The sequence below is a fragment of the Salarias fasciatus genome, chromosome 14 (assembly GCF_902148845.1).
Source record: "Salarias fasciatus chromosome 14, fSalaFa1.1, whole genome shotgun sequence".
Classification (NCBI taxonomy): domain Eukaryota; kingdom Metazoa; phylum Chordata; class Actinopteri; order Blenniiformes; family Blenniidae; genus Salarias; species Salarias fasciatus.
The window spans coordinates 37,279,270-37,418,927 of record NC_043758.1 but is presented as its reverse complement, the minus strand read 5'-3'; the positions used below and the strand labels follow the sequence as shown (position 1 = coordinate 37,418,927).

Sequence of the window (139,658 nt, the reverse complement as noted above, 5' to 3'; positions counted from 1 at the left end):
GTAGGAGCCATTTATCATTTCTTTCATTAACCACCAGGGGGAGCAGTGTAGGGAAAACACGTTAGGAGCACACAGGTGATTAGAGACAGGTGTGCATGGAGGGACAGGTAACAGTCTTTCACCGTGACCGAGCGGCGTGTGCGATCTGGTTTATCTGATGGAAATTGTATGGTTGAGCTTTCTGGCTCCAGCTTAATGCGAATGGTGGATCGTGTGTGCACCAAAGGAAATAAATGGGTACACACAGCACCCAAACGCAGAAAGAGCGTGAACGTGATTGATTGACTTGCCGTGGGGGCACGCGTTGGAGACGATTCTCCCTCTACACCTCAGGAGCTCAAAGTGTAGCAGCCCTATAGGAAAAGGGCTATACAAGCATTAACATGAGCTGTCCAATGAGGCCAAAACTTATGAGACTATAAATTGATCTGAACCGATTGTCTCTTTAACATTTTTACACACACAACTATTTCACACACACCGAAATTAACCTCAAATGCCCCGGAGCCACAAAGGAATAAATAAGAAAAAAGTGAATACAGATGGCGGCCGCCATTTCCTCACTGCGGACCGTCAAATTAAACTGTTTCTACACATAACATATTTCATACTGACTGAACACATATCACCGGGGATTTACAGGACTTTACAAACATCTATGATCACGAACACGGTAGCTAACTGACCTGGAATTATTGAATTAGAATCAGTGAGACACGACAAGTGTTGCTCCTTCTCGATTCATCCGATTGTGAGCATCCGTTGCTCTGCACCACTTAAAGCAGGGGTGGGGAACCCTGGTCCTGGAGGGCCGCAAACCTGCATGTTTTCCATGTCTCCCTGCTTCAACACAGCTGATTGCAATGAGGCTCGTTATCTAGCTTTCTGCTGGACTTGGCCATGAATCTTGATTCGATTCAGGTGTGTCACCGAATGAATGTTACTCGAGGGTGCTGCCACCCTGTGTCCCTTCGGAGAACAGCATGTCGTGCACTTCCATTTGTCTCTTAAAGCGATTCTTCAACATTTTGGCAAATTGGCCCATTTAGCGCAATTCATTAGTCATTTCGAACAGTATACTTACTGTTTTTGTGAGGGCGAGCTGTTGTTTATCCAGAGGTGAGTCGGGGAAGGTTTTCGGGACGGACACAATGGAAGTGGATGGTATTTTTGTTCCCCCTCGTCAAACTCATCAAATACACAATCCAACAGCCCCACACTTTGGTGGGCAAATTATAATCCTCACATTCACTACGCTGTGGAACACCAACAAATGTTATTGTAGCGTTACGACACTGAAGCAAATACTGGGAACTACTTTTTCTTTTGAAATCACTACGCCCAGACAAGTAGTTCCGTCTTAGCAATCTTCGCATAAACAACTCAGTCTCGTAATTTTGCATTAATATTTCACAGCGTAGTGAATGTGCGGATTATAATTTGCCCACCAAAGTGTTTTGGGGTTGTTGGATTGTGTATTTGATGAGTTTGACGAGGGGGAACAAAAATACCATCCACTTCCATTGTGTCCGTCCTGAAAACCTTCCTCGACTCACCTCTGAATAAACAACAGCTCGCCCTCACAAAAAAAGTAAGTATACTGTTTGAAATGACTAATGAATTGCGCTAAATGGGCCAATTTGCTAAAATGTTGAAGTATCGCTTTAATAATCACCCGGAATACAGAAAAATAACATTGTAACAGGGAAATAAACAGAAAGCAATAATCTCCACAAAACATTTCTTTTGTGAGTATCACACAAGGTAGCGGTATGAGCAGACAAAAACACACAGAATTAGGACGATATAGTATATCAGTCGCTGTGTGTGAGCACCGAGATTTCTGTTTAGATCAGGATGATGTAGAGGGGGGGAAATCCTAATCTTGGATCCTGGACGCTGAGCGTGGATGAGGCGCTGTCGCCATCTTGTCAAAAGATGAAAGATGAAAAACCAGTTTATTTCTGTTGTATATTTCTATTTCATTTACATTACTATTCCATTTATATTTCTATTCCATTTATATGACTAAACTGTGATTTTACTACTTTGCTTTTGTATCTTCTGACTGCATATTTGAAAGGTCACTTCAGTTTAGCCTCTTGAGTAAGCTATGAACAATGTCAAACCACAGCCTTGGAGAAGAATCTGGTCAGAGGACCAACAGACAGTACACTTATTGTTCAAACTGCCGTATGATGTGAAGGTGTGCAAATATTTCAGCTTGTGGAGTGGCCTGTCTTATAAGCTTAGCTAAGCCATTATAATTGCCACAGTGAAATAGGAAGAAGGTCTGGTATCTGTCTGCTCCGGTCGTAAAATCCAAAGAAGGTGCATAGAAAAGCCATCCTCCCTAACTATACAAGGACAGGGGATAAAATACCTTGTCTGTAATGAGTCAGCTACCATTCGGGTTCTGACTTAGATCTGATCTCGCAGGGCTGGTCAAGAATGTTCTGTATGTTGATTTTATTGCTAGGATTAGGACCTTCTCCTCTGTCTGATTATCTTCTTAATTGAATTAAAGAGCTTGTGCTGCAACTCAGAGGTTTCAAGCATCCTTTTTTCATTTCAATTTAGTCTCAACATGTCCCAGTAAAGGACTGATGTCCCTGATCAGAGAGGACAGAAAGAAGAAGATTAGACGAATAAAAAACGAGGAAAGCAGGAGGGTAAGGGTATGCTTGCAGGACTAACAACAGTCTCGAGCTTTCTGGCTCAGCAGAGACTAGTGTTTGTGTCAGCCCCTAAAAAATGCACATCAGAACTAACCTGCCGTGTTTTCCTCCACCATTAGAAGGGAATGAGTCCAGTTAATACACATTCATCAGGTGAATCCTATCTGCGAGACGTGTTTACAATGTGATAATATTGCAATATCTACAATGTGGCAATGTTACAGTGTTGCACTTCTGCTTCCACTTAGCAGACTACCAAAGATAAAGAGATTGAACAGGACTACTGATTAATAGAGTCAAGTGTAACGTCTGCTGTTGTATTTTGGGACTTTTCCAGAACGACTTCGGTGAGCCTCCACTGCCCCAGTGCCTTGGATCTAAATGGCGTGAAAACTATAACTATAGTTAATAGAGCTGATAAGGAGTGCAACATTTTTATGTATCTTGTGGTTCATTCCCCAGAACATTTGTTTTTAATTTCTCTCAGATAAGATTCCCGAGGTTTCCTCTGATTAAAAAAAAAACTCCCAGTGTTCCTGAACGCAGCGCAGAGGCGTTGTGGTGGGCGGTGCGTTCAGGGACTCGTCCCCGCTGACTGCTCCCTCTGCAGCCGCCTCTCTGCTCGGCAGTGTCTCTCTCGGAGGCTTTCTGTTCGGTACCGGGTTTGTGATGGAGCGCTGGAGGGGCAGAGTGGCTCTGGTGACCGGAGCCTCGGTCGGGATCGGGGCGGCTGTCTCCAGAGAGCTGGTCCGCCTGGGGATGAAGGTGATGGGCTGCGCCAGGGACGTGGAGAAAATCGAGGTCTGAACCCTTGTTCGAACTTTATTTCTGCACTTTTCAGAGGAAGGACAAAGGAAACTGGGAGTTTACATATCAACTCTCATGATTTAAATGACTTTAACTTTTAACAGGCATTATTTTGAGAACTTTTCAATACTGGACATGAAAACAGAATTTTTACATCAATATTAAAATGCAAAATGATAAAAATTTCACTTTTATGCAGAAAAGAATGTGATCGTAGATGGATATTTTACTGTGAACGGCGTCTCTCTGCGAAAAAGAAAACAATAGTTAATACTTAACCAGAAGTTATTTCATTGATTTTTAATCTGACCTTTAATCCAGAGGAACAGACAATAGGATCCCAGTCTCAGGGAATCTATAAAGATTAAAATTTATCAACTCACTCTACCCATTTATTTTATTATTATGGCACAGGTCCATGCGCACTAAAAGCGTATGTCCAAAATGTAGACGAATAATCTCCCCAAGTTTACCTCAAAGCAGAGCAAAGGTGAATCAGTGATCTGTTTGATCTTTCTGCTACTTTCACTGCTGCCCTTTGTCTCCCAGCTTCAGGAGTCATTAAAAATTCAAACATTAACTGTTGTTGCAGGTTTTACTTTCAAAGATGTTCTCCCTGAATCTAGATATAAAGAATATTGTTTCCGTGTGCAAGGCCATTTTCTGGACCATAAAAAGACGGAAGGTCAATAGTTAACCTGCTGTTGATGATTTTCCTGATCTGATTCCAGAAACTGGCAGCAGAGTATCGGAGTGCCGGCTTAAGCGGCGTTTTGGTGCCTTTTAAGTGCGACTTGACCAAAGAAGAAGAGATTCTGTCCATGTTCGCTGCCATCAAAGCTCAGCACCAAGGTGTGGACGTGTGCATCAACAACGCTGGCCTGGCCCATGCGGACCACCTGCTGTCTGGTAAAACCAGCAACTGGAAGAACATGCTGGATGTAAGAGCTCCGTGCCGTAGCTTCAGAGGAGTCTGGACAGATCTGGAGTATTTTATTAGCATGAGTTATTAAAGGTTATTAACATGATTTGAGATCATGTGCTGTTGGAGGCTCCTGCTGCAGCCACTTGTTGTTTCTTCACAGCTCATATCTTATTCTCTCCCAATACTTGGTCTCATGAATTCACAAATATAGAAACTGTTTGCATGAAGTGACTGCAGTTTGCATGGTGACTGTCTTTTTGTGTTCCAGGTCAACGTTCTTGGACTGAGTATCTGCACACGTGAAGCGTATCAGTCGATGAAGGAGAGAAACATTGATGATGGACACATAATTCAAATCAACAGGTTCAGATTCATTCACTGACATGCTGTCTCTTCACATGGCACCAAAAAACCTTATGTCAGATTAATCTCAACATGCTTAAGCTTCACAATGAAGCCTATAAAACCCAATGTGATGCTAAAGTAGCCAATCATTCTGTTAACACTTTATGATTTCTTCTTTTCCTTCTGTTATTTAGCTTAAAATCACATGAACAACCTGGTTAACAGCTCAGACGTCTTCTGTTGCAGCATCTGTGGACATATTGTCATCCCTTCCGGTGACATACATTTCTACACCGCCACCAAGTTCGCCGTGACCGCTCTGACCGAAGGTCTGAGGCAGGAGCTGCATCAAACCAACTCGCAGATCCGAGCCACCGTAAGACTGTGACACAGTCCGTCTGCACTGCGATCTGTTCTCTACACACTCATTCAGTTTCTGCTGTTCAGGCTGTTAAGGGGTAGAAGGAGAGAAAAGATAGGACAGAGAGCACCTGGAAAAATTTGCATTTCTCAAAGAAAATCTGTGTGTGTGTTGACCTCAAAAAAGATACACTGTAATGCAGAAGATGTTAAAGAAGCTGAAAGGGTTTTTAAAAACTGGAAAAAACTTAGAGTAGAACAAAGATTAAAGGTTGAAAGAGTTAGAAAAAAAGCTTAAGAAGATAAAAAAAAAATGAGCTTGAAAAGTTAAAAGAGTTAAACAAAGCCTAAAAAGTAGAAAATGTTGAATAAAAGCTGAAAAAAGCTTAAGAATGTTTAAAAAGTTGAAAAAAAAATGAAAAAGCTGAAAAAGTTCATTATTAACGTAGAAAGCAGTAGAGTCAGTGTCTGAGCAACAGGATCATTAGAGCTCCAGCAGTAATGGAAAAATCCAGAATAATCAAGGAGCAGTCAGCAAAACAGGTTTGTTGGTTGCCATGGAGACGAGCTGCACCCAGCAGCCATGACAGCGAGTCAGCACTTTTTCATCCAGTTTGTATGGTTGAAGAAACCGGTTTCCAAAGAACCGAGAGGTGACATTTGGAAAAAAAAAAAATGTGAGCATTAGACACCTTTCATGGATTCATCCTGAGGTTTTCATGTCTGTAGGATCATCCGTTCAGCCACAGCGAGTTTGTAAAAATGTGTGAAGTTTTGGATTTCAGCAAGAAAACCTCTCTCCAAAATGCGTTGGAGAAAATCCTGCACTCTCCTCAAACAAATGCATCTGGAGAGAGAAACATTTCAGATACAGACAAAATGACCAGATTGTGAGCGTCACAAGAAAAATGCCTACGTTTTGAGGTATAATTTGTGAAGATTGAGCCAGAAATGTGGCCGTACGACAAGAGAAGTTTTTTTTTTTTGGATTAAATCGAGAGCCTCCTGCACTCTAAATTCCTTTCTCCCACTCTAGCCTCTCCAATACACACCCATTATAAACTCCAAAAAGTGATGAAACTCTAACTAATCTTTAAAGGTCACAGTTTTAATTTGATAGAAGATAGTGAAATGAGGTTTTCACATGTGAATCGAGGACAAAAATGGCAACGTTTAAAAACTATAATGACTTGAAAGTCTGACAAAGTGATAGAGGTTCAAAGTTGAAGGATTTTTCCATCCATTTCCATATTCAAAATAATTTAAAAAAGTTAATATTTTAAAAGCTGAATGATTAAAATTGGTTAAGATTTGAAAGCGTTGAAGGGTGATCAAGTTGAACAGTTTATTCATCCATTAACATGAAGCAAATAGTTGCATAGAAGTTGAAATACTTCAAAAAGTTTAAAAAATATATTGAAAAGCTAGAACATAGCACCCATGTCCTTAAAATCTGCAGTTTTGGACAAAATTTGTTGGAGGATAAGTGTGCCAAAAAACAGGGGAGTAAAGAGAAAAAGGAAAAAAGGTTTAAACAGTTCAAATTACAGATACTCTGTTTCTATAAAATAATAATATTAGTTTAAAGGAGGAATATTTAAAACTATATGTAGAAGTATGAAAAATATAAACTATCAGTGCAATACATCAGTTATTCACAGAACACTGATGCACTGATTACACAGTTCTTTGGGTGAATTTGGAGCTATGAACAGCTTTTTATTGATGTTTAAAAGTTGCTTTAGGAGCTGATCATGGTGTCCAGGGTTGGTATTTTTTCAGTTTGGTGTTTGTTCCTGTTGTTTTTCAGTCATATTTTCATTAAATCTTCTGATGGTCTTTGAAACAGTCCAGCTGTATTTGATTGTGAAATCATCTTTAACAGTTCACTCCTCTCAGTAACTCTGCTCACTGTTGTTTCACCTCTCTGTTCTCAGTGCATTTCTCCAGGTCGAGTGGACACAGAATTCGCTTCCCGGTTCTATGCAGACACCCCTGAAAAAGCTGCTGCCATGTCCACTGAGTTCAAGGTGTGTTTTATTCTGCCGCACCTCTAACGGCTGCGGAGCTTCCTGTTTACGTCCTGGTTTCCTGTCTGACAGGGTCTGGAAGCTGTCGATATTGTTAACGCGGTGGTGTACGTCCTGGGAGCTCCTCCCCATGTGCAGGTGTGTGTGATCCTCTAACCTCTCACATTTTGTAAAGCTGCTCCTTCAGCAGTCAGAATACCTGCAGTTTACTCAATAACATCAACATTTTCTTTCAGATCGGAGATATTGTGATGCGACCTGTGAGGCAGCCATTCTGAACCTGCACCATGTGACGCCTCTTTTAACCTGTTGAGAGACAAACCTTTGATATGTCTTCTCATATTAAAAAAATAACTATATCTCATCAAGAAATGCAAGTTTTACTTTTATAAAACAATAAAACCAGTACAAGAATGTTGGTAATTTCTTTTTTATAAAGTGGTCCCAAAATGTGCATCTAGTATGAATGAAAATCCCACCACCCGCCGAGGGAACCGTAGGGGCCGGGTGCAGTGTGGATTGGGTGGCAGCTGACGGCAGGGTGCCCAGCGACCCTATCCTTGGACACAGGACTAGCTCTAGGGACATGGAATGTCACCTCGTTGGGGAGGAAGGAGCCTGAGATTGTGAGGGAGGTTGAGAGGTACCGCCTAGATATAGTCAGGCTCACCTCCACACACAGCCTGGGCTCTGGAACCCAATGTCTTCAGAAGGGCCTTTACTCTCCACTTCTCTGGCGTTGCCCGCGGTGAGAGGCGGCGGGCTGGTGTGGGTTTGCTTATAGCCCCACAGCTCAGCCGCCATGTGTTGGAGTTCAGCCCAGTGAACGACAGATCACATCCCTGTGCCTTCGGATCGGGGACAGGTACCTCAATGTTGTTTCGGCTTATGGGCCGAACAGCAGTGCAGAGTACCTGGCCTTCTTGGAGTCCCTGGGAGGGGTGCTAGACAGTGCTTCATCTGGGGACTGCTTTGTTCTACTCAGGGACTTCAACACCCACGTGGACAGCCACAGTGAGACCTGGAGGGGGGTGACTGGGACGCACGGCCTCCCTGATCTGAACCAGAGTGGTGCTTTGTTATTGGACTTCTGTGCGAATCGCAGTTTCTCAATAACAAACACCATGTTTGAGCACAGGGGTGTCCATAAGTGCACATGGCACCAGGACACCCTAGGCCGGAGGTCAATGATTGAATTAATTGTGTCATCTGATCTCCGGTCGCATGTTTTGGACACTCGGGTGAAGAGAGGAGCAGAACTGTCGACCGATCACCACCTGGTGGTGAGTTGGATTCGCTGGCGGAGGAGGAAACCGGACAGACTTGACAGACCCAAACGTGTTGTGAGGGTCTGCTGGGAACGTCTGGTGGAACCGTCCGTCAGCAAGGTTTTCAACTCCCACCTCCGGGAGAGCTTCTCCCAGATCCTGAGGGTGGCTGGAGACATTGAGTCCAAATGGACCGTGTTCTCCACCTCCATTGTCGAAGCAGTTGCTTGGAGCTGTAGTCGTAAGGTCTCCGGTGCCTGTCATCAATCAATCAATCAATCAATTTATTTTTGTATAGCCCAGTATCACAACAACAGCTGCCTCAGGGGGCTTCAAGATGTTACATTTGTCGGTAAAAGTAAAAACAGTGAATAAGCATAATGGTAATATGTCAATATTTACAGTAACGAGACAGAACGAAGCAACCACCGCCTTCGACCCTCACATCCGGCAAGAAAAAACTCCAAAAACCCAGTGGGAAAAGAAGAAATCTTGGGGAGAACCGCAGTATGGAGGGATCCCTCTCCCAGGGACGGACAGCTTTGGCAACAGCTAGCATGAGACAATAAGAAGTAAAGCCTAGGACAATGTTGAGGACAGTCCGTTGGACGGTCCAGCACAAGAACCACGGATCCCAGCAGTAGAACCGAAGCCAGTCCACGGGCAGGACCGACAGGGGTGTCCTCCCGGTCCGGACGGAGCTTGTTCATAGGCCTTCGTAATAGTGGAGTCAGCAACTGAAACTGGAGAAGACTCCCCCTCGAAGGGGGGGACAACAGGTGAAAAGCAATGAACGGACTAAAGGGAATAACATTCAGACATTAGAGGAGGACAGGGCTCAGTGCACCGTACTTCCCACAGCATTCTAGCTCCTGGGGCAGCTTTGTGGATACTTAACTGTTTAAACTAGTATTTAGTTAGTATAGTTTAGTTTAGTTTAATTTAGTTTGGTTTAGTTTAATTTTGTTTAGTGTAATTTGGTTTGGTTTAGTTTAGTTTAATTTAATTTAATTTAATTTAATTTAATTTAATTTAGTTTAGTTTAGTTTAGTTTAGTTTAGTTTAGTTTAGTTTAGTTTAGTTTAGTTTGGTTTACTGTAGTTTGGTTTGGTTTACTTTAGTTTGGTTTGGTTTGTTTAGTTTAGTTTAGTTTAGTTTAGTTTAGTTTAGTTTAGTTTGGTTTACTGTAGTTTGGTTTGGTTTGTTTTAGTTTAGTTTAGTTTAGTTTAGTTTAGTTTGGTTTACTTTAGTTTGGTTTGGTTTGTTTTAGTTTAGTTTAGTTTAGTTTAGTTTAGTTTAGTTTAGTTTAGTTTAGTTTAGAATCCCTAGCTGACCTGATCATAGGCTGCATCGAAGAGAAACGTCTTGAGCCTAACCTTAAATGTGGAGACGGTGTCTGCCTCTTTGACACCACTTGGAAGCTGGTTCCATAAAAATGGTGCCTGATAGCTAAAGGCTCTTCCACCTAGTGTCCATTTAGAGACTCTAGGAGTCACCAGTAACCCTGCATTTTGAGAGCGAAGTGCTCTGATTGGTTGATAAGGCGTTAAAGCATCTTGGAGATAGGTCGGAGCCATCCCATTTAGGATTTTGTAAGTGAGGAGAAGGATTTTAAATCTAACTCTAAACTCGACTGGAAGCCAGTGAAGAGATTTTAGAACGGGAGTAATGTGTTCACGTCTTCTAGTTCCAGTTAATAATCTGGCGGCTGCATTTTGAACCAACTGAAAGTTTTTTAATACACTTTTTGGGCAGGCTGCGAGAAGGGAGTTGCAGTAGTCCAATCTCGCAGAAACAAATGCATGGATGAGTTTTTCTGCATCGCTTCTAGGTAGAATGTTTCTTATTTTAGCTATGTTGCGCAAGTGGAAATATGCTGTTTTACAAGCCAGGTTGATGTGTGCTTTAAATGAGATATCCTGATCAAATAAGACCCCGAGGTTCCTCACAGTAGAGGAGGAGGATACACTGACGTTATCTAAGGTAATAATCTGTTTGGATAGACACTCTCTCAGTTTATGGGGGCCTAGTATAATGACCTCTGTTTTGCCAGGATTCAGACGGAGATAGTTCGTAGTCATCCAGGTTTTAATTTCTCTGATACAGTCACTGAGTCTGTCTATTTGATTAGTTTGATCAGGTTTCATAGATAAATACAGTTGTGTGTCATCTGCATAGCAATGAAAATTGATATCGTGACTTCTAATTATGTTCCCTAAAGGAAGCATATATAACAGAAATAAAATTGGCCCGAGCACGGACCCTTGAGGAACCCCATAACTGACCTGGGAGCACGGTGAGGACTGTTGGTTAACGTGAACAAATTGGTACCTATAAGATAAATAGGATTTGAACCAGCAGAGGGCTTTTCCTGTCATGGCGGCAACCCCCGAACCCAGTAGTGAACGGTAGTAAGGGATACTGTCAAGCTGAAGAAGGAGTCATATCGAGTCTTGTTGGCTTGTGGGACTCCAGAAGAAGCTGAGAGGTACCGGCAGGCCAAACACACTGCAGCTCTCGATTTACAGGTCAATCTACGTTCCCACCCTCACCTATGGTCATGAGCAAAAGGACAAGATCCTGGATACAAGCGGCTGAATTGAGCTTCCTCCATAGGGTGGCTGGGCATTCCCTTAAAGATAGGGTGAGGAGCTCAGTCACCAGGGAGGAGCTCGGAGTAGAGCCGCTACTCCTCCACATCCAGAGGAGCCAGCTGAGGTGGCTCGGGCGACTTTTTAGGATGCCTCCTGGGCGCCCCCCTGGGGAGGAGTTCCGGGCATCTCCCACCGAGAGGAGACTCCAGGGAAGACCTAGGACATGCTGGAGAGGCTATGTGTCTCGTGGCTGGCCTGGAAATGCCTCGGAAGAGCTGGAGGAAGTGTCTGAGGACAGGGAAGTCTGGGCATCTCTGCTTAGACTGCTGCCCCCGCAACCCGGTCCCGGATAAGTGGTGGAGGATGGATGGATGGATGAATGAAAATGTATTTATTTATTAGGGCATTTAAAATCCCTTCATTTATTCTTATTTTTTTGTTTTAGGAACATATAATGGAGCCTGATTAGTACTGACCTGTAGAACAGATGGACGGACACTAGGTGGTGATGAGACCTGGACTTGGTCTGTTCAAGTCAAGAGATACGAGGGTGAACCCAAATGAAACCGGAGGTTGGTCATAAAATACTAATAATAATGAGTTTCGACTTTTGGCCATCAGATGTGCTACATGTAAGCCTCATGCATATCTGTGAAAAATCTGAGATCCCAGAGTGACACTGACATCTGTCACGCACTGTTTATAGTAACAGAGTGCTGCCCCCCTCTGCGATTTTTCCAAAATGGCGACATTGACTGGAAAGCTAGAGCAGCGCGCGAACATTAAATTTTGCTTTTTGCTTGGAAAAACAGCAGCAGAAACACTCACCTTGTTGCAGCAAGCCTACAAGGATGATGCTCTGGGGAAGACTCAGGTCCATGAGTGGTTCGGGCGGTTTAAGAAGGGCCAGATGTCCATTGAGGATCAACCCAAATCAGGACAACCCTCCACCTCCCGCACAGCCGAAATTGTCGGGGAAATTGAAGTAGCTGTGATGGCAGATCGACGCCGGGGCATTGGAGAGGTGGCTGATCTGATGGGAGTCTCCTGGAGTTCCTGCCAGAGGATCATAAGGCAGGATTTGGGGCTGCACCGGGTCTCTGCCAAAATGGTGCTGCGCCTGCTCACACTGGAGCAGAAGGAGACTGGCGTGGACGTGTGCCGGCAGATCAAACAGCAGCTGGAGGACGACACTAGGCTGTTCTTGGAGGTCATCACCGGGGATGAGACGTGGTGCTACGGGTATGATCCAGAGACCAAACAGCAGTCCAGCCAGTGGAAACACCGTGGATCCCCTCGGCCGAAGAAAGCGCGTCAGGTCCGCTCAGCCATGAAAGCAATGCTGAGCTGCTTTTTCGATGTCCAGGGTATCGTTCACAGCGAGTTTTCTTCCTCCAGGTCAAACTGTAAATCAGGACTGCTACATCGAAGTCCTCAGACGGCTCCGTGAGGATGTGAGAAGGAAGCGGCTAACGTTGTGGCGGAGTGGAGCCCGGTTGATAAACCACGACAGTGCGCCGGCGCACACGGCTCTGCGCATCACGCAGTTCTTGATGAAGAATGGGATGACTCTCCTCACCCATGCGCCTTATTTGCCGGATCTAGTCCCGTTTGACTTTTTCTTGTTCCCCAAGTTGAAGAAGGAGCTGAAGGGACGGCCGTTTGCAGACGTGGAGGAGGTGCAAGAAAAAGCGCAGCCGGCCCTTAAAGGCATAATTACGCACGAGTTTGCCGACGCATTTGTGAAGTGGGAAACACGGCTGGAGCGTTGCATTAATGTGAATGGAAATTATTTTGAAGGCGACGGTGGTGTTTTATTTTGAAATGTAAAAAATAAAAAGTTACAACCAACTTCCAGTTTCATTTGGCTCCACCCTCGTATTCAGCTTAACATGAAATTTAATACTACCAGTCAAAAAAAAATCTGGATAACTAGGAAAAAGCTTTGAATTTAGGACTTAGAGTTGAAATTATTGTATATATTTTTTAATTTAGTTTGATGAACTCAGTTTACAAGAAATCCTATAGAGGGTTTTCACCGACGTCACAACTTGGGCAGTATTTTAGCTGCGCCGCCATATTGGAGATACTCAGTATAAACAATCATACTGACAGTAGTCGCGATTGTGTGTTATGGAACAATTTGAGTGCGTTCAGCCATGTCGAAAGCACAAGAAAGCTCATTAAAACGGACCGAAGAAGCAAAGGAATATCGGGAAGGCCTCGGGAATATGGAGAAAGCCCAATATTTCGAGAAGCATATTTTTAAACTCAAAATACAGCACTTTCTCTTGATCAGTGACTGTGGGGACAAGCACTTTTGTTGAGGTTGGGGTCCTAATTAATTGATTAAATGCAAATATTACCAAGCTCATGGCTACAAATAGTGTGACAGCTGAAATATGTTTTTTTTTTACATAAAATACTTTAACAATCTAGCACAAACTGTTTTCGTCAGGAGTATTACATCGCTTAAGGCTAGAGACAGAAAAATTCAAGTTTCTGTAGAAGCTAAACGTTTATGAATGATAAAAGTAACATATGAAGTCATTAACGAGCTTAAACTGTTGCGCTCTGTTTCACTTACCTGACAAGAAATGTGCCGAACAAATTCGGATGTTGCCCAGATTTTTCCCTAGATCTTGGTTAAGCTTTGCTAACCACAAGCGCCTCCGTTCCTCTGATAGTTTTTGGCATTCCTCACCCTGGTTTTTTATAACTTTTGGAAGTCTATAGAATTCCAAATGTTTTTCTCGGTCTGACCTATTTGTATAACCAATGACACGGCAATAATTTACCATTTTTCTTGACAATGCTCTGGATCTTCCTCAGGACTCGTGCTTTGTTGTGATGTGGAGTACCTCCGGCTGGCGACTTTCGGGCCAATGGCGCGCCTGATGACGCGTTGGGAAAACCCTCTATATGGGTACACGTCTCATCAACCTTTGAACTGAAATACATACTTAAACTTTTTCTGGTCATGGACCTTGATGATGGAAAATTAGGTATGTGGCCCCAGCTGGGAGCTAGCCATGTTCTCGGAGGTGTCTGGCAGCTGGCTGGGCTGCGTGGTTCAGCCACCATGGCTACAACAGGGGCTTCTACCCACCAAGGCTTGTCTCCACAAATCCTCAAGCCTATGAATCTCCAAACAGAGCTCCAGCTGGGCCACTGGCCGTGGTCCCAGAGCCGTGCGGCCTCCGGCTGGACTCAGTGAGGAGAAGACCTCGCCGCTAATTTCACAGTCAGACGTGAGAGAGCCAGCGCGAGCCGTGCATCTCTACAGTGCGGTGTATGTCGATGCCGCCTGCTGCTGCCGTTTATCACCCGCCCTGTGTTGAGTTTCTCTCCCTTTGTGATGGCTTTTGCATTTCCCTGTCTCCCGCTTGTCGAGCCCATAAGCCTGCAGCTCCTGGGAGCTCTTCCTGGTCTGCAGGTGTCACTGAGGACCTCTAGTGGTGGGAAGCAGTGAAACATGAAGAGGCTGAGAAAATGAAAAACAAAACTTGGAGAAAGTCCAGACAAAGAATTTAAAGGGGCTGTATCATGCTTTTTTAGCTAGTCCAAACCCTAGAAATGGCAACAACATGGTATTTGTTTATTTTTGGCACTAAGGAAAAGTCATTTTGTGTGAAATAAAAGATTTTCTGGGGCTAATTCTGAAACCCGGAAGAGAAAACGCTCTGTTTCACTGAAAGTCCCGCCTCTCCCCCTGTGGACTTTGACTGACAGCTACTACAACCAATCAGCGCTTCAAAACAAATACGCTCGCTAGCTTTAGCTCTTTAGCTCTAGCTTCTCTGCACGCAAAGACACGCGAAAACGTCTTTTCCTGTGAGAAACTCACCAAGCGCAGACCCTTCAGACCCTTCAGACTCTTGCTCTTGTTTGATTGTTGCTTTCAGACGATGGTTAAAGTTTATCTCCGTAATCAGAGTTAGAAAAAAGCGGCAACGCTGATTGCCGAGGGCCATCTTCTCCGTGTGACGTGAACATGGGAAACAGAGCGTTTTCACGGGTGTGGGAGGGGCTGCCTCTCTGAGCAGCACAAACAAGAGGAAAGCTCAAACATGCAGGCACGAAGGAAAAAAAAACGCTTTGGGGGTGTTTTTGTTGAGTACATAGCCATATAACAAGGTTAAGGGGCGACAGTAGCTCAGTTGGTAGAGCAGGTCGTCTTATAACCGGAAGGTTGGCGGTTCGATCCCTGTTCCCGCAGGCGTAAAACTGTCGTTGTGTCCTTGGGCAAGACACTTCACCCACGTTGCCCAGTATGAAAGTTGTGAGAGTGAATGGTTGGTGGTGGTCGGAGGGGCCGATGGCGCAGATTGGCAGCCTCGCTTCGGTCAGTCTGCCCCAGGGCAGCTGTGGCTACAGTAGTAGCTTACCACCACCCAGTACGGTGTGAATGAATAATGCAATGTAAAGCGTCTTTGAGTGTCCTGAAAAGCGCTATATCAAACCAATGCATTATTATTAAAACATACAAAAAGTGAATTTTGCACGATACAGCCCCTTTAAAATAGTGACCTCAAACTCTATTGAAGACCCAAATGGGTGCTTTATTGCCATTGTTTAATATTCCTGTCATTTTGGGATGTATCTACACCCCTGTTTGGGATGGTGAAAAATTTATCACACATCTTTACTCTTCTCTTCCTGACATATACAGTCATTACTTGATCTGAGAGGAGATTTTAATCTTATTCAAGATCCAGATCTCGATAGGTACTCCCCTCCATCAGACCTTTCACCTTATCCAAGTCAGCCAGAGTATTTAAAACTTTTTTGGACTGGCTTGTTGTATGTGACCCCTGGAGTCACTCATCTGCAAAAACATTTTTTTTCTCCCAAGTTCATAAACCTATTCAAGAATTGCCTTTTTTCTAATTGACAGTAGACTTTCAAACTGGGTCTGCTCCTCTTCATATGGGTCAACTGGGTCTTGACACCTAAATTCAACCAATTCTTTTTTTTTTTTTTCTCATTTTTGAATGTTTTGACAGTTTTACAAGTGAACTTATTCAATTTTCAAACATCAAAGGTTCACCATTCTCTGGTCTAATTTGACAGGTGCGTCTACAGATGTCCACGGATGCTGCAACAGAAGACGTCTGGGCTGTTAACCAGGTTTTTCATGTGATATTAAGCTAAAACAGAAAAGGAATCTTAAAGTGTTCAGTGAATGCAAATAAAATAATCCAGATCTGTCCACACTCCTCAAAAGATGCAAACTCATCCAACATCAGGAGCCAAAGGAAGCTGTGATTGTGAAGCTACAGCACGGAGCTCTTACATCCAGCATGTTCTTCCAGCCGCTGGTTTTACCAGACAGCAGGAGGTCCGGAAGGGCCAGGCCAGCGTTGCTGATGCACACAAACTGTTCAGTTATGATCCTCTGTGGGACGGTTTGACATGTACATCCTGTAGGGTTACCCTCCAGCAGGCCACAGTTGGTTTACGGCTTTGTTTGTACGCCCAGGCCACAGGGGTTTTCTCCTCTGATCAGATGTTTTCCGAAGGTGGGCAGTGGGGTGTTTGCAGCCTTTATAACAAGCGAGTCTGTTCTTTGGAAACTCAGAACTCAGACTGGCCCCAGTTACATGGGTGTTTTCTTTCAATCCGCTCGACATCAATCGTGAGTCTCCGCTAACTCTGCAGCCGCCTCTCTGCTCGGCAGTGTCTCTCTCGGAGGCTTTCTGTTCGGTACCGGGTTTGTGATGGAGCGCTGGAGGGGCAGAGTGGCTCTGGTGACCGGAGCCTCGGTCGGGATCGGGGCGGCGATCTCCAGAGAGCTGGTCCGCCTGGGGATGAAGGTGATGGGCTGCGCCAGGGACGTGGAGAAAATCCAGGTCTGAACCCTGTTCGAACTTTATCTCTGCACTTTTCAGAACCGAATCAGAAAGAAAGAGTCCAGCTGCTCTGCAAGGAAACTGGGAGTTTACATATCAGCTCTCATGATTTAAATGACTTTATCCTTGACAGGCATCATTTTGAGAACTTTTCAATACTGGACATGAAAATATATGCACCAGAAAACAGAATGTTTACATCAATACTAAAATGCAATATGATAAAATTTCACTTTTATGCAAAAAAAAAAAAAAAAAAAAAAAAGTGATCATGGATGATATTTTGCTGTGAGCCGCTTCTCTTCTCAAAAAAGAGAAAATACTCAATGGAAGTCATTTAATTTTGACTGGAATATAATATATTCTGACCTTTGGTGACTGTAACGTCAACACCATCAACGTTGTTTTCACTGTGATTAGTTAATATCAGTAAAAACAGGAAATCCAGCTCACTTGAAAGAAGTTGGGCCGTTAAACCAGACAGAAACTCTCTTCCTTTTTTTTTTATTGGAGAGATTGGCAACAATTATATACATTAATTCATCTGTGTCCTTGTCCTTTCCACTCTTGCTCGACCCCCCCCCCCCTTTTTTTTTTCCTTCTAAAACAAACACAAAAAACAAACAATGGGGGCCTACAGGTATGGCCCTTCTCATAAAATGAAGGGAAAATTATATATAGCCTACACATGAAATTATAGATAAAAAACTAGAATATTAGTGTTAAGCAAGTACATTCTCAACAACACGGTTGTAAGTGGAGTTAAGTAAAGTCCTGCCGAAGGGGGGTATACAAAATGAATCAATTTATTCCAGATTAAGTTGAAATTGTCCCTTTGCATTCGCAGAGAATATGTCAATTTTTCCATTTTGAATATTTCCAGAGTTATTTCCAACCGTGAGAGGTTGGTGAGGTTTGGTTAAGCTATTTTCTTGTAATTGCTTTCTTACTGGCTGCTAGGAGTGCTTGGAATAATTTTATATCCTCTCCTCTGTTCAGAGATGGTACCACACCCATATATAGATTGATCAATTCCACAGGAAATTCAACTTTAAAGACCTCTTTCAGAGCTTTACAAATTTCTAGCCAGAACCAATCTAATTTTGGACATTCCCAAAATAAATGAGAATAAGAAGGAAACTCTCTTCCAACTTATGTTTACTTTATGTCTACAAGCACTGAATACAAGGAAGTTCTCCCTACTCAAAGATGCCAGAGTCCAGCAGATCTTGGAAGCGAGGTGGGGTGGGGCCTGGTCAGTACCCGGATGGGAGACCATGAGGGAACACCAGGAGGCCTGAGTGGATGGCTGGTGGTCGGAGGGCCTGAAGGACAGCTGTGGCTTCATATGTAGCTTACCACCATAGTGCAGTGAATAATAAAGTTGTAAGCGACTTTGAGATCACTGAAAAAAATGTGATAAATAATGCCAATGCATTATTTGTATAAAAACCAGGTCAAAAATGAGAGGGAATGTGACACTGAACAGAGGTCCGTAATAACCACATTCGGACTAAAATCAGCTTTTATATAAAGGACCTGTGGATGTCAAAGATGTTCGGAAATAGTCTTCGTCTGGCATTGCAGTCTGCACCTGCATGGGACCAAAATTGGATGTGTCTTTGTGCAGTGAGTTTTTTCTGGCTCCTGTGAGGACTTCTTCTGAATGTCAAATTACCTCAATGGAACATCTTGTCTGAGAAACCAATACAACGTCCAAGATAGACGTATAAAAAAAAAAAAACTTTCATTCTGGCTCCCCTGAGAACGTCTTACAGACGTGTTTTGGACCACTTTTTGCTCAGTGGGTGAGTACAGAGGGACAGACGACACGATCCCAGTCTCAGAGAGGCTTCAAACATTGTGTCATAATGTTCAGCCAATGACTTGAGGGAAATGTTTGGTTATGATCCTCTATGTGACCGTTTGACATGTCCACCTTGTAGGGTTAGCCTCCAGCAGGCCACAGCTGGTTTACGGCTTTGTGTGTTCACCCACGCCACAGGGGTTTTCTTCTCTGGTCAGTTGTTTTCCAAAGGGGGGCTGGGCGGTGTTTGCAGCCGTTATAACATGTGAATCTGTTGTTTGTGTAGCGGGGCTGTTGGTATTTGGGTTAGTGCTGCAGACAACGCCACCTGAGGAACTTTCCCCCCAGGACATAGTTAGGGGGAAAAGGTTATCAAGAAAACGAATCCGGGTCACACTGATCCGTTGTGACACGAACAATTAGAGCCAGAGACATAATTTTCAAAAATATGTCAATTTTATTATAACAAAAAAAAAAAAGTGTTTATCGTAAATAAGGCAGATCAAAGTAAAATCTACATTCACCAAGATCGTGGGTGAACTCCACCTACACAGAGGAACCAGGCTGGGGGCTTACCAAGCAGCCGGCAAACACAAATACACACAGGGGGATCCAGGAGCGTATTTACCTCGCACTGGGCCCTCATGCAGAATTCTTATATGTGCTCCCAATGCCAGAAATTATACATTTTTCAGACAAAAAAAAAAAAAAAAAAACACTCTCAGATGAAGGTTAAAAAAATCTGTCAGTCATTAGAAATGCTCGTGTGAAAAAAAGAAGAAAACAGAAAAGAGGATGAGCATCACAGCTCAGCTTCCTAACACAGTGTGGTGACGGCGCACCAGGACAACACATTAAAAGCTCTGGATCATTTAAATACACAACAGCTCTGCCTGTCTCTGCCTACCTTACAGCTGCACCTTCCTGGCTTTTCGCTCTGCAAATTGGTCTATCAGGTCCTTGGTGTGCAGCTGGCGTGCTCTTCCTCATCTTCTTGCACCCCGCGGCGCCCTCGGCCGCGTTGAAACTGTTAGCGCCTTTCTTTATAAAGAAACCAGTTATTTTGGGGAGCTTTGCTCTTTTTTCTTGTTTGGCTTCACTTATTTTTCGCTTCTGAAAGCCGCTTTTCTGTCTCTGCTTCTCCATCGTTTTGTTTATCGTCTTTCTTCCTGTATCCTTGCCCACTCAGGACACACCGGGAGGCTCCTGCTCCCACCGCCCCTCCCATAAAATTAGCACAGGATAATTGATCACAGAAAATTTTAAATATTATGTTGTGACATAAAATCAACCTTGGTTAATCATACATTAAGGGCCCGTTCGCACTTTTTTTCCCTCCCTCTTTTTCTTTTTTCTCTTTTTTTCGCCACCTGGGAGTGCCCCTCGACGTCATGTGCCCCCATGCAACTGCATGACGCGTCTGGGGGGATCTACGCCCCACATGACACCATAAACCAAGGACACCCAGAGCGCACGTCACTGCAAACAACGGATCGCCACCACCAAGGGATCTGGCTCGACTGGAGACCCACAGTTCCTGTTCCAAAATGAAAAAAAGAAGGGAAAACAAATCAAATACACAAAGCCTGCAAAGAATAGATTAAAAAAAAAAAATGGGGGGGGGGGGTTGTGAAAGAAAAAGACAACAGAGGTTTCAAACGATAACAGTGTAGGCTTCAACAATACACACAAAACAAAACATAAAACTGAGCCTGGCAGCCTGTCGAGGACTCGGGGTCACTCGCTCCAGTCCGGCTGGATGGCTGAGAAAAGCTGAAGCACACCAGCAGGGGCGCAGAACGCGAACGCAGTGAACGGTCGACCCGACCTGCAGCAGGCCACACATGCAACCGTGCTGCAGACACAAGAGTGGTCAGGCAGAAGTTTGGTGGTCTGATGAAGTGAGGGGGAAGCTAACTTAACCTTTTCAGTGGTGGAAAACCCTCGAGGCAGACCAAACGCTGCCATGCAGAAACAACACAGCAGCCTGATGCTGCTCCAGCAGCACCGCTGCTGCAGTATGAAATGAGGAAGCCCAGCAGGTGTGCGGCAGCAGGTGAAATGCAACCTGCCCCCTCGAGGCGCCGCCCCCAGAACCACACCATCAGCTGTGTAGGAGAGCCAGCAGAGAACAGGGGCAGAGGTCATTCTGCTAAATTTGGAAACTCAGAACTCACACAGGCCCCAGTTAATGGGTGTTTTTTTTTTCCAATCCTCTTGATAACACTTGTATTACACACAATTATATGAATGGACGGCACACGAAGCGAACCATGTTCAGTCCTCGTAAACAAGAGCACCGGCAGAGGTGGATAATACGGCGTCCTCCCAAATGGACGTGAGCATGTCTCTCACGGAATCTTCAGGTTCTGATCTTTAGCTTTGCAGCCAGCAGTCCTCAGCACCTAGCAATTTGTTTTTATCTTCTGGATATCTGCTCAAACAATGTTCAAAAATCTATGGCGTCATTTTAGTGCCAAAATTCCGCGCGCAAAAAAATCATAATCGCGCACAGTTAAACCACTCTCTGTGCGCTCGCAATGCCTCTCCGCGCGCGCGTGGACTCTTTCTGCGCGCGCGCGGTCACTTTCTACGTGCGCGACATCACTTTCTGTGCGCGTGCGATCTCTTTCTGTGCGCGCGGTGACATGTCTGAGCTGTCTGCTCGCGCGGTGGTGTTGAGTTTTGGCACTCAGGGGGCGGGCTTTGAGTTGACGCCACTCAACCCCCTCTCCTTTGTGATTGGTTGCTCTAAACGTCTACGGTCTTCCGGTCAGAGCCAATCAGAGGTTAAGTAGGGCGGGTAGTCATCGTTTGGCGGCAGAATTGGAAAATTGAGGAGTAAAATTGACATAACATAACCTCCATACAGTCATTTGATTACTGTGGAGGAGACCTGGCTGTTTCCTGGGAGGAGAAAGAAGGAATAAAAACGTTTTCATGGAGCCATCAAGGCTATCTGTCTCAAATGTATATGTAAATTATATTTAATTTATATCTGTTAGTGTATATCTGTTATTTATTTAAGTATATATGTCTTAGATTTATATGTAAATTATCTAATTCATATCTGTTAGTCTATATTTGTTATTTGATTATATCTGTCTTAAAATTATATTTAAACTCTAATTATGTTATTTAGTTTATATCTGTTATTCAATTATACCTATCCTACATTTATAGTTAATTTTTTCTCCTTTTTTTCTGTCTTTTTCCCTCTCTCTCAGATTTCATTTGATTTTATGCCAGGATCAGTGAAGTACTTTTGCTTTTTTTTTTCCTTTGTTTTGAGCAGGTGATATGTTGATAAGTTTCATAAGTCACAAAAGTAACAGACCCATTTGAAGACAGTAGACGTTTAGAGCAACCAATCACAAAGGAGAGGGGGGTTGAGTGGCGTCAACTCAAAGCCCGCCCCCTGAGTGCCAAAACTCAACACCACCGCGCGAGCAGACAGCTCAGACATGTCACCGCGCGCGCAGAAAGAGCTCGCACGCAAACAAAAAGTGATGTCGCGCGCGTAAAAAGTGACCGCGCGTGCGCAGAAAGAGACCACGCGCGCGCGGAGAGGCATCGCGAGCGCACAGAGAGTGGTTTAACTGTGCGCGATTATGATTTTTTTGCGCGCGGAATTTTGGCACTAAAATGACGCCATAAAAATCCCCATGATGTGCACCCCCCCACCACCACCACCACCACCAGGACCAAAAAGTCAATAGTTGACCTGCTGTTGATGATTTTCCTGATCTGATTCCAGAAACTGGCAGCAGAGTGTCAGAGTGCCGGCTTCAGCGGCGTTTTGGTGCCGTTTAAGTGCGACTTGACCAAAGAAGAAGAGATTCTGTCCATGTTTGCTTCCATCAAAGCTCAGCACCAAGGTGTGGACGTGTGCATCAACAACGCTGGCCTGGCCCATGCGGACGATCTGCTGTCTGGTAAAACCAGCGGCTGGAAGAACATGCTGGATGTAAGAGCTCCGTGCCGTAGCTTCAGAATCACAGCTTCCTTTGGCTCCTGATGCTGGATGAGTTTTGACAAGTCTGGACAGATCTGGAGTATTTTATTAGCATGAGTTATTAAAGGTTAACATGATTTGAGATCATGTGCTGTTGGAGGCTCCTGCTGCAGACACTTGTTGTTTCTTCACAGCTCATATTTTATTCTCTGCCAATACTTGGTCTCATGAATTCACAAATGTAGAAACTGTTTGCATGAAGTGACTGCAGTTTGCATGGCGACTGTCTTTCTGTGTTCCAGTTGAACGTTCTTGGACTGAGTATCTGCACACGTGAAGCGTATCAGTCGATGAAGGAGAGAAACATTGATGATGGACACATAATTCACATCAACAGGTTCAGATTCATTCATTCACATGCTGTCTCTTCACACCACACCAGAAACCTCATTTCAGATTTAATCTCAACAAATTTGAGTTTCACAATGAAGCAATGTGATGCTAAAGTAGCCAATCATTCAGTTAACACTTTATGATTGCTTCACTTATTTAGCTTAAAATCACATGAACAACCTGGTTAACAGCTCAGACGTCTTCTGTTGCAGCATCTGTGGACATGTTGTAATTCCTTTTGCTGATTTACATTTCTACACCGCCACCAAGTTCGCCGTGACCGCTCTGACCGAAGGTCTGAGGCAGGAGCTGCATCAAGCCAACTCGCTGATCCGAGCCACCGTAAGACTGTGACACAGTCCGTCTGCGCTGCGATCTGTTCTCTACACTCAGTCTGATCTGTGCTTCAAAAAGTAATGCGTTCCACTGAGCTGAGGGTAAAACAGAACCAGCACCAGCTTTCTACCTCCTCTCAACAAATCAGGACTTCATGGTAGAATTACATTTTCCCAGAATGTAGATCTTTTAATGAAACCTTTACATCTTTCTGATTTTCTACAAACAAAAATATTTGAGTTAGCTCATACATCCTGAAATATAAAAATATATTATGATGCTGGAATATTTCATTTTTCTAGTTTTCATAACAGAGAGTGTTATTACTTAAAATATGACATTTCGTGTTTGTATATTCTAAATAGCAGATTCATTTTGATTTAGTGTCTGTGGCTCTAAATACAACGCAGTCGTTTCAAAAGACTTTTACAGAGAAAACCCAACAATTCAGCTTGAGCAGGTGAACTTTCTGCAGAACCTGACTCAGAGGACTCTTCTTGCTGTTCAGGTTGGCGTTAAGGGGCAGACGGAGATAAAAGGAGATTACAGAGAGTGATCAGCAAGCAGACGTGATTTCACTGGCTGCAGACGCGATGGGGCAGGAGGCTCTGAACCGCTCCTTCCAAACAGACTCTTTTCTTTGACAGTCCGCGAGTTTACATGGGACTTTTTATTCCTCTATGATTCCGAATAAAGATGAATTCCGCTCTAAAATGACAGAGTTAACACCTGAAAACTTTATTCAGAATGAAGTTTAAGTCCAAACAGACCGGTGGGTTGATTCTCCTTTGGAAGGGGAATTAAATGCTAATTAGGCGAGACTTCATTCCGGTCGTTCTGCGCATGCTCCGTCGTGATGACGCAATATTCCAAGATGGCGGCCCGCAGTCCGTGTTTCAACTTGTATGTAGACAATTAATTTAGCAGTAGTTGTTGAAGAATTGGATATAATGAAACGAGCAGATCGACGGGCTCTTAACAATGCGGACATTTAAAAAGCTGTAGTGTCAAAATTAATCAAGAAAAAAACGATCATAAAAACGCCGTTTACTTCCGGGAGACGTCAGCACGTCATGTCCGCCCCGTCCAATCAGAACGCTGCACAGACCCTGGCGTGAGAGAGGTGTTGTGTTTGTAACAACTTTAAAATAATAAAAAGACGGAGATGGAGCTTCCACAGGCTTTACTGTAGGACGGCAGATCACAACAACAACAGCAATCAGTATCACTGCTCCAACATAACTGTGAAGTGCGCTGTGCGCCACCAGGGGGCGAGAGTGTGACTGCGCTTGGGTAAATAGTCCATACACTACAATTGGATTTAATTCTTCGTCTTTCCCATGTAAACATGACGCTCATGAATATAATCTGAATTACTTAATTCAGAATAAACCAATTCCAGATTAAAAACACCATGCCGCCACAATCATTTATATTTCGGTAGATGCACCTGTCAAATTAGAACAGACACTGTTAAAATTGTTAAAACATTCAACAATGATACAAAAAATGATTATTGAATTTAGGTGTCAAGACCTTGTTTAGTAAAGCCATGTGCCAAACTCTGCTTGACACTTGATGTTCACTTGAGGAAAGACCATGTAAAACTGACATGCAACTGAAGGTATTTTTTAAACAGTCAATTTAAACTACAGACACTCTGTTTCTATACAATAAAGAATAATGGTTTAAAAGAGGAATATTCAAAAGTACACGTAGAAGTATGAGAAATATAAACTATCGGAACTCAAAAGTACACGTAGAAGTATGAGAAATATAAACTATCGGAACAGTACATCAGTAATTCACAAAGGAAACCAATAAACACTAATGCACGGATTACACAGTTCTTTGGGTGAATTTGGAGCTAAAAACAGCTTTTTGTTGATGTTTAAAAGTTGCTTTCGGAGCTGATCATGGTGTCCAGGGTTGGTATTTTTTCAGTTTGGTGTTTCTTCCTGTTGTTTTTCAGTCATATTTTCATTAAATCTTCTGATGACGTAGAAAACAGTCCAGTTGTATATGACTGTGAAATCTTCTGTAACAGTTCACTCCTCTCAGTAACTCTGCTCTCTCGATTTTCTCCCCTCTGTTCTCAGTGCATTTCTCCAGGTCGAGTGGAATCAGATTTTTTTAACAGGTTGTACGTAGACTGCCCTGACAGAGCTTCTGGGTTCGCTGCGTTTAAGGTGTGTTTTATTCTGCCGTACCTCTAACGGCTGTGGAGCTTCCTGTTTACGTCCTGGTTTCCTGTCTGACAGGCTCTGGAAGCTGTCGATATTGCTAACGCGGTGGTGTACGTCCTGGGAGCTCCTCCCCATGTGCAGGTGTGTGTGTGATCCTCACCTCTCTCGCATTTTGTAAAGCTGCTCCTTCAGCAGTCAGAATAACTGCAGTTTACTCAATAACGTCAACATTTTCTTTCAGATCGGAGATGTTGTGATTCGACCCAGGCAGCCATTCTGAACCTGCACCATGTGACGCCTCTTTTGACCTGTTGAGGGACAAACCTTTGATATGTCTTCTCATCTTAAAAAAAACAAACTATATCTCATCAAGAAGTGCAAGTTTTACCTTTGTGAAATAATAAAACCAGTACAAGAATATCATTAGTTTCTTATTTATAGAGGAACAATGAGTGGCTGGAAAATATGCATCTAGTGTGAATGAATATGTATTTATTCGGGCATTATCATTTTCCACCCTGCAAAAGACAGTGCCAGATTTTATTTTATTTTTTAGGAACATATAATGGAGCCTGATTCCTCCTGACCTGTAGAACAGATGGACGGACACTAGGTGGTGATGAAACACCTGGACTTTAGGTCTGTTCCAAGTCAAGAGACATTCAGCTTAGCATGAATTTTAATGCTTCCAATTAAAAAAAATCTGAATAACTAGAACAAGGCTTTGAATTTAGGACTTAAAGTCCGAATTCTAAACACATGGGCTACTCATGGTCAATAGAAAAAGATTCATTGTTGCCTCCAGTCTGATTTTAACAACTTGCTCCTGACACGAGGAATCGAGGCCTCGCTGGAGACAAGCTGCTTTCACCAGTGGAAAAGTCCTGAACGTACAAACTGTTTCCAAAGTTGAGCTGTTCATCTGTTTTCTCTGAAGTGGTATTAAGTCCTGCTAATACCTACCTATAAGTCCTGTCCTTTCACCTACATGCAACCATCAAAATCAAAATGAGCAAATACTTCTCATGAAATGATCAAATGTAATATATCGTACAGAAAATTCCTATTCTTCCTTTAAACATTAGATAAATAAGACAGGTTAAGTGTATGGTGAGTACTATGCATGGAGTGAAATTAAGCAGAGAGTCGCTGCTCTCCAGAGCCAGTCTGTGAGCACCAGTACCCATAGCTGGAACTAAAGCAGAATCACTTTTCTAAAAATATTTTAAATGCTTCACTGGCCAGCTTCTCTAAAAACATAAGTCAATTTTCAGGACAAAGATTAGCAGATCTCTGATTTGATGGCTTTTATTTGCACCACATTCAACCCCGAGTGTTCCTGTTGCCTCATTAATCATTACATGATCGGGCCTGTTCCAACATGGCCAGCCTCCACATATGGATGAACCTGTACCCTCTGTGACTGCAGCTACAGTTTAGACAACAGTGTTTCTTCTCTTGGTAAGGCTGCCTGCAGCACATCGCCGAGATCTGGGCTCTGATGATGAGTTCAAACGCCTTGAACCAGTAATGCAAATAGTGGCTTAATCTCATGAAATCAAATGAAGCTTTATAGTTAATTAGAAGTATATTCAACAGTGGTGCAGGCAAAATGAGAAACAAAAATACCTTTAGACAAGATCCAATTAAAGCAACTTCAAGAAACACACACACACCCTCCAGCACACGAGCACACAAACACATTTCTCAACATCATTTTTAAAAAATCCATCCATCCATCCCATTTCAACTGCTTATCCGGGACCGGGTCGTGGGGGCAGCAGTCTCAGCAGAGATGCCCAGACTTCCCTGTCCCCAGACTCTTCCTCCAGCTCTTCCTGAAGGATCCCGGGGCGTTCCCACTCCAGATGACAGACAAAGTCTCTCCAGTGTGTCCTGGGTCTTCCCCAGGGTCTCCTCCAGTTCGGACATGCCCGGAACACCTCCCCAGGGAGGCGTCCAGGAGGCTCCATCCTAATCCATCCTAATCCTTCCCGAGACACCTCAGCTGGCTCCTCTGAATGTGGAGGAGTAGCGGCTCTACTCTGAGCTCCACCCTGGTGACTGAGCTCCTCACCCTATCTCTAAGGGAGCGCCCAGCCACCCTACGGAGGAAGCTCATTTCAGCTGCTTGTATCTGGGATCTTGTCCTTTCGGTCATGACCCAAAGCTCATGACCATAGGTGAGGGTCAGAGCAGGATTACAATTGCAACAAGACACCATCAGTCGGGTAAAACTAACCTGTCTCACAACGGTCTAAATCCAGCTCACGCTCCTCAGCTCCTTCTTCACCACGACAGACCGACACAATGACCGTATCACTGCAGCCGCTGCACCGATCCGTCTGTCAATCTCACGCTCCATCCGTCCCCCACTGTGAACAAGACCCCAAGATACTTAAACTCCTCCAGTTGGGTCAGGGTCTCTCCGCCGACCTGGAGAGAGTGGACCACCTTCTTCTGCTGGAGGACCATGGCCTTGGATTTGGAGGTGCTGATCCTCATCCCTGTCGCTTCACACTCGCCTGCGAACCGCCCCAGTGCATGCTGCAGGTCCGGGTTCGATGAAGCCAACAGGACAACATCATCTGCAAAAAGCAAAGATGAAATCCTGTGGTTCCCGAACCGGACCCCCTCCGGCCCCTGGCTGCACCTAGAAATTCTGTCCATGAAGATTATGAACAGAACCGGTGACAAAGGGCAGCCCTGCCGGAGTCCAACATGCACTGGGAACAGGTCCGACTTACTGCTGGCAATGCGGACCAGACTCCTCCTCCGTTCATACAGAGACCGAACGGCTCTTAACAAGGGGCCCCGGACTCTGTATTCCCGAAGCGGCCCCCACAAGACACGTCAAGAGATGCGGTCGGTGTAGGCAACAATACAATCTCATGTGGTTTGTTGACAAAATGCAACAAATAAGATGCTTTCAAACATCAGTGATTTTTTTTTTGGCATATTAGCAATTTTTTAGAAATCTTAAAGACCAAAACTTATTTGCCGCTGCTGGAGCATCAATGTTTAATCTTATTAATTACCGAAAAATACGTTGCTTTGGAGTCCAGAACCAGGATCGTAATACAGTTAAAACTTTTTTCTTCATTATTTGTTTAAAGAAAATATCAGAAAAAGTGGGTTGGTATTATGATTGTGGTTTCTCTGTCTGCCACTAAGCTGCTGTTGTAAAGAGGCCAGAGTCTGTAATGCCACCCGGGTTTACATCACGTGCTGCATTCTTCTGCCTTCCCCCTCTGCTGCCCAAGCTGTGGCTCCATCGTGTTACTGTTCTTACCATCCAGCCAGCAGGGTCCACACAGCTCAAGACCCACGAACCCGTGGACACATGTCGTCCTGCCAAAGCACCAGCAGAGGCTCCTCCTGTCGGGCCAGGATCCAGCATCCTCTTGTCACACAGCTGCAGAGCAGAGTCCGGCCGGCGAGTCGACCGCTCAGCATGGACAGCAGTATGAGTGTCCATGTGATACTCCTTCATGGCCAGAGGTCAAATAAACAAATCATAACTCACCAACAACTCTGTAAAAACTAAATGTCCTGCCAGCAGAGAGCAGACATGCCTTCCCTGTCCTCCAGGTCGTGTTACACTTTAACAATATTCTGAAGGCTGTCTACTGTGAATGCCAGCAGACAAATCGTATGAATATCAAAAATTCACCTCTGAACAAGAATGAAACAAAAGAGGAAAAAGAGTGAAAACACAGTATGGAAGAAGAGTTCACTCATTATATAAGCTTATATATTGTTGTGGAAATTCTGTTAAATAAATGCACCTTGATTCTTTTATTGCAGCTGCAGCAAGAAGAGAAGTCTCCACTGCCACCAGATCATTGACTACGTTTACATGCAGCTAAAATTCGGGTTCAGGTCAATATCTGGGTTTCTGAAACATTAGGAAAACCCCATTTACATGCTGTAATAGACAGAGAGTTACCCCGTTTACAAGTCAGCGCATTCAATCGGGATATCCCTTTCCAAACCACGGCGCACGTCATGCTGTTCTCAAAACAAAACAGCTCTGACCGGAGCGGCTTTGTGTTGCCAGATTGGGTGGAGTTTCCTCCAAAGCAAGCTTCTTTATTAAACACGTTGGATGGGTTGATGAAATGATTGTGTTTATGACGTGATTTTTTATCACACAAATACGGTTTTAACGTGCATTTTCAACCAAGAAAAATGGGGTGCTTTCTGTGAGTTTCAGATGTTTTTACGGTCTAGATAGACAGATCTGACAACCTCCTCCACTGGCCTGCAGAGGCAGACTGCTGCGGTGACTCCGTTCGGTAGACGGAACGCAGACAGAACGGTTGTTCTGTTGTTCATGATTTTTCTGCAGGCCATACAAATCGCCAACTTTCAGAAGGAAGCATGTGCGACGTGCGCGCTCAGAATAACAGTTCTTATCGTGCGTCACGGAAGCCTCACACGGACAAAAGTGTGGTGAGTTTCGCGCCTACTCGTTGCTGGACTCAAAAGACCATGATTCATTGCGGATGGGAGCATGCGCAGAGCCAAAAACAATGTCCCTTAACTCGATATCTGTTTACACAGCGGCACTTTCGAGTTCGAAAAGGAGTAACCCAGCGGTCTTTATCGGGTTTTACAAATCTCGAAAATGAGCTTTTCCGGGTTTTGGCGGGTGTTTACATGGCCACACGCTACTGGGTTTCGAGTTTGAAAAGGGTTTGAAAAGGGTTATTGGCTGCATGTAAATGTACTGAATGTGAGTTTGAAGTTCTGCAAAGCAGACCAGCATTTTATAACCACTTCTGCACACAACCCCACCCTGTGGCTGGGGGTGCATCTTACAAGAACATCAAGGAAGCCATTAACATTTCCCAGAGGTCCCACCTGGTCAGGAGGAGGAACATCTGTTTAACATACAAGAAGAACCTTATTCTGAGGCAAGAAGGAGAGGTTTGATCACACGTATTGACTATATTAAAGTCAAAAGTCAAAGTTCTGCTGTAAGCACAAGACATGCAGTGCAAATGAGGTTTTGTGTCACTTGCTTTCCTACGGTGCAGACAAATATCACAGAATAAAAACTACAGAATACAGGCAAAAATATAGAAGAGAAAGAGAATATAGGCAAGAAAAACACAACAAGATTTTAAAGTAAAGAAAAAACAAAAAGTGCAATATCTATTAAAATATACTTCTGGAATCTGCATTATATAATCAATATACACAGAATTGTAATATTTAAATCCCTGAATGGTCCAAAGAAGTCAAAATGTGTCCAAGCAGGGTTTGGATTTGTCTCCCACTGTGTGAACATGGAATTGTGTATTTCACTGCAAAGCAAAACACAACACTAAAACTAAAACAGAACATAGAAACAGAAATGATCATCAACTGAGATTAAAACACCCAAAAAGCAGCTGTGCTTAATGAAGAGCACTGGCAGCCTGGAATCTTCTGTGGTTTCCTCCAGATGTCAGGTTTCTCCTCCAGGGTAAGGACAGGGGTTTCGGAATGCAGAGGGAACAAATCTGGTGCCATGTGTTGACCAGGTTTGAGATCATGAGTCCACATCTCCCTCCCCCCTGGAGGGAGGGAGGGGAGGGAGGGGGGGTCTGTTAACCCGCCGTCCCTCCCACTTTCCCCCCGCTGACTGCTCCCTCTGCAGCCGCCTCTCTGCTCGGCAGTGTCTCTCTCGGAGGCTTTCTGTTCGGTACCGGGTTTGTGATGGAGCGCTGGAGGGGCAGAGTGGCTCTGGTGACCGGAGCCTCGGTCGGGATCGGGGCGGCGATCGCCAGAGAGCTGGTCCGCCAGGGGATGAAGGTGATGGGCTGCGCCAGGGACGTGGAGAAAATCCAGGTCTGAACCCTGTTCGAACTTTATTCATCTGCTTTAATGTTTATCGCTGATGGGAAATAAGAAAAACTGAACTGGTTAACTAAAGTAAGCAGGCAGATTGTAGAACATCTGATATGAAATGTCTGGAGAGGTTTTGTTTCTGGACAGGAGTGCTGGCAGCGTTGTTCTTTCATAACACAGGGGTGGGGGATACAGAGGAGTTCCTTATAAACGCCTTCTGAAGTGTTCAGATCAGCAAAATGCTGTGTTACATAATGCCATGGGATGTACCAGCAGTTCATCGCCCTCCACAGAAACGTCTTCCCTGGACGAGAAGCTGTGATTACAGCTCCTAAAAGCCTTTCATGTGATTTCCATCTTTGTCTCGTGACTCCAGAAACTGGCAGCAGAGTGTCAGAGCGCCGGCTTCAGCGGCGTTTTGGTGCCTTTTAAGTGCGACTTGACCAAAGAAGAAGAGATTCTGTCCATGTTCGCTGCCATCAAAGCTCAGCACCAAGGTGTGGACGTGTGCATCAACAACGCCGGCCTGGGCCATGCGGACCACCTGCTGTCTGGTAGAACCAGCGGCTGGAGGAACATGCTGGATGTAAGAGCTGCGGGAATCAAACCCCTTCATTTGTATTGTTTGCCAGCAGAATCTGGAGCCACTGTGTTCATGTGAGGATTCTGAGGTTGCACTTTGTAAAGTTGTACAGAAAATTCAACTGAAGGACCCAAGTGGAACTTTATTGCCTCAGGTATCGTCACATGCCCTCTCTCCTGGCCGTGCTTTCAGGTGAACGTCCTGGCGTTGACCATCTGCACACGAGAAACGTATCAGTCCATGAAGGAGAGAAACGTTGACGATGGGCACATCATACATTTGAACAGGTGCAGTTTTATCTACTGTTGACATTAAAGCTGGAGCCATCGGCCCCGTCAGCTTCAACCCTCACCGACTTGTTGCTTTATTTACTGTCAGAGGAACAAACAAAGCTCAAACGGGAATCTTTCAGTGGAGGTTGGAGTGACTTTGTGAGCGTCAGTGCTTTTCTGTGTTGCTGATTATGTGTTCAGGATCACTTCCAGACGTGTCTTGGTTCTTAAACTCACAATATGTTCTTGATGCGGAGAGATCAGGGTTGTCAAAGTGTTGAGCAGCGACCCAGACCTGGCCCCGAGCCCAGGTGTTACCTGCATGTCACGTTTATTTTTCTTTTTCCTTTTTCAGTCTATTTGGGCATCGTGTCGTCGGCTTTCCCGATCTGAATTTCTACACGGCCACCAAGCACGCGGTGACGGCGCTGACCGAGGGTCTGAGGCAGGAGCTGCGTCTCGCCAAGTCTCACATTCGAGCCACAGTAAGACTCCCAGACGCAAACCAGTTATCCACGGTGCAGAGGGGTTCGCCTCACAGCTGATGTGAGGAAGACGGTTTTTCTGATCACATGAACGCCACATTTCAGACAGAGCTTCATTGATAGACCCTCTCTGGTTGCAGTCCATTTCTCCGGGTCTTGTGGTGACAGACTTTCCCTCCAGACTCTACGTCAACGAGCCACAAAAGGCTGAGGATTTGTACAATCGTTACACGGTAGGACTGCATCTTCTGTAGAACGCTGTACATTTCCAAACATACTGAACGCTTCTGAAGCCCTGCTCTCTTCCCTGACAGCCACTGGCAGCGCAGGATGTTGCCGACGCCGTCACGTACGTCCTGAGCGCGCCGCCCCATGTGCAGGTCAGCTGTCCGCCTCGGTTCTGGACCTGATCAATGATTCTCACCTTCGCACTGATGACTGAAATAACCGTCAGATGACTGTACTCCTCGTTCTGTTTCAGATTGGAGAGGTTCTGATTCAGCCCGTGGAGGAGCTCTGGTAGCGCTACGTCAGCAGCAGCTGAACCGAGTCGTGCTTTTACTTTAGTAACATATCAGCTCTCATTTTCACATGTTGGAGTTACAGACATTTCAAATGACGTGGCACACCTGCACAATAAAATGCTTGTGTATGAAATTTATTCGACTGCATTGTTTAATGTTTCACAGGAGAGAAGTGTGTTTTCGAAGCGCTTGAAATGTGGATTGAATTCTCACAAATAAGAATTGAAAACGTCCTTAAAACCAACTACGAGGATGATGCTGATAACTCCAACCAACAGAGAAAGACAGAATCCAGTCTAACCTTGTTATATTAAAGTAGTGATTATGATAACAGCTGGAATATATTTCTTTCTGAAAACATTTTTAAATAGAGTTTTAACATCTGAATCAAGTTCTAGGAAACTGTGTCGTGGCCACTCAGGTTACATTTTGGCCTCTGAAATTGCTCATCGGTGTGGATGTGAATGACTGTGTGAAGAAATACAGACGGATGAAGCGGAATCAAAAAACTGAACAACACAAGAAACATTTCAAAAGACTGTAACAGTTCTGAAATACTGTTTATCAGGATATTTATGCTTATGTATGTAATGATTCCCGACTAGAAAGGTGTGAAGCTTTTCCCATGAGAGCTGACATTTTAATCAATGAGTCACAAAATTACCACCAAAAACACAATGTAAGAGTGGTAATACAGAGTTTTTACTACTAGAAAAGAAAGAAATGAAGCTGAAAAGACCACCAATGGGAACACAAAGGCAGTCATTGTGAAACAATCCATGTCAGAATCGGTCTCCTCCTGTCAATCCACGGCTTGTCCTCAGGGCTGCTGGGCATGATGGATTATTGGAAGCTTCATCTGATAACGTCCCGGAGAACGCATCGTCCTCTCCGCCTGCCTGACCGGAGCAGTCTGCTCATTCAAGGTTCCAGTCACATTTTCCATCGATTCATGTCTTTCCAAAGAGCTTTACTGTGGGTTTTTACCCTTTCTTTAGCTTTTAATTGAATCTCACCTCAGATTAAGCCTGAACTATCCCAGAGGAGAAGACTTGCAGTGAGCGTGTTTGAGGATTAAATCTGGATTTGTCCCTGCCTTAGTTGTTTGTGACGACCGTCTGGTTTGTCTTTACTGAATAAAACTGAAAGCGGCCGCCATCTTCCTCGATTGTTACCGTCAAAGGTTCCGCTGAAGTGGCACGGAGTGAGAAAGTGTGTTCTCATTTCAGGTCTTATTTAGACAAACCCTCCCAGATGAACGGTGCTTATGGCAGCATGTGAGCGTCAGCTGACCTGCGGATTTCAGCCCGGTCGGTATGAGAGGTGAAGGTAATGAGCTCCGAATCGTGGCCCCGAGGCCAAAGTCCTCCGTCCCCCCAGCACAGGAGCGAAGAGCAAATCCTCAACAGCTCCCTGCTCGCAGCGCGACAGGAGAAAAGCCATACTCAGACTGAAAAGGTTTGCCTGAAGCTGCTGACGGTAGATTTCCAGCTGTGTCCTGTCAGATTAATGCTATGTACTCAGTGTCACTGCTGACTGTTATATGACAGGATTCCTCACTGGATGATGATTATTCTTCCTGATGGCACTGCAATAAAAAGGTGTGCCATAGGTTTTGGTGTGTTTATTGTGTCTTGCAGGCTTTTGTAACAAGACAAACTGCTTTAATGTATTAGTAGATTAGGTTGATTTTAATTGTGAATGTGCTATTTAAATGGAGACACTGGAAAGGATGAAAACAAAGCTGTAGGAGGAAGTACACTGGAATGAAACCACAGGTCACATGACTTTTAATCAGTGGAATGAAGAAGGCCTTCAAAATCTAAGATGACACCGTGTGGGTAAATGAATAGCAGCACTGTCACCTTGGCTGACCTATTCCTGAACCTGGACCGGGGCCTGGGCCTGGCTCTGCGCCGGTGTCAAGTTTCCCTCTGGCCGCCCAGGCCTTATATGGCTTCACACTGGCTGCAGCTCTGGAGCTACACGCAGCTCTTTGGCTCCCTGAAGCTGTCAGAGAATCACATCTTAATAAAATCAGCCAGCTTGAACATATCATTGAAAATGGCAACTTTCTATCATTCAATACTCTCATCTCACAATATGGAATCAGCAGCACAGCATTTTTAGAATATCATCAACTTAAATCTATCATAGGCAAAAAGTATACCTTTAATCAATTGCAGGGACAGCTACCTCTCGGGGTCGAAGAATTCTTAAACCTCAGTTCCCCAAAGTTGCTATCAAAGATATATAAAATATTATCAAAGGTAGAAGACGAAATCTTCCTTCCGACCTTAAAATGGGAGGCTGACTTATCTAACAACTTTGACCAAAATGCGTGGTCACAAATATGTTTAAATACTTTCAAAATGACAAAGAATTCAAATATACAACTAATACAATTCAAAATTCTGCATAGAATTCATTACACAGGACGAAGGATGTTCCAGATGGGTCTATCACAATCTGATATCTGTTCACATTGCAATGATAACATGACTGACAACTACCTCCATGCCTTGTGGTCCTGCACACCAGTGCAGAGGTTCTGGCTTCAGGTGTGTGAAGACCTGTCAACATGGTTCACATGCAATATCCCTGCAACTCCCACACTGTGCCTTTTAGGTGATCTGGGTGAAATTAACATGTCGATAAACTCTGTCTACATGGTTCTCACCATCTTGTGCATCGCAAAGAAAACTATCCTTGTAAATTGGAAATCCAGAAATAATCTGAGTAACGGGCAGTTTAAGAATCTTCTATTAGATCATATCAGCTTGGAGACGATGTCTGTTCAGAGGATCAATCAGCTGAATCTGGTTCCCTCTGGTCCCCTGTGATCAGCTCCATCACTTAATGTAAGGGGAAGATGAGGGCCTCTCCACTTTGAGGGTCGGTTGTTGGTGGGGGGGCCTGATGGCTGCAGGTGGTTGGCACTGTCTTGGGGTCGGGATCTGGGCAGCTTCGCTGGGGGCTGTCTTCGTGTTTGGTTTGGATTGGGGGTGGGGGGGCCGCCGGTTGTTGGGGCTGTCTGGCGGCGGTGGGGCGGGGGCCCCGGGGGGCCGGGGTCGGCGGGTGCCGGTTCATGTCCGGGCGGCCGGGGTGTCCTGGGGCGGGTGTGGCTGGGGGCCCTGGGCCCTGGTGCCTGGGGGCTCTCTCCTTCCGTGAGGGTGAGGGGGTCGACCTGGCTGGGGGGGTCGGTCGGCTCGGGCGTGCTGCCGCGGCCTGGGTCGGTGCACGCCCTGGTGTCTGGTTGCTGCCCCGGAATTCAGGGCATCGGGGTGGGTGGTTGTGGTGGTGGGGGACAGGGGGGTTGGGGTGGATGGGTGGGGGGTGGCGGGGGAGGTGGGTGGGTGGTGGGGGACAGGGTGGGGTGGATGGGGGTGTAGATAGGGGGGTGGTGGGCTGTGGGGGTTAGGGGGTTGGGGAAGGTGCGTGTACGTGTATGTGTATATGTGTGTGGGTGTGTATGTGTGAGTATGTATATATGTTTTTGTATGTGTGGGTATTTATGTAGGTGTATGTGAGTGTGTGGGTGTGTATCTGGATATGTTTGTGTATGACTATGTATGTATGTGTGTGTGGGTATGTATCTGTGAGCGGGGTATGTATGTGTGTGAGGGTGTGTATCTGTGAGTATGTATGTATGTCTGTACGTGTGTGTATATGTGTGGGCGACTGGAGCTATGTATGAGAGAGTGCGGTGTCCTGTGGGGGGTGGCCCCGGTGGGCCTGGGGTCGGTGGGCCCTGGGTCTGGGTCCTTCTGCTGCCCCCTGTCTGTCCTCACCTTCACTCCTCCTGATGCATGATGGGTGTGTGCTTCTTGGGTCGGTGGTTCTCTGGCCATGGTCGCTGTCCGCCCTGGTCCTGGGGGGGGGGGTGGTGGCGCTCCTGGCCCTGTCCTTCATCGGGGGGCTCCTGGGTGACGGGGGTGCTGCGGCATCCCCGGACCCCCCCTCTCCCCCCCCGCTCTCATGCACACACACGTAGGGCTTTGGGAGGCGGGCTTATCAAGTTGTGTGTGGTGGAGGGGGCCATCTAAGTGGCCCCAATCACTGCACCCTTCAGTGGCTCGCCTCTCAGTCTTAATTGCACTTAGTCATCTAACACGACCAAACACATACAAACACACACATCGGGGGGTCTTGGCGCGCTGTGTCGGGGGTGGGGCTGTTCAGGTGGATGAGACTGCTCGTTTGGCCTCACTCGCGGCACGGTGTGGTTACTGACCCTCAAATTTTAATCGCAAACAACATATACTCCCATCAACACTCAAGAGACGGAGGGGGGGGAGGGAGGGCAATGGGGTCTTCTGCGCCCCCGTTTCCAGGTTCCTTCTGGTGGGGGGTGGGGCGGGGGGGGCTGTTGTTTTCCCCACAGGCCGGGGGTTTGGAGCGGCTGTGGTTTGGGGGGCTGCTGGCTCAGGGGGGTGCATACCTGTCTGCGGCGGGGGGGTGGGGGGGTGGGGGCGGCAGTTGTGGGTGGCGGGGGGTTCTGGATGTGGGGTTCGGTGTTCCCTTGCCTTCCGGGGGTGTCTCCCACAGGATGTGACAGCTGGATGACGCGGGAATGTGAGTGTATTTGGGGTAGGATGGACTGTGTGTGTGTGTGTGTGTGTGTGTGTGTGTGTGTGCGTGCGTGCGTGCGTGCGTGCGTGCGTGCGTGCGTGCGTGCGTGCGTGCGTGTGTGTGTCTGTGTGTGTGTATGTGCGTGTGCGTGCTTGTTAGCGTGTGCATGAGAGGGTGTGAGTGTGTTGGAATGTGAGTGTGTGTGTGTGTGCGTTTGGTTTAGGGATGAGTGGTTGTGTGTGTGCGTGTGTGCATGTGTGTGTGTCAGTATGAGTGAGTGGGTGTTGGGTTGGGGCGGGGGGGAGTGAGGCGGGAGAGGACAGGGGGTGGGAGGGGTGGGCCGGGCGGGGGGGTGGGTTCCGGGTGGGGGTCGTGGGGTGGGGGGTGGGGTGGGGTGGGGCGGGTTTGGGCGGGGGGGGGGTGGAGTGGGGTGGGGGGGGGGGGGGTGGGGGGGGGGGGTGATGCCCTGGATCTCGGGGTGCGTGGCCGGAGCGCTGGGGGGTGTACTGGCCCGGGGTGGGTAGCCGCCCGTGTGGGCTGGTTCTCCCGGGTGGGTCATAGCCCTTCGCCTGGGTGGGGGGTTGGCTCCTGGGCTCTTGGGCCTTGGGCTCTCGGCCCTGCCCGCCCCGGGCGTCCGGCGCCCGGGGTGGACCGGCTCCTGCCGGTCGTGGCTCCGCGGGGCCCGGGCCCCGGGACTGCCGGGGTCCCCGGCCGGGGCTTTCCTCTGCCCCGTTTCTGGACTGGAGCGTGGGCGTCTGCCTGGGGGGGCGGCTTGGATCCGGGCTCTGTGATGTCCGCCGGCTGTCTGGGCTCTGAGGGCCTCTCTGGCCTGCTTCTGGCCTTCTCAGAGGTCAGAGGTCATATATGCATGATCACTATCACCATCACTGTCACCATCATATTCACATGATCACGTTGATCTTTAATCACTCTTTACATACTGGGTTACCTTGTCTTCTTGTGGTGGTTAGACTAATGGTGATCTGTAGCAGACCTCTCTTGATGCACGCCCCGAGTTTACTACTAGTTACGACTAGCTATATTAAAAAAAAAAAAATACGGTTTGTGGTGTCCTTGCATTTCCCTCCTCCCCTACACCTCCTTTTATTTTTGTGGCCTGGTCTGTTCACTAATATGGTTTGGAAAAAAAGGGGGAAAAAAAAAAAAAAAAAGAAAAAAAAAAAAAAAAATGTATGTATGGTTCTGTAATTTTCTGTGTTGGTTGTCGGCTCTGTTTTTGTGTTGTCTAGATTGGGGGTTTGGGATTGTTCTAGGTTGCGTGTGGTGCGTCGACAACACTGTTTTGTATTGTGACTTTGTACATAGGTTGTGCCGCCCCCCCCCCCCTTCCGTTCTCCCTCTCTTTATCTTTCTCTCTTTCTGTCCCTGCTCTCTGAGCGTTTCCGTCCCGGTCCTGTCCGGTAGCCATGCCGGATGCCAGCTTTAAATAAAGGCAGCAGCAGGAGGAGACTCAGTCTCATCCGGCTGCTAATATTAAAATCTGTTTGGATAGTAAAAGGCTACAATCATACAATATTGCACGCCCCAGCTACCGAACAGGACAAGGGAAAAAAAAAAAAAAATAAAAAAAAAATAAATAAAAATTTGATCCTACCTTGTAGGGGCAAAGCCTATGCTTGAAGCCCCTACGGCTTCTACCCGGAGTTTCGGCAGACACGCTGGCACTTGAATGGAGTGAATAAGGTGGCTGAGGCAATCGTTTGCTTCATAGAAATGCGTCCATTTATTTCCACTACTCACATTTTACCACAGAACACGAATCATATAGCGATGGCGAGGCAGCAGCGACAGCGGTCAAAACCGTGTTTCCTCTCACGGGCAGCAACACCTGTCAGGCCGTGATTACTTCCTATTTATGGCTTCCGGTGCTAATTGGCTCCAACACACCAGCCCCTAATTGTTACTGGTGCATAAACATAACAATTCCAACATAGATTATTGAAGGAGCCATAACATAAAACAACTTAAATCATAATATAAACCATAGCTGGTTATACTTCATGCAATAAACACAGCTTAGTCACAGGTCTTTCCATCACACTAGTTTTCGTCTGTAACTTGACAGAGAAATTGACCCCATTTGCCATGACAACTGTAGTACTTTGCACCACGAAAACCCGAGACATCCATGATGACGTGAATAACACCACCAGCTACAAGATTCCTTTTCCTCTGCTGAACCGATAAAGAGCATTTATGCACACATCAGTATTCTTTGAGTCTTACATCCTTTGGCATCCAGACTGCTTATGTTCCATCTCCAAAGAACAGGTTTTTCCCAATTTTTCCTCCATTGAATTCTTTACATCAATGTGACGTTTGGTGATTGCCTTTTGCTTTCTCTGAAGTTCAGACCTTGTGCGGTCCTCTTCTTTCGCTTTCCTTCTGCTTTGCAACTCGGCTCTCAGTTTGTCTAGCACAGCTGCCAGGTCCTTGAAACATCTTCGCACCTGCTTCAGCTGGAATCGCAAGTCGACCGTGAACTTCGTGTCTCTGACAGCATCATCCTCATGTCTGCAACTGATCTTGTACACCTGACTGGAGAAGCAGCTCCTCTCTGTGTCGATCTTCTTATAAACGTCTGCAAGCTTCAGGTGAACATCAGTTGATTGTGATGTTGCTTCATTCAGAAGGAATTTCAGATGACTTTTGTCCTGCAAGCTGAGTTTTTGCAGGAGGGCATAACAATGGCGCTCATCTTTAAGCTCTTTATTAGTGACATCCAGGCGTTTCTTGAACAACACACTTGGATGCGCTTCAATCTGCTGCTTCTGTTTCAGATTGCTGTGGGCCACTTTCTTCTCTGGAAACATGACTGGTGACTTCTGCTTCTCAGAAGACACCTGTACAGCTTCTGTTCTTTCCTCATTGTCTGCATCAATACAGAGTTTCACAGCTCGCTTCAGAGAAGCATATCCCTTTTCAGTCACCTCATTGACGTACGCTGAATGTTTCTTGTACAGCTCTGGAATTTTCAGAAACTTCTTCAGTCCATGAAGTCTATGCTTTTCCATAGCAAACTGACTTGGAAGTTGAACATCAGGTTCTTTGAATGGAAACTTCGAGGAGTACCTCACATCCTGCACCACTGCAGAGGGTTCCATGCCCACTGATGTCTTCTCATTGAAGTCATGTTTGCCTTGACTGTTTGACATGTGTTCGAGTGTCGTCACAGAAATCCTGCTGACAACAACAGAAGAATGCTTGACTTTATTGCTCTCACCATTATCACCTAAAGGACCATTAATGACCCAACCTAACACTGTTCTTATAGCATATGGGCCATCTCCACAGCAGTTGACAATCTCCCATGGTTCCAGTAACTTGGGAGCGTTGCTACCTATCAACAAGTCAACGTCAGCGTTTATGTTGTGGATATGTATCCTAGACAAGTAAGACCATCTTTTTAAGTCAGCAGTGGTGGCGATGTTATCTGAAGAGGCTGGAATTTGCTTTTGTGTGAGGACCTTTGGCAAAGAATAGAACTTATTAGCTTCCAGCCCCGACACTTTCAGACCGACCAAAGAATAGGACGGAACAAGCCTTTCCTGTCCCATGGTTTTTAGCAGAAAATGAGTTCTTGTTCCCGTCATCTTCAACCTTCGCATGAGATTTTCAGAACAAAAGGTTGCCGTACTGCCAGGATCTAAAAAGGCATAAGTCTTTATGATCTCATTTCCCTTTGCTGATTTAACCTGTACTGGAATGATGGAAAGTAAGCATCTCTCTTGACCAGCCCCTGTACGACCACACAGCTGAGGAGGAACCTGTAATTTTGTCTCTGATAAACCAGTTATTTGTTCACACTGTTCGCTTGGCTTTTCGATGTGAAGCAGAGTCGGATGCTGTTGTTCACACACCTCACACCACAAGCGTTTGGTACACTCACGGCTTAAGTGACCAGAGCACAGACACCCAAAACACACTCCTTTTTCCTTTAAGAAGTGGATCTTTTCTCTGTGCTTCTTTTTCTTAAATTGATTACACTTCTCCAACAGATGAGCACGTGAACAGTAAAGACAACTCAAGACCTCCTTTTTCTTGACATTTGTAACCAGTTTCTCATCCACGGCTTCCACAGTCGCAGCAAAGGTACTTCCTTTCATTCTTATCTTTGACTGAGGTTTCATGTTGAGATTCTTCACACCAACTGTGGGTTTTGAGGCATATTCCAGATCTCCAAAGATCGGATCAGACAGAATTCTTACATGTCTTTCCAAAAAGGAAACCACATCCACAAAATGAGCCCTGTCATTTGTGGCTTCAAAAATATCATGTGCTTTGCATCTCCACTGATCCCTGAGTTTGAATGGTAGCTTTGACACAAGCAGTTTCATGCTGGTCGGCATGTCCAGCTCTATCATGTAATCCAGCTCCTCCATAACATTACAGCAACCACGCAAGAACATGGCATAAGCTTGCATGGCTTTGCGATCTTCAGCTCTTATAGCTGGCCAGGCTAGAGCCTTCTCAATGTACGCTCTTGCAATCTTATATTCATTGCCAAAATGTTCTTGTAGCAGAGCTTTCGCGACGATGTATCCACGCTCAGGAGCCATGTGCTGACAGCTTCTAACCAGTTCCTCAGGTTGTCCTGCTGTAAACTGTTCCAGATAGTACAAGCAGTCAGCTCTACTGGCTTTGTCCTCAACACCTTGTTCAAATGCTTTAATGAAAGCTTTGTACTGGAGTGGATCACCTTCATACACCGGAATGTCCCGTATAGGCAGGGACAGTAAACGCTGCTGATTTACAAGAGCGCTTGTGATCTCATTTTGTCTATGCATTATGGTTACAACGTCTCCAGCAGGTATTTGATTGTTTTGCAGTTGATCCAAACATTGAGCGTCTGCTTTATTTAACCAAGCTGCTGTTGCACCAGGTTGTGAAGCTGTTGTTGGGTTTAAAGATCTTTGTTGTTGTGTGTCAGCACACATATTCAGCACATGTCTTTCTTGAGTGTCTGTTCTCTTAGGTTTTGTGACCATTGCTGATTGTTTCTTCTCTGTGTGCGTTTGTTTTGAAGCTGCAGGTTCATATTCCTTTGCCATAGGGTCAAGAGTGTTGCTTGTTGTCATTTTCCTTTTCTCCTTCTCCAAGTAAGAGTTCATGCCATCTGCTGATCCATGAGAAGAACTTCTTTGATCCGAGAACTGCAGAACTTCCAGCTTAGCAGTGGAGGCAGCCAGCTCGGTTTCCAGTTCAAGCTGCTCTTTTTTTCGTCTTATTTGTTGTTCTTGTTCCTCCAGTGCATGTTGTTCTTGCTCCTTTTTCCTCCTTAGTTGTTGTTCTTGTTCCTCCAGTGCATGTCGCTCCTTTAACGATGACATGCGAGCGAGAAGTGCAGCTCTCTCGGCAGCAGCTTTAACTCGTGCAGAGGAAGTTGTACTTGACCTGCAGCTGGATACACTCTTGTTCCTGATTTTACCTGCATTCGAAACACTGTCGTTGGGATTGATGTCATCCTGATGAGACACTCTCCCCTCATGACTGACTGCATCACTTTCACGCACACCATCACCTGACAACCAGCCCTGAGTGTTGACAATAAACTCATCATTGAACATCATTTTCGCTTTAAACCATATTTCATGTCGCTCTTTCTCAACATGTGGCAATAAACTCAAAACAGAACCATGAATTAACCTTATTTCAGTACATAACTTAAGTAAATGATCAAGACCACTTTGCACATCTCCCACTTTGCATTCTTGCATCCAACCTTGTATCTTGTCTCTTAACTGAGAAGCTTTGCTCAGTTTACCCTTTCTGTCATGCTGCAAACACTGCAATTTATGTGCAAGAGCTTTGGCAGAAAGCTTTGGCAATCTTTTAGTCAGTTGTGTGTCACTATAGCTGGTCACTGCGTCCAGTGCACCAACTGTGGACACGTTCACACCAGAATGTGTGTCTTGTACGATGCGCTTTTCCATTTAAACAAAATAGTCAGAGTCAATCAACAAAAAGAAATGCTGCAGCGTCGTTGTGTTTTGTTCATTTGCTCCCACAACCAAGGTTTGGGTTTATGCAAGTAATGTGTGCGCACTAAGTTTTATGGCCAATTATCATATGGTAGCGCTCTCCATACCTTGTCCAGAAGAGTCAGCTCCATGATCCATTCAAAAGAAATCCCACGGCGTCCTCAGCGCTGCACAATTAAAGAAAGGCACACCTGGCTCCTTGCCAGGCTCCGTCTCCGACGCTCACTGCCGCACCGCAGCGGCCGCTCGGCCACCCCGCTGCTCGGCTCCGCTCCTCCACGGCCTCCGTGCCCAACGATGCCGCGAAGCGGGGCTCCTCCACTCCGGTGTCCTCTCCGGCAGGTGAGCAGATCAGGCGTCGTTGATGTGGCATCCGCCCCTCCGGTGTCCTCTCCGGCAGGTGAGCTCCGCAGCGCCGCGGTGACGCACCCCCACTCCGGCGCGCTCTCCGGCAGGTGAGCAAACCTGGCTCCGCTGATGTGGCGTCCGCCCCTCCGGTGTCCTCTCCGGGAGGTGAGCGAACCAGGTGCCCCTGTGGCACCTCCACCCCGACGGGTGAGCTCCTGCGTGCACTCCCCAATCGTGCACTCAGCCGCGTCTCTCCTGTCTGGTGCGCTCTCCGACACCAGTGCGGCGCGCTGACAGGTGTGCTGCTCACAGCGTGATCCACATGCGGCTTTCCACCAGGACCATGAGTTCTTAGTCCAGCGTAACCTCCTTATGAGGAAACGGTTTTGACTTGAATGTAGGGGCAAAGCCTATGCTTGAAGCCCCTACGGCTTCTACCCGGAGTTTCGGCAGACACGCTGGCACTTGAATGGAGTGAATAAGGTGGCTGAGGCAATCGTTTGCTTCATAGAAATGCGTCCATTTATTTCCACTACTCACATTTTACCACAGAACACGAATCATATAGCGATGGCGAGGCAGCAGCGACAGCGGTCAAAACCGTGTTTCCTCTCACGGGCAGCAACACCTGTCAGGCCGTGATTACTTCCTATTTATGGCTTCCGGTGCTAATTGGCTCCAACATACCTAATTTTTCAAATTAACTTTTACTCTTATTTTGTGTGGAGTAGGGATGTGCGATACCACTTTTTTTCAGACCGATACCAAGTACGAGTACTTCATCTTCAGTACTCACAGATACCGATACTTGCATACCGATACTTTATATACATAAAATGTAAAATAATGCAATGAGATTATTTTTGAAAATGAATTTTATTTCCAATAAAAAGGCAGCCCAGCCACTACGTTTAAGTCCAAAATAATAGTCTGAAAAATAAAACAAGCAACTCTGAGTTTGCACTTATTTAAATGAAATTAAGTGCAAGATAAAACAATTTCTCTGAGTTTTACACTTTACATAAACTAAGGTTTTTAAATGTACTAATTTTAATGATTTTTTATGAACTAAAGTCAAAGATAGAAAAACCCGAGTTTAAAGAGTTGCTCGTGTTCTCTGTGCTGCTCTCGGATCTCTGCTCTTCAGTTTCTCGGTCTTCTGCAGAGTTTGCCGTCGCCGGAGTTTTCTTTTTTCCAGCACAACAGCGTCAGACTCTCGTCCACAAGCTTCGCCCTGAGGTGTTTAAACAAATTACTAATGGTAAATGAACAACATCGCGCACCTCCTTTAGCAATTTTAGCATTGCAGAGTTAGCATTCTGCAAAGCTCGGCTCGTTTTCACTTGTATAAAAGAATTTCCACACCGGCGGAGTTTTGGTGAGACGAGCAGCCGTTCTGGATTCATCCTGTTGTCTCTGCTCTGGATGAGACTCATGGAGAAGTCAGCCCGCTGCAGTGTAGCCCTGTGCCTGTCAGCGCTCCAGAGAGGAGCTTCTTCCTCCTTCATGTTTGTCGGCAGCTTGCATCCCATTTGGTTGCACTACCGCCAACTGCTGGTGAGGAGGGCTTACTACGCGTGGGGTTTTCTTGCCGTGAGTATCGGCGGCTGGCATCGGTAGCCTTCACGAGTACCCGATACCTTGAAATAAGGCCAGTATCGGCCCGATACCGATACCTGGTATCGGTACTCGCACATCCCTAGTGTGGAGTAATGCTTAAAGGAATTTCCCTCTGGGATTAATGAAGCACTTCTATTCTATTCTGTCAAAATTGCTGAAAAAGAAGGATGAAACCACTGAAATCAGGCACAAAAACAACTGAGAACGCAGAAGAAAGAAAAACACCCCCGACCATTCAGGACTTTATTACTGACACACACAAATCACTTTCACCAATCAAACTCGTGTGATTCTGTCTATTCCCATGATTCCAGTGCAGAGTGAGGAGTTTATATTGAGAGGATTGAAATGTACTGCAGTGTTGATCTGTAAGCCGCGAGCCGCTCAGGCCATTCTCCTCTTCAGCAGGGCAGCTTTCCTCCTCTTCTTCCTGGCGAACTGTGCTCTGGCTCTCTGGATGGTCCAGCCGACGGGGCTCAGGGTGGGCTCTGCTGCGGCCGTCAGCGTTTCGGGTCGGGTTTGTCCTGCTCCGACACCGACTTTCCTCCTCCGTGAGGTTTGCTTTCCGACTCCCTGCCGGCGGCGTTTGGTGGCCTCGGTTGAGGCGGCTGTCGGAAAGAGGCCGGGTTCATGTTGGGTTGCTCTTCTTTGCGCTGCAGTGGTGCTTTCAGGCAATTCAGGGAAAGGGCTCAAGGGAAATGACAGGATTTAACCCGGAGGAGGAGGAGGAGGCAGGGTTTTCCTCCTCCTCTTCCTCAGAGTCTTCTCCCTGGACTGCAGCCTCTGTACGCTGCTCAGTGAGCTGTTGAGCCACGCCTTGCCTGTGTGAAGCTGCCTGTGTGTGACGGGTGGTACGGTGGACAGCGCCACCTCCAGGTCGACCGCGGAGGAACCCTGTGCTGCAGGAAGCACCAGTGGAGAGGCAGAGCTGCCCGTCCTCCGGTCCTCTCCTCCCTTTGACCTGCTGGGTTGGAGGGTGGGGGGGCCGGCAGCGCCGACCGCCGGCCGTGTGTCCGTCAGGCTTTGCCGTGCCGTCGTGGCGGAGCCGATGTTGGTCCGGACGGGAGCGGCAGTGACCTTTTCTGATGGGGTCACTGCAAAGCTGTCCCCAGCCTGGAGGACGAGTCTCCCTGCCTTTCTCTGTCCTCTGCCTCCTGTCTTTCTGTGTTTTCTGTGGGGTGACGGTCCGGCTGGCCCCGGAAAGCGACCGTCCCTCCGCCGCCACGCCCGGTTCCAGCCGTGCAGGAGCTTCCTGCTCGTCCGCGGCTGGTTCGTCTTTCATGACTTGGTTGGACGGCTCATCTCTTCCTTCCAGCTCAAACTCGCCGTCGCCCACTCGGTTAGAGTTTGTGCTGGACTGGTCGCGTCTGTGTGACTCGCTGATGAAGTTACTCAGCGTCTTCATGTGGTCGGTTTTGCCGCCGGAGGGGGAAACGGCGGCTCCCTCCTCCAGCCTGACTCCGGCCTGCTGCTTCCTCTTCCTCCCTTCCGCTTTACTTTTGGGCTTCTTGTCAGTTTTCTGGTTCTTGCCTGAATTCTTCCTCTTCTTCTTCTTCTTCTTCTTCTTCTCTGAGCGCTGCGCCTCGCCTTTGTCGGACTCGGCGTTGGAGCTCTGAGACGTGGAGACGGTGGCGAGCACCTTGATGAAGTCTTCGGCCGCGGTGACGACGTTTCTCAGAGAAGGCTCGTCGGGGCCCGGCGCGGCGGACGGAGTGGGACTCCCGGCTTTCTCCTCGCCGCTGCTGCTCGTGGACTCTCTGGCGTGCGGAGGAGTCATCGTCAGCTCATCGATGACGTCGATTCCTCCGAAGTCGTAGGGCACGGCGTCCCTCAGCACGGCCACGGGGAGCTGCTCGTATCGACTGCACCTGGCCGGGGGGGAAAACAGAGGCGGATTGAGCGCGGCTCAGCTCGGCACGCCGCAAATCGTCTTAACGGTTCAGGCTGATACCTCCATTCCATACCAGTGCCGCTCCGCACACTGCTCCTCGTACACCAAGTCGAAGCAGGGAACGCCGATGACATTGAAGAAGGCCTGGCCCACCACCCTGGAGGACGTGTCGTTCACCCTCCTCAGACAAGCCTTCAGGCTGCGGAGGCCACAGAGCAATCAGTCACAAGGAGAACCTGCATCGACCGACCTGACGCCTTCATTAGGTATCGACCGAGCTGCCGCCACGTTCACCAATCGATCAGGTTTATTGATTTCAGAGTTAATCTATTCAGCCATACATGAAGCAGCTGCTGCTCTGGAGGCTCTCTGCCTGCTTTCTGCTTGACGTAGAAAACAGTCCAGTTGCATATGACTGTGAAATCTTCTTTAACAGTTCACTCCTCTCAGTAACTCTGCTCTCTCGATTTTCTCCCCTCTGTTCTCAGTGCATTTCTCCAGGTCGAGTGGAATCAGATTTTTTTAACAGGTTGTACGTAGACTGCCCTGACAGAGCTTCTGGGTTCGCTGCGTTTAAGGTGTGTTTTATTCTGCTGTACCTCTAACGGCTGTGGAGCTTCCTGTTTACGTCCTGGTTTCCTGTCTGACAGGCTCTGGAAGCTGTCGATATTGTTAACGCGGTGGTGTACGTCCTGGGAACTCCTCCCCATGTGCAGGTGTGTGTGATCCTCACTGTATTTCCTCCAGGTACCGACAGACACAGTGGCTTTCTCTACTGATGAATTTATTGAATCCATCTTGTCACAGATACATAAATCACACCGTGAAAACTATAAAAACAAAAAGACATCAATTAGCTTCGAGAAAATAAAGACCATTGGCAAAATAAATCTATTACAAAATAAACTGAAAACATACCTCGTTGGCTGAGTACCGAAAGAGGAAATAACCTTGGTTCTTCTTTCTTCTTAGTATTTCTTAAACCTTCTTAAACTTTCAGCTCTTTCTCTTAACTTTTCTCATGCTTCTTTTCTCTCTCTGAGATCGCTTCTTCTAGTACAATAAAACTCTTATCAAGCATACAAAGGCTTACTCTAGCACCACAGCGCCCCTTATTGGCACAAAACCACAATGACATCAAAATACAAAGAAAAATACAGAGAAATTATAAAGTGGCAGTTACACTCACCTCTCTCGCATTTTGTAAAGCTGCTCCTTCAGCAGTCAGAATAACTGCAGTTTACTTAATAACATCAACATTTTCTTTCAGATCGGAGATGTTGTGATTCGACCCAGGCAGCCATTCTGAACCTGCACCATGTGACGCCTCTTTTGACCTGTTGAGGGACAAACCTTTGATATGTCTTCTCATCTTAAAAAAACAAACTATATCTCATCAAGAAGTGCAAGTTTTACCTTTGTGAAACAATAAAACCAGTACAAGAATATTGTTAGTTTCTTATTTATAGAGGAACAATGAGTGGCTGGAAAATATTGTTGTGCTGTGGGCTTTTGGAGTGTTGTGGCCTCTTCCGGCCGTGCGTGGGTTTGACGCAGTGAGCACAACAAGGATCGTCTTTTCCAAACACTTTATCTACTTCGGTAGAAAAACAAGGCAAAAACAGGCTTTTACAACGGCATCCATGGACTGGGTTGGGTTGTGGTGTCTGGCTCAGGCACAGAACGGCAGATCAGCCCGTCCATGCAGGGAACCATCAGCACCGTACAACAACCAACAACAGACTGAACAGTTACGTCACAACACGGACAACATCTACGTGCGCGCTCACGCGACATGCACTAACAGTAACAAAGATAAACAATAATAAAAGATAACACATTCACAAAAACACAGAAGGGCAAACTTATTAATTATTAATCTGCCTCACACTACCCCCCTCCGGGAGTACTGAGTCCCTTCAGTACAGGTGAATCAAATAAACAGATCATGCAAAACTGAAAAACTTAGTCGGATCAAATCTTACAATCATTAACACAATAAGTTCAAACAGTGAACTTTTTTTTTTTCTCTTTTCTCAGAATTTGCAACTCAGAATCATGACTTCAATCAATTGAAGAACCATTCAGTCTTTAATTCCGGTATCTCTCTGGTTTGTGAACAACTCGTCCACTGGAGGTCTTCACCGTGTTCTCGCGAGTTCTTCTGACCTCTTGTTCCTGGTTCTGCTTCCAGTTCAGAGCTTCATGCTGAGGAATCTCCTCTCGATCACATGACTTCTGAGATGTCTCATTGTCTCCTGGCTCACCAGCAATGTTCTCTTGTAGAAGCAGCTCTGCGAAGGATGAAGCATCCAACTCTGGTGACTGTTTCACAGGCTCTTTGGATTTCTGCAACACTTGACTCCTCATGAACCCAGACAGGGACCATGTCACTGTCGTATGGTTTAAGTCGATCATGATGCATTATCTTGCTGCGTTTCCTCTCTTGGATCTTGTAGAGCACAGGACTGCAGCATTCAGATATGATGAGGGGGCCTTTCCAAGGTGCTTGAAGCTTAGGACTTTGTCCCTTTATCTTGGTGTCGTCCTTTACATAGACTAAATCCCCCACACTGTAGGAATGCTCTAGTGCCCGAACATCATACGTCCTCTTCTGGCGCTCCTGTGCTGTGCGAAGATGCTCTCGCAGTATTTTGGGCCGCCTTTAGACCTTCTTCCAGGTTGTAGAGGAAATCTGCCACCTCCATTCTGTCAGATTTTAGCTCTGCCGCACCGGACTGGATATCTTGAGGTTGATGGACTTCTCTTCCGAGCATCAGCCGGTTAGGTGTGAACCCAGTGACTGCATGCTGTGAGCTGCGATAGGCGGAGGTGAATAGTGGCAGCTGCTCGTCCCAGTTCTTCTGATTCTGGTCCACGTAGCATCGGATCATTTGCAGCAAGGTTCGGTTGAACCGCTCTACCTGCCCATTGGAGGCAGGGTGATAAGGAGTGGTCCTGGTTTTGGTGATCTGCAAGAGCTTGCATACACTTTGGAACAGACAGCTCTCAAAGTTGCGACCTTGATCAGTGTGCAACTCGAGGGGTACCCCAAACCGGGAAATGAAGTCGTACACAAGTCTCTTTGCTGTTGTCTCTGCCCTTTGGTCTGGAACTGGGAAGGCTTCAACCCATCTGGTGAACTGATCGATGATGACGAGGATGTATTTGTTTCCACAGCTCGATATTGGAAATGGGCCAAGGATGTCTAGATGGAGACGGTCCAGAGGTGCTCCAGCTTGGTAACTCTGCAGCTTGGCTCGTTTCACTGGCCCTTTGGACTTGCATGCATTGCAGTGATGACACCTCTTTATGAACAGTCGAACATCTTCACCCATCCCATACCAGTGGTAGCTCTGCCGCAAACGCTCAAGGGTTTTTGCTTCTCCCAGATGACCAGAATGAGGCGGGTTGTGGCAAGCTCGCAGGACTTCTTGTTGCATGGATGCCGGGACTAGCAACAGCAGAACTGGCTGTGGGGCTCCCAGTCTCTCCCAGGAATAGTAGAGAACTCCTTGTCGCTGCACAACCTGGGGCCAGCAGAGCCAGAACTTCCTCACGGCAGGGCTCTCCAGTGTCACCTGATCTTTAGTTGGAAGAATCCCCTTTTCTTTCCAAACATACAGAATGGAGAGGACAGGATCAGCCTTCTGAAGTTCAGCCAGCTCTTGTGGGTGGACAGATTGAAGCCAGTTAACTTCTGGAATCCTTGACATAGATTGAGGTGACTGGCCTGTTTCTATTGGCTGCACGTTATCGACACTCGTCTCACTGCCGGTTTGGACACACCTCACTGCCAGTGGCACCACATCATCTTTGAACCTTGACCACTGATCATGAAGTCTCTGGCAGTGCTTGTATCCTTGACATGGCAGGTCGGACAGTTTCTTCCCAGCTTGGTAGCAGTCACATTCATTTGAGTGTTCTTTGGTTCGTCTCGACATGGCATCAGCATTTGAATGCTGGCGGCCTGCTCGATGCTCGATATCGAAGTCGTACTGACTCAATTCCTCCAGCCAGCGGGCCAACTGACCTTCAGGGGACTTGAACCGAAAGACCCAGGTAAGACTGCCATGATCTGTTCTCAGTAGGAACTTCCTGCCCAATAGGGAGTGGCGGAACTGCCGAGTGAAGCGGACAACAGCAAGCAGCTCACATTTGGTGACGCAATACCTCTGCTGAGCAGGTGTAAGAAGACTGCTGGCATATGTCAGAACTAGGGCTGTCACGATATCAAATTTTCTCTTCACGATTATCATGGGCAAAAAATATCACGATAACGATATTATCACGATATCAGCAAAAATTTTACTAATAATGGTACAAGCATTCAGATTCATCTTTAATTTTATTTTTGTTTGTTTTCCCTCTTTTCCCAGATGAATTACATTCACAATCCCTGTCAAATGAGGTGTTGAAACAATATGAGAACAGTAACTGTACAACTGCATACCAAAAATGTAGTTACACTCAACTAATTAAAATCTGATGAACTGATTAACAGAGGATCCACAGCAGAGGCGTAATTTACGTAGGGTTGGTGGGTTATGAAAACCGACGGGCCCTGTTGGGGTGAAATCCTGTACCACCACCACACTGCCCAGAATTTTTGTTTGTTTGTTTAAATCTGAGGCAGAATGAGCAGCAGCTGCTTCTCTCCAGCCAGAGGCGCCGCTACTGGCTAGGGCCCTGAGCTGAAGGGGGCCCCGAGGAACGGCTGACATCAGTCAATTTCAATGACAAATTTAAGGCACTACACTAGACGCTGCAACGACAACGTGTCGAAAATCCCCCGCATGGGGCCCTTTCCAATTACTCACCAGTTAGTTGCTAGAAGGGGGCCGGCGGAGAAGACGGCGGATATCAGCGACACAACGTGAAACCCCCCGGACACATTACAATGACACGTCTGGAACCTACCTAATGGGGCCCCACTACTACCCGGCTAGCATCAACGCGCAGTCAGTATTGTTGCTAAACACACTTTTTTCGGGTAGGATAGAGCGTCTCGCTGTCGTTGTCGGCTGTTTATTTCACTCGGGACGCTCGCTAACTGGGAGCCACGCTAGCTAGGAGCCGTGCCGTTACCCTGCTCTGCTGTGTTTACATGTGAGGGGAGGCGGAGAGGAGGGGTGCTGCAGGAGGGAGACGAAGCAGGGCGGAAGAACAGGAGCGGATTTTGAAAATACACTTCAAGACGTTTCAAGTGGCACTAGATCCTCTTTACGATATTATCATGTGCGCATTTTGAACACGATATTGAAATTTCATTTTTTAATACCACGATTATCGTCAATACCGGTTTACCGCGACAGCCCTAGTCAGAACTCGCTCCTCTCCCCACTGCACTTGTGCCAATACAGCTCCAATACTGTGACTTGAGGCATCAGTGTCGAGAATATACTTTCCTCCCACAGTTGGGTATCCCAGCACTGGTGCAGTTGTTAGTTTTTCTTTCAGTTGCGTGAAAGCATCCTGATGCTCATCTGTCCACAGGAATGTGGCACCCTTCTTTAGGAGACGATGGAGGGGGCTTGCCAGTTCTGCAAATGCAGGGACAAATTTTCGGTAGTAATTACACAGACCGAGAAAAGCTTGCAGCTCCTGCACACTGCTTGGAGGTTCCCAGAGTTGTACATCCTTGATCAGTGCTGGGTTTGGCTGGATTCCATCACCACTCACAATGTGGCCCAGGAAGAGGACTTCCTCCTGAAGCAAGTGGCACTTGGATGGTTTCAGCTTCAACCCGTAGGTGTGGAGACGACTGAAAACCTGTGCGAGCCGATCAATGCTTTCATCCACTCCTCTGCCAAGGACAATGACATCATCCAAATAGATGAGCAACGTCTCCCACTGGAATCCCCTAAGGACAAGCTCCATCGCTCTCTGAAATGTGCTTGGGGCATTGCAGAGTCCAAAAGGCATGCGGGTGTACTCAAAGAGGCCCCATTTGGTGACAAACGCAGTCTTCTCACGGTCTTTGTCATCCACTGCTATCTGCCAATAGCCAGACTGAAGGTCAAGTGTTGAAAACATTGTGGCTCCTCCGAGAACATCAAGACACTCTTCAATTTTGGGCAAGGGATATGCGTCCTTGACTGTCAGGCTGTTCAGGCAGCGGTAATCCACACACCACCGCACTCCTCCAACTTTTTTGCGTACTAAAACGACTGGGGAGGCCCACTCTGATGAGGATGGAGTGATCACACCTGCCTTGAGCGTGGATTCTCCTCACGGGCTGGCGCACTGGTTTGGCTGCCCCTGTGTTGATCTTGTCAGTGACAGCAGCCATGTAGCCCAGGTCAGAGTCACTCTTGGCAAAAAGAGATTGGTATGTTAGCAATAGCTGGAGGAACCGCTGCTGTTGCTCTTCACTAAGCATCTCACTAGTAGCACCAAACAGTCCTTGGAGATGTTCAGGAAGATCAGAGATGGTCACTACTCTCCCTACACTCAATGGTGAAGCACTTTCTGACCTTTCCTGGATGTTGGGCCCTTCACTCTGCTTGGGTGAACATGATGGCTCTTCAGGATAAGTCTCAACTAAGAGTCCAAGACACGCTCCTTTTGGCAGAGCTGCCTTGCTGGTTGAGAAGTTGCATAATCTGACAGGGACCCGCTTCCCCATGGTAACAACACTACTCCCCGAGGCCACAGCATCAGTAATGCTCAAGGGCTCCAGTACAGCTGGGATCCCTGGCTTTGGGTCTGTCACTTCTCCCCACACAACACATTCAGATGTAGGTGGTATGGTGGTAGTCTCCCCTAGGGTTACTCTGGCAACACAGTAGTCTGCTTCATCTGTTATCATCTTGGAGGGCACGAGTTCGTCACCAATGAAAACCTTGCCCCGGGTGTAAACGACAACATCATGGGCCTTCATCAGATCATATCCCAGGAGAACAGTCATGTATGGGGGCCACATGTACATCCCAGTCAATTATTCTGGATGCAATTTTAAAGGTGACTTTCAGTCCACACTTTGCCTTCATGCCCTCCCCTACTCCTACATTAAGTAGGTAGGTGTCGTGTAGATCGTGTGAACTCTCACCTGAGAGACCTTGGTACAGTTCTTCAGAGATGACTGTAGTCTGAGCTCCGGTGTCTATCACAGCCTGTGTGGGGATGCCGTTCACAGTCACCATAATCTGCAGACTCTCACCTTTGTTTTTGGTACAGCCAATCTGTAGTCCTGGTGATGGGTGATCTTGGGTTGGTGTCACTCCTGACTGCAGCCGCGGGTCTAGGTCTTTGTCCCCAGGGTGGTGTACATTAGTTGGGCTCAATGACCGCATGCAGTCCCTCCTGAAGTGTCCTGTTTCTCCACATTTGAAACATGGGCCGGTTGCTCCACGGGTCGGGCTTGGTGACTGGGAGCGTGCTCTCCTGGGTTGCACCTGATGGTGGTTCTGTTTCCTTTCCAGCAGTGAGGGAAGTTGAGCTGCTTCTCCAGTTTGCTGGTGTTCTTTGAATGTGGACTGGAGATGATCAAACTGTAGCTGTAGCTTTCCTACTGCATGAACAAGGGTCTTCACTTGGTCGGTCAGTGCAGTGAACTGCTCAGAGGTCACATACTGGGGGGTCTGCACCCTTCGAGCAGAAGCAGTGACATCTTCACAGGGTTCCCCATCACTGGCCCAAGAAACACGTCTGGTTCGGTTCTTTGTTTCAGTTTCACGGCCCACCGTAGCTCTGAAGTTGTGTTCATGGGCCTCCACACGCTGTTGAGCCTCCGCAAGGGAGCATGGATCTCGGTTCATGACTTCATAGGCCACCTTTTGATTTCTTAGGCCCTTTAGGAAAGCATCAGTTGCCAGTTGGTCCTGCAGCTGGAGATCCACGTCAGGGTATGCAAGCGTAATGAGACGTCGCACCTCTTCTGCAAACTCAGCAGATGTCTCTTTTCCTTGTCGGAGCTCCCCCAGCTTCCTCCGTACTGTGGTTGGCGGCTATTTTCTTCCAAAACGTTGAGTGAGCTGCTCTACTAGGAGAACATAATCCTCCCTTGTGCGTTCGGGCAGTGAGCACACATACCGTATTGCAGCTCCCCTCAGACACTCGTGCAGCCTGTCCACTCTTTCTGCAGCAGTCCATCCATACTTCCTGGCTTGGCATTCAAATGGCAGCAGGAAAGAGTCCCAGTCATCACTCCCATCAAATATTGCAAGCTTAGGTCTGTGCCCCTCTTGCAGGGTGGGCTGAGTGTTGTAGCTGGAGCTGTTCAGCCTCTGCTCATCATGATGGGTAAATGAGCGCTGAGGTTCACGCTCTGTCTCTCTAGTGTCTCTCCGTCTCACATCAGGTTCAGCATTGGCGCTCCTCCTAGCAGTCCCAGGACTGCAGGTCCGCCGGTTAATGACATCCAGTTCAGCTGCAAATGGACCATCAGTAGCATTTCTTGATCTTACGGGCACCTCCCAAGAGGCCAGAGGTGCAGCATCACGCCTGTCAAGCGTAGACTGCCGTACAGTCTCACTCCAATCTCTACTGGCAGCAAGTGGTGGTATAGCTTGCTGTGCAGCTGGATTTGCTCCTGTTATATGTGTCAGGACTGGAGCCAGCATCGCCTGCAGGTTTTGATTTTGGTTGTCTAATAAAGCTTTCAACCATGTTGGAGCTCGGTCAGGTTCACTAGGGCCAGCTGCAGCTCCTTCTTCAGTCATTTTTATTGTTTTATCATCAAAACACTGATGTTTTATCTAATGACCGTTTAGCGGTGTAATGGAAGGATCTGCTCCCCAGCTGATCAGTGGCTGCAATGGCTGCTCTCACAGTGTTCAGACTGGCTGGATGCTTTCTGCCAATTACTGCTACTTTACTGATGGAAAACGACAGCTAGCCAGCAGCAGTGTCTTCGGTGAGTGTTATTTTCACTAACCAGCTTGCAGGATTCTTGGCAGGTTCAGCTTGCTCCCGTTAGCGTCCGCGCTAATTCCGTTAGCCTCCGTGCTAACTCCGTTAGCCTCCGTGCTAGCTCCGCTAGCGTCCGTGCTAGCTCCGTTAGCCTCCGTGCTAGCTCCGCTAGCGTCCGTGCTAGCTCCGTTAGCCTCCGCCGGCGTCTCTGAAAGCTCTCTTCTCCGTCAGGTGGACGTCTTCACGGTCGAAAAGTCTATTTATATCTAGGGTTGCCAACTCCCAGAGATTGAAATAAGGAACGCCTCTCGCGGGCAGCTGAAAAAAACTGGGTTTTTGGAGGGTGAAAAACGCACATATAACAGCATTTTGCCACAGTTATACCTATTACAGACTATAAAAACACATTAGGTTACTGCATTACACCTACAGTAGTAAGATTACAATAACTCATGATCAGCTTGATCTGTTTGTATTTGAGGCCTACAGTGAGACAGTTATCATTCAAGTATCATCCATCATGGACAGCAGCTCTCAGCCACTGCGCCGGACGGTAGAGGAGCTCAGCAGCTCCTTCAGTGGCGACTGAGACCCTCAGAGCAGGAAGCAGCTACCACAGGTCTCTCATCCCCACCGCTGTAAGACTGTACAATTCTACTATGTAGAATATGTGCATTAATCCTGGACATTATAATATCCTGCACCCCCCTAAAGAAATTCAGTGACACTTTATCATCCATTCACTCTGCTGTATCCATTCACTCTGCTAAAACATATTGTACATATTATATATCGTACTGTATAGTTATATATTGCATCGTATATTGCATATTGTATTGTATATATTGTATGTATTATATATTTCCTGTTATATTTTTAAGACTCAGGTTGTACATACAGTTAGATCTTCATTGTCTTTAGCTTCTATTATCAATCCTAGTATGATTTGCACTATCACTTGTTAATTATTGCACCATTCATTACTTTTGCACCCCGCTGTGGGTTCTGTGAACCTATAAACCTGTACATTTATCCACTGTGAGATTAATAAAGTCTTCTATTCTATTCTATTCTATTCTATTCTATTCTATTCTATTCTATTCTGTTCTATTTCATTCTATTCTATATTTATTGCTAAATGTGCAAAATAACATCAAACAGCTGCTGTCTCTCCTAGATTTTAACATGTTCCTTTTTATTATTTTCAACTAAAAAAGTGCAAAATCAAAACTGTAAAACCTTCTGAACAAAAAAACTAACAAGGTGTCGTTTCTAAACTGAAAACACTCCACAGTCTGCAGCAGCAGACACAAATCAATGAACTAAACATAATACGAGGGGGGACCCAAAAGTTTCCGGACTGATTCTATTAATAAAAAAGTACAATGAATTTCCGACTTTGGCCGCTAGATGTCACTACAGGATAGCCTCATGCATAACTGTGCCAGGTTTGGTCTTCCCCCGTGATGCGGTCAGCTGACAGTCACTGTTTATGTTGACAGAGTTACACCCCGCTCTTCGATTTTTCAAGATGGCGGATATCCACTGATATGCGCTCTGTCAAAACATTTTGTTTTTTATTGGGAAAACAGCGGCAGAAACACTCACCATGTTGCAGACATTCTTTAAGAAGGATTCTTAAGGTGTCTGAGTGGTTTGGCCCTTTAAGAGCGATCAGATTACATCATGAAGACCAGGCACGCAGAGGACAACAATCCACTTCCAGAACAGAGGAAAACATCACAAAAACTGAAGAAGACGTCCTGGTAGATCCACGCAGGACTTTTGATGACATTGCAGAACTGATGGGAGTATTGTAGAGATCCAGACAGATCATCCTCAGGCGGTTATTAGAAGCAGTGAGACGAAGGCACCCGGAAATGGCCGCATCATAACAGACAGCAGACCACAGGACGCCCGTTACGCACAGAAATAGCACCAAATGTTGTGCGTAAAGCATATTTTTGGACTAAAACCGTGACCAGCCAGCCTCCCCACCGCCATATTCACCTGATCTGGCCCCAGGCGACGGCTTTTTGTTGTCAAAGATGAAACTGGAGCGGCAGCATAAAGGTAAGGCAGGCATACAGGCAGGGGATGGAAAATCGAAGTTCTATCTTTCCGGCACAGTTACGCACGGTCATGGCGACTCTTCTGAACAGTGAAAATCTCGGATGCAGCGTTGTATTCAAGCCAAAGGAGAGTATTTTGAAGGTGACAGTTTCAAATAATTGCGAAGATTAAAAAATAAAAAGTTATAACTACAGTCCGGGAACTTTTGGGTCCACCCTCGTATATCCGATATGGAAACGGCACAAACTTACATGTCTCTGGATGCCATGCTGCGCTGCTTTAATGTTTTGATTTACTTCTTCCCATGCGCTCTGTGACCAAACTGACTATTGGCCAATGAACTGCCGTAGCCTACTAGGAACTGTCTTTTTTTGACCAATGAGATAAGATTGATTCTGTGTTGTCAAGCCATGTTTGTCAGCTCATTGGTCACAGAACGTCAGAGAGCCGGTGAACAATTTACCGTAAGTTTTCAAAAAAAAAAAGAAAAAAGCGCATGTTCCATTGCTCACGTTTTGACTCTCACAAAAACACGGAACAAAGTGTGTCCCATTTCAGCTCAATACGGAACGCACACTTTTACGTCCAAATACGGAACAATTCCGTTTTTCAAGGAACGGTTGGCAACTCTATTTATATCCCACTTCTGACACCAGTTGTTGTGCTGTGGGCTTTTGGAGTGTTGTGGCCTCTTCCGGTGTCGTGCGTGGGTTTGACGCAGTGAGCACAACAAGGATCGTCTTTTCCAAACACTTTATCTACTTCGGTAGAAAAACAAGGCAAAAACAGGCTTTTACAACGGCATCCATGGACTGGGTTGGGTTGTGGTGTCTGGCTCAGGCACAGAACGGCAGATCAGCCCGTCCATGCAGGGAACCATCAGCACCGTACAACAACCAACAACAGACTGAACAGTTACGTCACAACACGGACAACATCTACGTGCGCGCTCACGCGACATGCACTAACAGTAACAAAGATAAACAATAATAAAGGATAACACATTCACAAAAACACAGAAGGGCAAACTTATTAATTATTAATCTGCCTCACACTATGCATCTAGTGTGAATGAATATGTATTTATTCGGGCATTATCATTTTCCACCCTGCAAAAGACAGTGCCAGATTTTATTTTATTTTTTAGGAACATATAATGGAGCCTGATTCCTCCTGACCTGTAGAACAGATGGACGGACACTAGGTGGTGATGAAACACCTGGACTTTAGGTCTGTTCCAAGTCAAGAGACATTCAGCTTAGCATGAATTTTAATGCTTCCAATTAAAAAAAAAATCCGAATAACTAGGACAAGGCTTTGAATTTAGGACTTAAAGTCCAAATTCTAAACACATGGGCTACTCATGGTCAATAGAAAAAGATTCATTGTTGCCTCCAGTCTGATTTTAACAACTTGCTCCTGACACGAGGAATCGAGGCCTCGCTGGAGACAAGCTGCTTTCACCAGTGGAAAAGTCCTGAACGTACAAACTGTTTCCAAAGTTGAGCTGTTCATCTGTTTTCTCTGAAGTGGTATTAAGTCCTGCTAATACCTACCTATAAGTCCTGTCCTTTCACCTACATGCAACCATCAAAATCAAAATGAGCAAATACTTCTCATGAAATGATCAAATGTAATATATCGTACAGAAAATTCCTATTCTTCCTTTAAACATTAGATAAATAAGACAGGTTAAGTGTATGGTGAGTACTATGCATGGAGTGAAATTAAGCAGAGAGTCGCTGCTCTCCAGAGCCAGTCTGTGAGCACCAGTACCCATAGCTGGAACTAAAGCAGAATCACTTTTCTAAAAATATTTTAAATGCTTCACTGGCCAGCTTCTCTAAAAACATAAGTCAATTTTCAGGACAAAGATTAGCAGATCTCTGATTTGATGGCTTTTATTTGCACCACATTCAACCCCGACTGTTCCTGTTGCCTCATTAATCATTACATGATCGGGCCTGTTCCAACATGACCAGCCTCCACATGTGGATGAACCTGTACCTTCTGTGACTGCAGCTACAGTTTAGACAACAGTGTTTCTTCTCTTGGTAAGGCTGCCTGCAGCAGATCGCCGAGATCTGGGCTCTGATGATGAGTTCAAACGCCTTGAACCGGAAATGCAAATAGTGGCTTAATCTCATGAAATCAAATGAAGCTTTATAGTTAATTAGAAGTATATTCAACAGTGGTGCAGGCAAAATGAGAAACAAAAATACCTTTAGACAAGATCCAATTAAAGCAACTTCCAGAAACACACACACACCCTCCAGCACACGAGCACACAAACACATTTCTCAACATCATTTTTAAAAAATCCATCCATCCATCCCATTTCAACTGCTTATCCGGGACCGGGTCGTGGGGGCAGCAGTCTCAGCAGAGATGCCCAGACTTCCCTGTCCCCAGACTCTTCCTCCAGCTCTTCCTGAAGGATCCCGGGGCGTTCCCACTCCAGATGACAGACAAAGTCTCTCCAGTGTGTCCTGGGTCTTCCCCAGGGTCTCCTCCAGTTCGGACATGCCCGGAACACCTCCCCAGGGAGGCGTCCAGGAGGCTCCATCCTAATCCATCCTAATCCTTCCCGAGACACCTCAGCTGGCTCCTCTGAATGTCTAGGAGTAGCGGCTCTACTCTGAGCTCCGCCCTGGTGACTGAGCTCCTCCCCCTGTCTCTAAGGGAGCGCCCAGCCACCCTACGGAGGAAGCTCATTTCAGCTGCTTGTATCTGGGATCTTGTCCTTTCGGTCATGACCCAAGGTTCATGACCATAGGTGAGGGTCAGAGCAGGATTACAATTGCAACAAGACACCATCAGTCGGGTAAAACTAACCTGTCTCACAACAGTCTAAATCCAGCTCACGCTCCTCAGCTCCTTCTTCACCACGACAGACCGACACAATGACCGTATCACTGCAGCCGCTGCACCGATCCGTCTGTCAATCTCACGCTCCATCCGTCCCCCACTGTGAACAAGACCCCAAGATACTTAAACTCCTCCAGTTGGGTCAGGGTCTCTCCGCCGACCTGGAGAGAGTGGACCACCTTCTTCTGCTGGAGGACCATGGCCTTGGATTTGGAGGTGCTGATCCTCATCCCTGTCGCTTCACATTAAGGCTGTAAAACCGCCCCAGTACATGATGGTCCAGGTTCAACTAAGCCAACAGGACAACATCATCTGCAAAAAGCAAAGATGAAATCCTGTGGTTCCCGAACCAGACCCCCTCCGGCCCCTGGCTGCACCTAGAAATTCTGTCCATGAAGATTATAAACAGAACCGGTGACAAAGGGCAGCCCTGCCGGAGTCCAACATGCACTGGGAACAGGTCCGACTTACTGCTGGCAATGCGGACCAGACTCCTCCTCCGTTCATACAGAGACCGAACGGCTCTTAACAAGGGGCCCCGGACTCTGTATTCCCGAAGCGGCCCCCACAAGACACATCAACAGATGCGGTCGGTGTAGGCAACAATACAATCTCATGTGGTTTGTTGACAAAATGCAACAAATAAGATGCTTTCAAACATCAGTGATTTTTTTTGCATATTAGCAATTTTTTAGAAATCTTAAAGACTAAAACTTATTTGCCGCTGCTGGAGCATCAATGTTTAATCTTATTAATTACCGAAAAATAAGTTGCTTTGGAGTCCAGAACCAGGATCGTAATACAGTTAAAACTTTTTTCTTCATTATTTGTGTAGCCGGGTGGAGAATCAGGTTCTTGCATTCGCCAGCAGGTGGCTCTGTATGTGCAGAAACGGCAGTATAGAACCCGGAAGAGGAAGAAGATTCACCAACACGCGCGGAGTAACTTTGGCCGTGTCAGACCGCCGGCATGGGTATTGAAATTCGGATGAGTTTGAGCAGGAGTTTTGGGACGCAAGTTCACTAGCGACATGACGCATCACGTGGCAGTTCGCCACTGTATTCTGTTGACTCTGCATCTTTATGAACTTCTTGGAGAAGAGACTGCTTCAGTTGTTCATGTACCCTCTGTTTTGTTTATTCTTCACTCAGTACATTTGAAGTTTTCCTCTCCTGGTGATCATTTCTGTGATAGGAATTAATACCTAAAAGATATGGGTTCAATGGTGGATGGGGATGCCCACCTGTGAATGTATTTGTTGGCATCAGTCAGAGGAAACGGTAAAAAGACCACTCTGCATCTTTAAATTCATTTAACGCTGCTCATGTCATATTTGATTCCTTTTTGGCTGAGTAGTCAAGATTAAAGATCCCACAAAATTAAGTTGTGTCCTGCGGATTGTCATTTTACCCGGTCACATCTTTTTGGTACCAGCAGTGGGGTCTCTGAAATTTGAAGCTGCATGAGTGAGTCTTATTTTTTGTAGTCATCTGAGTGTGAACTGAGAGTCGATCTAGGCTAGGTTTGGGAGGTACATGAACAACTGCAGTGGTCAGGAGCAGAGTCGGCGTTTGGAAGGATCGGAGACTGCGAGACCTGTCTGGGACTGCTGAGGAGAGCTAGCCAACAGACTGCAGAGATCCAAACAACGCAGAGGACTGGGAGAAAGACTGTAGCAGAGGACATCACTCGTCTCTGCGTGATCTGAACACTGTCAAGTGACTTTGAGTCGAGCTAAGTCTGCACTGTCACACTTCACCATGTCGAAGGAACAGGCTGAAGCAATTAACCAGTTACATGCAAGACTTCGTGAACTGAATGACAAACATGAGAGAACCATGGAGACGCTTGCTACATTGAACAACAAGTCATACGTATATGTGCCCAGAGAGCGTCAAATTCAGCCTTTTAGTGGTGACCCTCTGAAAGATGGCCGCTCAGTGGATGAGTTCATTGAGGAAGTTGACTGGGTTATTAAGGCCAGGGGCCAGTCCCCTGAAGACACAGTGGATTTCATTTTGTCGCTTTTAAGGGGACCTGCATTAGAGGAGGTCAGGCTTTGCACAGATGAGGAGCCAAAGGGGCCTTATGAGCTGTTTGAGTTACTTCGGGACGCGTACACAGAGAAACGCAGCGTCACTCAACTGTTGCAGGCTTTTTACGGGCGGCACCAAAGGGAGGATGAGAATTTTCAGGAGTACTCACATGCTCTTTCCCAGATCTTGCGACTAGCCCTGAGACAACAACCCGATGCAGTGGCTGATTCAAGGTTCGCTGTCCGAGATCAGTTTATTGAGGGGTTACGGGACCTCTCCCTTAGGAGGGAGCTGCGCAGGATGGTGAGAGAAAGACCCAAATCCACATTGTTGGACGTGCGTGAAGAGGCCATTGCCATGTCTCTTGAAACCAGTCCTTGTGACACCAAAACCGTGAAGAGCAGGAAGGTGCTGTGTGAAAGTGCTGGAGAAGAGCACCAGTATTCTGGTGCTGTGTGGGGAAAACAGACCCCCACCCTTGAGGACGTTGTTAGGGTGGTCACCGAACAGAGCAAAGCCATTGGGGAGTTAACTCTTGCACTGAAAGAGAGCATGGCGCTCAAACAAAAACCGGACCAATACAAAGGGGGAAAACCTCGTGCGAGGCCACAGTTTACAGAGGATGGCAGACCCATATGTTTCAGATGCGGGGGGGTGGGACACATTGCAAAAGAATGCACACTACACAGACTAACTACCCCACCAGCAGTCTCCAGTGTTTGTCCACAGGGAAACGAGTCCCCTCGGATGCTGTGAGCCAAGCAATCTGAGGAGAGGCTAAGGGCTCGGAGATGATCAGTCGGGAGCTTTTCCTCGAGCGAGCAGTGGGTGAGTGTAGAGGAGTCACTGTGCACATTAATGGGATTCCAGTTAGGTGTCTCTTGGATACGGGGAGTCAGATCAGCACAATATCGGAGTCTTTTTTCAGAGACCACCTAATGGGGAAGGAGGGGGATGTGTTCCCCACCTCAAAATGGCTCAGGCTAACAGCAGCCAACTCTTTGCCCATTCCATATGTGGGATATATTGAGCTGGATGTAGAAACCATGGGGCTGAACATACCAGAATGCGGTTTTCTGGTGGTCAAAGACCCACCACAAGAAGGGTCTACTGCCGAAGGAGAAGCAGTTAAACCCCCAAAGAGTTTTCAGGAGATCATGCCAGGTCTCATTGGCATGAACATTATCAAGAGATGCAAACAACTGGTCACAGCAGAGTTTGACACCACGCTCCAAGAGCAACTTGACTCTGACTGGAAAGAAGCATTCCAGAAGGTGCAGACCTGTGAGATGGTGGAAAGGACCTCCACCGCCAGAGTTTTGGGCAGAGAGGCAATTCATGTGCCAGCCTTTTCAGGGGCCAGAATTCTGGTGAAGGGTGCAAAGTCAGCATCAGATGATAAGACACATCTGCTGTTAGAACGGGCACAGACTCACCTACCAAGTGGATTAGTTGTGGTCCCCACTCTAGTTGAAAGCGGTCAGGTGGTATTTCCAGTGCAGGTTGTGAACTTCTCTCAGGAGGATGTGTGGTTGCGCCCTCGGACGAGGCTGGGCATTCTGTCTCAAGTTGAATGTGTTGATCAGGATCAGACAGAGGTGCGGTTTCATCGCATCTCTGCAGGTCAAGAAGAGGTGACAGTGGAGCAGAAACAGGGACATGCAACAGGTGACAATTTCCAATCTGTGTTGGGCCAGCTCCATGTAGGAGGCACTGAAGAAGAGAGGGCTAAATTAACTCTGCTCTTAGCTCAGTATGCAGATGTGTTTGCGTTCCAGGAGGAGGACCTTGGTTACACTGACAGAGTAAAACATGAAATCCACCTAGTTGATGATGTGCCTGTGGCACAGCCCTACCGTCGCATTCCTCCCACGCAGTTTGGTGAGGTGAAAGAGCACATCAGCAAGCTGTTGAAGAAAGGTGTGATCCATGAAAGCACTAGTGCTTATGCCTCCCCAATTGTCTTGGTCAGAAAAGCCGATGGTAGTCTTCGCCTTTGTGTAGACTACAGGAAACTGAACGCTAAGACACGGCGAGATGCTTTTCCCTTACCTTGTATTGATGAGTTTTTCGATGCTCTGCATGGTGCCAGGTTTTTCTCAACAATCGATCTTGCCAGCGGGTACCATCAAGTTGCTGTGCATGAAGACGACAGGCATAAAACCGCCTTTACTACACCCTTTGGGTTGTACAAGTATTCTCGTCTGCCTTTTGGGGTGTGCAATGGGCCAGCCACTTTTCAAAGGCTGATGCAGGTGACAATGAATGACCTGATCATGCAGATCATGCTCGTCTATTTGGATGACATTCTGGTGTATGCACAAACATTTGAGGACCACCTGGCGAGGCTGGAGCTAGTCCTACAGCGTCTGAGGGAAACAGGACTCAAGGTTAAAGTGGAGAAGTGTCATTTCTTACAGAGTGAGGTGCGGTTCCTTGGACACCAGATTTCTGCAGAGGGCATAGGGACAGACCCTGAGAAAACAGCCGCTGTGCAGCAGTGGGAGGTTCCCAGCACAGTTAAAGATTTACGATCATTCTTGGGGTTCTGCAGCTACTACAGAAGATTCATTGAGGGCTTTTCTCAGATAGCTGGACCACTTCATGATGTTGTCAACGCCCAACTCCAGAGCTCCAATTCATTCAGCTCTAAACAGCGGATTGGAGATTTGTGGACCAGTGAGTGTCAGGAAGCATTTGAGCTTCTCAAGGAGAAACTCACCAGTGCCCCGTTGCTGGGCTATGTGGACTTTTCCTTGCCCTTCACACTGGAAACTGATGCCAGCAGCTTAGGACTCGGCGCCATTCTGTATCAACATCAGGGTGGAAGGAAAAGAGTCATAGCTTATGCTAGTAGGCGACTGCGTAATGCTGAGAAGAACGACAGGAATTACAGCAGTATGAAACTCGAACTGCTGGCCCTCAAGTGGGCAGTTTCAGAAAAGTTCAGAGGATACTTACTGGGCTCCAAGTTCACGGTCTTAACTGACAACAATCCCTTGTGTCACCTTAACACGGCAAAGTTGGGCGCAATTGAGCAGCGCTGGGTTGCGCAGCTAGCGGTTTTTGAGTTTGACATCAAGTATCGCCCAGGCTGCTGTAACACTGCTGCAGATGCCCTCTCTAGGCAGCCGTTAGCAGGGGAGCCTCAGCCTCTTCCAGATGACCTGGATTTTGATGACTGCATAGCCATATGCAATGTGAGGAGGGGAACTGCTCTGGGGCCTGAGGTGGGTACAGCAGGGAGTAGATGTTGCCAGGTGAGACAGATCCGTGCTTCGGCGACCGAGCAGAGTTTCAGAGGGGAGGAGGGGCAAGGCAATACCCCTGCTCTCCCTGGTGACACCAAGGAGGAGCTAAAGCAGTTCCAATATGCAGATCCCACAGTCAGTGCATTCAGAGTCTTTTGGGACAGAAAACAGAAGCCAACATTTCAGGAGAGGACTGGGCTGACTAAACCGGTGTTGTCTTTACTCAGGCAGTGGCATCGTGTCAAAGAGGTCGAAGGTTTGCTCTATCGGGTGATAGATGATGTCTACCTGGGTGAGTGCCACCAGCTGTTGCTCCCAAGCTGTTTGAAAGAAGCTGTCCTTTCAAGTGTGCATGATAACATGGGGCATCAAGGGATAGAGAGAACGCAAAGCCTACTCAAGCAGAGATGCTTCTGGGTGGGCATGTATGATGATGTAGACCAGTGGGTCAAGAAGTGTCAGCGGTGCATCCTCAATAAGATGCCTCAGCCCAAAATCCATGCTCCGATGAAGTCATTTCTAGCCACACGGCCGCTGGAAGTCATCGCAGTTGATTTCACTATTTTGGAACCAGCCTCTGATGGTCTTGAGAATGTTCTGGTCGTGACAGATGTTTTCACAAAGTTTGCCCAGGCATTCCCCACTCGAGATCAAAAAGCTGACACCACCGCTAAGGTCCTTCTCCGGGAGTTGTTCATGAAATATGGCGTACCTGAGAGGTTACATGCAGATCAAGGAAGGAACTTTGAGAGCGAGGTCATTGCAGAGCTCTGTAAGCTGTATGGAGTTAAGAAAACCCGCACTACTCCGCATCACCCCCAGGGAAATGCCCAGTGTGAGAGGTTTAATCGAACTCTCCATGACCTTTTGCGCACTCTGCCCCCTGAGAAAAAACGCCGGTGGCCAGAACATTTGGCAGAGTTGGTATATGCCTACAACGTGACACCTCATGCTACTACTGGTTACTCACCACACTATTTGCTGTTTGGGGTCCACCCTCGTCTTCCCATAGATGCACTTTTGGGACAAAATGCTGGGACCAACAGAAAAAGTGACTGGTTGGAGATGCACCAGAGGCAACTTAATGAGGCTCATGCCAGAGCAAGAGAGTACACTGAACAGAAATCAGCAGCACGACTGGAGCGGGACAAACCCAAAATACATTGTCCCCCAGTGAGTGTGGGACAGTTAGTGTACCTCAGAAACAGGCCATATGGTAGGAATAAGATCCAGGATGCATGGGGACCTATTATTCATAGGGTGGTGGAAATCCAGGGTACCACCCATGCAGTAGAGCCAGTGGAGGGAGGTCCTGTAAAGAGAGTCCACAGGGCTGACCTCAGACCATGTGAGTTTCCTGTGCCTGCTCCTCGTAAGGACAAAACCAAGGTTCCAGTGACATCGACTGCTCCTGTTGACCCTGTACTGGGGTGCCAAGATCCGGAGTACGTGGTGTTGGAGGAGGCTCCGAGCCTGAACTTGGATTTAGGAACACAGGAAGAACAGACCACAGAGGGGGGTTCGAATGAGCAAACCCACAGGCCCCCACTTGAAGACGTAACTGACTCTGTGTCAGTAGGGACCACACCAGTCCCTGCAAAACGCAGAACACGGAGAGAAAATGCAGGGGTACATTCAAATCCTCATCACGTACCTGTCTCTGCATGTAAAGCTATCTCCCTCAGTTCTGATGTACTTTCCGAGTTGCTGAGTAGTTTGGGAGCAGCATTCTTCCGGGAAGCAGTGAAAGAGGTACGGACTGCGAACTAACTCATCGAGGACGACGATGTTTTAGCAGGGGAGTATGTAGCCGGGTGGAGAATCAGGTTCTCGCATTCGCCAGCAGGTGGCTCTGTATGTGCAGAAACGGCAGTATAGAACCCGGAAGAGGAAGAAGATTCACCAACACGTGCAGAGTAACTTTGGCCGTGTCAGACCGCCAGCGTGGGTATTGAAACTCGGATGAGTTTGAGCAGGAGTTTTGGGACGCAAGTTCACTAGCGACATGACGCATCACGTGGCAGTTCGCCACTGTATTCTGTTGACTCTGCATCTTTATGAACTTCTTGGAGAAGAGACTGCTTCAGTTGTTCATGTACCCTCTGTTTTGTTTATTCTTCACTCAGTACATTTGAAGTTTTCCTCTCCTGGTGATCATTTCTGTGATAGGAATTAATACCTAAAAGATATGGGTTCAATGGTGCATGGGGATGCCCACCTGTGAATGTATTTGTTGGCATCAGTCAGAGGAAACGGTAAAAAGACCACTCTGCATCTTTAAATTCATTTAATGCTGCTCATGTCATATTTGATTCCTTTTTGGCTGAGTAGTCAAGATTAAAGATCCCACAAAATTAAGTTGTGTCCTGCGGATTGTCATTTTACCCGGTCACATTTGTTTAAAGAAAATATCAGAAAAAGTGGGTTGGTATTATGATTGTGGTTTCTCTGTCTGCCACTAAGCTGCTGTTGTAAAGAGGCCAGAGTCTGTAATGCCACCCGGGTTTACATCACGTGCTGCATTCTTCTGCCTTCCCCCTCTGCTGCCCAAGCTGTGGCTCCATCGTGTTACTGTTCTTACCATCCAGCCAGCAGGGTCCACACAGGTCAAGACCCACGAACCCGTGGACACATGTCGTCCTGCCAAAGCACCAGCAGAGGCTCCTCCTGTCGGGCCAGGATCCAGCATCCTCTTGTCACACAGCTGCAGAGCAGAGTCCGGCCGGCGAGTCGACCGCTCAGCATGGACAGCAGTATGAGTGTCCATGTGATTACTCCTTCATGACCAGAGGTCAAATAAACAAATCATAACTCACCAACAACTCTGTAGAAACTAAATGTCCTGCCAGCAGAGAGCAGACATGCCTTCCCTGTCCTCCAGGTCGTGTTATACGTTAACAATATTCTGAAGGCTGTCTACTGTGAATGCCAGCAGACAAATCGTATGAATATCAAAAATTCACCTCTGAACAAGAATGAAACAAAAGAGGAAAAAGAGTGAAAACACAGTATGGAAGAAGAGTTCACTCATTATATAAGCTTATATATTGTTGTGGAAATTCTGTTAAATAAATGCACCAGCGAGGGGTTCCTTGATTCTTTTATTGCAGCTGCAGCAAGAAGAGAAGTCTCCACTGCCACCAGATCAGTGTGAGTTCTGAAGTTCTGCAAAGCAGACCAGCATTTTATAACCACTTCTGCAAACAACCCCGCCCTGTGGCTGGGGGTGCATCTTACAAGAACATCAAGGAAGCCATTAACATTTCCCAGAGGTCCCACCTGGTCAGGAGGAGGAACATCTGTTTAACATACAAGAAGAACCTTATTCTGAGGCAAGAAGGAGAGGTTTGATCACACGTATTGACTATATTAAAGTCAAAAGTCAAAGTTCTGCTGTAAGCACAAGACATGCAGTGCAAATGAGGTTTTGTGTCACTTGCTTTCCTACGGTGCAGACAAATATCACAGAATAAAAGCTACAGAATACAGGCAAAAATATAGAAGAGAAAGACAATATAGGCAAGAAAAACACAAGATTTTAAAGTAAAGAAAAAACAAAAAGTGCAATATCTATTAAAATATACTTCTGGAATCTGCATTATATAATCAATATACACAGAATTGTCATATTTAAATCCCTGAATGGTCCAAAGAAGTCAAAATGTGTCCAAACAGGGTTTGGATTTGTCTCCCACTGTGTGAACATGGAATTGTGTATTTCACTGCAAAGCAAAACACAACACTAAAACTAAAACAGAACATAGAAACAGAAATGATCATCAACTGAGAATAAAACACCCAAAAAGCAGCTGTGCTTAATGAAGAGCACTGGCAGCCTGGAATCTTCTGTGGTTTCCTCCAGATGTCAGGTTTCTCCTCCAGGGTAAGAACAGGGGTTTCGGAATGCAGAGGGAACAAATCTGGTGCCATGTGTTGACCAGGTTTGAGATCATGAGTCCACATCTCCCTCCCCCCTGGAGGGAGGGAGGGGAGGGAGGGGGGGTCTGTAAACCCGCCGTCCCTCCCACTTCCCCCCCGCTGACTGCTCCCTCTGCAGCCGCCTCTCTGCTCGGCAGTGTCTCTCTCGGAGGCTTTCTGTTCGGTACCGGGTTTGTGATGGAGCGCTGGAGGGGCAGAGTGGCTCTGGTGACCGGAGCCTCGGTCGGGATCGGGGCGGCGATCGCCAGAGAGCTGGTCCGCCTGGGGATGAAGGTGATGGGCTGCGCCAGGGACGTGGAGAAAATCCAGGTCTGAACCCTGTTCGAACTTTATTCATCAGCACAGCTGCTTTAATGTTTATCGCTGATGGGAAATAAGAAAAACTGAACTGGTTAACTAAAGTGAGCAGGTAGTTTGCAGAACATCTGATATGAAATGTCTGGAGAGGTTTTGTTTCTGGACAGGAGTGCTGGCAGTGTTGTTCTTTCATAACACAGGACGGGGGGATACAGAGGAGTTCCTTATAAACACCTTCTGAAGTGTTCAGATCAGCAAAATGCTGTGTTACATAATGCCATGGGATGTACCAGCAGTTCATCGCCCTCCACAGAAACGTCTTCCCTGGACGAGAAGCTGTGATTACAGCTCCTACAAGCCTTTCATGTGATTTCCATCTTTGTCTTGTGACTCCAGAAACTGGCAGCAGAGTGTCAGAGCGCCGGCTTCAGCGGCGTTTTGGTGCCTTTTAAGTGCGACTTGACCAAAGAAGAAGAGATTCTGTCCATGTTCGCTGCCATCAAAGCTCAGCACCAAGGTGTGGACGTGTGCATCAACAACGCCGGCCTGGGCCATGCGGACCACCTGCTGTCTGGTAGAACCAGCAGCTGGAGGAACATGCTGGATGTAAGAGCTGCGGGAATCAAACCCCTTCATTTGTATTGTTTGCCAGCAGAATCTGGAGCCACTGTGTTCATGTGAGGATTCTGAGGTTGCACTTTGTAAAGTTGTACAGAAAATTCAACTGAAGGACCCAAGTGGAACTTTATTGCCTCAGGTATCGTCACATGCCCTCTCTCCTGGCCGTGCTTTCAGGTGAACGTCCTGGCGTTAACCATCTGCACACGAGAAACGTATCAGTCCATGAAGGAGAGAAACGTTGACGATGGGCACATCATACATTTGAACAGGTGCAGTTTTATCGGTAACGCTTCCTTTTACAGTACGGTAATTACCATGTATTAACATGGTAATTGCAAGGTAAGTACCATGTAATAAGGAGAAGTTACTGTAAAATTACCATGTAAATACAGGGTAACTATGTTGCTAATTACCTAGTACTTTTAGAGTAATTACCAAGCCAATTCCAGGCAAATACCAAGTAACTACCTGGTAGTAAGTATTAATTACTGGGTAATTATAATGTATATAGCAACTATGTCGGTAATTGCCAAGTACTTACTAAGTAATTGCTAAGTAATTACCATGTAATCATTGGGAAATGTAGACTTTTTACTAGGTATTACTAGGTACTGCTAGGTGTGTACGCTATGTATTTCCCTATTAGTCAAGTGTTTTTTACTACTTACCTGGTAACTTCTTAGTATTTCCCAGTAACTACAACATTTACCTGGTAATTACGGTTGAACTGTAGACTACTGCAAAAGGAAGTGAGGCCTGTTTCCACACTATTACCTGGTAACTACTTATTCGTTACCCAGGAACTCCAAAAATACCTACCTGGAAATTACATAGTTATTAAAGTGAATTTGTACTGTGAAAGGAAGTGAGGTCTGTTTCCATGTTATTACCTGGTAATTACTCATTTATTACCCAGTAAATAGAAAAATATTTACCTCGAAATTACATAGTTATTAAAGTGGATTTGTACTGTAAAAGGAAGTGAGGTCTGTTTCCATGTTATTACCTGGTAATTACTCATTTATTACCCAGTAAATAGAAAAATATTTACCTGGAAATTACATAGTTATTAAAGTGGATTTGTACTGTAAAAGGAAGTGAGGTCTGTTTCCATGTTATTACCTGGTAATTACTCATTTATTACCCAGTAAATAGAAAAATATTTACCTGGAAATTACATAGTTATTAAAGTGGATTTGTACTGTAAAAGGAAGTGAGGTCTGTTTCCATGTTATTACCTGGTAATTACTCATTTATTACCCAGTAAATAGAAAAATATTTACCTGGAAATTACATAGTTATTAAAGTGGATTTGTACTGTAAAAGGAAGTGAGGTCTGTTTCCATGTTATTACCTGGTAATTACTCAGTATTTAGCCTGTTACTCGGAAACTTTCACATTACTCCACACACTTGCATCAAAAATGCAGCAAACCCCATCAGTGTGTGTGATACAGTCTCTGAACAGCACACTGTATCTATCAGGAGATCAGAGTTTCCATCAAAACCACCACCACCAGTCATCACATTACATTAAGATGAACGCATTATTATTACACTTCCTCACTCCAAACACCTCACTGTGACAGACATGCAAAAACAAGAGAGCTGCCAAAGATAAACATTTTAATCAAATGGAGTTCAAGTTCTTATAAAACAATTTACAAAACAGTGCACATTTTTAGCAGTCAGGCACCTTTTTTTTTTTTTTAAGAAACAGAACAGATTTCTTTTGCAAAAAACAAAATACAAATAACAAGTGATAAACAATCACTATAAATCAACATTAATAAGTACACTGCTCCAGTCTTGTGAATTCACATCATGTGTTTTCTGCAGACCCGTCTACAGGAACCCTTGATCTCCATCATCCCGAATACCCAGGACCGCCGTCGCCAGGTGTTGTCACGTTGTCCACGTCCAGACTTGTACCCCCCTCGGCGTGATGAAAACGAGGACAGCACAACAGTTCCTTCTTAATGCTCAGGGTTTATTCACTTTAACATCCAAACCCCAAACGTGAGAGCTGAAAACATACAAATATACATATTAATAAGCAGAAACTTACACAATTAACAAATATACACATTGCACAAAACACAAATACCTTTAAACCTTCAAATATACACATGAAATCGACATTACAACCGAAACATTCACCCAAGCCTGAACCACAGCCACCCACCACCAGCTGCAGAGCGCTCCATACCACCACTATAATAATCAATAAAACACCAAGAAAAACGAAAATATACACACCTCACTGACTGCATCACATTGTAAAGGAGGTAAGCCGTTTGTTTTTGCTCTTTTCACGGAGTTTTTTGTTCTTATTTTCTCTCTCCGCGTTTATCTGTGCACCACTTAATGTGGTCCTACCCGGAACGTTCCGCCGTAAACACGCTTTCTCTCATTAGAGTAGGAACCGAAATTTAATTAAATATAAATATCACCATATCACCAAGTGTCTGCAGACGATCTGCCATAAATAAGCTTTCTCTCAGTCGAGGTAGAACCGAAATTTAATCAAATATAAATATCACCGAGTGGCGGAACTAACCGTCTGCCGACGTTCCGGGTAGGACCGCATTAAGTGGTGCACACAAACGTGGAGACGTGCTGTCCTCGTTTTCATCACGCCGAGGGGGGTACAAGTCTGGACGTGGACAACGTGACAACACCTGGCGACGGCGGTCCTGGGTATTCGGGATGATGGAGATCAAGGGTTCCTGTAGACGGATCTGCAGAAAACACATGATGTGAATTCACAAGACTGGAGCAGTGTACTTATTAATGTTGATTTATAGTGATTGTTTATCACTTGTTATTTGTATTTTGTTTTTTGCAAAAGAAATCTGTTCTGTTTCTTAAAAAAAAAAAAGGTGCCTGACTGCTAAAAATGTGCACTGTTTTGTAAATTGTTTTATAAGAACTTGAACTCCATTTGATTAAAATGTTTATCTTTGGCAGCTCTCTTGTTTTTGCATGTCTGTCACAGTGAGGTGTTTGCAGTGAGGAAGTGTAATAATAATGCGTTCATCTTAATGTAATGTGATGGCTGGTGGTGGTGGTTTTGATGGAAACTCTGATCTCCTGATAGATACAGTGTGCTGTTCAGAGACTGTATCACACACACTGATGGGGTTTGCTGCATTTTTGATGCAAGTGTGTGGAGTAATGTGAAAGTTTCCGAGTAACAGGCTAAATACTGAGTAATTACCAGGTAATAACATGGAAACAGACCTCACTTCCTTTTACAGTACAAATCCACTTTAATAACTATGTAATTTCCAGGTAAATATTTTTCTATTTACTGGGTAATAAATGAGTAATTACCATGTAATAACATGGAAAAAGACCTCATTTCCTTTCACAGTACAAATCCACTTTAATAACTATGTAATTTCTAGGTAAATATTTTTCTATTTACTGGGTAATAAATGAGTAATTACCAGGTAATAACATGGAAACAGACCTCACTTCCTTTTACAGTACAAATCCACTTTAATAACTATGTAATTTCGAGGTAAATATTTTTCTATTTACTGGGTAATAAATGAGTAATTACCAGGTAATAACATGGAAACAGACCTCACTTCCTTTCACAGTACAAATTCACTTTAATAACTATGTAATTTCCAGGTAGGTATTTTTGGAGTTCCTGGGTAACGAATAAGTAGTTACCAGGTAATAGTGTGGAGGCAGGCCTCACTTCCTTTTGCAGTAGTCTACAGTTCAACCGTAATTACCAGGTAAATGTTGTAGTTACTTGGAAATACTAAGAAGTTACCAGGTAAGTAGTAAAAAACACTTGACTAATAGGGAAATACACAGCGTACACACCTAGAAGTACCTAGTAATACCTAGTAAAAAGTCTACATTTCCCAATGATTACATGGTAATTACTTAGCAATTACTTAGTAAGTACTTGGCAATTACCGACATAGTTGCTATATACATTATAATTACCCAGTAATTAATACTTACTACCAGGTAGTTACTTGGTATTTGCCTGGAATTGGCTTGGTAATTACTCTAAAAGTATTAGGTAATTAGCAACATAGTTACCCTGTAATTACATGGTAATTTTACAGTAACTTCTCCTTATTACATGGTACTTACCTTGCAATTACCATGTTAATACATGGTAATTACCGTACTGTAAAAGGAAGCGTTACCGTTTTATCTACTGTTGACATTAAAGCTGGAGCCATCGGCCCCGTCAACTTCAACCCTCACCGACTTGTTGCTTTATTTACTGTCAGAGGAACAAACAAAGCTCAAACGGGAATCTTTCAGTGGAGGTTGGAGTGACTTTGTGAGCGTCAGTGCTTTTTTGTGTTGCTGATTATGTGTTCAGAATAACTTCCAGACGTGTCTTGGTTCTTAAACTCACAATCTGTTCTTGACGCGTAGAGATCAGGGTTGTCAAAGTGTTGAGCAGTGACCCAGACCTGGCCCCGAGCCCAGGGCATGCTGTGGATGACCTTTCAACTGTGTCAAAGAAAAAAAACACACTGACATGTACCTGCTGTTAATGATTTATTGACTGAAGCAGACATAGTACAAACCTCACCCTCACAGCAAATGCCAGTGACCCTATGGAGAAGTAGGTTTAGTGTAAAAAATGTTATGAATGGATGTTACCTGCATGTCACGTTTATTTTTCTTTTTTCTTTTTCAGTGTATGTGGGCATCGTGTCGTCGCCTTTCCCAATCTGAATTTCTACACGGCCACCAAGCACGCGGTGACGGCGCTGACCGAGGGTCTGAGGCAGGAGCTGCGTCTCGCCAAGTCTCACATTCGAGCCACAGTAAGACTCCCAGACGCAAACCAGTTATCCACGGTGCAGAGGGGTTCGCCTCACAGCTGATGTGAGGAAGACGGTTATTCTGATCACATGAACGCCACATTTCAGACAGAGCTTCATTGATAGACCCTCTCTGGTTGCAGTCCATTTCTCCGGGTCTTGTGGTGACAGACTTTCCCTTCAGACTCTTCGTCAACGAGCCACAAAAGGCTGAGGATTTGTACAATCTTTACACGGTAGGACTGCATCTTCTGTAGAACGCTGTACATTTCCAAACATACTGAACGCTTCTGAAGCCCTGTTCTCTTCCCTGACAGCCACTGGCAGCGCAGGACGTTGCCGACGCCGTCACGTACGTCCTGAGCGCGCCGCCCCATGTGCAGGTCAGCTGTCCGCCTCGGTTCTGGACCTGATCGATGATTCTCACCTTCGTACTGATGACTGAAATAACCGTCAGATGACTGTACTCCTCGTTCTGTTTCAGATTGGAGAGGTTCTGATTCAGCCCGTGGAGGAGTTCTGGTAGCGCTACGTCAGCAGCAGCTGAACCGAGTCGTGCTTTTACTTTAGCAACATATCAGCTCTCATTTTCACATGTTGGAGTTACAGACATTTCAAATGACGTGGCACACCTGCACAATAAAATGCTTGTGTATGAAATTTATTCGACTGCATTGTTTGATATTTCACAGGAGAGAAGTGTGTTTTCGAAGCACTTGAAATGTGGATTGAATTCTCACAAATAAGAATTGAAAACGTCCTAAAAACCAACTACGAGGATGATGCTGATAACTCCAAACAAAAGAGAAAGACAGAATCCAGTCTAACCTTGTTATATTAAAGTAGTGATTATGATAACGCCTGGAATATGTTTCTTTCTGAAAACATTTTTAAATAGAGTTTTAAAATCTGAGTCAAGTTCTAGCAACTGTGTCGGTGGCCACTCAGGTTACATTTTGGCCTCTGAAATTGCTCATCGGTGTGGATGTGAATGACTGTGAAGAAATACAATCAAAAAACTGAACAATACAAGAAACATTTCAAAAGACTGTCGCAGTTCTTAAATATTATTCAGCAGGATATTTATGCTTATGTATGTAATGATTCCCGACTAGAAAGGTGTGAAGCTTTTCCCAAGAGAGCTGACATTTTAATCAATGAGTCACAAAATTACCACCAAAAACACAATGCGAGAGCGGTAATACAGAGTTTTTACTACTAGAAAAGAAAGAAATGAAGCTGAAAAGACCACCAATGGGAACACAAAGGGAGTCACTGTGAAGCAATCCATGTCAGATTCGGTCTCCTCCTGTCAATCCACGGCTTTTCCTCAGGGCTGCTGGGCGTGATGGATTTTTGGAAGCTTCATCTGATAACGTCCCGGAGAACACATCGTCCTCTCCGCCTGCCTGACCGGAGCAGTCTGCTAATTAAAGGTTCCAGTCACATTTTCCATCGATTCATGTCTTTCCAAAGAGCTTGACTGTGGGTTTTTACCCTTTCTTTAGCTTTTAATTGAATCTCACCTCGGATTAAGCCTCGCCTTCTGTTAGAGAGTTCAGTTGGAGAGCAGCTGAATGAACAGTGAATGGATTCTGAACGACGTTGCTTCAGTGTCGTGGTGCTCGTAGAAACACGGGTTTTTGTCGGCCTCTGTTCATTCATATGAAAACAGGATAGAAGAATGTATGCACACATCTTCATTTAATCACACAGCCACGCCTTGCCTGTGTGTGACAGGCGGTACGGTGGACAGCGCCACCTCCAGGTCGACAGCGGAGGAACCCTGTGCTGCAGGAAGCACCAGCGGAGAAGCAGAGCTGCCCGTCCTCCGGTCCTCTCCTCCCTTTGACCTGCTGGGTTGGAGGGTGGGGGGGCCGGCAGCGCCGACCGCCGGCCGTGTGTCCGTCAGGCTTTGCCGTGCCGTCGTGGCCGAGCCGATGTTGGTCCGGACGGGAGCGGCAGTGACCTTTTCTGATGGGGTCACTGCAAGCTGTCGCCAGCCTGGCGGACGAGTCTCCCTGCCCTTCTCTGTCCTCTGTGTAACCCGGTTTGGATTTTTAGTTCATGTAATCCAAAATGTGCATTAAATAATTTAAAAATGTAGTTAAAAGTCTATGGGTTGAAAGAGTTAAAATGTATTGATCACTGATGAAGTTATGTTGTTTTAAAAAAAAAAAGAGAGAGATGATTTTGGTTATTGTTTTCAATGAAAAATGTCATTTAAAATGTTCATGTGTTTGTGTAAAAATATATTTAAAAATGTTTGTAAAAATGACCACTGAATGTCCATGATTATGTTTTGTTTTTATTATTTTATTGATTAATTTAACGAGTTGAGAGGTGAGATGGGTGGAGTCAGGAAGTGAAACAGGAAGAGAAGGGAGAGGAGGACAGGAGGCACTGACTTCAAATATCTGCAAGGTGATGGAGAGGATGGTGAATGAAAGACTAATGCACTATATGGAAAGAAGACATCTGGTGGCCTCCTATCAGAGTGGATTTAGAAGAGGTAGGTGTGTGATGGACCCAGTCCTGTGTCTTGAAGATGAAATAAGGAAAGCACAGGTAAATAAGGAAGTTGTTGCAGCAGTTTTTCTAGATGTGGAGAAAGCTTATTGTAGCAGGAGGAGGCCCTCTCCTGGCTTGTAATAATTAACCAATCCCGCCAGGGGGAGCTGTGTATAAAAGAGGGCCATTCTCACTGGTGCAGCCTCTGCCGCTGGTTCTAGAGTAGACCCCGCCCCTGGGCTTCCTCACTTCCTGGTGTGAGCCGTGTGAGCTGTGTTTGCCTGCTGGGCTGCCTCTGGGATCATTTACCCCTGAATCTGGGTGTCAACTTGCTGCTAGAGGAGTGAGTATAGCTGTCCTCCTGGAGGCGCACCCCACTGTCATGATCAGCTGGCAGTAATCAGCAGTTTGTGTTTAGGTGGCTGTTGTGAAGCCACAGACTCCCCACCTCTCCTACCGGGTGATCAATTTGGATGCTTCTGGCCAGGTATGCAGTTCAGATACCCCCCTAGGTGTATGGAGGTATGTGCAGATGTATGACTGCCTTTTTTTTTTATTACATATTAGGAGCGGCCAGTTAAGCTGCAGTGGAACCTACCAGCTGTTTTGCCCTCCCGAGTTGCTGCCACGACACATAACTACGCCTGGTTTGCCTCTGCTCCGTGGAGTCGGTCTGCAGTTTGCTGCACTCCAAGCAACTGGCTGACCACCTGAACCGGGCTTGTACGCTGGTGGAACGCCAGGCGGAGGACAGCAGCGATCTGTTTGCTTTATTATCTTTTCTCTTTGATTTGATTACTTTTGTTTAAGACAGGTGTCGGTTTATTTTGTTGTTCTTTTGGTTATTGTTTCCTTATGTAATTTTGTGTTCATTCTTTGTTATTCTTCATTTACCTTTGTTTTTGTTTAGGGTGTGGCAGTTACAGGTTTGCATTTATTATTTTACTTGTGAGTTGTGGCTGCCCTCCCACTCATGTTTAGTTCTTAATTCTTCTTTGTTTGAATGCATGAATGTGAGGGGAAAAACCCTTTTTAACTCCCCTTGTCTTTTTCCCTCGCTTCCAGAAGCTGAGCACGACGGTGGTGGCATCGGTGTCCCTGGGTGGTGGGTCTCCCTCCTGTGTGATGTGCTGCGCACCCCTTTTTGTTTGAGTGTGTTCACCTTTATTTTCAGCGAGTGAGAGTGTCCACGTGTGTCTGGGAATGATCCTTCCGAGGGCTTCATTCCCCCTACTACTAGTGTCCCTCCGGTAAGCCTCAGCTTCTGATTGGGCTCCCCCCTTCCCCTTCTTTTAAGAGGAATGAATGTGTGTTTTTTTGAAATTCCATATTTAATAAAGATATTTTCTGTTGGCCAGAACCCACGTCTCCTGCTTCTTAGCCACGAACCTGAGTGTCCTCACTGTTAGTTATTTCCTTGGGTGCAACACCCAAGGTGGCGTTGTCTGGCTTCCGTTAATCTGATTCATCTCGCCACATTATGATATGATGTGGAGGGAAGGTCTGATGATTAAGCTGCATCAAGTGGGGCTTGGAGGGAGAATGTTCAACTGGGTCCTGGACTTTTTGAAGGGAAGAACCATCCAAGTGAAAATAGGCACAGAACTATCCAACAGTTATGTTGTGGAGAATGGAACACCGCAGGGAAGTGTCATCAGTCCCACTCTCTTTACAGCAATGATTAATGATATTTTTGTAAGCTTGCCTAGAGGTATGGGGAAATCGCTTTTTGCTGATGATGGGGCTATATGGAAAAGAGGGAGGCATGTGGTGTGTCAGCTGCAGGAAGGGGTTCGGCAGACTGAAGAGTGGGGGATAAAATAGGGATTTAAGTTTTCAGTAGGGAAGACAAAGGTGATGTTTTTTACCCAAAGGAGAGGTACAGAAGGGAATGAAGTGAGAATGTATGGACAAAGTATTGAGAGAGTGGATAGCTTTAGGTTCTTGGGGTTGCACTTTGACACACGTTTAACATGGAGTGAGCATACATCACATTTAGTGGGAAAGTGTAAGAAAGTAATTAACGTTAGGAGTCTTGCAGGGGTGAAATGGGGGGCTGACACGGCATCCTTAAAACGTATATTCATAGCACTAATCCGATCCAGACTAGATTATGGAAGTGTGGCATATGGGTCAGCGGCAAAGTCAGTGTTGGCAAGATTGGATGGAGTCCAGGCCCAGGGTCTGTTTAGGAGCAGTTAAAACTTCCCCAGTGTGTGCACTCCAAGTGGAAGCAGGAGAACTACCGCTTGATCTACGTAGGAAGCAGTTAAGTGCCAACTATTGGACATACTTGAGGGGTTATGGAGAACTCCATCCGACAAATGAGGTGATTCGGAACTGCTGGGAGAGAGGAAGAGGAGGAAAACTCAGCTTCGGCTGGACTGGAGGGTCAACTGCCAGAGAACTGGGAGTGGAGGATTTGGAGTTCTGTTCACCGGTGATCTGGCCTGCCATTCCTGTGTGGAAGATGGATACCAGGGTGATGGATTTTGGACTGATGGAAATATCTGGGAAGAAGAAAGGCCAAGAGCTTGCATGTGCATTTTATGCATATGTAGAGGAGAAGTATCATGATTACGTCCAAGTCTTCACTGATGGGTCAAAAGATCAAGAGACGGGAGCGGCGGTAGTGGTAGCTGGTCACGGAAGGACAATGAGCAGCAGAACATCAGACCACCTTAGTGTGTTCTCTGTGGAGATGTATGCCATTTTGATGGCACTAAGGTGGGTTAGAGAAAGTAAGACAAACAAAGTAATCATCTGCAGTGATTCAGTGTCTGTGCTAAAGAGCATCCGGTCAGGTATGTCAAGCAGTAGACCAGACTTAATTGATTCAGTATTGTTGGAACACAAAGGAATTAAGGGAGAAGGGGTGGAAATTGTATTTGTGTGGGTTCCTGCTCATGTAGGTGTGGGAGGAAATGAGAGGGCTGACAAGATGGCCAAAGAAGCAGTGAGGAAAGCACATATTGATACTCCCATCAGGCTGTCCAGGTCAGAGGGGAAGTCCATAGTGTGGACAGAAGTAAATAGGAAGTGGCAGCTGCGTTGGGACACGGAAGAAAGAGGAAGACACCTTTACGGCATACAGAAGGAAGTGGGGAGCACGAGGGTGGGAGGAGGCAGCAGGAAAGAGGAGACAGCTATTACAAGGCTGAGAATTGGACACACATACCTGAATAGCACAAAGCAGCTGATAGGGAGACATCCTACAGGACTCTGTGATTCATGTCAGGAGCCAGAAACAGTGGAACATGTGTTAGTGAACTGCAGGAGGTATTATCAGGAAAGAAAGAAGATGATGACAGGATTAAGACAAGAAGGAATGGAAGGAGGAGGGATGAGGGAAATATTGAAGTGGGGAAGAAGTGGAGGACATTTGAGTACCTTTCTAAGAGAAACGGCACTACGAGAGAGAGTGTAATAACAGTATAAGATAGAGAGGGAATGATCAGCAGATGGCGGTAGTGCAACCGTTTGGGATGCAAGCCATTAAACTCCAAGGAAGAAGAAGAAGAAGAAGGAGGACACGAGGCGAGGACGGCCTGGTGATGCGTGGCCGTGGAAGGGGAAGAAAAGTTGGTAAAACATCGAACTTTTGAGCTTTTTGTAGATGTCCACCGAGAAACAACAAGTTACTCGCACCCGGATGTTTATGGTGAATAAGACTGGTTGTTCCTGAGTCGGGAGGACCATGTGAAGACTCTTCGTGCTGGCAGCTACGGGCCAGTCAAAATGAGGGGCTCGGCGCGACTGGTTGGACTCACGGAGGTTCGCCTGCTCGGCGGATCGTTAAGCGTGTTGTCCTGCCTCTCCAGCTGTGAACCGTGAGTCTACGGGCGACGAGGACTGCCTTTAGCTTCTGCACACAGTATCACACCGAGGACGTTCCTCCCTCGTTGTGTTTGGAGTCGCGCTGCAGCGCGGAAGGACGCCATCTTGACTGTAAGTCGATCTGTTTACTTTTTTTTTTTCTGCATCGCGCTGAAGCGCGATCCAGCCGTGTTTTTTTTTTCTCTCGGCTGCAACGCACTCAAGTTTTTTCTTCAGGCCTGCAACGTGAGTTAATTTACTGGGTACCCACATTTCAGAGTGGTTGGTTTTAATTTCAATATAAAGGACAATAGATTTATTTTGGGGCTGATTGTATTTTGTTTGATTTTTATTTTTCTAATACTTTTCATTATTTTAGTAAATACTTGACAGTTCAACTATTATGTGGTTATTTTGTGTGAAAAGGTGCTATTTGGTTATACATTCATAATTTGGGGAAATTTAAGTATCTGAAAGAGTATTAATTAACCATAGGATACAAGAAGATTATTTATTTTAAAGAACTCGGGAGCGCACTCCACTATTTGGTCAGATCACCTAGGGGGCGCTACATCTGCCTCCTGTCTTTCTGTGTTTTCTGTGGGGTGACGGTCCTGCTGGCCCCGGAGAGCGACCGTCCCTCCGCCGCCACGCCCGGTTCCAGCCGTGCAGGAGCTTCCTGCTCGTCCGCCGCTGGTTCGTCTTTCATGACTTGGTTGGACGGCTCGTCTCTTCCTTCCAGCTCAAACTCGCCGTCGCGCACTCAGTTAGAGTTTGTGCTGGACTGGTCGCGTCTGTGTGACTCGCTGATGAAGTTACTCAGCGTCTTCATGTGGTCGGTTTTGCCGCCGGAGGGGGAAACGGCGACTCCCTCCTCCAGCCTGACTCCGGCCTGCTGCTTCCTCTTCCTCCCTTCCGCTTTACTTTTGGGCTTCTTGTCAGTTTTCTGGTTCTTGCCTGAATTCTTCCTCTTCTTCTTCTTCTTTTTCTTCTTCTCTGAGCGCTGCGCCTCGCCTTTGTCGGACTCGGCGTTGGAGCTCTGAGACGTGGAGACGGTGGCGAGCACCTTGATGAAGTCTTCGGCCGCGGTGACGACGTTTCTCAGAGAAGGCTCGTCGGGGCCCGGCGCGGCGGACGGAGTGGGACTCCCGGCTTTCTCGTCGCCGCTGCTGCTCATGGACTCTCTGGCGTGCGGAGGAGTCATCGTCAGCTCATCGATGACGTCGATTCCTCCGAAGTCGTAGGGCACGGCGTCCCTCAGCACGGCCACGGGGAGCTGCTCGTATCGACTGCACCTGGCCGGGGGGGAAAACAGAGGCGGATTGAGCGCGGCTCAGCTCGGCACGCCGCAAATCGTCTTAACAGTTCAGGCTGATACCTACATTCCATACCAGTGCCGCTCCGCACACTGCTCCTCGTACACCAAGTCGAAGCAGGGAACGCCGATGACATTGAAGAAGGCCTGGCCCACCACCCTGGAGGACGTGTCGTTCACCCTCCTCAGACAAGCCTTCAGGCTGCGGAGGCCACAGAGCAATCAGTCACAAGGAGAACCTGCATCGACCGAACTGACGCCTTCATTAGGTATCGACCGAGCTGCCGCCACGTTCACCAACCGATCAGGTTTATTGATTTCAGAGTTAATCTATTCAGCCATACATGAAGCAGCTGCTGCTCTGGAGGCTCTCTGCCTGCTTTCTGCTTGACGTAGAAAACAGTCCAGTTGTATATGACTGTGAAATCTTCTGTAACAGTTCACTCCTCTCAGTAACTCTGCTCTCTCGATTTTCTCCCCTCTGTTCTCAGTGCATTTCTCCAGGTCGAGTGGAATCAGATTTTTTTAACAGGTTGTACGTAGACTGCCCTGACAGAGCTTCTGGGTTCGCTGCGTTTAAGGTGTGTTTTATTCTGCCGTACCTCTAACGGCTGTGGAGCTTCCTGTTTACGTCCTGGTTTCCTGTCTGACAGGCTCTGGAAGCTGTCGATATTGTTAACGCGGTGGTGTACGTCCTGGGAGCTCCTCCCCATGTGCAGGTGTGTGTGATCCTCACCTCTCTCGCATTTTGTAAAGCTGCTCCTTCAGCAGTCAGAATAACTGCAGTTTACTCAATAACGTCAACATTTTCTTTCAGATCGGAGATGCAGGGGTTAAAGTAAAAAAAAATGATTTGACTGAAAATTTTCAAAATATTTTTTTAAGTGAAACTTTGTGCTTTCTTCTCAATTTAAATTTGAAAAATGTCCTTTATAACAAACAGCATTGATATTAAAATCGACATAAGTTGGTAAAAGCATCAAAAGCATAAAAAATTACAAGTTTATTCAAAGGTTATTTTTCATTAAACTCAGAAACTTTTTTTTAAGAACTTTTAACATTTCGAAAAAAAAAGTTGATTTGATGTTTATTTCTCTTTCAGGAAGTCATTCTAATCTACTTTTTTGCTTTTTAATACTGAAACCAAAGGTTTTAAGCATTGCCACTTTAGACCGACGCTTTGCTGGTGGAAGTGGAGGACTTTGCTGCAGCAGTAGAAGGGGAAGTGGAGGCCTTTGTTAGAGCAGTGGAGCTGGAAGTGGAGGCCCCATTAATTATTATAGTGTATTTTATTTTGATTCATACTAAGTTTCAACATGATAAATACCATTAACAGTAAAGCCTCGGTTGCAACATCTGTCTCATTAAAGCCATCTGCATATCTACAAACTACTATAAAATACGTGTTTATTGATGTTTTGTTCGGGCCATGGTGTCCAGCATCAGTGTTTCTCATCCAGATTTAGTCTGATCTTCCTCCAGTCTTCTTCCCACAAATAAAATTCAGTCATCATCTAATGGTAATTTCCTGCAAGAGTACCACAGATTTCATAATTTTCCCCATAAATGCGTAGAAATAGAAAACAACATTGCCACGTAAGCATTGTTTATGAAAATACCTGTATTGCTTTTTGTGCTATGTACCTGGTCTACTTTTTCTTGATGTATTTTCCAAGAGCAGAAACAAACTAATGAAAAAAGATTCTTAATTAATATGGAAACAGCAATACTGTGACGATTAAAAGATAACAATGACAATAATTGTCATAATAGCAATTTAAAAATTTAAATATAATACAAATATTAATTATACTAATTGTGATAATAACATGTGATAATAAGATATATAACAGTACAATATCACAATAATTCTGATCAGAATCATACAACCACAATATCAATAGCAATCAAGTACAATATACATCCTTAAACCAATTCTCTCAATAAAAATCTTGATCTATCTGAAGAGTTTATGACTTCATTTAATTCTCTTTATGTCTGTGAGTCCTCCATGTAAGATGTTTATGATAAACTCGATCAGAAGTTGAAAACTGGTCAATTTATGGTCACTTCTATGCGGCACACGGCAGCAGACTCACGTGACAACAATGCTTGTTTTCGCTGGTGGTTGCGCTATTTTAACCCGCTCCTTCCCTTTTTTGATTGACAGGCTTGTGTGTGATTCGTCCCGGTTCCACAGCGGCGGCGCACCAGACAAATTTACCGGATTTTTTTTTTTTTTCCCCATTACTTGGGGCCGAGTTGGTCGGGGGCAAGGTGATCGGGAGTCGGGGCCGATTTGATCGGGGGCCGACTTGGCTTGGGACCGGCGATATCAGGGACGACATGAATTGGGTCGTGGCAACGAGTTAACTCCAGATTGGCACGCCTTGCCACGACAACATCGTGGCAAAAAGTTGTGCAAGTGTAAACCTGGCTTTAGCCTCCTGATGTCCCGTGTGCTTTTAACGCTGCTTTGTTCTTGTAGATTGTGTAAACCAGGTCAGGTCTTAAAGGCAAAAACAGGCTTTTACAACGGCATCCATGGACTGGGTTGGGTTGTGGTGTCTGGCTCAGGCACAGAACGGCAGATCAGCCCGTCCATGCAGGGAACCATCAGCACCGTACAACAACCAACAACAGACTGAACAGTTACGTCACAACACGGACAACATCTACGTGTGCGCTCACGCGACATGCACTAACAGTAACAAAGATAAACAATAATAAAAGATAACACATTCACAAAAACACAGAAGGGCAAACTTATTAATTATTAATCTGCCTCACACTACCCCCCTCCGGGAGTACTGAGTCCCTTCAGTACAGGTGAATCAAATAAACAGATCTTGCAAAACTGAAAAACTTAGTCGGATCAAATCTTACAATCATTAACACAATAAGTTCAAACAGTGAACTTTTTTTTTTTTTTCTCTCTTTTCTCAGAATTTGCAACTCAGAATCATGACTTCAATCAATTGAAGAACCATTCAGTCTTTAATTCCGGTATCTCTCTGGTTTGTGAACAACTCGTCCACTGGAGGTCTTCACCGTGTTCTCGTGAGTTCTTCTGATCTCTTGTTCCTGGTTCTGCTTCCAGTTTAGAGCTTCATGCTGAGGATTCTCCTCTCGATCACATGACTTCTGAGATGTCTCATTGTCTCCTGGCTCACCAGCAATGTTCTCTTGTAGAAGCAGCTCTGCGAAGGATGAAGCATCCAACTCTGGTGACTGTTTCGCAGGCTCTTCGGATTTCTGCAACACTTGACTCCTCATGAACCCAGACAGGTACCATGTCGCTGTCGTATGGTTTAAGTCGATCATGATGCATTATCTTGCTGCGTTTCCTCTCTTGGATCTTGTAGAGCACAGGACTGCAGCATTCAGATATGATGAGGGGGCCTTTCCAAGGTGCTTGAAGCTTAGGACTTTGTCTTGGTGTCGTCCTTTACATAGACTAAATCCCCCCACACTGTAGGAATGCTCTCGTGCCCGAACATCATACGTCCTCTTCTGGCGCTCCTGTGCTGTGCGAAGATGCTCTCTCGCAGTATTTTGGGTCGCCTTTAGACCTTCTTCCAGGTTGTAGAGGAAATCTGCCACCTCCATTCTGTCAGATTTTAGCTCTGCCGCACCGGACTGGATATCTTGAGGTTGATGGACTTCTCTTCCGAGCATCAGCCGGTTAGGTGTGAACCCAGTGACTGCATGCTGTGAGCTGCGATAGGCGGAGGTGAGTAGTGGCAGCTGCTCGTCCCAGTTCTTCTGATTCTGGTCCACGTAGCATTCATTTGCAGCAAGGTTCGTTTGAACTGCTCTACCTGCCCATTGGAGGCAGGGTGATAAGGAGTGGTCCTGGTTTTGGTGATCTGCAAGAGCTTGCATACACTTTGGAACAGACAGCTCTCAAAGTTGCGACCTTGATCAGTGTGCAACTCGAGGGGTGCCCCAAACCGGGAAATGAAGTCATACACAAGTCTCTTTGCTGTTGTCTCTGCCCCTTGGTCTGGAACTGGGAAGGCTTCAACCCATCTGGTGAACTGATCGATGATGACGAGGATGTATTTGTTTCCACAGCTCGATATTGGAAATGAGCCAAGGATGTCTAGATGGAGACGGTCCAGAGGTGCTCCAGCTTGGTAACTCTGCAGCTTGGCTCATTTCACTGGCCCCTTGGACTTGCATGCCTTGCAGTGATGACACCTCTTTATGAACAGTCGAACATCTTCACCCATCCCATACCAGTGGTAGCTCTGCAGCAAACGCTCAAGGGTTTTTGCTTTTCCCAGATGACCAGAATGAGGCGGGTTGTGGCAAGCTCGCAGGACTTCTTGTTGATGGATGCCGGGACTAGCAACAGCAGAACTGGTTGTGGGGCTCCCAGTCTCTCCCAGGAATAGTAGAGAACTCCTTGTCGCTGCACAACCTGGGGCCAGCAGAGCCAGAACTTCCTCACGGCAGGGCTCTCCAGTGTCACCTGATCTTTAATTGGAAGAATCCCCTTTTCTTTCCAAACATACAGAATGGAGAGGACAGGATCAGCCTTCTGAAGTTCAGCCAGCTCTTGTGGGTGGACAGATTGAAGCCAGTTAACTTCTGGAATCCTTGACATAGATTGAGGTGACTGGCCTGTTTCTATTGGCTGCACGTTATCGACACTCGTCTCACTGCCGGTTTGGACACACCTCACTGCCAGTGGCACCACATCATCCACATCATCTTCGAACCTTGACCACTGTTCATGAAGTCTCTGGCAGTGCTTGCATCCTTGACATGGCAGGTCGGACAGTTTCTTCCCAGCTTGGTAGCAGTCACATTCATTTGAGTGTTCTTTGGTTCGTCTCGACATGGCATCAGCATTTGAATGCTGGCGGCCTGCTCGAAGCTCGATGTCGAAGTCGTACTGACTCAATTCCTCCAGCCAGCGGGCCAACTGACCTTCAGGGACTTGAACCGAAAGAGCCAGGTAAGACTGCCATGATCTGTTCTCAGTAGGAACTTCCTGCCCAATAGGGAGTGGCGGAACTGCGAAGTGAAGCGGACAACAACAAGCAGCTCACATCTGGTGACGCAATACCTCTGCTGAGCAGGTGTAAGAAGACTGCTGGCATATGTCAGAACTCGCTCCTCTCCCCACTGCACTTGTGCCAATACAGCTCCAATAACTTGAGGCATCAGTGTCGAGAATATACTTTCCTCCCACAGTTGGGTATCCCAGCACTGGTGCAGTTGTTAGTTTTTCTTTCAGTTGCGTGAAAGCATCCTGATGCTCATCTGTCCACAGGAATGTGGCACCCTTCTTTAGGAGACGGTGGAGGGGGCTTGCCAGTTCTGCAAATGCAGGGACAAATTTTCGGTAGTAATTACACAGACCGAGAAAAACTTGCAGCTCCTGCACACTGCTTGGAGGTTCCCAGAGTTGTACATCCTTGATCAGGGCTGGGTTTGGCTGGATTCCATCACCACTCACAATGTGGCCCAGGAAGAGGACTTCCTCCTGAAGCAAGTGGCACTTGTATGGTTTCAGCTTCAACCCGTAGGTGTGGAGATGACTGAAAACCTGTGCGAGCCGATCAATGCTTTCATCCACTCCTCTGCCAAGGACAATGACATCATCCAAATAGATGAGCAACGTCTCCCACTGGAATCCCCTAAGGACAAGCTCCATCGCTCTCTGAAATGTGCTTGGGGCATTGCAGAGTCCAAAAGGCATGCGGGTGTACTCAAAGAGGCCCCATTTGGTGACAAACGCAGTCTTCTCACGGTCTTTGTCATCCACTGCTATCTGCCAATAGCCAGACTGAAGGTCAAGTGTTGAAAACATTGTGGCTCCTCCGAGAACATCAAGACACTCTTCAATTTTGGGCAAGGGATATGCGTCCTTGACTGTCAGGCTGTTCAGGCAGCGGTAATCCACACACCACCGCACTCCTCCATCTTTTTTGCGTACTAAAACGACTGGGGAGGCCCACTCTGATGAGGGTGGAGTGATCACACCTGCCTTGAGCATTGCTCGAAGATGATTCTCCTCTTCGTTCTGGAATCCAAGTGGTGTCCTCCTCACGGGCTGGCGCACTGGTTTGGCTGCCCCTGTGTTGATCTTGTCAGTGACAGCAGCCATGTAGCCCAGGTCAGAGTCACTCTTGGCAAAAAGAGATTGGTATGTTAGCAATAGCTGGAGGAACCGCTGCTGTTGCTCTTCACTAAGCATCTCACTAGTAGCACCAAACAGTCCTTGGAGATGTTCAGGAAGATCAGAGATGGTCACTACTCTCCCTACACTCAATGGTGAAGCACTTTCTGACCTTTCCTGGATGTTGGGCCCTTCACTCTGCTTGGGTGAACATGATGGCTCTTCAGGATAAGTCTCAACTAAGAGTCCAAGACACGCTCCTTTTGGCAGAGCTGCCTTGCTGGTAGAGAATTTGCATAATCTGACAGGGACCCGCTTCCCCGTGGTAACAACACTACTCCCCGAGGCCACAGCATCAGTAATGCTCAAGGGCTCCAGTTCAGCTGGGATCCCTGGCTTTGGGTTTGTCACTTCTCCCCACACAACACATTCAGATGTAGGTGGTATGGTGGTAGTCTCCCCTAGGGTTACTCTGGCAACACAGTAGTCTGCTTCATCTGTTATCATCTTGGAGGGCACGAGTTCATCACCAATGAAAACCTTGCCCCGGGTGTAAACGACAACATCATGGGCCTTCATCAGATCATATCCCAGGAGAAACAGAGTCATGTATGGGGGCCACATGTACATCCCAGTCAATTATTCTGGATGCAATTTTAAAGGTGACTTTCAGTCCACACTTTGCCTTCATGCCCTCCCCTACTCCTACATTAAGTAGGTAGGTGTCGTGTAGATCGTGTGAACTCTCACCTGAGAGACCTTGGTACAGTTCTTCAGAGATGACTGTAGTCTGAGCTCCGGTGTCTATCACAGCCTGTGTGGGGATGCCGTTCACAGTCACCATAATCTGCACACTCTCACCTTTGTTTTTGGTACAGCCAATCTGTAGTCCTGGTGATGGGTGATCTTGGGTTGGTGTCACTCCTGACTGCAGCCGCGGGTCTAGGTCTTTGTCCCCAGGGTGGTGTACATTAGTTGGGCTCAATGACTGCATGCAGTCCCTCCTGAAGTGTCCTGTTTCTCCACATTTGAAACATGGGCCGGTTGCTCCACGGGTCGGGCTTGGTGACTGGGAGCGTGCTCTCCTGGGTTGCACCTGATGGTGGTTCTGTTTCCTTTCTAGCAGTGAGGGAAGTTGAGCTGCTTCTCCAGTTTGCTGGTGTTCTTTGAATGTGGACTGGAGATGATCAAACTGTAGCTGTAGCTTTCCTACTGCATGAACAAGGGTCTTCACTTGGTCGGTCAGTGCAGTGAACTGCTCAGAGGTCACATACTGGGGGGTCTGCACCCTTCGAGCAGAAGCAGTGACATCTTCACAGGGTTCCCCATCACTGGCCCAAGAAACACGTCTGGTTCGGTTCTTTGTTTCAGTTTCACGGCCCACCGTAGCTCTGAAGTTATGTTCATGGGCCTCCACACGCTGTTGAGCCTCTGCAAGGGAGCATGGATGTATTTGTTGGCATCAGTCAGAGGAAACGGTAAAAAGACCACTCTGCATCTTTAAATTCATTTAACGCTGCTCATGTCATATTTGATTCCTTTTTGGCTGAGTAGTCAAGATTAAAGATCCCACAAAATTAAGTTGTGTCCTGCGGATTGTCATTTTACCCGGTCACATTTGTTTTAAAGAAAATATCAGAAAAAGTGGGTTGGTATTATGATTGTGGTTTCTCTGTCTGCCACTAAGCTGCTGTTGTAAAGAGGCCAGAGTCTGTAATGCCACCCGGGTTCACATCACGCGCTGCATTCTTCTGTCTTCCCCCTCTGCTGCCCAAGCTGTGGCTCCATCGTGTTACTGTTCTTACCATCCAGCCAGCAGGGTCCACACAGGTCAAGACCCACGAACCCGTGGACACATGTCGTCCTGCCAAAGCACCAGCAGAGGCTCCTCCTGTCGGGCCAGGATCCAGCATCCTCTTGTCACACAGCTGCAGAGCAGAGTCCGGCCGGCGAGTCGACCGCTCAGCATGGACAGCAGTATGAGTGTCCATGTGATTACTCCGTCATGACCAGAGGTCAAATAAACAAATCATAACTCACCAACAACTCTGTAGAAACTAAATGTCCTGCCAGCAGAGAGCAGACATGCCTTCCCTGTCCTCCAGGTCGTGTTACACTTTAACAATATTCTGAAGGCTGTCTACTGTGAATGCCAGCAGACAAATCGTATGAATATATCAAAAATTCACCTCTGAACAAGAATGCACCAGGTTCCTTGATTCTTTTATTGCAGCTGCAGCAAGAAGAGAAGTCTCCACTGCCACCAGATCAGTGTGAGTTTGAAATTCTGCAAAGCAGACCAGCATTTTATAACCACTTCTGCAAACAACCCCACCCTGTGGCTGGGGGTGCATCTTACAAGAACATCAAGGAAGCCATTAACATTTCCCAGAGGTCCCACCTGGTCAGGAGGAGGAACATCTGTTTAACATACAAGAAGAACCTTATTCTGAGGCAAGAAGGAGAGGTTTGATCACACGTATTGACTATATTAAAGTCAAAAGTCAAAGTTCTGCTGTAAGCACAAGACATGCAGTGCAAATGAGATTTTGTGTCACTTGCTTTCCTTCGGTGCAGACAAATATCACAGAATAAAAACTACAGAATACAGGCAAAAATATAGAAGAGAAAGAGAATATAGGCAAGAAAAACAAGATTTTAAAGTAAAGGAAAAAAAAAGTGCAATATCTATTAAAATATACTTCTGGAATCTGCATTATATAATCAATATACACAGAATTGTAATATTTAAATCCCTGAATGGTCCAAAGAAGTCAAAATGTGTCCAAACAGGGTTTGGATTTGTCTCCCACTGTGTGAACATGGAATTGTGTATTTCACTGCAAAGCAAAACACAACACTAAAACTAAAACAGAACATAGAAACACAAATGATCATCAACTGAGATTAAAACACCCAAAAAGCAGCTGTGCTTAATGAAGAGTACTGGCAGCCTGGAATCTTCTGTGGTTTCCTCCAGATGTCAGGTTTCTCCTCCAGGGTAAGAACAGGGGTTTCGGAATGCAGAGGGAACAAATCTGGTGCCATGTGTTGACCAGGTTTGAGATCATGAGTCCACATCTCCCTCCCCCCTGGAGGGAGGGAGGGAGAGGAGGGAGGGGGGGTCTGTTAACCCGCCGTCCCTCCCACTTCCCCCCCGCTGACTGCTCCCTCTGCAGCCGCCTCTCTGCTCGGCAGTGTCTCTCTCGGAGGCTTTCTGTTCGGTACCGGGTTTGTGATGGAGCGCTGGAGGGGCAGAGTGGCTCTGGTGACCGGAGCCTCGGTCGGGATCGGGGCGGCGATCGCCAGAGAGCTGGTCCGCCTGGGGATGAAGGTGATGGGCTGCGCCAGGGACGTGGAGAAAATCCAGGTCTGAACCCTGTTCGAACTTTATTCATCAGCACAGCTGCTTTAATGTTTATCACTGATGGGAAATAAGAAAAACTGAACTGGTTAACTAAATAAGCAGGCAGTTTGCAGAACATCTGATATGAAATGTCTGGAGAGGTTTTGTTTCTGGACAGGAGTGCTGGCAGCGTTGTTCTTTCATAACACAGGGGTGGGGGATACAGAGGAGTTCCTTATAAACACCTTCTGAAGTGTTCAGATCAGCAAAATGCTGTGTTACATAATGCCATGGGATGTACCAGCAGTTCATCGCCCTCCACAGAAACGTCTTCCCTGGACGAGAAGCTGTGATTACAGCTCCTACAAGCCTTTCATGTGATTTCCATCTTTGTCTTGTGACTCCAGAAACTGGCAGCAGAGTGTCAGAGCGCCGGCTTCAGCGGCGTTTTGGTGCCTTTTAAGTGCGACTTGACCAAAGAAGAAGAGATTCTGTCCATGTTCGCTGCCATCAAAGCTCAGCACCAAGGTGTGGACGTGTGCATCAACAACGCCGGCCTGGGCCATGCGGACCACCTGCTGTCTGGTAGAACCAGCGGCTGGAGGAACATGCTGGATGTAAGAGCTGCGGGAATCAAACCCCTTCATTTGTATTGTTTGCCAGCAGAATCTGGAGCCACTGTGTTCATGTGAGGATTCTGAGGTTGCACTTTGTAAAGTTGGACAGAAAATTCAACTGAAGGACCCAAGTGGAACTTTATTGCCTCAGGTATCGTCACATGCCCTCTCTCCTGGCCGTGCTTTCAGGTGAACGTCCTGGCGTTGACCATCTGCACACGAGAAACGTATCAGTCCATGAAGGAGAGAAACGTTGACGATGGGCACATCATACATTTGAACAGGTGCAGTTTTATCTACTGTTGACATTAAAGCTGGAGCCATCGGCCCCGTCAGCTTCAACCCTCACCGACTTGTTGCTTTATTTACTGTCGGAGGAACAAACAAAGCTGAAACGGGAATCTTTCAGTGGAGGTTGGAGTGACTTTGTGAGCGTCACTGCTTTTCTGTGTTGCTGATTATGTGTTCAGGATCACTTCCAGACGTGTCTTGGTTCTTAAACTCACAATCTGTTCTTGACGCGTAGAGATCAGGGTTGTCAAAGTGTTGAGCAGCGACCCAGACCTGGCCCCGAGCCCAGGGCATGCTGTGGATGACCTTTCAACTGTGTCAAAGAAAAAAAACACACTGACATGTACCTGCTGTTAATGATTTATTGACTGAAGCAGACATAGCACAAACCTCACACTCACAGCAAATGCCAGTGACCCTATGGAGAAGTAGGTTTAGTGTAAAAAATGTTATGAATGGATATTACCTGCATGTCACGTTTATTTTTCTTTTTTCTTTTTCAGTGTATGTGGGCATCGTGTCGTCGCCTTTCCCGATCTGAATTTCTACACGGCCACCAAGCACGCGGTGACGGCGCTGACCGAGGGTCTGAGGCAGGAGCTGCGTCTCGCCAAGTCTCACATTCGAGCCACAGTAAGACTCCCAGACGCAAACCAGTTATCCACGGTGCAGAGGGGTTCGCCTCACAGCTGATGTGAGGAAGACGGTTATTCTGATCACATGAACGCCACATTTCAGACAGAGCTTCATTGATAGACCCTCTCTGGTTGCAGTCCATTTCTCCGGGTCTTGTGGTGACAGACTTTCCCTCCAGACTCTACGTCAACGAGCCACAAAAGGCTGAGGACTTGTACAATCTTTACACGGTAGGACTGCATCTTCTGTAGAACGCTGTACATTTCCAAACATACTGAACGCTTCTGAAGCCCTGTTCTCTTCCCTGACAGCCACTGGCAGCGCAGGATGTTGCCGACGCCGTCACGTACGTCCTGAGCGCGCCGCCCCATGTGCAGGTCAGCTGTCCGCCTCGGTTCTGGACCTGATCAATGATTCTCACCTTCGTACTGATGACTGAAATAACTGTCAGATAACCGTACTCCTCGTTCTGTTTCAGATTGGAGAGGTTCTGATTCAGCCCGTGGAGGAGTTCTGGTAGCGCTACGTCAGCAGCAGCTGAACCGAGTCGTGCTTTTACTTTAGTAACATATCAGCTCTCATTTTCACATGTTGGAGTTACAGGCATTTCAAATGACGTGGCACACCTGCACAATAAAATGCTTGTGTATGAAATTTATTCGACTGCATTGTTTAATGTTTCACAGGAGAGAAGTGTGTTTTCGAAGCGCTTGAAATGTGGATTGAATTCTCACAAATAAGAATTGAAAACGTCCTAAAAACCAACTACGAGGATGATGCTGATAACTCCAAACAAAAGAGAAAGACAGAATTCAGTCTAACCTTGTTATATTAAAGTAGTGATTATGATAACGGCTGGAATATATTTCTTTCTGAAAACATTTTTAAATAGAGTTTTAACATCTGAATCAAGTTCTAGGAAACTGTGTCGTGGCCACTCAGGTTACATTTTGGCCTCTGAAATTGCTCATCGGTGTGGATGTGAATGACTGTGAAGAAATACAGACGGATGAAGCGGAATCAAAAAACTGAACATCACAAGAAACATTTCAAAAGACTGTAACAGTTCTGAAATATTATTCAGCAGGATATTTATGCTTATGTATTGTAATGTCGGCGAAGGTGAAATAAGGAGCGTTTTGGTATTTCACAAATCCGACTTTATTACAGGAACACAAACACATCACCAATGGAGCTTCCTATGCCACAGCAGTACCAAGAATCACTCAGGGTGGAACATGAACACAGAACCCGGCCAAAATAACACACTAAACGATGCATAACGTAATGTCACAAAACAACAACTTAAAAGCAATAACACAATTGAGTTTGAAACGAGGAAAACACCCCCCTCGAGAACATGTCCCATAATGCCTTTCGGCCATTCACCCCAGATCGCCGCTACACTGCCCCCTCCTTAGGGGGTCAATCGTCCCCGGTGACCCCATTAGTCACCACAAAATCGTCCAGGTAAGCAGGGGGGGGGCGACGGGAGCTCGCCAGCCGCCTGCGGTCTTCAGTGGCGGTGGGAGACTGTCCTGGAGCCCCATTGACAATCTCACTGTCCTCCTCTGCAGCCCGGGGGGCGAGGTGGTGGTATGGTGCCAGCCGATCGCGATGCAGTACCACAGTTCGCCGGCGTCCAGGCATGCGCACCCTGTACACCACGTCAGACAGTTTCTCCACCACCTCACCAGGCCCCTGCCAGTGGCTGCTCAGTTTGGGGCATATTCCCTTTTTTCGGATGGGATAACACACCCACAGCTTGTCCCCGGGCTTAAACACCTGCCCCCTGCAGCGTGTGTCATATGCCCTCTTCTGCTTCATCCCGGCGCCGTCCTGTGCCTGACGAGTGAACTCGTGAACAGCGTGCAAACGATCCCGCAGCTGACGATAATAATCCATCTCCGGCCCCCAAAGGATCTCCGGTTCAGGTGGAGGCCCAAAAACCAAATCCACCGGTGTCCGGATCTCCCGTCCAAACATGAGGGCAGCAGGCGTGCACCTGCTGGACTCCTGGACAGCAGTGCGGTAGGACCACAGGACCAGGGGTAGATAACGGTCCCAGTCCCGCTGGTGGTCGCTGGTCAGGATAGCCAGCTGGGTGGCCAGGGTGCGGTTAAACCGCTCCACCAGCCCGTCACTTTGAGGGTGCAGCGGTGTGGTCCTGGTTTTGTGCACCCCCAACCGCCGGCACACCTCGCTGAAGACCTGCGACTCGAAGTTTCTGCCCTGGTCACTGTGGAGCTCAGCAGGGACCCCGAAGCGAGTGAACATCTCCTCCACCAGCTTCTGCGCAGTGGTGGCGGCACTTTGGTCCGGGACCGCGTACGCCTCGGGCCACTTCGTGAAATAATCCACGGCCACGAGAACGTAGCGGTGCCCGTCCTCAGTCACCGGGAACGGACCGAGGACGTCCACCCCCACCCGCTCCATCGGGGCCCCCACCAGGTACTGCTGCAGTGGTGCTTGGGAGCGTTGGGATGGGCCTTTGCGGGCAGTACAGCTGTCGCAACAATGGACGTGCAGCTCCACATCACCCCGACAACCAGGCCAGAAGAAGCGTCCCCGGAGGCGGCGTAGTGTTTTGGCAACCCCGTAGTGACCCGCCGCTGTCGAGCCGTGGGTCAGCTGGAGGATTTGAGAGCGGAGAGTTCGGGGTACCAGCAGCTGGAGGATGTAGCTCCCCTGCACTGGAGGCTGCCACCGCCAGTGCAGCAGTCCATCGTGGAGCTCGATGTTATTCAGCTGTGAGTGGTAGGATTTCAGCTCCGGGCTCTGAGCTGACACCTCTGACCACTCTGGAGGCCGGCCGGCCTCCACCCAGCTTTTCACTCGGGCCAGCGTGGTGTCCGCCTCCTGCTGCAGCCTCAGCTCTACCGGTGACACTGCTGACAGCTCCTCGGTGACATCAGCAGCAGGTGAGGAGGCTGCAGCTGCAGCCACTGACAGGGTTTGCTCGCGTTCCTCCTGGCGGTGACAGTAGCGACACTCTGCAGTGACACAGGGGCGTCTGGAGAGGGCATTGGCGTTGCCATGGTGACGCCCGGCCCGGTGACGGAGGTCGAAGTCATAGCTCTGCAGAGTCTCCAGCCACCGCGCCACCTGTCCCTCTGGCTGTTTAAAACTCAGAAGCCAGGTAAGAGAGGCATGATCAGTGCGGAGAGTGAAACGGCTGCCCTGCAGGTACGGGCAGAAATGCTGCACAGCTGAAACCACCGCCAGCAGCTCTCTCCGTGTCACACAGTAATTCTTTTCGGCTCTGCTGAGGGCGCGGCTGAAGTAAGCTACTGCACGCTCACCTTCCTCCCCCTGCTGCGACAGCACCGCTCCGACCCCGGTGTTGCTGGCATCCGTGTCCACAATAAAGGGGCGATGCGGGTCTGGAAAGGCCAGGACTGGAGCTTCAGTCAGGGCTGCCCTGAGTTGGTTGAATGCAGCAGCGCAGGTGTCGTCCCACTGGTACTGCTGGCCCTTATCTGTGAGGCGGTGGAGTGGGCTGGCGATGGTGGCGAAGCCTTTAATAAAGCGGCGATAGTAGGAGGCCAGCCCCAAGAAGCTCCGCAGTTCACTGACGTTGGCGGGAGGGGGCCAGTCTTTGACGGTGGCCACCTTGGCTGGATTAGTGGCCACCCCCTTTTCACTGATCACATGCCCCAGAAATTCAGTCTCTCTGGCCAGGAGGCAACACTTGGCTGGGTTCAGCTTCAACCCGACCCGGCGAATGGCAGTGAACACCTCCTTCAGGTTGGCCAGGGCCCCCGCATATCCATCAGCGTGCACCAGCAGGTCATCCAAGTAGACGATGCAGCGGCTCCGGGGGATGTCAGAGAGGACCCGCTCCATCAACCGTTCGAAGGTTGCTGGCGCATTGCAGAGACCGAACGGCATCACCCGAAACTGCCACAGTCCCTGACCGATGGTGAAAGCAGTCTTTGGTTTTGCGTCGGGGGCCAGCTCCACCTGCCAGTAGCCACTCCCCAGGTCTAGGGAGCTGAACCATTTGGACCCAACGATCCAGTCCAAAGCGTCGTCTATGCGGGGGAGGGGATAAGAGTCTTTTTTTGTCACATTATTGAGGCGCCTGTAATCAACACAAAACCGCCAGTCCCCATTTTTCTTTTTAACCAGCACGGCCGGCGCCGCCCACGGACTGTCAGATGGCTCAATCACACCTGCAGCCGCCATCTGACTGATCATGTCCATGGCGGCCTGCCGTTTAGCAAAAGCCAGTCTGTGGGGCGCAGGCGGATGGGCGGGGCAGAACCGGTCTCAATGTGGTGCTGCACCAGTCCTGTCTGTGTACAGTCCTCCTTTTTTGCGGCAAAAATGTCCTTAAAGTCCTGTAGCAGTCCCGCTAACTCCGCCCGCTGCTCAGCGCTCAGTCCGCCCCCACTGCGTGTCAATAAATCCTGCACTGCTCTGTCAGTCTCGTCTGCTGAACTGCTTCGGTTGGTGACGGTGGGACCTACCGGTGCTGTGCAGAGATCTGGGGCGGTGTCGCTGGCGGCATTACCCCGCCCGGGTCCCTCCTCCTTTCTTCTCCCGCGTTGCAGCGTCAGGATCTCTGCTCCGAGCGAGATGGTCGCCCGCACCGCGTTGATGCAGGCTCCCCAGCGTGATATTAAATCCAGGCCGATGATGCACGGTTCTTTGATGTCGGCAAGCCAGAATTCATGCATCAACTCCTGACCGCCGGCCCGGATCCTCATCAGTCTCCTGCCTTTCAGCCCCGCCTTCTCTCCTGTCACGGTCATCAGCTGTGTCTCTGTAGGGGTCCATGCTGCTGTCAGAGGGCCGGTGGTGTCAGGGAGCGTCCCGGGCCGCACCAGCGAAATAGTGGCCCCCGTGTCAATAAGGGCCTGACAGCGTTCAGATTCCAGCTGGCAGGTCAGATAGAGTCCGCTGGTGCGGCCGAAACGACCCACCAGGGTTACGTGGCCTTGGAGGGGGATCTCGGGCTGGGAAGGCGGGCCCCTCATCTGGCCATCCCGCTCCCGTTTCCCGCCGGCTGAGTAGAACTGGCTCTCAGTACGGGGGCAAGGCAATTGCGCGCGATGTGTCCGGGTTCACCGCACCGGTAACAGCAGTCACTTCGGCAACCTCGTCGAGTTGTCTGGAGCTGCGCAGCCGGCGGGGTCGGATGCTGTACTTGGCGGGCTTCCTCCGTCTCCTCCTCGTCGCGGTCAGCCAGGCGAACGCAAGGGTTGCGCACCGAATCCGGCCCGCGGCGTGGAAAGAATCGCCTCGGCGCACTCCGCCTCCCGGAGCGCTTCATCCAGACTCTGGGGAGCAGCGAGCCGGACGTGTTGGCGGAACCGCACTGGAGTAAGTCCCTGCAGAAACGCGTGGAGAGCTAACTCCTCCAGCGCTCCTACTGGGAAGCTGGGGTAGCCCCGCCGTGCGTGCAGCTGGATATCTGCAGCAAAGGCGCCCAAGCTTTCTCCATCCCGGCGGCGGCGGCTATTAAGTTTCTCTCTTTCGGCTGTCTGGGCCGTGCGCCGCCCGAAGCGCCGCTCGAGCGCGGTGGTCAGTGCAGTCAGGGCCCGCTCTTCCCCTGGCGCCAAATCCAGGAGGACCTGCTGGGCTTCGCCTTCCAGGGCGAGGGCCAGATGCGTGGCAGTGTCCTGCTCGCTCCAGCCGTTGTGCGCCGCTGCGACCCGCACCTGTTTCAGGTAAAGCTCCAGCAGGTTGGTGCCATCGTATTTGGGCAGCTTGACGGCAGCTCTGATTGGGGCAGTGTGTGGCTGAGAATCGCCACCATCCTCAGCCATTCCCACCGTTTCTGGATGATGCTTTCACCGCTCACTGGACCCATCTGGCCGACTTGGAGTCCGCCACTGCTCCGCTAGCCACGCTGCTCTCTCCTGGCGCTCATGTTCCTGTAGATGGCGACGTCAATCCATCCCACTTCTGACACCATATGTAATGTCGGCGAAGGTGAAATAAGGAGCGTTTTGGTATTTCACAAATCCGACTTTATTACAGGAACACAAACACATCACAAATGGAGCTTCCTATGCCACAGCAGTACCAAGAATCACTCAGGGTGGAACATGAACACAGAACCCGGCCAAAATAACACACTAAACGATGCATAACGTAATGTCACAAAACAACAACTTAAAAGCAATAACACAATTGAGTTTGAAACGAGGAAAACACCCCCCTCGAGAACATGTCCCATAATGCCTTTCGGCCATTCACCCCAGACCGCCGCTACAGTATGTAATGATTCCCGACTAGAAAGGGGTGAAGCTTTTCCCATGAGAGCTGACATTTTAATCAATGAGTCACAAAATTACCACCAAAAACACAATGTAAGAGTGGTAATACAGAGTTTTTACTACTAGAAAAGAAAGAAATGAAGCCGAAAAGACCACCAATGGGAACACAAACGGAGTCATTGTGAAGCAATCCATGTCAGATTCGGTCTCCTCCTGTCAATCCACGGCTTGTCCTCAGGGCTGCTGGGCATGATGGATTATTGGAAGCTTCATCTGATAACGTCCCGGAGAACGCATCGTCCTCTCCGCCTGCCTGACCGGAGCAGTCTGCTCATTAAAGGTTCCAGTCACATTTTCCATCGATTCATGTCTTTCCAAAGAGCTTTACTGTGGGTTTTTACCCTTTCTTTAGCTTTTAATCGAATCTCACCTCGGATTAAGCCTTGCCTTCTGGCAGTTAGAGAGCAGCTGAATGAACAGTGAATGGATTCTGAACGACATTGCTTCAGTGTCGTGGTGCTCGTAGACACACAGGTTTTTGTCGGCCTCTGTTCATTCATATGAAAACAGGATAGAAGAATGTATGCACACGTCTTCATTTAATCACACAAGTCATTGATAAATGCAGTTTCTTGTGTTTTTTCATTTCTAACAGTACATCCGTCCATCTTCTACGCCTCTCTATCTCCTGCTGGGTCACAGTGGGAAAATGCATCTGAGTGGAAACTAAGGGGGGGCTTCCCTCAGTGGAGAGAAATCTAGAGGCTCCAGATCATTTATCTCCAGGTCATTTGTTCTCTCATTCATGGGACTGAACCATCCCAGAGGAGAAGACTTGCAGTGAGCGTGTTTGAGGATTAAATCTGGATTTGTCCCTGCCTTAGTTGTTTGTGACGACCGTCTGGTTTGTCTTTACTGGATAAAACTGAAAGCGGCCGCCATCTTCCTCGATTGTTACCGTCAAAGGTTCCGCTGAAGTGGCACGGAGTGAGAAAGTGTGTTCTCATTTCAGGTCTTATTTAGACAAACCCTCCCAGATGAACGGTGCTTATGGCAGCATGTGAGCGTCAGCTGACCTGCGGATTTCAGCCCGGTCGGTATGAGAGGTGAAGGTAATGAGCTCCGAATCGTGGCCCCAAGGCCAAAGTCCTCCGTCCCCCCAGCACAGGAGCGACGAGCAAATCCTCAACAGCTCCCTGCTCGCAGCGCGACAGGAGAAAAGCCATACTCAGACTGAAGAGGTTTGCCTGAAGCTGCTGACGGTAGATTTCCAGCTGTGTCCTGTCAGGTTAATGCTATGTACTCAGTGTCACTGCTGACTGTTATATGACAGGATTCCTCACTGGATGATGATTATTCTTCCTGATGGCACTGCAATAAAAAGGTGTGCCATAGGTTTTGGTGTGTTTATTGCGTCTTGCAGGCTTTTGTAACAAGACAAACTGCTTTAATGTATTAGTAGATTAGGTTGATTTTAATTGTGAATGTGCTATTTAAATGGAGACACTGGAGAGGATGAAAACAAAGCTGTAGGAGGAAGTACACTGGAATGAAACCACAGGTCACATGACTTTTAATCAGTGGAATGAAGAAGGCCTTCAAAATCTAAGATGACACCGTGTGGGTAAATGAATAGCAGCACTGTCACCTCGGCTGACCTATTCCTGAACCTGGACCGGGGCCTGGACCGGGGCCTGGCTCTGCACCGGTGTTGGTTTCCCTCTGGCCGCCCAGGCCTTGATGGCTTCACACTGGCTGCAGCTCTGGAGCTACACACAGCTCTTTGGCTCCCTGAAGCTGTCAGAGAATCACATCTTAATAAAAATTTGATCCTACTTCATTTTTCAAATTAACTTTTACTCTTTTACTCTTAATGATTTTGTGTGGAGTAATCCTTAAAGGAATTTCCCTCTGGGATTAATGAAGCATTTCTATTCTATTCTGTCAAAATTGCTGAAAAAGAAGGATGAAACCACTGAAATCAGGCACAAAAACAGCTGAGAACGCAGAAGAAAGAAAAACACCCCCGACCATTCAGGACTTTATTACTGACACACACAAATCACTTTCACCAATCAAACTCGTGTGATTCTGTCTATTCCCATGATTCCAGTGCAGAGTGACGAGTTTATATTGAGAGGATTGAAATGTACTGCAGTGTTGATCTGTCAGCCGCGAGCCGCTCAGGCCATTCTCCTCTTCAGCAGGGCAGCTTTCCTCCTCTTCTTCCTGGCGAACTGTGCTCTGGCTCTCTGGATGGTCCAGCCGACGGGGCTCAGGGTGGGCTCTGCTGCGGCCGTCAGCGTTTCGGGTCGGGTTTGTCCTGCTCCGACACTGGCTTTCCTCCTCCGTGAGGTTTGCTTTCCGACTCCCTGCCGGCGGCGTTTGGTGGCCTCGGTTGAGGCGGCTGTCGGAAGGAGGCCGGGTTCATGTTGGGTTGCTCTTCTTTGCGCTGCAGTGGTGCTTTCAGGGAATTCAGGGAAAGGGCTCAAGGGAAATGACAGGATTTCACCCGGAGGAGGAGGAGGCAGGGTTTTCCTCCTCCTCTTCCTCAGAGTCTTCTCCCTGGACTGCAGCCTCTGTACGCTGCTCAGTGAGCTGTTGAGCCACGCCTTGCCTGTGTGAAGCTGCCTGTGTGTGACGGGCGGTACGGTGGACAGCGCCACCTCCAGGTCGACCGCGGAGGAACCCTGTGCTGCAGGAAGCACCAGCGGAGAGGCAGAGCTGCCCGTCCTCCGGTCCTCTCCTCCCTTTGACCTGCTGGGTTGGAGGGTGGGGGGGCCGGCAGCGCCGACCGCCGGCCGTGTGTCCGTCAGGCTTTGCCGTGCCGTCGTGGCGGAGCCGATGTTGGTCCGGACGGGAGCGGCAGTGACCTTTTCTGATGGGGTCACTGCAAGCTGTCCCCAGCCTGGAGGACGAGTCTCCCTGCCCTTCTCTGTCCTCTGCCTCCTGTCTTTCTGTGTTTTCTGTGGGGTGACGGTCCTGCTGGCCCCGGAAAGCGACCGTCCCTCCGCCGCCACGCCCGGTTCCAGCCGTGCAGGAGCTTCCTGCTCGTCCGCCGCTGGTTCGTCTTTCATGACTTGGTTGGACGGCTCATCTCTTCCTTCCAGCTCAAACTCGCCGTCGCCCACTCGGTTCGAGTTTGTGCTGGACTGGTCGCGTCTGTGTGACTCGCTGATGAAGTTACTCAGCGTCTTCATGTGGTCGGTTTTGCCGCCGGAGGGGGAAACGGCGGCTCCCTCCTCCAGCCTGACTCCGGCCTGCTGCTTCCTCTTCCTCCCTTCTGCTTTACTTTTGGGCTTCTTGTCAGTTTTCTGGTTCTTGCCTGAATTCTTCCTCTTCTTCTTCTTCTTCTTCTTCTTCTTCTTCTTCTCTGAGCGCTGCGCCTCGCCTTTGTCGGACTCGGCGTTGGAGCTCTGAGACGTGGAGACGGTGGCGAGCACCTTGATGAAGTCTTCGGCCGCGGTGACGACGTTTCTCAGAGAAGGCTCGTCGGGGCCCGGCGCGGCGGACGGAGTGGGACTCCCGGCTTTCTCCTCGCCGCTGCTGCTCGTGGACTCTCTGGCGTGCGGAGGAGTCATCGTCAGCTCATCGATGACGTCGATTCCTCCGAAGTCGTAGGGCACGGCGTCCCTCAGCACGGCCACGGGGAGCTGCTCGTATCGACTGCACCTGGCCGGGGGGGAAAACAGAGGCGGATTGAGCGCGGCTCAGCTCGGCACGCCGCAAATCGTCTTAACGGTTCAGGCTGATACCTACATTCCATACCAGTGCCGCTCCGCACACTGCTCCTCGTACACCAAGTCGAAGCAGGGAACGCCGATGACATTGAAGAAGGCCTGGCCCACCACCCTGGAGGACGTGTCGTTCACCCTCCTCAGACAAGCCTTCAGGCTGCGGAGGCCACAGAGCAATCAGTCACAAGGAGAACCTGCATCGACCGACCTGACGCCTTTATTAGCTATCGACCGAGCTGCCGCCACGTTCAGCAACCGATCAGGTTTATTGATTTCAGAGTTAATCTATTCAGCCATACATGACGCAGCTGCTGCTCTGGAGGCTCTCTGCCTGCTTTCTGCCTGTCAATACGTCTCATTTACCAACACTGATCCCCTTTCTTTGAAAGTCAAGCCAAGTGACAATTTTCTTTCTATTAAAATTTAAAACACTCTATTTTCCTTAACAGAGAACCTGATTTCAAAAATAACAATGACATTTTGGACTTGAACATTTGCCTTAATTACATATTTAATTATTTCCTTTAAGGTTTCTTAACTATATATTTTGGATGCAACTATCTCTAACGAGAAAAAACATGCAGTCTAAAAACATCAAACATCTTATTACAGAGTTGATAAAGAATCCACGCTGTGGTCTCCTCCCAGTCAAATGTATTTTTTTATATCATTTGCAAAATTTGAATTGTATGTTTCAAGGTCAAGTCAGGGTCAAAGTGAGCTTTTGTTGTCAATTCTGCTGTGTGCACAAGACACAGTGGAATCGAAATCTTGCTTCGCTCCGAGTGCAAACAACTCATCCAAAAATAGAATATATAAACAATAAAAACATAATATAGGAAAGAAAAACATCCTAACACGATTTTAAAATAGTATTAAAAAACTAAAAATGTGCATTTTTAAGACAAACTCTAAAATATGGCTAAATCCAACATAATATACTCTGAACTGAAATATTTCAGCACACTGCAGCTGCGTTTCCGTCCTTCTCCAGAGCCCACAAAAAGAAGAACTGCTCCAGAATGTATGAACTGAAACCTTTTATCCGCCACTGACGCTCGCCTGTCACTCACGCGTTGTCGCAGTCGCAGTGGCAGATGGAGTGCCACTTGAAGTTGGTGTGGCCGTATTTGGAGGAGAAGGCGTGGATGACGTGAGGACAGTGGTCGTGGATGCGGCAGCAGCTGTCGGTCTCAGAGAAGTGTCCTGAAAAGAGGAGCTCACGGTCAGACGGTCACGCCCCGGGTGAAACTCCCCGGTGAGGCGCTGCGCTCTTACCCAGCTGCTCGTAGCTGTCGGCCATGTTTCCGGCTCCGCACCACAGGGTCCCCGGGTACGTGAAGCCCCTCTTGGATCTTCTCAGAGTCTTGTCCGGCTCCTCGAAGTCCTCGCTGGTGTCTGCTTTTGCGCGCCCCGCCCTCTGTGTCATCTCCCGGCACATGGAGCGGACCTCTTCCATGCGCGTAAAAGGCGCGTCGGGCCGCGCTCTCATCCCCAGCATCCTGCACTCCTGCACGAAGGACTTCACCTGGACGTGCGTGGCCGTGATGGAGCAGTTCACCAGCTTCCCGGCGGGGCTGACCACGGAGCGCACCACCTCCGCCCCGTCCGACACCTGGTAGAGGACGTTCTCCCCCACCACGGACATCTTTGCGCAGAAGGTGCCGCCGCGCGCGGAGACCATCATCCGCTCGCCCTCCTTCTCCGCGTCCAGCGCGCCTTTCACCACGTCCCTGTCCAGATAGGACAGGAAGACAAAGAAGACCGACCACATGATGCGGATGCGGCGAGCGGCACCTTCAGCACCACGCGGGACGGGGCCAGCTCCTCGCGCCTTTCTGGCGCTCTCGAGCAATCCTCCCACTTTTTAAGGCGAAGCCGCAGTGGTGTGATTAGCAACACGATGAACGGCCGTTCGCGCTGGGAGGAGTCAGCAGGATTAACCTGCTTTGCCTGGGCGCCGTTTGTTTTAATAGCAGAGATCACACCACCTTCCAATTATCTAACGGAATAAATCCCACAGGGTTAATTTGTGGGCGTGCAGAGCCGCAAACCTGAGCTTTCCCTGCAGAGAGCGAGATGACCGCGAGTAACCCCCAAACCCCCCCCTCAATTCAACCCCCAGAAAGTGGAGATTTACTTTGGGAACAGGCCTGGAGGAGGTTCCGGCTCGCCCCAGCTTCCCATGGTAACAGGCATGGGGTGACCGTGCCAGCACAAGAGATTGGACATCTTTCAAACGCCACAAAACAGCCAGTGAATCGGTGATGACCTAAATCACAAAGTAGGGGCAAAACTCTTTCAGTGGGGAATGTGGAGAAAGGCTGCGGCTGTGGCATGCAAACTGCAGCGGCTGACCGGCGGCTCGGAGGAGGACCGACTGTTTGGCCTCCGGGCATCTGAAGCACTGACATGGACTCCTTCCAACTGAAATTAGTCATCGATGATTCTTGCTTTAGCTTTTCAGTGAGCGTTGTTACACTCCCAGTTGAGTGCAGATTTAGATTTTTCCGTTAGCGTCCGGTTCAGTCAGTGACGACTTCCTCTGAAAGAAGGAGGTTCAGATGAAGACAGTTCCTGCAGAAAAACAGTGGATCATTCTCCTTTTTCCTTTTTCATGAATGCACAATGACGAGGAGGGCAGTTGTTCACTCTCTGAGCTGATAATCCTCAGAGACATGCAGGTGTGCACATGAAAAGGCTGCAGGATAAAGAAAGCAGGCGGGACGCCGGATCCAGCAGTTCCTCTTGATTCTGTCACTGGTTTCATTAGTCACTGACATGTGCTCGAACTTGAAAGCACCCATGCATGTTGGACAATAACGTTTTGTGCCTTTTATTTCACAAACTTGTTGAGTAAACATGCTGCATGTGGAACATCTGGGCCGTCTGCATTATTTTGAATGCAACATCTTATTCATTGAAAGATGCACGGCATTTTTCTGCATCTGGACCAGAGACTTTCTGCTTGGAGAGAAGAAAAAGCGCTTGTCTGGTCGGGTTTCTAATCACGCCAGCCTTTTGTGTCACATGGCTGGTCTTACTCAGAGCTCTGGAGGTGGAGATCCAGCCTCGTCGAGGCACTGAAATCGGATTTCTGGAAGGCGGGGAGAAATGATGTAAAATCAGCAGAGGCAACATTCGATCAAACGCCGAGGGAGGGAAGAAACTCTCTCGTGAGTTAAAAGTTTCAGTGCAGCAGGAATCTGGAGCAGATACTAATGAGGCTCCCCGGATGTTCCTGGACTGAAACTGGGTTAAACGTGTCATTCAGGGTTTGTTTGCTCTCATCCACAGACGGGCCGGCAGCAGGACAACCATCCTCCAACTGGACTCCGTCCGGTTACCTCTTCATTTTAAGAAGACACACACACACACACACACACACACACACGTTTGTACAGCTATATGTCGTGAGGACATTCATTGACATAATGTATTTCCTAGCCCCTTACCCTAACCCTAACCATCAAAAATGAATGCCTAACCCTAACCCAGACCCTAAACCTAACCTAAACCCAATTGTAACCCTAAACCAAAAATCAAGTCTTAATCCTCAAAAAGGCCAAAATAGGTCTGTCAAATAGTGAGGACCGGCAAAAATGTCCTCACTTTCCACAAATTGTCCTCACTTGTAAGGTTAAAAACCCATTGTCCTCACAAAAGGTCCTCACAACATATAGCTGTACAAGTACACACACACACACACACACACACACACACACACACACAGGCCAGAAAAAGGTCACACATGCAGGAAGAGCAAGGACAGTTCACATCCGGAAGATTCCAGATCGATGCAGTAAAGTTTCATTTCTCTGAACCAGTGAAGTCAGTTAAATGTCGAAAAGGTAAAGATGAGTGAATTCCTCCTGCAGGAGCAGGAGAGGAGCTTTTCATAACAGTGAGCAATAAAATACAGATGAAGAACTTTCTAAATGACCCTTAAAAAACACTTGGCTGATTGTGAGGAATCCTCTCTCAGTTTTAAGGGTAAATATGAAATTCTTGTTACAGACTCTGCCACCTCTTTCTGGACTTTCAGTCATCTTACATCCATTCTAATCCGGGAGAATTGAGGTTATGCTTATTTATCCAAAAACACAACAGAGTAAATGACTTTTTTTTAACCTGTTGTGCAAAACTCTGGTTTGAATGGATCCTGTGATTTGGACTCAGAATTCAACTTTAGCTGACCTCTACAAACTCAGAGATGCTGTCGCTGCGCTGGCAGCTTGCTCCGGAGGCTCCAGGCTCTTCTCGCTCTTATCTGGGCAGATTTCTCACCGCATTAACCTTTTTGATGTGAGCTTTTTTTTGCATCCGTGGTTTCTGGAAGGTCATTCGGTTTGAAACACTCAGAAGATGAAGCCGTGGGAAAGCCGAGTTACTGCTGGCCGACGCTCGGCAGCTCGGTCCGGCGCTCAGCTTGAACTCTGAAATCTTATCTTACATAACTTTCTTAATAACAGAGAAAACCTTTCCAGTGTGAGAGAACGCTGGAGATACAGGGAGGCAGAGTGTTTCTCCTGTGGAGAACCTTCTCCCAGTTCATTCAGACACTGATCCACCTTACATCAAAAGCAAGATTGCCAAACATGCGGCCCGAGGGCCACAACCGGTCCACAGGAGTGTTCAGTGAGGTCCTGCTGGATGGCTTCAACAGCAATTCTTTCAAGAAAGGCATGTGTTGTTCCTGATTTGTCCACCAGGGGTCGCCTGGTCCAATGGCAGAACTGTGACATTCAGAGAGGAGTTTGAAACGGACTGACAGTCAAGGGAGCAAAAAGTAAAGCAGAGACCTGAACGTCATGTCATCGCTTCAGAGAAGCAGCAGAGACGGTTCAGTGCTAAAGAAAAAACTCAGCAGCCAGTTTCTAGACTCAGTGGTAAAGGCTGTCATGAGACAAAAACAGTTTTCCACTGATTTTTTTTTTTTTTAAATTGTCTCGAAAGTGAAGAACATCGACCTTTTGGTGTCTATAAACCACCATATCATGTGTGTTTGTGTCTCCTGAATTAAAACAGATTCAAGTAGTTTGTACATGTGAAAAGCATGTTTAATGATACGAAGCGACGGCGGTGACAGCAGCATCCTGCAGCTGCTTTAGTGGAGGTCAGGTTTTATATTTACCATCAGTGTTTTTCTTCGTAAAGATAAAGCCAAATATAAGCAGATTACTGTTTGTCAGACTTATGGGTTTGTGTATAGATCAATAAAATTATGAACAGGAGTAGAAATTCCATGCATGTTGACTTCTTTAGGTGTTACAGAAAAGAACTATGGGAGTTACAGCTGCCAGGAAGAGACCCCCCTCAGCATGCAGCTCAAACAAAATAACACATCCTTGATCTGAATGAATGAACTCTTCCAAATGAAAATCTTTAGTGGACTGCACTGACAACTGAAGAGCTTGAGAGCATCCGACAGCATAAATTAAAATTATTATCTGACTGAATTAGGAATGATTCTCAAGAAAAAAGCAGAGATTACAGGCTTCAGCGGGAATTCGTCCAGAGGGTCAGGATGAGGCTCGGTGTTCGGCCTCCACCTGCCTGTTTGACCGGTGTGACGGTGTTCTGACCTGGAGGTCGGTCAGGAGGGACGAGAGGAGAGCGGCGGTCTGTGGTCGTCTTGCCGATTGCCTCTCACGCACGGCAGCAGGTGAAGCTGATCAGCGCTCAGCGCTGCTTGCTGATTGGACAGGCTGCTCTCACTGGAGCGTGGCTGACGCGGAGCCACACTGCTGCTGAAGTTTTTCCTTTTAGTTTTTTGAGCAGTGTAGAAGCAGTGGCAGTGATCCTGCGTTTGCAGGGTGTGTGAGGAATAAGCAGAGAGCTCCCCTCAGCTTTTGGTCTCTGGCTGTGAGTGTGCAGTCCAGCAGAGGCTGCAGAGGGAAGCGGTGTCCTGATCGGCCCCCTCCCACCCTCCCCTCTGGAACCTGATACGGGCCACGCTCCCATTCGCAGCCCACTTCCCTCCAGTCTGCCCCTCTGACGGCACGGGCCAGCGCCGCTCCTCAAATGGACGTGTTCGCCGTTCCTGCGGAAAGGCCGAAAGGATGGTACCTTCCTCTGATGGCCCCCAACACCAGGGGGCCGGCGTTCGCCTGGCTGGACCCGTCCAGACTCTACTGCAACTCCCAGGTACGACCAGAGAGACCGGGCGGGATCGAAGCGCCTGCTGATTCTGCTGAGCTCCTCGTTCTAACATGCGATGTTTCTGTGCTGGCCGTGCCTCGTCTCTGGATCCAGGCTCTAGCCGACTGTGTGAAGGACCTGCTGGCTCCGTTCCACAATGACCCCATTGACCTGGTTGCTGGGATCGACGCAATGGGATTCATTCTTGGTAAGAAAACAAACCCGCTGCACCGGAGTGGAGAGTAAACAGAGTTCAGGGTAATAACTCTCATTCCACCTACTTATTTCATTTTAAGAGGCTCTTTCTAAGTCAGGAAACCCGACCTCTCTGACAAACCTACTAAATTTAGACGTTTGGCCTCTGGCTCGCACTCATGGCATGGTAATGAGTGTCCAGGCTGCAGTGGGAATGAATGTCTGTGTTTCTGTTGTTTTCCAGGGGCGTCCGTCGCCACCGCTCTGGGAAAAGGCTTCCTTGCTATTCGCAAGGCGGGCCATCTGTGCGTGGAAGCCCAAACCCAGAACTACAGCGACTACACGGGCAGAGAAAAGACCATGGAAGTAAGGCTGGACGTGCTGCGACCAGGTTAATCTCCCCCTTGACCTTTGACCTTTGGCTCAGTTCCACGGTTTCCTGAAGAGGCTGAATGTTTGGACAGCTGGATGATGGTCAGAGAAGTGCGCCGCTCAACATTCAGATCACCCAACAAATAGTTTGATATAAAGAACGACAGAATCAGAGGCGTCAAAAATCCCTGGAACTTCGTTCCTACATAGAACCAAGTGGTTTTATTTGAGGTCTTTGAATTAAACTGTCAGATTGTAAAAACAGAAATCCAACCCTGAAGAGTGTGTGACCCACATTCATTAAAGCAGACCAGTGTTTATATTCAGTTGTGCCCACTTTTCATTTTCAAATGAGGAGTGTAGATTAAAAAAAAAATAGAAAAGTAAAAATCCAACAAACTCAAAACCCAACATGATTTGATTTGATTTGATTTGATTTGATTTGATTTGATTTGATTTGATTTCAGTGTCTTGTGCCCAGCCCTCATGGGCTTCAGACGGCTGCCGACATAAATTCACAAAAACTGTTCAATCCATCATAACGCAACAATATCCACAACACACAGGAGGATACAACTTCATTTGTCTTCGGTCCCAGGCTTTACAGATATAATGACTTAAAGCAAAAACGTGCTTTTCAAAAAGCTGACTCAACATTTTATAATTTGAAAACCAGAATATATCTGGGTTCTCATGCTGCACCTGTCTGAACAAAATCTCCCGTGAATCAGAGTAAAGAGGACAATACAGAACAAAATGAAACTCATCCTCCACCACATTTAAATCACACAGTGTCCATCGTCTCTCCTCCTCAGGAAGGCCTCTGAACCGGCCCCCCTCCACTGCCAGAGGCAAAGTGCCAGTTCTCAACTGGGCACAGAGGAACCTTTGTTTTCTACTTAGATTTAAAAGAATATATGGTTCTGTTTTATATTCATCCTTAAATTGAATACAAAGCCTTCATTCAGTTTTTCTACATATATCATATTTCCACTGTGTTTTAAAACCAATCAACAAATTTTCATTTAATAATTTTAGATTGCAAAGCAATTTGTTTCTGTAAACATATTTTAAATCACAGTCTGAAAATACTGTTGCCATTTCTTTAGCCCAAGGATACTGATTGGAACAGTCCCACCTGAAGACCTTCTTGGTCAGTCTGTGTTCTGGCAGCTGAGTCAGGCCGTTCCACAGACGCTCCATTTCCACTTTCTGCTTCACAATGCACGGATCCCATCCCAGATCCCCCTCCAGAGCTAGTTTAGTTTAGTTTAGTGAAAATCCGGATTGCCCTATTCTGAAGCGCATTAATATAACCACTTTCCTTAAAGCCCCACACACCCGCCACATAAAACAAAATTAAACCAACCATACGATTAAATAATTTTGTAAATACCAAAAAAGTTAGGTCAGGTACATTTTTCATCTTACTCACTCTGGAGCCCAGAGCTCTCCCTGCAGACTCTGAGAGGAACTTAGTTCCATCCGTAAAGCTCATGGTCTCATTAAAGATCAAACCCAGGTAATTACAGTATATGTGCTTGTGTAAGATAAACCAGATGGACCATACATAAAATTATATCGACTTCTTGATTCATTGGTTTTACTAAAATGCATGATCTGTGTTTGTGAAGGCAGGATTTAATGGGCCTGCCGTCCCGGCTGCGTAACTCGCCCTCATCCATAGACACACTTTAGTTGTGGGGTAGCTGGGAGTATGTTCAGTTTGTTTTGTTGTGAAGAATTAGGTTTGTTTATAGGTTACCATAGCTTATTATATTTGGGATTGGCCAATCAATTTAATCATCATCTTCACTCTTATTCCGTTAAAACGTTTTCCCATCATTGCATCTTTTTCCAGTAGTCATTAAGTTATGGTATGTTAAAGGGGAATGGTTTATTAGTTTACTTTCTGAGAGTGTGGGGATTAATTGGAGCACCTGTGGGGGACACCATAAAGAGGGAGGCGTGGCTGCAGCTGCGGGAGTCCTCTCCAGAGCTTGGAGCTGGAGAGGCAGGTGAGGGAGAGATCTCTGTGAGGAGCTCTTCCTGTGCATCTGTCCTGTCAATGCTGTTCCCACAATGAAGATCTGCGTCCAGACGAACCTGAGATTTTCTCGCGCCTGTCTGTTGAGTCGGGGCATGACAGTGTTTTACCACAACAAATTGATTTATTTAACATAAAAAAATCCATGTGACTTCAGTTCCAGTTGTGTGTATAAAGTGAACTTGTTTTGCGTCTCTGACTTCCTCCCAGTCAGTCAAGCTAAGACGAGCTGTCCAAGTGTCAGGATAATGAATGGCTGTCATGGGAAAGGTCTTACAGAAAGTAATGAATTTCGGATTTCCAGAAAGTTTTAACTGTGAAATGTGTCATTTCTACACTAACCTGTCTTTCATAGGGTCACAGAATTGACCCAAAGCGGTTTGAGGTAAGAAACTCCCCTGAACACACGCTGGGGCTTAAAACGGCCTTTTAAAGGGTTAAACTGATGTCTTCCCTTGATGCAGCGCCACCTGCTGTCTGATGAAGTCAACTACATCAGAAACACGCTGAAAGCAGAGAAACAGCTGTCCAGCATCCTGCTCACCCTCTGAGGCATCTGAGGCTAAAACTACTAGAGCAGAAATCCAGATCTGTCACTGCGATGGAAACACAGAAAAAAAAAAAAAAAGGAAGAAACCATTGCTTAAAAATATGTGCATTTATTAATCAGACATTCATCTGTGCACATTAATCAGATTAGAACAGGCAGCAGGGTAAATAAAACACAGAGTTTAGAAGCAAGAATTCATTCAGCATCACCGACTTCTTTGAAGAGGGAACCAGAAGGCCACAGCCGGGACTCGAACCCTGCTTTTCTTGCTGTGAGGTAACCGTGTGTGTGTGTGTGTCTGTGTGTGTGTGTGTGTGTGTGGCGCCGCAGGTCTGAGGGTCCTGTTGGTGGACCAGTGGATCGAGACGGGCGGCACCATGAGGGCCGCCATCCAGCTGCTGGAGCGGCAGGGGGCCGCCGTCGTCGGTACGTCGCCGTCGCGCCGGCGCCGTTCCGCCCCGCGGCCCGGCTGACCCCTCTCTGCCGTCTGTCCGCTGCAGGTGTGGCGGCCGTGGCCATCGAGAACACGGAGGGGGGGAAGTGGATCAAGGACAACTACAAGTTCTCGCACTGCGTCCCCGAAGAGCTGCAGGGCCAGGTGGACGGCAAACGCCTCAACTGCTTCCAGGTCTTCAACTGACGCCGTCCGTCCCGAACCGAACGCCTCATCCCGGGTTAATATGAATATACTTTATAAGATTTGCTTTCTACACTGTAAACTGTGATTTATTCTCTTTCTTTTTAATGTTATTAGTGTTGTATAAAAGATATTCAGACAAATCAAGACGATAAAGTGGTAAATACTAACATTTCAGTTTTTATACGATACTTAGCAAGTTCAGTCATGTCTTTGTAAACAGAATGAAGAATCTACTCAAAATAAAATCTGAATTTGTGGTTTGAAGCTTCAGAAACACTGAATCTGATGTTGAGAGGATCAACATGACAGGAAGGCTGAAAAAACAACTTTTCTTTCCCTTAATACCTGAAGTTTGAAGGATCACACTGGTTGAAGATCAAGAGTTAAACTACTGAACAAAACCAGATTATTACTCTAAAGAAAAACCTAAAACGCAAAACCAACTCCAGCAGATTTCATTAAAGCCTAGTTAAACGGAGCAGTCAGTCGTTCTTTGGCAGTACCGGGTTCCTGCGTCAGTAAAGTGAGCAACGCCACAGGAATCTGCAGAGGAAAGGCTTTCTGAGGGCCAGGAAAAAGAGACTCCATGCGAGTGTGTGTGGGCGGCGGGCTCGGCCTCCTCCCGCTCCCACCACAGGAACTCTCCCCGGCCCTCCGGGGCCTCGGACCCGGGACCCGGGTCTCGGCTCCTCACTGGCAGCAGGCGGACTGCTTCTTCTTGGACGTGGCGTACAGGTTGCTTGGATTGCTGCCGATTCCTGAAAGAGAGGCACAGAGTCACGTGGCGGCCAGCGGTCGGACCGGCGTCTCGGTCGGTGACTCACTGACGACTTCGCCGATCTGCCTCGATCCGCTCTTCTCCAGCTCCGCCAGGACGTTGGTCTCGAAAGCCACCGAGGCCACGCGGAAGAAGAACTCCCGGACGTTCTCCCCTGGAGGCGCGGACGAGTGTGGTTACAGGCTGTTTCTAATTCAGAACAAGTTAATTCTGAATTAAGTCATTCAGCATTCTGTTCCTGAGCTTGGTGTTTTCATGGGAAAAACAAAGGATTAAATCCTCTCTCACGCCGGGGTCTGTGCAGCGTTCTCATTGGACGGGGCGGCCGTGACGGACGGACGTCTCCCGGAAGTAAGCGGCATTTTTCTCGTCTTTTTTTCCTCAATCAAGTTCGACACTAAAGACTTTTAAATGTCCGCGTTGTTAGCGCCCGTCGATACGCTCGTTTCATTACGTCCAATTTTTCTAAAACTGCAGTTAAATTAATCATCTCCAAACGAGTCGAAACAAAGTGGGCATCAGACTGACGTCACCCGTTTGTTTCTATTGTCATCAAATGAGGCTCCCTGGAGGCTGGCATGTTGGACATTTTGGAGCCAGAAATGAAAAAAAGACAGCGAGGGGGCGGGGCTGACAGAGCCCAGGGCCGTGGCATTGTGGACGTTGTGATGTTCTGCTGTAAACTGCTTCCATTCTCGATATCGGGGTGTCGTCACGCACCACGTGGTCGCCCTTAGTTACCACTACGGAGGGGCAAACGATGTGGAGAATTCAGGCCGTCAGGGCTTCTCAGTAGATATTTGTACAGTTATTAAAACTTGTAGCGTTTTGTTGTGTTGTAGAACGAGTTTAGCGTTGATCACTGGTGCCAGGTATGGCTCACCAGTATCAGGATGGGCTGAAGCCTGAAGCTTTAGCAAGATATCAGGCAAAGCTTAACGTCGTCGGGCTGGATTTGTGTCCATACGAGCACACCGCTGATTCCTGGCTAAATAATCCAAAACAAAGGCCTAGTCTGGGTTCCCAGATGTGAACCGCTACCTCATCAAAGCTCCTGGTCAGTACAGATGTTGCTATAAAAGGTGTCTAAAAAATTTTATTTGACGAACGCAGTTTGATTAAAATAAGGACGCTAACAAGCTAGCGTTAGCTCGCCTGCTAGCGCTTGTTTGTTACCACGCTTAAAGGAACAGGCTCAGAGCCTGGCACGCCAGACCGTCTGTCCGATTTCGGTAGCCAGTTTTCCCAGTGTTCTGCTGGTATTGTCGGTGGTTCTGTTTATAGCAAACAGCGTTTTTCTCCTCCTCTCTGGTTCAGGAGCCTCGCTTGGTATCATAAAAGGACAAGTGAGACTGCCGAGCTACACTGTTGGTGCAGTTGAACACACAATTCTTCACCATCTTTTATATATCTATATCTCTCAATCTACAACCAATATTGAGCAAGAACAAACTCCACACAAGAAATGCTTCGCTAGCAGCAGTGTGCGGATTGTTTGCCCCTTTGCCCGCCATACCCTGATGTGCTTAGTGGCCCGGATGTCCGTGGTCGAGAATCGCGTTTCATATCAATTATTTGTCAATAATAATAACGTTTCCGGTGTTGATTCATTTGACCAGGTCAACAAGCAACACCGGGAACATCTGCTGCCGCACCGTGCCGCCAGCTGGCAGTATCTTGGCTGTCTTCGGGGATTCACAGGCTGGAGGGTTCTGAGGGGAGCGCCCTCCGGGCTGCCGCTCAGCCTGACAGCAGCCGCAAGCGGCGCTCTGTCCCCGGTCAGCGCTAACAGTGCCCCCCCCCGGCCGCTCACACCGTTTTCTCCCGGTTAGCAGCGCCAGCTACCCGACCTGTCGCGGTGTTATATCCCCGGGAGCAGCGCTTTCTTCCCGACTGTTCATGGTGTCTCCCCCCGGCTGCCGCCGCCGGCGCCCCCCCTCTCGGCTGCCAGGCACGGCCAGCGCCGGAGCTTCTCCCCATCTGGGTTTCTCGCCGCGGCCCCTGAAGCCAGTGGATTTCCGAACCGAGCCGTGACGCTGCGGCTCGGCTGTGGTTAGCGAGCGAAGCGCTAAGCCCAAGGCTGTATGAAAGCTGGACAAAACAGCGAAGCATCACCGGCAAGAGCCAGGAAAACAAAACCCGGTGCTGCTTAAAGTTTTCTAAACTTCATGTTCAAAACACAACACCTCAAAAAAAAAACAAACAAACAAAAAAAAATTGTGTGTGTGTGTGTGTGTGTGTGTGGGGGGGGGGGGGCACAACACATCATATTCACTGCTAATACATGTTAATAAATGCAGAAATGACAGAAAAAACTGAATAACAGAATCCTTTGGGCATCTTTTTGAGTAGTTAATCCAGGAACTAGTCATGGTTACAATGAATCAACAACTAACTCCAGACTACGTAACTTTGGTAAATAATTATAAGACAACTTCATCTTAATGTCGGCTCCTTAACATAAACCTGCTGAGAGCCTGGAAGGATCTGTCAACCATTCCAGAGCAGATCTGTCAGTCAAGTAGCCACGCCCCCTCACTATGAAAACTTTGACACTTTATAAAAAATTCAATACTAATATATTTTCAGATGGACCAGCTGAACTCTCTTCTGGACGATAAAATGCAATGAAAAAACAAACAAACTCTGAACTATAGAAATTCAGCCGATCCAGTTTTATTGATGTTTCACTTTGAATTGGAGTCTATGGAGTCACAGCCTTTCTGAAGCTGCCCCCTGGTGGACACTGTGATATTGCAGGCTTTTGACACTTCTGGATAGGCTTCATGTTTTCTACGGAGCCCCATGGTAAAAAAAAAAAAAAAAAAATTTAATTGTGGCCACGAATTACTAATTTGTTCCCACAAATTAGGTATATCATTCATATACTGAACAGTCCAGGAAAGTTGGCAGCATATTGACAGATACGGACCTTCGGTCTCAATACAAAACATCAGTAACATACAAGGGGCGCTTCCATCCCATCGTTGTGAGGTGGAATATATGCTACAAGCTCATTTTTATTAAAAGTATGTGTCTATCAAGCAGCAGAAACAATATTGATTTCAATCAGCACCCGGTAGTGCTGCGGGGTTAAGGGACCGTCTACAATTTACAAGACGCAGCAACAGTAAACACAAATAGCTAAAAAACAACAACAACAACAACAAGAAACGTAATACCACCACTGGGATTCACTACAGTGTCACCATAATCGCTACAACCTTCATTTGTCTCCTATCAAATTTATTGGATATGGTGTTTGTCTTCACTTTTGCAGCGTCTTGTAAATTGTAGACGGTCCCTTAATCCCGCAGCACTTTCTGCTGCTTGATAGACAGACACTTTTAATAAAAATGAGCTTGTAGCATATCGTCCACCTCACAAAGATGGGATGCAGGCGCCCTTTATATGTTACTGACGTTTTGTTAAAGAGTTATTGAGACTGAAAGTCCGTATCTGTCAATATGCTGCCAACTTTCCTGGACTGTTCAGTGTATGAATGATAGAACTAATTTGTGGGAACGAATTAGTTATTCGGCCACAATGGCCACAATTTAATTTTTTTTTTTTACCATGTCATGTCCGCGTCTCCGTAATTTTCAGCCACATGCTTTGTCCACTTATTTTTTTTTTAATGGTCTATGGTCGAAACGTGGACCGCCATCTTGGAATACTGCGTCATTACAACGGAGAAGTCGCCTAATTAGCATATAATTCCGCTTCCAAAGGAGAATAAACCCGCCGGTCTGTTTGGATTTACACTTAATTCTGAATAAAGTTTTCAGGTGTTTACATGGTAATTTTGGAGCGGAATTAGGCTTTATTCGGATTTATAGAGGAATAAAAAGTCCCATGCAAACGAACGGAATGTGTCAGACTGTGGAAACAGACTGTGGACGGACTGAACTCACCGGTCAGGGAAGAAACGGCCCAGTACTCCGCTCGGATCTCACTCGCTATTTTGATGGCGTCTTCTTCAATACGAGAATACTGAGCAGGTGACTGGCAGAAAAAAACAAATTATCGTCAGGGTTTTTATTTTTAAGCTTGATAACAAGAAAATAACACAGTAACATAAATGTTCTTTCTTCTGTAGGTCAGATTGAGGTCTTCGTGTGGTTTATTTTAACAAAGCAGCAACACGAACCTTTAAAGCTCGTGTCCGGAGTTTTGAAAGAGAGAGATTTTTTTAATCCAACGTCTGGAGGCTCCGCCCTCCCTCTGCTTTAGTGAGGACCAAGCCACGCCCCTTTAATTGTGCACGCTGCAACCCGTGGACTGAAAATGAGAGCCTCTGACTCCTACAGCATCCTCCATGTTGAGCTGTTTACGGTGGATGTTCAGCAGACGGTGGATATATCCGAGGTAAGCGCGGCGGCTGCTGCGGAGCTAACTCTCCTCTGCCTGGGCGAGCGGCCGTGCTCTCTGGCTGCTCCACATGTTGATTGACAGCATGACAAGGCGGAAGCTCGAAATCTATTGGCTGAAGCTGACCGGCGCTTTTTCGGATAACATGGGGGTCTATGAGACGAAGGCGGGGCTCATAAATAAATGTTTATTTTACTTTATGCTAATATATTGTAGTATCGAACCAGACTGACACATTGAAGCTCTGTTGAAAAACGATACATAGGTTGGAAACGAACGCAAACTCCGGACACGAGCTTTAATAAGCTTGAAGTCACAAAATATAAAAACACAGGGATTTAACTCTTTATCTGTCAACACAAGTTCTGTCTAAGCATCTCCACTTCCCATAATTCACTCTGCTTTAACCTCCAGTGCTCTGATTTTCTCATGGTAAATGGTCAAACTGGTGCAACTCCAGAAGTTTAAATGCTGCTGAAAAGTCACTGCTTTGTCTTATTTCTACCTTCATAAAGTACAAACTGAAGAGTTTTGGATTCAGCACTAGGCTAAGTTCCTTCTGTGTCCCACATGGAAGATGTAGAAAAACCAGTGTCTCTTGAAGCAGCCCAGGTCGGAGAGGTCTCTGAGCAATCCGTTTGAGAAAAGACTCTGTGCAGAGGAGGATTTTCTAAAGGTTACTTCACTGATTAAACATAATGGTTTCAGTTACGGTCGAGGTTTTAGAACAAGCCAAAGCAAACAAGTTAGAAGAAAACCTCCTGACAGCCAGCAGAACGCAAGATTATGTGATTAAAGATGCCTGAAAATAGAAAACTCCTGAGTAAAAGACTGCGTCGGTCTGAAGATCACCTCCACCAGAGGCATTCCTGAGGTCTGAGCCGGGACTCAAACGCACCGCGCCGATGGCAGCCGGCCAAACAACTCACATCTGACTCCAGTAAAAACAAGAGGAGGGACAGGGCGTGTCCCGGGGGGTGGGGGTGGGGGGGGGGGGGGAGACGTACGCTCAGGTCTTTCTTTGTGCCCACCAGGAAGAGCTGCACGGCGGTGGGGTCGTTCTCCTTCAGGGCGTCTTCCAGCCACTGCCTGCAGAACATCAGCAGGAAGATCAACCCAAAAGAAGAGCCCTTCCCTCCGGGAGGCCTCGCCGTCTCGCCGGACTCCACGACTCACCTGACGTGACCCAGAGACGCCACGTCGTTCACGTCGAACGCGATGATCACAACTGGAAGCAACAAGAACAGCGCCGCTTTACAGACGGTTTGAGGCTTCGGAACGTAAAGACGAGGCGGGGAAAACCAACCCTGCGCTCCGCGGTAGTAGGTGGAAGCGATGCACTTGAACCTCTCCTGCCCGGCCGTGTCCCACCTGCAGCCACAGGGGGCGTCACTGAGCGCCGTGCAGCGTTCGTCACATGCAGAGTACATCAACTTTTGTTTTCTTTCCTGTTTTACTCACATTCTGCACTGATTTTCAAAATTTCTCTCATCTCCAGGTTAAAAATAAATAAAACAGCTCAAATCAGAAAGAGCTTTGAGGAAAAGAAAAAGGAAAAATAAAAAAATATAAAGGAAAAAAGGGGAAAAAACTAAAGAAAATGGAAAAAAATGAAGAAAAATAAAGACAAGATGAGAAAAAATGTATCAGAGCTCAAACTTCTCTATTGTGAAAAATGAAGTGTGTAAAATGGCTGAAGTGAGGAAAAAGCTTTAAAAAGGACAACAGCTAAAACTGTAACAAATTATATCTATATCTACGTTGTGCCCGTGGAGGTTCCATAATTCAGATCATTAAGGTGCTTTGAGGCTCCAGACACATTTTATTGGATGGAAAATCGTGAAAACAGTTCTTATGGAAGAGCAATCAAGTCACGGTTCAAATCCCACTTCAGGAGGTAAAAACCACGAGGACCGCCACCAGCTGAGCGAGCCCGGGACGGAGCAGCTCCGCCGGGATGGAGGCGAGGACGGACTCACAGCTGCAGGCTGAAGGGAACGCCCAGCACCTCGAAGCGCTCCATCTCGAAGTCCACGCCGATCGTCGCCTTGTAGTTCTTATCAAAGGTGTCTTTACAAAACCTGAAGGGCCGAATAGAGAACTGACTTCACTCCCCAGCTTCAGATTTCCTCCCTCCGGACTACAGTGTGTCTATTTCTGCATTTCCCCACCAAACCCTGTTCCCTGCTGAATGAGGCTACCTGTTGATCAGGCAGGTTTTGCCCACAGCCAGGTCTCCCACCACGATGACCTTTGAGATTTTAAATCTGCTGAGAACCAAAACAGGAAGAGGCGGCGTGTGAATACGAGACACACACTGGGGAAACCTCCGAGACGGCTCCAGGAGTGAGCACTCGCCCCACGGTGCCGGTCCGCTGCTCCTGGCAGGCCGTCCTCACTTGGTTGTTGAAATCGCCTTTGGTGTGGACCGCCGCCTCCTTGGTGAAACACTGAGAGACGACAGAACAGGTGTGTGAGGACGTGCGCCGCTTCAGGGGGGCGGCGGAGGCGGCCGGGCCCACCTGAGGCAGCTGAGCGATGACGCGGTCTCGCCGAACCGGAGGAAGGACGCTCATGGCTGAAACTCTGAGGGACATGGCGCCTGGGGGGGGGGGCAGCATCCGTCACCTCACTGATCACATGACACACTTCCTGCTTCCACACGGCAGTCGTCAGCAATGAAAGATGATTCGTTCACTTTCAGAGAAAAGACACATCTCGGACGGTGGCAGAGTCTCGAGAGGTATTCTGAGAAAATCTCAAAACCTGGGAGCATGGCCGATTACTCCGAGACCACTGATCCCAGACCAGCTCCCCGCGCCCCAGGCCCTGCCCTGTCAGCCCTGTGAAGGTTAACTTGGAATCCCATGCAGAGAGGTGATTTCTCACACACACACACACACACACACACACACACACACACACACACAATGCAGCTTTAGACACTCAAACACGTTTCTAAATGGTGACCTATATTGAACAGATCCTGTAAAACCACAGAACGAAAGTGTAACGTGGTCACGGTGGTTGTGTTGTTGTTTCCATGGTGACCAGATCGTAGACGGCACCACCTCCCGGCTCCCAGCACATAGACGCGGCCCACACACACACACACACACACACACACACACGCACACACACACACAGTTGTAACACACTGTCTTCATAACCGCACACACAGATTTAACCAGATTTAACCATCTGCTTGCCGCGAGGCGATCCCCCCCCCCCCCCCCCATTGTTCACGAAGAACGGAAACGAGCAGAATTCACTCCGCGTTCGGTTTGACCCGACCTGAGTGTTTGCACCAGAATCCTCCATTCCCGAGCTAAAGAACACACGACAGACTCACGCACGTGGAGAAAACACACACACACACACACACACACGCGGAAAAATGAAGTGGTGCAGGCGGAGTGTTGGAGACGTTTTCCTGGATACCTCAGAGACTTCTGGACGGTCCTGCTCCAGTCCTCCTCCAGGACGAACCGCTCTACAGGGGCGGAAACACGCTCACTCCCAGTCCATTAATGAAGGAGAGACCTGGAAAAGGACGAGAAGAGGAGGAGGAGGAGCAGACAGAGGGCTGAAGATCCGCCGAGCAAAGAACACTGACTCAGATCTGCCTTTTCCTCTGATCACCATCATCACCAGGCCCCCTGCTGGAGGGAAGGAGCAACTACACCCACCCTCCTCTCTCTCTCTCTCTCTCTCTCTCTCTCTCTCTCTCTCTCTCTCTCTCTCTCTCTCTCTCTCTCTCTCGCTCTCTCTCTCTATCTATCTACAGTGTTGGGCAAGTTACTTTAAAAAGTAACTAGTTATAGTAAGTGGCTACTTCTTCAAATTAGTAACTGAGTAATTAAGTGAGTTATAATATTTTAAAAGTAACTAATTACTTGGCATTTCTTTAGAAAATGTGTTTAAGTATGTCAAAGAATTTGGATCCTCTCTTAATAGAACTTTAAGACGCATGTTCAATTATCGATTAGTTATTGAATATATGAATAATAAAATCAATGGACTCTTGACAGAATAATTAAAAAAAATTAATCAAAATGATTCAAATGTGTGTAATAAGGTCAGATAAAATGAGGCAACACATCAATCAAATTTGATTTGTAACTATATAGAATTCCTACATTTGTAAAAGAATAATAAAACACAATAGATGTATGTCAATAGATGTCTGTGCTTCCATTTAAAAGCTGCCTATGAATGGTCAGGGCTCTATGGCTGTATCTCTGTCACGTGATGTGAGGAGTTGATAATAGTAGGTGTGTTCACGATGGCAGAGCCAGAGGTAGACGGAGCTAGATGAAGCAGACGGCGCAGTCTGCCTCCAACTCGGACAGTCCTACTGATATTTATGTAATGGTTCTCCATGTTTGTGTTTCTCACGACTCCCACCGTGGGGGGTGTGTATTTATGCAAATGAAGCGTGTTATCATTGATGAGGAGTGGGCTGGGGTCCAGTCTCCAGCAGCTCCCAGCGGCTCCTCTGGGACCGATCTGGTTTGGGTCTCACCAGTTTTCGATGCCCTACGTAGGTCCTACATATCGGTGACGCGGGCCAAATCGGTTTTAGAGCAACATTTTTTAAAAACACAATAAAGTGCATCATATTTAAAATAATTTATTATGAAGCATTTAAGATACATATCATTATTTCACGTTATGCACTTTGGGGTTCACCTCTTTCAGCTGGTTTAGATCTATCTCTCTAATGTCTGAAAAAAATATTTATTATGACAATAAACCAAAAAAACAAAAACAAAAAAAAACTAGTAGGTATCATTATTTCAGACAATATAATTATTTTACCAAGAACATAAAGGTAATTACGACAAAGAAAGGATCATTTGTTAATTAAATGTGTTGGTGAAGCAAAACTCAGTTTAAAAAAATAATCTGAAAAGAAATATCAAACCTGTGGCCTGCTCTCATGCATATGGACGATAGGGGGCGCCAGGGGACAGTTGGACTTTTACATCTGTTTCTGAACAGCCTGTGGTCATCTCATACTGCCTCTTCTGCTTTATTCTGGTGATTTTAGGGGCGCGGTGGAGCAGTGGTCGGCGCTGCTGCCTCAGAAAGACCATCCATGTTCATACACAATCAAAACACACTTTCCTTTCAAACACCTTTTTATTCTCAGTGTCACACAACAATGTAAAGCACAGAGCTCATAAAAACCATAAACATCCGTTCATTTCAGGTTATTGGGATTCATTCCTGATGAAGAACTTCCAAACAAAGAGAAAACGAAATGTTCTCATCTCTCAGTCTTTAAAGGCCACTTCTGGGTGTTCAAGCTTTTAAAACCGCACTCCAAGAGAATATACAGCAGGAAACAGGAGAAATGCCTTCATCCCTGCTTGATTCTGGTGACAGTGATTGTACTGCGGCTGTCCTCTCACTGAAGCTCCGGCTTCAGTCTGAACAGGTCCAGCGGTGCCTCTTCAGCCACGGCTGGCTTCATGGAGGCACGGTGGAGGACAGCGCCGCTAAAAACACCTAACACACTCGGCGACACCAGGAGAAACCTGCTGGACGTCAGCGTTCAGAGGCGGCCACAGGCTTCAGAGGAAAGCAGCAGACGGCGGCTGCAGAATCTGACATGGGAACTGAAAATGTAGAAAATGTAGCTGCACTGCAGCAAGTTGTAAAGATGTCAGTGATTATTAGAAACTAGGAGTTAAACTGCCATCGTGAGCTGATGTGCTGTGAGATTTGTATTTCTAAATAACAGAAATACAACTTATTGCACCCAGTTTTATGAGATGAGGAGAACAGATGCAGCCACAACACGTTGCTTTTTGGCCACATGCAGTCCTCCGGATTTCGCTGATCACTGACTTTCCTAAATTTGTGCTTTTGGGTTTCTGACTTCTGTCCGGTTATCGGGAGGTTTTCTGCAGTGTTGAAACAATACAATACAATCATCTGTTTTCAACACCATCTTGGGCAGCAGGACTCCAGCTGACTGGCCGAACACACACTAACCGACAGCGCATGGAAACTATTGCAGTTCAGTCAGTCTTTTGTGAGATGTAAAACATTTCATGTGAGGTATAGTGTGTGTGTGGTTCAGAGGGGCTCGTGTTCGATCCTCCAGGAGGCTCTGTCCATATGTCAAAGTCTCCTTGGGCAAAAATTTAAAAAATTCAAAAATCTGTGGGTAATATTGACTCACTACTGCCGCCCTATCCACACAAACGGTATTAATGACATTTTACATGCATCCATCAACACAACTCAACAAAATGAGACTGCTTCTCAATAAATACATCAGTGTTCCTTCACACTGCAGGAAAATGAGACTCACTTCTCATTTTAACTGTGTGATTCATTTTCTATAAACTGCAACAAAAATGCAGAGTAACAGCTTGGAGCTCTGAGGAGGCGGGACTTAGTAGCGATTCCACCAATCAGTGATCAACAATATGAATGACTGACATGGGACGAAGCCAACCAGCCATTTGATGGCTGCAGCTCCGGGCAAATTAAAGGTGGTCCACCGCTATCTGGTTTATAAACGCTCTGGAACTGAAGAATCATGACAGAGGTCACACTGAACATGTAGTGGGAATGATCATGAAGAATAATCAGCTCCCTGCAAAAAATCAGAACTGAGCATCAAGACCTGCAGTGTGAAGGAAGCCTAGCATGGGCTGGAATATCACCTCATTCATGTCCTCCATCATATTCCAACAGGAGAAGAATAAACAGGGTTAGGACTTGCTCCAGTTTTAGTGCACTGTATGTAAACATTTCATCAATGAAAACCTGCGTGTAATCATATTTTATGTCGAAAAAAAAATTCTCAGGGGTTTAAGTAAGAGAACAAAATATGGTTGTCAGCAAGTGCATCATTTTCCACTTTTTGAAAAATATTTCGTTACCAGACTGGATTTCTCATGTTTCTTGGATTATTACATCTGGCTTTACGCTGGGTTCTTACTGTCCACCATTGGTTGTAACAATCAGTAAAGCTTTTAACCTGTTTAGCACAAAGTTTTCCTCACAAGCTCCGCCAGTTTGTCATTTTTGCTCAAAATCTATAAGAATTCCTTTCTGCTGGAGGTCACTATTTATATCTTTGGTCTTTCACTCACTCCTGAAACGCAGAACAAAACAGCGAGGAGCGTGACACTGGCCAGTTGGACGAACTGCACTTGAGTGAATAAAATGTTTTACGTGGCCCGCTGGTATTTCTTCATGAAGAAGCTGGTAATCCTGTCAAAAAGCTTTGATCACATGTCCAAAGCTGACCTGAACAAACCTGGCTGCCCGTTTTGCGAAGCATCTGTTTTCCATTCCGTGTCACCAGGCTGGCTGCTGCATGTTTTCACAGTTCCTTCCTGTAACTGGAGACAATACAGTCCAGGGTGGATGGTGCAGATTCTCACTGAATATAAATCTGATCTCTTTTTAACATACTGAAACTCTATTTCCAGATTCTGTTCAATGTTACAGCTTCAAAGCAGAATGTTGGATTTAAATGAGCATTTCATTCTTCTGTCTTTGTAAAATGACACGAAATCTGTTCTCTGGCAGTAAGAAAACAAACAATTGTTATGAGGAATGTTGTCAGTGCCGTGATAAAAACTTGGAGACTCAAACCCAACAAACTAACACCAACGGTCCTGTAAACCAGTCCAGCTCAATCACGGAGGAACCTTTTCACGCCGTTCGGTTGCCCGGTCTCCTCCACCTTGCTCTTCCTCGGAGGGAAGAAGTCGGAGCGGAGCAGGCGGTAGAAGTAGACGAGGATCATGACGTTCATGATGGTCATGCAGGCCAGGAAGAAGCCGCCGTGGGTGAGCCGGGAGTAGTTGTGGACGATGTACCAGGTGAGGTAGAACTGGCTGGGCAGGCGAAAGGCCACGTAGGTGAAGATGTTGATGAACTTGACGAGGCGGTAGAAGAGGGAAGACTGAGCCGCCGCCAGCTTCAGCAGCAGCCGGAGGTGGAGGGTGACGCTGTTGACCTCCACGAAGAGCGCCACCACGGCGCCCGCCACGTACCGCTCAGTGTAGAGCGTGTACACGAAGCAGCAGATGACCTGCACACAGGTCCCGAACAGAGTGAACAGCAGGAACGCCGTCTGAATAGACGCCGGTGTGGCGCGATGGCTCACCATGGCGTGATGGAGAAGGAACTCCCACGATCCCCGAGCGTGTCCCGACAGGATAATGTCAGCGGCGTCTTGTACGAAGTAGCCTGAAAGAATAAAGGGCGTCCATGAGCCGGAGTTCAGGCAGAGACAGGATCAGCAACATCGTGAGACAATACAGAAGCTGGACTGATGAAGATGAAGTCTGTTGAGTTTGTGCTCAGGTCACCATGTCAGCACATCCACCCCGCTCCAGCCGGAAGGAGACATCAAATGGGCTGCGGTCCGTCACTGACACTGATCCTCAGATCTGAGAGTCGTCTGCATCACCCTGACAGGAGATGCTGCGATGTCCATGAAGGCTATAGAACGTCTTCAGGGACGTCTCCGAAAGTTCTCCGAACCCGTTTCATATGATTTAACTGGCACCACAAACACAGACAGCAGAAATCCTGGCTCCCATCCGTTCCTCTGGACTCAACCTGCCTTCTTTCCATGACAGGATGACGAACTGAAACCAGACATGCGACGCCTGACAAGACGGAGGTTTAATGAATATGTCGCTGTTAGTGTGAAACAACTCAGGTCTGTCTATCAAACTACTGCTTCGTGAATTGATCTTGAACTTTTCATTCAATTTGATTTAAAATTCGCTCATTTCAAATTTGCAGAATGAAAACGTCATTTTTCACAGCTCAGTGTTTGGAACATGTGCATTGGGCATGTTTTTGTCCCAGTCTTGATAAATCTCCAATAAATTGTCAACATCAAGTCAACTACAAAGGTCAAATCTGAAAACTCTATTTATATTTCACTTTGTTTTTATCTATTCATATTAGTTCTTTGTGCATTTTTTCCAAATCAAAAAAACGTTTTGTTTGTCTTTCAGTGCAAAAAATGCCTGATATTCAGGGAGTAGGCTACAGTCTAAAAACAAGTCATGGAAGAAGAAATAAAAAAATATACAAAGATAGTATTACAGTGCTGTCTAATTATTTGCTGTGGTTTGATCACATAACGTCTCATTGTTTTGTGACAAGGCAAGATTTCCCTTCTCTGACTTCAGGTTCATTCAGAAACAAGAAAATCTCACCTCACTTGCAATTTTCTCCCCTTACTAAACAGCTGTCTGTGGTTATTGATCTGCCTGGTTGAAGCGGGGGGATTCCAGGGAGCCGCCGTTTCCAGCGAGACGCCGAAGCGGTCCGAGCATTACACGTCTCAGTGGAGCCGCCGCCTGTTTGCCGTTGTCAGGGCAGATCTCCACAGATTTGTGTGTTCATAGTAACACAGAGACGCACAGGCGACCGGGCCACGCGTGCCGCCGAATCCTCGAAGGATTCTCATTTCATGCGCGCCGGATGAGAGTGGTCGCTCCCTCGTCTGTGGATCAGGACCTGTTTGGCGGTTGACAAGTGGCACTTTGACCCCCTCGGGGTGAAACGAGTCTGGGAGGTTTACTTTAACTCACCTATGAATACAACAGTGTCTGTCAATCAGCACCTCTTCGAGAGAGCAAACAGAACCTGGAATTACTCATCGAATAAAGGCATGATTGCTCCATTTTCTCAGATTTCAACACAAGTCCAGACTTTCAGATTTCTCATGCCTGGCAAATTAACACACGATCAAAAACATATGGAAAAAAACCCCACACACATTTGAACAATACTGGTGTCTGTTCTGCTGGCGGTGCGTTCACTGACCTGAGGAGACGCAGACGAGCAGGTAGGACAGGGGGGTGTGGTACGAGTCCAGCCTGATCAACAGCTGTGGCGAAGCCGCTGCACTGGAGAGGGATGCATGTTACTTACTGCACTGCTGATGAACAAACATATCTTCCCTGTTTTTCAAACAAACATATTCAGCCTGTTTGTACTTTTCTGTGAACTTTTCAGGGGCGGGCCTAAAAAAAAAAAAAAAAAAAAAAAAAAGGTGTGTTGCCTCCCTATATAAACAAACCCTTACTGGAAGTATTGTCAATAAGTGACCTATAGTTCATTTGTGATGTGTAAAAGCATCTTACAGACGCTGCTGGAGGTTCTTTATGTATTTTGAGAATGTTTCTTGTTGTAGACGACGGAGTGATGAAGCCGGCCCGGATGCATCATTCTGCTTTAATTGGCAGGCTCCTTTTGAACTGACTAACAGGAGATATCTGAACCTGGAATGAGTTGAAAAGAGAAAAATTCATTCCACTCTAAAGATGAATGAAGAGAGTGTGACACAACATCAGCTGAGGCAGCAGGGTGGATCGTTTACTCAAACGCTCAAAACCTTTAAAGTGATAGTGTGAGACGTCGACAATCCATCGCCCCCATCCAACTAAACAGCAGATTACATGTTTTACATTTTCTTGCTCCTCGGTTTGAGCGCAGTGTGTTCCTGGTGAGCCGCTGACGTCCCACCAGCCACGTTCTCAGAGCTGAACTGAGAATCGCTCAGAGACAAACCCAGCGGGCCCGTCTGTTCAGCCGGTTATTCCAGTTGTCACACATGCAGTGCTTGGCCCTCCTGAGTCAACCCTCAGAGGTGTGGACAACTTTAAAATGCACACACACACACACACACACACACACACACACACACACACACAGACACAGACACAGACACAGCAATGGGAGCTTTGTGAGAGTCTCACGCTGCACAAACTGACATTTTTCTCTCCCCACTTAAAATATGCGATTGTCTCCCCCGTCGCTCAGCCAGTCTGAGCATGCCCTTCTTCTCTGGACTGCCACAGACTGTCACTGCCCCCCCGCCCCCCCCATCCCAGCACACAACACATCATGTGCCGGACTTTCAATAGACAATGGTGTCCCAGTGTGGGACAGACACCCAGACGGTCCAGATGAGGACTCACCAGGTCAGGGCCCAGGTCCCAGTCAGCAGGGAGTGAACCAGAGACAGGCTGAGGTTCCTCCACCTCCAGTGGCGAAACTCGTCCTGCTTCACCAGCTGGGGCACGGGCGTCCTCCGCTGCACCCAGGAGACCAGCCTGAAGAGCAGAGCGAACACCAGCACTGAGGGGCCCGGGTGGCCCTTCAGGAGAGGAAGCAGGGCCTCCATCCTCTCCTCCACACCCTTGCGTGTCGCTCAGCCCCTCGATCCTTCAGCGCGCCCCTGTCAGGGTCCCCAGTGGAAGTACGCGCCCCTCTGGTTCTTTTCAGGGCCTCGCTGAACTTGAAGTCCCACCGACGCTGCGCCCTTTTCCTTCACGTCTCCGGCGTCCCGACCCCGAAGAGGAGGACTGGGAGGGGGTTCCCGTCAGGGCTCATTCCTGAGCGGAGAAGTCTGTTTTCACGGAGCGCCTCTGTCGTGCAATGAGCCAAGAGCCGCTCCACCCGGAGGAGCGGCAACAAGGAGGGGGGGGCTAGGTCTCTCTCTCTCTCTCTCTCTCTCTCTCTCTCTCTCTCTCTCTCTCTCTCTCTCTCTCTCTCTCTCTCTCTCTCACACACACACACACAAGCACACACACACACATGGCTCATGTTACTTGAACATGGAGAAGTGTGATTGCTGCGTAAAACAACGAAAATCCATGAAACTGCTTCATGTGCGCGTCCAGCTCAAAACGTCTAGACTGGTTGTTTATTTACTGAAATGAAAGAGAAGATAAAACTAGTTTGATGCTCCTTATGTTCTGCCAGGAGCAGCGGTTGACTGTGGCGTTCAACGCGATGTCTTCAGACTCCTGCTCTTTTGATCCACTGGTGAACGACGTGCCGGGACGCCTTGGGAGTTTAGTATTTCCCTTCACAGAAAGTATTCCTTGTTTTTATTGTGTGAACCTTTATAAACAATCCTTTCTTTGACTTTCTAAACTTCTAATCCTTTAACTTGTGGGTATTTTGTTTCAGCTCCAGCATTAATGCTTGCATTTTTTTAAGGCATTGCAAACATTTTTTCCAGTTCAAACAGTGTTGAGTGCATCTTCGGGCTGTACTCTGAGTGCTGCCATAATCCAAACACACTATGTCAATATGTTAAAAGACGCATAAGTCTACTTGTTATACCAGACAGCCCAAAACAGTGGAGCTTTTTAAGGTACCATTTGTCCCGAGTTGGCTGAAATATGCTTCCACCTTCTTTTGCCCTCATTATCTTGGACAGAGAGGGCATGGAGGGTGGACGACAGCTAGATGCTCCTGGTCTCTCCGTCATACTTTTAGCTGGTCACTTTTAAAGGAGAACTATGCACGGTTTGCTTTAGCTCCCCCTACTGGTCTCCTGTGAAAGCTCACTGTCATAAACATTCTCCGCATCACCCCCCCACCCCCACCCCCACCCTGCGCGCAGAGAGCGTCCCACTCCCGTTTCTTTTTTTCCTCTCGTCAGACAAAGGTTTTTTTCTGTCTTTTTGGTTCTGCCATCCGTGAGCACCTAAGGGTGGCGTTGCTAACGCTAGCGAGGGTTTCATGTGCTTTTGTCCTTGGACTCCCGTATGAGCGCCATAAAGCAGATTTGTTCTCGAGAGATGTAGTCGGGTCTGCTCCTCTGAAAGCTGCAAGTGCTGTTTTCAGGACACAGACCCCGGGGGGGAGTGGAGGGACCGGCGAATCATCGTGAGAAGTCTTTGTTTACCCCCACAGGGATTCTGAAAAACATTTGAGGTAAAAAAAGTTGCATACACTCTAAAAACTAACTCAGAGGAGCTTCTAACACCACTTGATTTAATACATGGATCCAAGTAAAAAAATTGTAATTAGTTGATTTTGATAAACTTTCTAAGTTCCAAACCAATTTTTTTCAACTTATGAAAAAGTTATGTTCTTAATTACATCAACTTAATTTTACTTGCAATTTGAACTCAAAATTCATTGTTGATGGGTTTAAAACAAAATTCCAGTTGTTATAACTTAACAAACTTGCCTTGATAATTTGATTTTGTCAACGTTGACTTCACAATTTTAAGTTCCCTCTCGCCACACAACATGCCTGGACCAGTTGGACAGTGGGTTAGCAGGATGAAAAACCTCGATACAAGCAACATTTCATGGTGACTAAAATTCATTTTTAGTAGGGTAAGGACACCACATCAGCATGGTTAGAGTTGGTCACAGCATAAAGGAAACAGGCTATTTGAAGAATTTAACAGTGATGATGGTAGTGCCGCAATGCATCATGGGGGTTTGGGATGAGATATTCAAGATTTAAACATTGATTTCATGATTTATTTCGATGTTCTGATGTTAATAGTGTTATTGGTAGTTGTGTTTGGTTGTGTTCTTGTTCAGTTAATATAAATAGTTTAGTTACTTTTTGTGTCCAACCTGGAATGAGAAGTACAGAGCATTTAATCTGATCCTGCTACTATTCTTACCTTACAGAGTTCAATAGAACAGTTCCCATCTGCCTCTGGGCTTATTAATAGCCTGATACTGCCAGTATGGAATCAGTCCACACTGCCCATGACAGCATCGTATTCCCAAATACTCACAACGTTAAAGTTCAACAGAAACTGGCCATTGTAACAACTTAAAAGTGGGCAGCCAATTTATTTGAGTTATCAATTTAACAATCTTGCATTTATTAAGTAAGCAGTAATTAAAATGATCTTTGACTGATGACAAAAAATGAATTCACCCAAAGTAATATAGATTTTTATGTTGAGTTATCAACTTAAAAGTCTTGCATTTATTAAGTAAGCAGTACTTTGACTGATGACAAAAAATGAATTCACTCAAAGTAATATATTTTGTTGATTCAATGCAATTTCTGAGGTTGCCATAACTTAAAAAAACTAATGCAAACTGTTGCGTTGATTTTTTTTTGTTGAGTCTAGACATTTCTTTTTAGAGTGAATGTTCTGTGGTTACACAGCAAATTTTCCAGTGTTGAATTAGCTCTGAAAGTGTTAAAGAGTGGTCTCATATATACACTTTTGTAGTGTTAAAATCTCAACACTGACCAGTGTTAATTTTCTAATGTTGACACTCTGTAGAGTTATATTAATATTCCTCTCTGTTGACCAGTGTTCCTATTTAAATCTATACAGTGTTAATTCTTAGAATGAACACTTTAAAGTTTATATTTTAACACTTACATTTAACACTACAACAGTGTATATATGAGACCACTCTTAACACTTTCAGAGTTAATTCAACACTGGAAAATTTGCTGTGTATACACACACTTCTCATGTAACATCTCAGTGGTGTCAACCTACAACACACAAGTGTTCAAAACTCAACAAATTCAGGTCAGTACACTGTATAGCAGGGGTCGGCAACTGGCGGCCCGTGTGCCAAATCTGGCCCGCGACTGGATTCCAACACACTCACGCACGCCCCCAGTGGACGCACGCCCCCGCCCCATGGATGTATGCCTCGGTGGCCAGTACCAGTGCCAGTTACAAACACTCTTAAATGATCACAATGCTTTATAACCAACTATATAGCATAGGATTATGGTGATTGTGATGTTATAAAGCATGTTGATCATTTAGGAGTATTTATAACTATAGTTATACAGTGCTATAATGTACTTATAATGTGTTATACAGAGGCATAATTTTTCTATTTTTCTATGAAAAAATAGGCTACATTGAGTCATTTTTGTGAAAGGAGAAATATCTTATTTTCCAGAGTCGCTGTCATTCATATGGTGTGTTCCATTTTACAGCAGTGTTTTCAGTTTTTCACTACAGTCTGCAGTAAATGTTTGGTAGTGTTCAGCAAAAGCTTACTTGTGTGTGCTCAATGAATGATATGTAAAATACGACTGTGTGTAGCAAATGAAAACATGAGTTCCATTTTGTGAACACGATTTAGAGAGTGCAAGAGTCTTCTTGCAAAGGGAGTGTCAGGTTTAGCATTTTGTGTGTGCAGTTTTCAGTTTTGTGTGTGCAGTATTGAGAAAGCCGTTATTGTATTGAGAAACGTGTGTTAACAATCGAGAAAAACTGTAACATGGTAATAGTTTATTTTTGGCGCTAAGGAAAAGTCATTTTGTGCGAAATAAAAGACTTTCTGGGGCTAATTCTGAAACCCGGAAAAGAAAACGCTCTGTTTCAATGAAAATCCCACCTCTCCCTCTGTGGATTTTGACTGACAGCGTGCTTCAACCAATCAGAGCTTCAAAACAAATACGTCATGCGTTAGCGTCTCTCAGGGTTAGCTTTAGCTTCTCTACACGCAAAGACACACAAAAACGTCTTTTCCTGTTAGAAACTCACCAAGCGCAGACCCTTGCTCTTGCTTGATAGTTGCTTTCAAACGATGGTTAAAGTTTATTTCCGTAATCGGAGATACAACAAGCGGCAACGCTGATGCGGAAGTGCAAAAAGCTGTAATTCCACGGAAATTCCAGCAGGGGGCGATGATGTTGATTTTAAAAAGAGCCCCGGTCTCATTGGAACCCATTCAAAAATGCCAATTTTCAAAGTGAAAAAAAAAACATATAAAGCGCCCGGTTTCAGAACATGTTTTGGTCTCTATCACTAGTTTCTACAACCGTGCTGGCTTCACCAGACTCTGATTTTCAGATAAATCATCTGTTGTTTTTATATTAGGAGTTAAAGTTTTGCATAAATCGCCCTATCACAGCGCCTCCTCTGTCCCTGTGATGCGATCACGTGACGGGCTGGACCAATCACATTTACATCCGGTTTCAAACGTTCAATATGGAGACGTCCTGCTGGACTCGCTGAAGTCTGCAGCATAGACATAATCTCCTGTGTATCTGTCTGCAGCCGAGAAGGGTCTGTCTGCAGCCTGCAAGACGGAGGCGTGTCGTGTAGCGACGTCACGACACGTCTCTGTCTTGCAGGCTGCAGACAGACCCTTGAGTACACCCGCTTTTTTTTTTTCATTAACAAAAGACACAATACAATACAAACTCTCGTGGAGGAAAAAAAAACAGTGATACTTCCAGTTTTTCTTATGTCATACTACATACTGAACACCAATAAACAAAAGCACAGTTGAACAAGAAAAGAAACAGAGACTAGGGGGGCACATAGATATCTAAAAATGAACTATAAGTTGGTAAATGTAATTCTAAAGAAAAGATGAAAAACCAGAGGAGCTAACCATACAATGAAAAGTAGCTTAGAACAGGAGTGCCTTAGAAATCATATGAGAGATCATACTAGCTGCCTTCCAGTCTTTTAATCTAAGCTGAATAATACAGTTTAAATTCATTCATAAAACATGAAAAAGAGGGTTTGTTCCCTCTCCATTTACTACAGTGGATGTGGTATTTGGCTAGAGGGATGACAATATTTATTATATTGGAGTTAGACGAGCTTAAATTGTCCATATAGTATAAGGTGTGGGTAATGTTTAAGGTCGAAATCTTTAGTTTTAAAGATAACCAATTTTTAATACTAAACCAAAATTGTTGTGAATAGTGACATGAAAAAAACAAATGCCAGTACACCCGCTTGGGGCGCTGCGCAGCGAGAAATACGGCCGCCATCTTGGTCCAGTCGAGAGGCGCAGACGCTCCAGTCATTTGTGTGGAGATTCAGCCGGAGCTCTGCTGTGACACCTGAGTGTCGGACGGTAGCGAGCAGGGCTCAAGGAATAACTTTTCACAGATAGGATTAAACATTTTTTCAACATTACACCCGACTGTAGAGTAATTTGCAAACAGCTCGCTTATTCAGAATCATAGAAACTTTTAGAAACAGATTTGCATTCACTTGAAAAATGAGAACTGAGAGGTTCTAAGAAACTTTAAGAAATAAAATAGAAAGAAAAAGGAAGAAAGTGAGCTCTTTTTTAAGATTATTTTGTGGCGATCTCCTGTTTCATTTTGCAGATTTCCTAAAGACAGAGATGTGAGGAAGAAGTGGGAGATCATAAAAGGAAGGAGAAATTCACAGCAAGTGACTCGTCTGTATAGGGAGCACCTCAGAGAGCAGGATTTCCACATGACAGGACAGGCTGTCCGCCTTAGAGATGGCGTTATTCCATCCATCTTTTTTTCTTTTTTTTTTTGCACATATAGTCAAAATAATATGACTATGTGCATGGAAACAGGGAAAAAAAAGCCGAAAAGCTTGTACAAATGCTGCTCCTGTACAAACTCAAAGTGAAAAAAAAAGAAATGACCATGTAAAAGTCGTACATAAGAAGATAAAATCGAGCACAAAAATAGAAAAATAAAGAGAAAAGAAAAAAAACTGAAATCCTACAAAATGTAAACGAAGAATAAACAAAACAGACAATCTAAAGCAATTCCCAGGTATCTCATGTATCTCTCATTGTGTTTGGATCAGGTCAGATATTGCAATATTTAAATTGTTCTTTAAGTTGCTTTTGTAGTTGAACATAGATGAAGTAGGGACAGGCACATTAATATCTATATTATCCCCCATTGGTGACAGAAAAATACCTGATTCCAGCGTTCACAATGATCACGATAGAGAGAATCCGTCCAAACAGATGCCCCCCCACCCAAAGTAGGCTGTGAAAATCAGGCTGTTTGGAGGAGGGCTCCTCAGAGCCACTTTTTAGACCACTCAAACTACGAACATAGGATGAATTTGGGGCAAACAAACTTATATACTATGTTTTTGGGCTTGTGTGACCCAAATGACGTGACTGAAAAATAGCATAATAGGTCCAAAATCGAACAAACCAAAAATATTCTATCTGGCTAAAATGTTAGTATGCTTGTTTGCACAGTCTGATGGACGTAATGAATTGTTTTAAGTTTTTATTTTGTTAAATTAGTGCAGATTCAGTGTAGTTGTGAACCTTCTCCCCTCCATCTTCTAGATTTATCAAAGTCCAGATGCGAACCACCGACACAGCCAAAAAGGGAAAGTTTCCCAAAGACTCTCCAGGGAGGAGCCAGGAGAAGCCTCAGGAGTGAGCGGTACCAAGCTAACCCCTGGTTAGAGTACTCTCAGTCCAAGGATGCAGCATACTGTCGTCATTTTTCCCTTCCAGAAACTCCCAAGACTGTTTACTTCATTTGATGGATATGGAAATTGGAAAAAAGCAACAATGAAAGACAGTGGTTTTGCTTCTCAGTTGCTGTATATCTCTGTTTGGGTTACTGAACAAATCTGATAGATAAAACCTTAAAAATAAAAAGTTGAAAATGTGACAGCAGTGTAAATAGTGTAAATTCTGCTGAACATGAAGCAGTGTTTTCGCTGTTCTTGTTTTTGCTGTTCTTGTTTTATGATAGTTCTTATTTTGTGTGTATTACTGTACAGAAACAACCTGTATGAACATAGCTACAAAATATTTTTGTAGTTTTTTCTGACTGGAAGCTAAATGTATTCATATGGGACCTCTATCCAGGTTTATTGTGATTTTGATGTTGATACAACCAATAAAAGCAATGTCCAGAGCCTTGTTTAAGTGCCATGGCCCGTTGATTTCCGTTGTGTATTTATGCTGCTGACCTTATTACAGTCCATTAGGAGAGTTTTTTTCTTGTACAAATGTGGAATTGTACATGTGGAATATACAATATGTTCTAAGTTATGTACTAAGTCTTGTAAGCAGGAATACTTCAGTGTAAATTGTCTATTTCTCATCAAACTACGACCACTGCTTCAGTTTATATGCATCTGATGTAGGTTGCCACCCCGAAAAAATTCCCGCCCCCCTCTTGCCACGTAATAAATATTTCTCTAGATCTGCCCCTGCACTCAGAGTACAGCCAGAAGATGCACTCAACACTGTTGGAACTGGGAAAAATGTTTGCAATTCCTTAAAAAAATGCAAGCATGAATGCCCGAGCTGAAACAAAATACCCACAAGTTAAAGGATTAGAAGTTCAGAAAGTCAAACAAAGTGCTGTTTAAAAAGGTTCACACAGTAAGAACAAGAAATACTTTCTGTGAGGGGAAATACTAAACTACCAAGGCGTCCAGGCACGTCGTTCACCAGTGGATCAAAACAGCAGGAGTCTGAAGACATCGCGTTGAACGACACAGTGAATTGTTGCTCCGAGCAGAATATAAGGAGCATCAAACTAGTTTTGTCTCTTGTTTCATTTCAGTAAGTACACAACCAGTCTAGACTTTTTACGTAGGACACACACACGAAGCACTTTCACAGATTTCCGTTGTGTGTCCGCGTGCATGTGTGCGCACGTGCCCCCTCCCTGTTGCTGCTCCTCCGGGCGGAGCGGCTCTTGTGTGGCGTCAATATAACAAGACTCAGATCTTCAACATTCTGACTACAGCATCCCTGATCCTGAGACAGAGTTCATGGGATTTCAGTTTGCGTAGAGATACTCACTTGTACTTGTACTTGTGTTCGCGTGGCCATTAGGTGACTGTGGCGACCAGCATCCTGAAGGTGACTCTGTCCTGGGCCTTGCGGATGAGATCAGGCAGTGGGCGGTCCTCGGAGACTTGTTTCAGCCAGGAAATCCTCGGACGGCCGCGGGGGGCGCTTCCAGTCGTTTGGCGGACGGAGGGTGGCCTCG

At 46.7% G+C, this 139,658-nt stretch overlaps 9 protein-coding genes and 1 long non-coding RNA gene across 11 annotated transcripts; 7 read left to right on the top strand and 3 right to left on the bottom strand.

Moving 5' to 3' along the window:
* The first annotated feature begins 3,297 nt into the window (after positions 1–3,297).
* LOC115399968 (dehydrogenase/reductase SDR family member 11-like) lies at positions 3,298–7,553 on the top strand. Its single transcript, XM_030107634.1, has 7 exons — positions 3,298–3,479; positions 4,217–4,426; positions 4,679–4,773; positions 5,002–5,131; positions 7,053–7,145; positions 7,218–7,283; positions 7,382–7,553. Exons 1-7 carry the CDS (start codon positions 3,348–3,350, stop codon positions 7,421–7,423), a joined length of 768 nt encoding a protein of 255 aa, XP_029963494.1. The 5' UTR covers positions 3,298–3,347; the 3' UTR covers positions 7,424–7,553.
* A 9,144-nt stretch (positions 7,554–16,697) lies between these two features.
* On the top strand, positions 16,698–26,424 carry LOC115399975 (dehydrogenase/reductase SDR family member 11-like). The gene is made up of 8 exons (XM_030107641.1): positions 16,698–16,859; positions 22,424–22,633; positions 22,924–23,018; positions 23,227–23,356; positions 25,450–25,539; positions 25,612–25,677; positions 25,778–25,789; positions 26,398–26,424. Exons 1-8 carry the CDS (start codon positions 16,728–16,730, stop codon positions 26,422–26,424), a joined length of 762 nt encoding a protein of 253 aa, XP_029963501.1. The 5' UTR covers positions 16,698–16,727.
* Positions 26,425–31,176: 4,752 nt separating this feature from the next.
* LOC115399970 (dehydrogenase/reductase SDR family member 11-like) lies at positions 31,177–33,372 on the top strand. The gene is made up of 7 exons (XM_030107635.1): positions 31,177–31,374; positions 31,751–31,960; positions 32,150–32,244; positions 32,585–32,714; positions 32,855–32,947; positions 33,029–33,094; positions 33,196–33,372. The coding sequence occupies exons 1-7, from the start codon at positions 31,243–31,245 to the stop codon at positions 33,235–33,237; spliced, it is 768 nt and encodes a 255-aa protein (XP_029963495.1). The 5' UTR covers positions 31,177–31,242; the 3' UTR covers positions 33,238–33,372.
* Positions 33,373–70,802: 37,430 nt separating this feature from the next.
* On the top strand, positions 70,803–76,977 carry LOC115399972 (dehydrogenase/reductase SDR family member 11-like). The gene is made up of 7 exons (XM_030107637.1): positions 70,803–71,000; positions 71,385–71,594; positions 71,784–71,878; positions 76,293–76,422; positions 76,563–76,655; positions 76,737–76,802; positions 76,904–76,977. Exons 1-7 carry the CDS (start codon positions 70,869–70,871, stop codon positions 76,943–76,945), a joined length of 768 nt encoding a protein of 255 aa, XP_029963497.1. The 5' UTR covers positions 70,803–70,868; the 3' UTR covers positions 76,946–76,977.
* A 2,204-nt stretch (positions 76,978–79,181) lies between these two features.
* LOC115399988 (uncharacterized) lies at positions 79,182–80,311 on the top strand. Its single transcript, XR_003932754.1, has 3 exons — positions 79,182–79,273; positions 79,349–79,417; positions 79,498–80,311. It is a non-coding gene; the product is annotated as an uncharacterized LOC115399988 (long non-coding RNA).
* A 13,044-nt stretch (positions 80,312–93,355) lies between these two features.
* LOC115399971 (dehydrogenase/reductase SDR family member 11-like) lies at positions 93,356–95,708 on the top strand. Its single transcript, XM_030107636.1, has 7 exons — positions 93,356–93,564; positions 93,948–94,157; positions 94,347–94,441; positions 94,952–95,081; positions 95,222–95,314; positions 95,396–95,461; positions 95,563–95,708. The coding sequence occupies exons 1-7, from the start codon at positions 93,433–93,435 to the stop codon at positions 95,602–95,604; spliced, it is 768 nt and encodes a 255-aa protein (XP_029963496.1). The 5' UTR covers positions 93,356–93,432; the 3' UTR covers positions 95,605–95,708.
* Positions 95,709–103,367: 7,659 nt separating this feature from the next.
* On the bottom strand, positions 103,368–110,760 carry LOC115399948 (uncharacterized). 2 transcript variants are annotated; one of them, XM_030107610.1, is made up of 5 exons: positions 110,634–110,760; positions 106,327–106,781; positions 106,122–106,254; positions 105,071–105,205; positions 103,368–104,983 (listed from the first exon to the last, which is right to left on the bottom strand). In XM_030107610.1, exons 2-5 carry the CDS (start codon positions 106,733–106,735, stop codon positions 103,495–103,497), a joined length of 2,166 nt encoding a protein of 721 aa, XP_029963470.1. In that variant the 5' UTR covers positions 106,736–106,781; positions 110,634–110,760; the 3' UTR covers positions 103,368–103,494. The 2 variants fall into 2 exon arrangements, with proteins under 2 accessions (XP_029963470.1, XP_029963469.1); XM_030107609.1 differs by lacking the exon at positions 110,634–110,760 and having other exon boundaries at positions 106,327–106,987.
* Positions 110,761–111,040: 280 nt separating this feature from the next.
* LOC115399977 (adenine phosphoribosyltransferase) lies at positions 111,041–115,129 on the top strand. Its single transcript, XM_030107643.1, has 5 exons — positions 111,041–111,195; positions 111,304–111,397; positions 111,629–111,775; positions 114,684–114,779; positions 114,854–115,129. The coding sequence occupies exons 1-5, from the start codon at positions 111,073–111,075 to the stop codon at positions 114,991–114,993; spliced, it is 600 nt and encodes a 199-aa protein (XP_029963503.1). The 5' UTR covers positions 111,041–111,072; the 3' UTR covers positions 114,994–115,129.
* On the bottom strand, positions 114,987–123,728 carry rab34a (RAB34, member RAS oncogene family a). Its single transcript, XM_030107632.1, has 11 exons — positions 123,584–123,728; positions 122,665–122,744; positions 122,501–122,592; positions 122,344–122,409; positions 122,122–122,223; positions 121,449–121,513; positions 121,319–121,370; positions 121,150–121,231; positions 119,686–119,776; positions 115,818–115,925; positions 114,987–115,751 (listed from the first exon to the last, which is right to left on the bottom strand). Exons 2-11 carry the CDS (start codon positions 122,737–122,739, stop codon positions 115,684–115,686), a joined length of 801 nt encoding a protein of 266 aa, XP_029963492.1. The 5' UTR covers positions 122,740–122,744; positions 123,584–123,728; the 3' UTR covers positions 114,987–115,683.
* A 1,550-nt stretch (positions 123,729–125,278) lies between these two features.
* Positions 125,279–131,568, bottom strand: tlcd1 (TLC domain containing 1). Its single transcript, XM_030107633.1, has 4 exons — positions 131,122–131,568; positions 129,965–130,047; positions 128,283–128,365; positions 125,279–128,207 (listed from the first exon to the last, which is right to left on the bottom strand). Exons 1-4 carry the CDS (start codon positions 131,325–131,327, stop codon positions 127,806–127,808), a joined length of 774 nt encoding a protein of 257 aa, XP_029963493.1. The 5' UTR covers positions 131,328–131,568; the 3' UTR covers positions 125,279–127,805.
* Positions 131,569–139,658: the final 8,090 nt, after the last annotated feature.

Excerpts from the sequence above, each read along its gene's own strand:
- LOC115399968 (XM_030107634.1), top strand. The coding sequence starts at position 3,348 with ATGGAGCGCTGGAGGGGCAGAGTGGCTCTGGTGACCGGAGCCTCGGTC. Across the intron at positions 4,427-4,678 it reads ACTGGAAGAACATGCTGGAT|GTCAACGTTCTTGGACTGAG; the intron begins GTAAGAGCTCCG and ends TTTGTGTTCCAG. Across the intron at positions 7,146-7,217 it reads CCATGTCCACTGAGTTCAAG|GGTCTGGAAGCTGTCGATAT; the intron begins GTGTGTTTTATT and ends CCTGTCTGACAG.
- LOC115399975 (XM_030107641.1), top strand. The coding sequence starts at position 16,728 with ATGGAGCGCTGGAGGGGCAGAGTGGCTCTGGTGACCGGAGCCTCGGTC. Across the intron at positions 22,634-22,923 it reads GCTGGAAGAACATGCTGGAT|TTGAACGTTCTTGGACTGAG; the intron begins GTAAGAGCTCCG and ends TCTGTGTTCCAG. Across the intron at positions 25,540-25,611 it reads CTGGGTTCGCTGCGTTTAAG|GCTCTGGAAGCTGTCGATAT; the intron begins GTGTGTTTTATT and ends CCTGTCTGACAG.
- LOC115399970 (XM_030107635.1), top strand. The coding sequence starts at position 31,243 with ATGGAGCGCTGGAGGGGCAGAGTGGCTCTGGTGACCGGAGCCTCGGTC. Across the intron at positions 32,245-32,584 it reads CACATCATACATTTGAACAG|TCTATTTGGGCATCGTGTCG; the intron begins GTGCAGTTTTAT and ends TTCCTTTTTCAG. Across the intron at positions 32,715-32,854 it reads AGTCTCACATTCGAGCCACA|TCCATTTCTCCGGGTCTTGT; the intron begins GTAAGACTCCCA and ends CTCTGGTTGCAG.
- LOC115399972 (XM_030107637.1), top strand. The coding sequence starts at position 70,869 with ATGGAGCGCTGGAGGGGCAGAGTGGCTCTGGTGACCGGAGCCTCGGTC. Across the intron at positions 71,001-71,384 it reads GGGACGTGGAGAAAATCCAG|AAACTGGCAGCAGAGTGTCA; the intron begins GTCTGAACCCTG and ends TTGTGACTCCAG. Across the intron at positions 71,879-76,292 it reads CACATCATACATTTGAACAG|TGTATGTGGGCATCGTGTCG; the intron begins GTGCAGTTTTAT and ends TTTCTTTTTCAG.
- LOC115399971 (XM_030107636.1), top strand. The coding sequence starts at position 93,433 with ATGGAGCGCTGGAGGGGCAGAGTGGCTCTGGTGACCGGAGCCTCGGTC. Across the intron at positions 93,565-93,947 it reads GGGACGTGGAGAAAATCCAG|AAACTGGCAGCAGAGTGTCA; the intron begins GTCTGAACCCTG and ends TTGTGACTCCAG. Across the intron at positions 95,082-95,221 it reads AGTCTCACATTCGAGCCACA|TCCATTTCTCCGGGTCTTGT; the intron begins GTAAGACTCCCA and ends CTCTGGTTGCAG.
- LOC115399948 (XM_030107609.1), bottom strand. The coding sequence starts at position 106,822 with ATGTGGTCGGTCTTCTTTGTCTTCCTGTCCTATCTGGACAGGGACGTG. Across the intron at positions 106,255-106,326 it reads CGACAGCTACGAGCAGCTGG|GACACTTCTCTGAGACCGAC; the intron begins GTAAGAGCGCAG and ends TCCTCTTTTCAG. Across the intron at positions 104,984-105,070 it reads GAGCGGCACTGGTATGGAAT|GTGCAGTCGATACGAGCAGC; the intron begins GTAGGTATCAGC and ends CCCCCCGGCCAG.
- LOC115399977 (XM_030107643.1), top strand. The coding sequence starts at position 111,073 with ATGGACGTGTTCGCCGTTCCTGCGGAAAGGCCGAAAGGATGGTACCTT. Across the intron at positions 111,196-111,303 it reads GACTCTACTGCAACTCCCAG|GCTCTAGCCGACTGTGTGAA; the intron begins GTACGACCAGAG and ends CTCTGGATCCAG. Across the intron at positions 114,780-114,853 it reads GCAGGGGGCCGCCGTCGTCG|GTGTGGCGGCCGTGGCCATC; the intron begins GTACGTCGCCGT and ends TGTCCGCTGCAG.
- rab34a (XM_030107632.1), bottom strand. The coding sequence starts at position 122,739 with ATGTCCCTCAGAGTTTCAGCCATGAGCGTCCTTCCTCCGGTTCGGCGA. Across the intron at positions 121,514-122,121 it reads GTTCCCTTCAGCCTGCAGCT|GTGGGACACGGCCGGGCAGG; the intron begins GTGAGTCCGTCC and ends CTGTGGCTGCAG. Across the intron at positions 119,777-121,149 it reads GCACAAAGAAAGACCTGAGC|TCACCTGCTCAGTATTCTCG; the intron begins GTACGTCTCCCC and ends TTTTTCTGCCAG.
- tlcd1 (XM_030107633.1), bottom strand. The coding sequence starts at position 131,327 with ATGGAGGCCCTGCTTCCTCTCCTGAAGGGCCACCCGGGCCCCTCAGTG. Across the intron at positions 130,048-131,121 it reads GGGACCTGGGCCCTGACCTG|TGCAGCGGCTTCGCCACAGC; the intron begins GTGAGTCCTCAT and ends ATCCCTCTCCAG. Across the intron at positions 128,366-129,964 it reads GCTCGTCTGCGTCTCCTCAG|GCTACTTCGTACAAGACGCC; the intron begins GTCAGTGAACGC and ends TTATTCTTTCAG.